The 105,843-nt window shown below is 37.6% G+C and overlaps 1 protein-coding gene and 1 long non-coding RNA gene across 2 annotated transcripts; both read right to left on the bottom strand.

The window, feature by feature from the left end:
• Positions 1-25,348: 25,348 nt before the first annotated feature.
• Positions 25,349-28,209, bottom strand: LOC114914519 (uncharacterized). The gene is made up of 2 exons (XR_012134391.1): positions 26,455-28,209; positions 25,349-26,377 (listed from the first exon to the last, which is right to left on the bottom strand). It is a non-coding gene; the product is annotated as an uncharacterized lncRNA (long non-coding RNA).
• Positions 28,210-30,255: 2,046 nt separating this feature from the next.
• LOC105051134 (protein BONZAI 1) lies at positions 30,256-104,390 on the bottom strand. Its single transcript, XM_073243042.1, has 22 exons — positions 104,235-104,390; positions 103,537-103,654; positions 60,051-60,542; positions 50,050-50,166; positions 49,492-49,910; positions 48,490-48,823; positions 42,734-42,916; positions 41,815-41,862; positions 41,054-41,202; positions 40,862-40,910; positions 37,204-37,260; positions 34,679-34,861; positions 34,452-34,586; positions 34,299-34,360; positions 34,055-34,157; positions 33,853-33,967; positions 33,650-33,726; positions 33,396-33,533; positions 32,988-33,152; positions 32,800-32,913; positions 32,568-32,664; positions 30,256-30,560 (listed from the first exon to the last, which is right to left on the bottom strand). The coding sequence occupies exons 2-22, from the start codon at positions 103,600-103,602 to the stop codon at positions 30,466-30,468; spliced, it is 3,198 nt and encodes a 1,065-aa protein (XP_073099143.1). The 5' UTR covers positions 103,603-103,654; positions 104,235-104,390; the 3' UTR covers positions 30,256-30,465.
• Between the last annotated feature and the right edge of the window lie 1,453 nt (positions 104,391-105,843).

The raw sequence follows: 105,843 nt of genomic DNA, 5'->3' as shown, positions 1-105,843 counted from the left end.
CTTCTCTCTTCACGTCCAAGGAGTTGGACGTCCATCTAGCAAAGGTCCAAGATGTGGTGATGCCTGGAACAGGTGATGCCCGGAACAGGAAGGCTGCAGGACATCTTCGACAGGCTGCTGCTCCAACTTCAGGAGTTCTGAAGTACTTTCAAATCAGATAGAGATCTGATTTTTGGAGCATAGATTCATGAGAAGAAGATGTTTCAGGTCCTGCTCGAGTGGATACCGGTAGAGGCCAGGCGCTTGTGTGGCTATATCAGAACCTCGGACTGTGCTGAGATCATCTACAGGGTAATCAGATTGCCCTTGAGGTATGTCTATATTTCTCATACTTTTAGATTTAATTTTAGATTTTAAATATCAGATAATAAAATTAGATCTAATAGGCATTAGATCTGAAATAGCGTAGGATAAAAATTTTAAATTATTCCACCCCAGATTTGATGAAATCTGAAAGATCCTATAAAGAAAAAAGATGTTTTTTCCTTCAACTGGTATCAGAGCCAGATTTTTGGCTCTATTTCAGATCTAATTTAGATCTGATTTTTATATTTATTTATCTAATATTTAAAAAATTTTAGATGTCACATCAGATATGATAAGATCTGAAATCAAAATATTTAAAATTAAATCTAAAAAGATCTAACATGCATGAGATGCATGACTAGACTAGGATTAGTTGAATCCATGAACAGTCTTAAGTTGTATGTTTTAATGAGATTAAAATATGAATTAAATCTAATTTATTCTTTATTTTTTTGATATTATAAGTGTAATAATCAGATCAGAAAATAAAAAATAAAATTTTAATTTTTCATAAAATTGATCTGTTGCATGCCTAGACTAGTTGTAGAATTATTCCAGTAACTTGTCTAGAATAGATTTAATTTTGAATAGTTCAATTTAAATCTTATTTTTCAGATATTACATGTAATGCATCAAATCTGAAAGCATATTAATTAGATCAATTTTTGATACATGAGATGTATGCAAAGCATGTATTAGTTAGATCTTAAATTGTATATGAGATATGTAAATTTAGATCTAACTAGTTTTGTAGTTAAATTTATATTTTTGATTAAAGTATTCCTCATGGCCGTCCGATCATAAGAACAAAGTAGGATTTAAAGGCCCTCTCCTCCCATTCAATGGGGTGTTCTTATGACGTGTAGGGATGCTGCGCGTTCATCCTTAATCAAAAATCAAAACTTACTTTTCTGCAAAATCCTAGATCCTGAAATCCTAGAATTTATTTTACATATTTTATTTATGAACCCAAACTTAATTAATGAATTAAGTTTATGAAATCAATTTGGTCTAAAATTGAGAATTTTAGATCTAAGATATTTTCATAAAATTGGGTTCGGGCTTGGGTAGCTCAATTAGGTCTAGCGGTTGATCAAACCGAATCAAGAGTTGGTTAGGTGGGATCATGAAAGCTAATAATTGATCAGCCTAATAGGATTAAGTCTGGGTCAAGGTGGAATCATATTTAGATGTGACTCGATCAAGTTAAGACCTAATTTGGCTCAATGGTTAAAGTCTGAATTGTAGGCTAACCCAATTGGTTCTGGTTCGACAATTTGGTGTCTAAGATAAGTTGGACAGATGCGATTGATTGATTTTTAATTGGGAGCCACTCAACTCGAATGCGTTCTTGTCGAGTTAATGGCATATCCCTTCCATCAGTCTCACTTACCTGGCCATATGTGTCGATCCAATTCTGATTTGAGGTGGCTAACAATTCGAGCTAACCCATGCCACTAGGTTAGTCATAATTGTTATGACTATGTCAAGTCAAGTTTAATGAGATCTAAATTAAATCTCTCTAAAAAAATATTAAGTCTAGGTCTTCCACCATTATGGATGTGCGGGCCCTTCCCAGGGTTTATTGTTCTCGACTGGTTACAATGGCTCAGTTGCACCGAAAAAATGCAACCATGTCCATTAGGCATTGGATGCTATGAATTAGATGATGGGTTGGGCTCAATATTTTGGATACGGTGAGGGACCCAATCAGGAATCTAGTTCGTGCAAATGGTGGGTCTGACTTAACTAAGGATTGGAGCAATATTTCAGACACGATGAGCTTCATGAATTAGAGACCAAGTTTTGGGTGCACCATGATTAGAGAATCATTGGACAAGAGTTGTCCACTCATCGGTTGACCCATCACCAATAACTGTTAGGTGAGGTGATGAGCCAGTTGGTGAGACCGCACCACCCACTAGAAATCACTGATCACGAAGATTTTTACATCTCTATCAAGGGAGTGTAGGGATCTGAGAAAATAGTGGGAGCCTAATTTATTTAAAAATAAAACTCCTAAATAAATTGGTTAAGTCTGATTACAAAATCTAACCAAAAATTTTTGACTCTCTACAGGAAACATGTCTGCCTCAAACCCCCTGACCAAAATACTAGACACCCACAGATTGACTGGATCCAATTTCAAGGACTGGTTGAGGAACTACAAAATTATTTTGGGTTCCAAAAAATTGACTCATGTCTTGGACTAGGACCCACCTACCATGCCAGCACGTCCGACTGCTGAACAGAGAGCGTCTCTGAAAAAGTGGATGGATGATGATAACAAAGCAAGGTACTATATGTTGGGTGCAATGTCTGATGACTTACAGCGCCAACATGAGAATATTTTGACTATCCACCAAATGTTGGCTCACCTACAAGAGTTGTTTGGTGAACGAGTCGCGCGGCTAAGTATCAAGTCTGTCAAAGACTTTTTAAGGCCAAGATGCATGATGGGCAGTCAGTCCAAGATCATTGTTTGATAATGATCAAGGATCTTGAGGAGCTTGAGAAGCTTGGTATCATCTTAGATAAGGATTTTCAGATTGATGTGATCCTTCAGTCCTTGTCTGATGCATATGGTCAGTTCATCATAAACTTCCATATGCATAAGATGCAGTGTACCTTGATCGAGTTAATGAACATGCTGGTTACGGCTGAGCTTTCTATGAAGGGTTCAAAAGGCTCAGTTCTTACTATGGAGCGGACTTCTTCTAAGAGAAAGTCTTTTGGAAAGAAAAAGAAGTTTGCGAAGAAGCAGAAAGTCGATGGCAAGAAGAAGAAGACAGAACCGAAGAAGAAAGCTGCTGATAAGGAAAAATATTTTCACTGCAATCAGACGGCCATTGGAAGCGAAACTGTCCTCAGTACCTAGCCACCCTGAAGAATAAGAAGGTTGGTCCTTCTGGAGGTATGCTCATTTTAGAATCTAACCTTATGGTTTCTTCTACATCTAGTTGGGTGCTTCACTCTGGTTCTAGTGCTCATTTGTGCACTTTTATGCAGGATCTTGAGGAGAGCAGGAGGCTGAGGGATGGGGAGATGATCCTACGCATCGGGAATGGAGCAAGAGTTGCTGCTGTGGCCGTGGAAACCTACCCTCCGCGATTACCGTTAGGATTAGATTTAGTTTTAAGAGACTGTTATTATGTGCCTGCAGCAAGCAGGAATTTGATTTCTATTTCATGTTTAGCACAAGAAGGCTATGTGATTAGCTTTCATAAGGACCATTGTAATATTTTTTATGAAAATAATAAAGTTGCAAATGATTTTATCATTAACAGTCTCTATCAATTATATGTTGATGTATCTATATTTAATATCGAACAAAATGTGAATGCCATAGGAATTAAAAGGCCCAGAGATAGTCTAAATAATAGGTATCTGTGGCACCTAAGGCTAGGTCATATAGTGGAAGACAGGGTTAACAAATTGGAGAAATTCGAACTATTGAGTCCGTTGACTTTCGAGTCATATCCAGTTTGTGAATCATACCTTCAAGGTAAAATAACCAAGCTTCCTTTTGTGGGACATGGAGAAAAGGCCACAGACCTACTTGCCCTAGTACATACGGATGTGTGCGACCCATTTGATATGCTGGCTAGAGGCAACTACGTCTACTTCATTATCTTTACCGATGATATGTCTAGGTACGGATATGTGTTTCTAATGAAACACAAGTCTGAAGCTTTTGAAAGATTCAAAGAATTCAGACATGAGGTAGAAAAATAAATAGGAAAGCCCATTAAGGTTCTTCGATCAGATCGAGGAGGTGAATACCTTAGTCGGAAGTTTCTAGACTATCTTAAGGACAATGGTATAGTCTCTCAATGGACTCCACCTGGAACGCTTCAACTCAACGGAGTTTCAGAATGGAGAAATCGGACCCTATTAGATATGGTCCGTTCCATGATGAGCTTCACGGACCTCCCTGAATTTTTTTGGAGACATTGTCTCATGACAGTAATTTATGTATTGAATAGGGTTCTCTCTAAAACTATTCCTACCACACCATATGAGATATGGCATGGTAAGAAGCCAAGTCTGAATCATCTCAAAATTTGGGGTTGTCCGGCTCATGTCAAGAGACAGCAGACGGACAAGTTAGAGTTCAGGTCTTTTAGAGCTCAGTTCATAGGATATTCTAAAGAGTCATTAGGATAGTATTTTTATATTCCGAAAGACTACAATGTGATTGTGAGTCAAAATACTATTTTTCTTGAAAAATAGTTTATTCAAGATGGTGGCATCGGAAGAATAATTAAGCTCAAGGAGAATGTTCCCCAAGAGCAACGAGCTAAAGAACCTGAAGAACCAAATCAATCAGAACCAGTTTTAACACAACCTCTTCCACCTCATAGATCGACTAGGATTTTTCGTCCTCCTGAAAGGTACTTAGGTACCATACAAGAGGATGTAGAGGAAATATTCCTCATGGAAAATGGAGCTCATGGTGATGATCCCAAGACCTATGATGAGGCGATCTCAGATATCGACTCCGAGAAATGGTTAAAGGCAATGAGATCAGAAATTGACTCGATGCACTCAAACCAAGTCGGGACCTTGGTAGATCCACCTGAAGGTATTGTACCTATTTGGTGTAAATGGATCTTCAAGAGAAAAATAGGTACAGATGGAAATATGGAAACATTCAAGGCTAGGCTCGTAGCGAAAAGTTATAGTCAGCGCAAAGGCATTGACTATCAGGATACCTTCTCGTCCGTAGCCATGCTAAAATTCATCCGCACATTGCTTGCTGTTGCAGCCTATTTCGATTATGAAATATGGCAGATGGACGTGAAAATGACATTCTTAAATGGACATCTTGAGGAAGATATCTATATGGAACAGCCACTTAGTTTTACATCTAGTGATGATGATCACAAGGTCTGCAAGCTGTAAAGGTCCATTTATGGACTTAAGCAAGCATCTCGAAGCTAGAATACTCATTTCAATGATGTGATCAAAATATTTGGTTTCATCAAGAACGAGGAGGAACCATGTGTGTTCAAAAAGGTCAGTTGGAGCGCAGTTGTCTTCCTCGTATTGTACATAGATGACATCCTCCTAATTGGGAATGACATTCTCATGTTAACCTCAGTCAAAGTATGGTTATCTAAGGAGTTCTCTATGAAAGATCTAGGAGAGGTATTTTTTATACTGGGTATTAAGGTCTATAGAGATAGACCAAATAGGATGCTGGAACTTTCACAGAAGATGTACATAGAGGAGGTGCTAAAAAGGTTTAGCATGAAAAACTCTAAAAGAGGTTTAGTACCTTTTAGACATGGCATTCATCTCTCCAAGAAGATGTGCCCTAGCACACCTGAGGAGATTGAACGCATAAGCAAAATCCCTTATGCTTCGGCAATAGAGAGCCTCATGTATGCCATGCTATGTACTCAACCTGATATAGCCTATGTTGTGAGTGTCACAAGCAGATATCAGTCGAATCTAGGCGAAGAGCACTGGACTTCTGTGAAATATATCCTTAAGTACTTGAAAAGGACTAAGGATATGTTTCTAGTCTTTGAGAATGGAGAACTCCAGATTCAGGGATATACAGACTCAGACTTTATGTCTGATATAGATGATCGAAAGTCGACATCTGGGAGTCTGTTCATTTGTAATGGTGGTGCAGTCAGCTGAAAGAGTTCCAAGTAGATGGTGATTGCTGATTCCACCATGGAGGCAGAGTATATTACTGCATCGGAAGCTGCGAAGGAAGCATTCTGGTACAAAAAATTTGCCGCAGAGCTTGGAGTGATATCATCGGATGCCATCCCTCTTTACTGCGACAACCATGGCACCATAGCCCTAGCTAAGGAGCCAAGGTCTTACCAGAAGTCCAAACACATCGAGCGACGATTCCATTTGATCCGTGATTACCTCGAAAAGGGTAATGTCGAGGTCAAAAAAGTCGACTCCACATATAATGTGGCAGACCCGCTGACTAAGCCATTGGGCCAGTAAAAGATCGAAGCCCACCTTGAGAAGATGGGACTTAGATATGTAGTCAATTGGCATTAGGTCAAGTGGGAGTTTGTTAGATGTGTGCCCTAGATGCCAGATTGGCTGACACATTCCTGTACAAATCTAAGGGCAAATTTATAATTTTGACTATAAATCAATAAATGGATTATTCTTCTATCACATTGTGTACATTGTGTCTGTGATACATCCTTTGAGTTAGTAGGAATGTCAATTTATATTTTCAAGAGTTGAAAATTTAAGGCATGAATTTACATAACTAACTCATAAACAGCTCCTGACCATAGGATCATCACGAGGATGGTGATCGATCCGGAAGGTTGGTGTACGATCGCTTTCTTAGGGTAGATGTGTCTTGAGTCTATGGTGTGGAGACACCGGAGTGAGAGTACAGACATTCGTTGAGAACGAGAGTACTGAGCATGATCATATCGAGCAGTTATAAGGAAGTCTACCTTCTCGTCGATGACTAGCTCGATGCTGCAGCTGTGTGTCTAGTTCTTTGATCTGAGGTGCATCGACAGTTCATCTTGAGTGTGTTATAATTTTACTACACCATAACTCGATCTCCTAGCCATTCGGAATCCTGAGGTGTATGTTGGCTGTAGCATATTCATTATAAAAACTAGGTCGCACCAAGATGGGATCTATCAACCTCAGTAGATGAGACGAGTAGTCTTATGATGATCGAAAGATCGAGTCCTTAAGCCCATAGCCATGATAGAGTGAAATAATGAAAAAAGAGTTTTTCATTGGGGTTTCACATTAGACTCGGATCGATCGATTGATTCATATGACTGATGTTGGGTTTGACGAGTTCACCTTAACCCTAATTTAGTCGGGACTCATGATAGAGAAACTCAATCACACAGGTAGCTGCACTGAGAGGTTCGTCTTCAGTTCTGATGGATTTTCACCACATACTGCTAGGTGTCACTGGTAGATTTTGAGAGCAATTAGAATGATATTGATGATCGATCATTCTAATTGTCTGAATCAGAAGAGTTCTGATCCATCGAAAGGAGTTTCGATGATGTCGATGATGAGATCACGACATGTCTCATTACCATACGGAAGTGAACCTAACTGGGTTACACAAACAAGGATTAGGGTCTGGATGTCATCAATTGGGCTAATCTAATTGATTTGGATTAGATCCAATTAAGTTCAAGAAAATCGTGCTAGCACTCGATTGAGCCTAACTTTCTTCTCGTGTAATCTTTTCTATCTCGACTGAGTCAAATATGATTTGACTCACCCAGAGAACCTTGAGAAGATTTCTCTCAGTCTAAATAAAGCTTTTCCAGCTCAGAAAAAGCTTGTCTTAATTCATGATATGAATTTAAGACAAGCACTTGCTAATTTCTATCACCTGCCAATTTTATTTTAAGACATCTGTCAAATATTGACATATGGGTCTTAAACTGAAGAGAGCTCATTGGAGGATTTTTATGTAGTGTCCATATGCCAAAACCACATTGAATTGGATGTCATAATTAGATTATGGCGTGAGCCGAATTGGATTAAAGTGGGCGCCCCAAATGGATAAGGATGAAGAGTCCTGATTAACATGGACTCTTTGGCGCCAACCCTTGCTTGTGCTTATCCAAAGTTAATGCCAACATAGGAGAGAGGGTGGGGGGTTCTTATCTGATATGATCAGATGATATCACTCCACCAATCAAAATTTTTTTAGAATTAATTAAAATTTTTTGATTGGTCGAATGATGTGGCACTGCACAGCGCAGCAGGGTCTATATAAACCCTGTCTGCGCCTAACGTTTTAAGTTTTTATGAAAAACCATCAAAGCTGCCGCCCCCTCCTTTCTTCTCCATATCCTCCCTGCTCTTCTATCTCCCCTCTTCATGTCCAAGGAGTTGGACGTCCATCTGGCAAAGGTTCAAGGTGTGGTGATGCCTGGAACAAGAAGGCTGCAGGACATCTTCGACAGGCTGCTGCTCCAACTTCAGAAGGAGTTCTGAAGCATTTTCAAATCAGATAGAGATCTGATTTTTGGAGCGTAGATTCATGAGGATAAGATATTCTAGATCCTATCCGAGTGGATACCGGTAGAAGTCAGACGCTTGCGTGGCTACATCAGAACCTCGAACTGTGCTGAGATCATCTATAGGGTAATCAGATTGCCCTTGAGGTATGTCTATACTTCTCATACTTTTATATTTAATTTTAAATTTTAAATATCAGATAATAAAATTAGATCTAACAGACATTAGATCTGAAATAATGTAGGATAAAAATTTTAAATTATTCCATTTCAGATTTGATGAAATCTGAAAGATCCTACAAAGGAAAAAGGCATTTTTTTCTTTACTAACATCCTGACCCTGATGGACAAAAATTGCTCACGATAGACTCCCTTTAATTAGCTAATCACCAAAAAGTCAGGTCACTGCTATAATGCTCCAATCCCTCCCATCAAGGTGGAATAGTCACAGATTCATAGGGACTCCCCAACCTTGGTGCTAACAAAAGGTGGCCATCTGAGCAAGAGATCTGCTATCCTTGGATCATGCAAAAGGTTTGCAATTCATCCATCTCCTACCAATCATCTAACCTAAGCTATTTCCTCTAGAGCATGGGTGCAAATAGCCCTCCACATGAATGAGCTCCTCCACCCATCCAAATCTTGGAACCAAAAGACCATGATCCATACTTGGGCCTCATTGCTGAGCTCTAGAGGCTATCTGGCTAAAGAAAGAATCCAGTCGCAGGCTTGGTGATCAGGGTCTCTCACCTGATCAAAAGAGATTGGATGCTGAGACTCTCATCCCTGATCGAATAGCAGATCACATCTTAGGTAAGAAATTGCACACTTTTTCTATGCGAGCCCCATTGAAAGCTCTTAAACTGCTGCTCAAGGCTCGGTAAGCACATGTTTGGAAGAACGTTATTCAACAAAAGGTAGATAGAAATAGAGCTAAAAATAGAACTCACCAATATTACTTTACTCATCATGGACAATGCTCTAGCCTGCTAATCCTTAAGTCGCTCTAGATTGTCCGCCCCATTCTAGGGCACTATGCCTTTTGTAATCTTCACCCAATGATGGGGACCCCCAAATAGTGCAATATCCCGCTATGCTCCTTAATATCTAGCCTTTCTCTAATTGCATGTCTTAGCTGGACTTTTATCTTTGGGCTGAAATTGACCGTAGATTTAAATAGATGCACCTTCTACCCTGATGCCATGCAATACTCCTCCAAAATCCTTGCAAAGCTGATTGCATTCTGGATGAATGCCTGGCTTACCAATTGGTAGTCATCTATAAAGAGTAAGTACAAGATAGGCTAGTAGATCTTGAATGTTGATGTGAGTTCATCCATTACTGATATAAAAAGATATGGACTTAGGGATAATCTTTGATGTAAATCTACTATGACTAAAAAGAATACTTGTTACACTATAGTAACTCTTAATATTTATTAATAACTAGTGTCCCTGCCCTTATTTATTTCAATATATAATTTATGTATACTTTTAAAAGTAAAAATGATATGGATAATATCCGTCCAGATCCAAATCAATCTGGATATGGATAGAAATTTAAGGATCCAACAAATATCCATATCTGTATCCATATCCTTAAAAAAAATAGATATAAATATGGATAGACAACTATATAATCTGTATCCGAATATCTGATTTTACCTATAACTCTCTATAATTTTATATAGCACTTATTAATTTTTTTAAAAAATAAACAATCATATTAACATACTATTATCTTGATTTATTATCTATATAGTAATATATTTGATTCTATAGTCATAAAGTTTAATTATTCAACTTATATCCGTAATTGTATCTATACTTTCAATATTCGAATTGTATCAATATTTATTTAAAATAAATATAGATATAAATTTTTGCATCTAAATAATATCCGTATCTGTATTTGTATATTCATCAGATAAAATAAATTCGGATATTGATATTCTGATATCTGATCCGTATCCAATCCGATTTCAGTCCTTATACCTTCTTTTCTAAAACCATTAAATCACTTTAATTGGCACCCTATTATAGATTATTAAAATTAATAAAGTCCATACATCAACTTGTACTTGTTCAATATATTTTTTAATCAAATGTCTGAGTAAAAGATTGCCTCCATTATTGATTTTTAATTTATAAATCTAAATTAGACATCTGAAACTACCATTATTTTTCTTAATCTTTTTTCAATTACCCTTTTCCATAATTTTATAGAGCAACTTATAAACCTAATTCCCTAATAAGTAGAACACTTTTGTACATCATCTTTATTCTTATAGTCAATTACTACAATCCTTCTCCTTCAGATCATTAGGCATTTTCTTAGTTTTCATAATTTCACTAAACAGTTTGCTAATTTAACCTAATTCTCGTAATTTCCATACCTCTACAAGTATTTTATCTGGCCTTAATTCTTTAGCTTTTTGCTTTTTTTTTAAATATCTCCATTTTTATGATTTGTATGTACTTTCTATCTAATTTTATTTTTGTAATTAGTATTTCTTTAATAGAATTGTCAAATAATATGTTTTTTAAAAATAATGCCTCCATCTTTCTTTAACTTTTCTAATCTTTCTTGAATATCAATATCCTATCATCATCACTCTTAATACATCTAGCTTCACCAGTATCTTTAGTTTTCATTGCTTCAACTCTAGCTATTTTGTACATTCCATTCTCATCTTTGAATTTGGCCTGTCCTATAAATTATCATAGATACATATGTAACCATACTAAACTTTTTGCATTCTTTTCTTAGCTTCCTTATAAAATATAAAATCTTTGTTTCTCCCTCATTCCTGAAATTACTTTTTATAAAATATAAAATCTTTGTTTTTCCCTCATTCCAAAATATTTTTTTAAGAATATATAGTTCTTATTTTCCCTTTTTTGTTGCTCTATTTTCCAGTTTTGTCCCTTGTAACTGAAGATACTTGTTTTCTCATTAGGTTTAGACACAATAGTGCCTTATAATAATGAGTGAAAATTTAAAAGTGATTTGATTTTTGATATTATTTTTCATGTAAATTGGCATAAATTATTAAGTGACATGGCCACATAATTAAATTAACTAGAGAAAAGAGATAGAGGTGTGACCATTAGGACAAGCTCCACTACACATTTTTAATTTAAATTAAAAATATAAAAATATCTTTTGTATTTGTTCTCTTGTTGTTTAAGAATCATTGTATAAATTAGTAGATGATAATCTGTGTTAATGTGGCTTGAATTTTAGATATTTTTTATGGGCTCGAATTATGACCCGATCTGAAAAGCCCGCATTGCGACCTGAATGGAATTTTTTGGAAGATTTGTGGTGGTAGCGGAGGGCATGGGCCGATAGGGGGTGCAGAGGGCAACGCCTCCCGCGTTATGGATCAGTATAAATATTATACTTTCTGTCAATCTCGGCAGTTTTGTGAGAGAGATTTGGGCAATCAAATTACGGCTAGGATTTGGAGAGTTCTGAGTGATTGTATTTCTCTTTTCATCATAGTAGAATTTTTCTCTCGTGTCTTGTCTGTGGACGTAGGCTTTTCAGTCGAACCACGTAAATCATGTGTTTATTTTTTCTTCTCTTCTCTATTCTATGTGATTGTATGAATCTGTGTGTATCCTATTTTTGTGCTTGCTGTAACATATTGATATCAGAGTATTGTATGCGTGCAGTTTAGGGTTCATAGATGGCATCGTCTTCAATGAAGTATGAGGTGGAGAAGTTTAACGGAGGATCAAATTTTAGTCTGTGAAAGATTAAAATAAAATCTTCCTTGATTCTGCAAGGTTTATAGAAGACAATTGAGAATAACTTTTCAGAGGGTATGAAGGAGGCGAACAAGGCCAACCTGAAGGAGAGAGCCTTGAGTGCGATTTTCATGAGCATCACTAATAATGTTCTGCAAGAGATTGCTAGTGAAAAATCGACATCTGAAGTATGGAAGAAATTGGAGGAGCTGTATTCCGCCAAATCGCTGACAAAACATCTCTATCTGAAGAAAAGACTGTACAATCTCATAATGAACGAAGGTATGCCCATTAAAGAATATCTGGATGAATTTAATTCAATTATTATGGAACTGAAGAATATAGATATTGATATTGATAGTGAGGATCAGGCTTTGATTGTGTTATGTTTGTTGCCACCCACATTGAGACTTTTGTTGATACTCTGTTGTATGAAAAAGATAGTATTTCACTAGATGATGTTAGTAATTCACTAAAATCAAAGGAGTTGAAAAAGAATTTTTCAGATAATAGAGACAGATCTGAGGGAGAGGGTTTGTTGAGCAGGGGAAGAACACAGTCAAGAGAGGGTTCTTCAAGCAAAAAGAAATCTAAAGCTAGATCAAAGTCTAGAATATAAAAGGCTAACTGTTTTGAGTGCGGAGAGTGGGGATACTACAGGAAAGATTGTCCCAAGTTGAAAAATAAAAGGGGGAAGCAACCAGAGAGTTTTGCGAATGTTGTTGACAGGTTTAATAATTTTGATGATAGTGATAGTGCTGGAGAAATTTTATCTGTGAGTTCAGATCATGGACAGAGCTCCTAGGTCTTTGATAGTGGTGCTACTTATCACATGTGTCCACACAGAAATTGATTTGTCACTTACAAACAGATAAGTGGTAAAGTATTTCTGGAGAATGATCGTGCATTACCTGTGGAGGGTGTAGGTAACATCAGATTAAGGATGTTTGATGGGATTGTCAGAACTATGGAGTGTTGTCATGTTCGAGGACTGAAGAAGAACCTAATTTCTCTTGGAACACTAGACTATCATGGATACAATACCATGCAGAGAATGAAATTCTCAAAGTATGCAAGGGCTCTATGGTATTCATGAAAGGCTGTTTGGTTTTAGGATTGTATGTTCTTCAGGAAAGTATAGTTTCAGGAGAAGCTACAGTAGCATCTAGGAGCAGTAATCAGAATCAGACTCAGCTGTGGCATTTGTATCTTGATCATATGAGTGAGAGAGGGTTATCTGTATTAAGCAAGCGAGATTTGTTGGACAGACAGAAAATAAAATCTATGAATTTTTGTGAACACTGTGTGTTCGGCAAATAGACCAAGGTGAAGTTCAACAAAAAGGTAATGCACAGGACCAGAGGTACAGTGGATTACATCCATTCAGATCTATGGGGTCCTAACAGAATTCCTTCCAAGAATGGTGCCAGGTATTTCATGACTTTGATTGATGATTACTCTCGGATGGTTTGGATGTATTTTTTGAAAACAAAAGATGAGGTATTTCCAACTTTTGTTAAGTGGAAGATGATAATCGAGAAGCAGACAGAAAAGAAGATCAAGTGTCTTAGAACTGATAATGGATTGAAATTTTGTAATCGTGAGTTCGATGCTTTCTGCAGTGACGAAGGTATAGTGAGACATTGTACTTGTACTGGGACACCACAATAGAATGGTATTGCAGAATGCATGAACAGAATGCTTTGTGACAAAGCACGAAGCATGCTCTCACATTCAGGTTTGGAAAAGAATTTTTGGGCTGAAGCAATTAATACAGCCTGTTTCTTGGTAAATCGATCTCTATCTACAGCTATTGAGTGTAAAACTCCTTTTGAGATCTAGTCTAGGTCACCTGCTGATTACTCTCAGTTGAGAGTGTTTGGTTGTCTTGCTTATGCTCATGTGAGGGATGGTAAGCTTGAGCCGAGGGCAAAGAAATGCATATTTCTAGGGTATGCATCTGGAGTGAAAGGCTATAGGTTGTGGTGCAATGATACAAAGTCTCCAGGGTTAATAATCAGCAGGGATGTGACATTTAATGAGTCTGCTTTATTGGATGGTCAGAGGGAGAAGTCAATATCAGAATCAGATCACAGTGTCAGAGAACAGGTGAAGCTTGAGGTTGATACTTCAGCAGTTCAGTCCAGTGATCCAGATGATGAGGTGCAGGATCCTGATCGAGAAGAGGATGCACCTGAACAACAGCAACAAGAGCCATATAGAATTACAACTGGTAGGAAGAGAAGATAGATCAGACCTCCCCAGAGATATGCATATGCAGATCTAGTTGTGTATGCCTTATCAGTTGCTGAGATAGTTGATGTGCATGAACCAAGTAATTATAGGGAAGATATTTCTTGTTCAGATGCAGATCAATGGGTCGGTGCTATGGGTGAAGAAATTAAATCACTTCACAAGAATCAAACTTGAGAGCTTGTGACATTGCCTAAGAAATAGAAAGTGATAGGCTGCAAGTGAGTTTTCAAGAAAAAAGAAGGCACTCCAGGGATAGAAGCACCTCGTTATAAGGCACGGTTGGTAGCTAAAGGCTTTACTCAGAGGAAGAAGATTGACTTCAATGAAATGTTCTCTCCAGTTGTAAAGCACAGTTCCATCACAGTCCTTGCTATGGTTGCTCTTCATGATCTAGAGCTCGAGCAATTAGATGTGATGACAGCATTTTTGCATGGTGAGTTGGAGGAGCAAATTTATATGAGTCAGCCTGAAGGATTTGTCATTCCAAATATGAAAAATCTTGTTTGCTTGCTTAAGAAATCTTTATATGGTTTGAAACAGTCGTGTAGGCAGTGGTACAAAAGATTTGATACATTCATAGTTTGTAATGGCTTTATCCGTAACTCATATGATAGTTGTGTGTATCACAGAAAGCTTTCAGATAATTTCTTTATCTATTTGCTGTTGTATGTGGATAACATGCTTATTGCTGCTAAAAGCATGTCACAAGTTAATATATTGAAAAAGCAGTTGAGTGATGAGTTTGAGATGAAGGATTTGGGTGCTGCAAAAAGATTTTGGGAATGGAGATTATCCGGGACAGAAGTGTTGGAAAGCTTTTCTGGTCTCAGCAAACTTATGTTGAGAAAGTGCTTCAGTATTTCAACATGAATAATTCTAAGCCTGTAACTGTTTCGTTTGCTGCTCATTTCAAGTTATCTGCAGATATGTCACCTAAAATAAATGAGGAGATGGAGCACATGTCCAGTGTTCCTTATTCTAGCGCTATGGGTAGCATCATATATGCTATGGTTTGCACTCGACCTGACATTTCACATGCAATCAGTGTTGTGAGTAGATACATGGCGTGTCCTGGGAGAGCACTGGCAAGCAGTGAAATAGATTTTAAGATATTTAAAGGGTACTACAGATGTTGGTCTGACATTCGATAGGGCCAGGATGAGTGATTCAGTTGTTGGCTATGTGGATTCAGATTTTACAGGAGACTTAGACAAGAGGAGATCTTTGACAGGTTATTTGTTTACTCTTTCTGGTAGTGTTATCAGTTGGAAGGCAACATTGCAAACTACAGTTGCTTTGTCTACCACAGAAGCTGAATATATGGCTCTAGCAGAAGCAGTAAAAGAAGCTATATGGTTACAGCGTTTGGTGAGTGATCTTGAATTGATGCAAAATAGGCCAACAGTATTTTGTGACAGTCAGAGTGCCATTCATCTTATAAAGAACCAGATGTACCATGAGCGAACGAAACACATTGATGTCAGATATCACTTCATTCAAGATATTGTATCATAAGGTACTATAGTTGTACAGAAAGTCTCTACACATGATAATCCAGCAGATATAATGACCAAGACAGTTCTAGTTAGCAAGTTTAGGCATTGCTTAGACTTGGTTGGTGTTTGTAGTGCTCAATAGTGCCCTTACGAGGGCATTTGGCAAAACAGAGTGTTGAGATGATTTTGTTGATGATAGTGAAAATTTAAACCAAGGGGAAGAATTGTTAATATGGCTTGAATTTTGGATATTTTTTATGGGCACGAATTATGACCCAATCCGAAAAGCCCGCGTTGCGATTTGAATGGAATTTTTTGGGAAGTCTGTGGTGGTAGCGGAGGGTATGGTATGGACCATTATAAATATTGTACTTTCTGCCAATCTCGATAGTTTTGTGAGAGAGGTTTGGAAAATTAAATTGCGGTTAGGGTTTGGAGAGTTCTGAGTGATTGTATCTCTCTTTTCATCATAGTAAAATTTTTCTCTCATCTTGCCCGTGGACGTAGGCTTTTTAGCTGAACCACATAAATTCTGTATCTATTTTTTCTTCTCTTCTCTATTCTATGTGATTGTACGAATCTGTGTGTGCTCTATTTTTATGCTTGCTGTAATAATCTGCAATACACATTCTCTTGGAGATGTCCTAAAATATATTTATATGCAACTTCAAAGTGACATTTTCCCACGCTACTGGATTTCCCACTAATTAATATAGAAATAAGCCACTAATTGGTCCTTGATGGAGAAATCTTTCCTGTTCCCCTTTTTTTGTTGTTTCAAGTTATGAACTATTGAAAGAGAATCAGCTTGGACTGATTGTAGTCACTTTGCTGGATTAAAAAAGTTGTGTCCTAATTAAAATGTTTTTATATATTAAGGTAAGTTCATGCACGTATATGTTCCAATCAATTTTGAAGTGGTTTCACTTATAACATCAGAAAAATAATTCAAAGGAAATTAAAATAATCTAGACAAAAATTGAATAATTCAGGATTTAGCTCACTTCTTAAGTCTTAAAGAATGCCTCCATATTATTTTTCTCATAGATCTAGACAAATCTAAGGTGTATCGTATGTGAATATTGCCTTGGTAGGAAATATATTATTACAATCAGAGGAAACCGTCAAGGACCTATCATGCCTGCCACAAGAGACCTTAACTGCCATATACTTACTGTAAAAGAAAGTATGGCCGTTGAACTATTTAATCTTGATTTTAAAAAATCATAAATAAGTTTTTCAGAAATGAAACTGAATATTTAGAGATTCAACCTGTAATGAGAAGAAATTTTGCAATCTTTAATGAGACAACATACAGTTCACATGCATTGAGTCCATCACTTATGACAAGTGCTTCAAGTATAGGGAACAAAAATCATATGAGGTGGACATTACAGGCCATCATATGGGCGGGCCTAATTTTCATGCCTTTTTTTTTTTTGCATCTCAAAGAGAAAACTTAAAAGTCAAATAGGGATTAGATTTTTTCTACTAATTGGAGTCCACTAGTTTTATAACTGAAATAATAAAAAATAAAATAAAATACATACCTAAGAGAGATCCTTCATGACCATCCATATTGTCTTTCTTCTTCATCAAGCCTCTCCATTATCTTTCTCATCAAATCATTTCTCCCATCCGTAAGGTCTTCTTTTCGAGTCTATTTTTCCTCTTTCAAACTCAATGTGTCATCCCTCTTATCCATGAGATTTTCTTCAAGTTTCTTTCGTATCTTCCAAATCCTTCTTTTCTAAGATTTTTATATCTAAAAATTTATAGAAATTGTATATCATTTAACCTAGAGGTGTATATTGAGACGTCGGATGAATATTTTGCTAGATATATGTCAATTGACTATTGGGATAGATTCTTGTCGCTCAACCAACTATCACACTTTTTTATCTCCCAACCGACTAAAGGAGCTACGCTGACTAAGCTTCCACAATTCGACTTGACCCAGACTAGCGAGTCCTGTGCAGTCGGATCTACACCAGCTGCTATCAACAATACTCGACCGACTAATGGCAGCATACCTAACCTAGTTGGCACCAAGCCGACTAGATCCAACATGCCGACTTTGCCAAATGACACTCAACACATAGCTAACTCCTTACTCGGTGATGACCGACTACACCAATTGACAGCGGGATACCACCCTTTGATGAGCTCATTGTATCGGCTCCCATGGCTTGATCCTCAACCGACTAGCTGAGCACCAAATATGGCGGCCACGCCCTCTTGATAGCCCACATCAAGTCACGTCACTTAGATGCCATACTCCGACCGACTGACTGCGGGCCATGATGGAATGCAATGAATTCATTAATTATACCCACGAGGTCATTTATTACACCCTATGTGCGGTAGCATCTGCCACCACATGAGCATCGATCAGAAGGCACACCCTCTGTCAACATTGAAAGATGCCCATGCGGTACTATATGATAGGACATGATTGATATGATCGCCTATCCCTTCACCATCCATTTTGCTCCCTCTATAAATAGAGATAAGTAGGAATCCCTCTAGATACACGCGAAGCCAAGACAAATGCTAAAATTCTACCACTCTTTCCACTATATTGTGTCACCTTGCTGAGGGTCCTCGCTGAAGCCACCTCTGATGGGACTTCCTTTGTAGATCTTTTTTTTCGACATTGAGCGGAGACCAGTGCCACCACCACCGTTCACTGGCAACCATCGCTCTCGGCCTTGACTATGTACACCTTCTTCGGCGATGGCACACACCTTCCGACCTTCCACTGGCCAGCACCCAAGCACAGCATCTAGTCGGCTCCTGGCTGACTACCCCATCGGAGAAAGATGGCAAAAGTTTAGCACACCAGGTGGGGGGGTGATAATAGAGAAAAATTTTACTCTCTTAAGAACCTGTATGGCCAAGACGAGAGTGCAAAATGCCTCCATAGGCTCCACTCGATGCTCATCGCGACGTGGTGCGCCTCTGACAACTCACGAAGAATCAAGCGCTTAATGGCCGACGGTGACAGCAGACCACTAGCAATTTGTTGCACTTGTATAGTAGGTGAAAAATCTGCTAGAGGCTATCGACAGTCTCCAACAGCAACAGCACCAACAGCCAGAAGAGATGGCGCCGCACAATGTACCTTCTGGGCACAGTCGCTGGCCTCGATCTCCGACCTGTTGCTCTACTCAACACTCTTGTCGGGTGAGTTCTCGACCTGTTCGACGATCACATCTCGACTCTCGATGCACTTCACATGCCAGATCCGGCGATCGTCGGTCTCCATCCCCTTAACGAGCTCCATCTAAGAGGAAGAGGTCGTGGTCTTCGTCAAGATCCTCGTCTTCTAGGAAAGGCTCTATCCTAGGATACTCACAACATCCTGATGTGTCGCAGCAACAATTGGATGAGTATGATTGGAAGCTAGAGGAGATAAATCGCCGCTTGGATCAGCTCCAGATGAACCATCAGGACTACACCAACGAGTTCAGCATCAGCACCAGTCTGCCCTTCTCTTGATGGATTCTCGACAAGCCGATTTTAAGTCGGTTCAAGATACCGCAGATGGAGCCATACGACAGCTCCACCAACCCACTTGACCATCTCGAGAGCTACAAAGCTCTCATGCTTTTGTAGGAAACATCCAACGCTTTCCTTTGCATTGCCTTTTCGGTTACTCTTCAAAAAATTGCCCAAGCATGGTACTCCAGACTTCAACCAGAGAGCATCAACTCCTTCGAGCAGTTCGAGCAACTATTCATGGCACACTTCGGTACTAATCAGAGGGTGCCATGAACCACCGACAGTCTCTTCTCCATCAGACAGTAAAATGGAGAATCTCTACAGAACTTCGTGGCATATTTCAACACCGCCATCCTAGAGATCAAGGACCTCGATGAGGCAACGGCCATCGCAGCCATGAAGTGGGGACTGTGAGGCTTTAAGTTTATCTATGCATTGGATAAAATGCTTCTCCGGTACTATACTGAGCTCCTCGAACGTGCGCAGATGTACATCCATGCCGAGGAAGGTGCAACTGACCAGTGTCAGTTCGAAAGCAAAGGCTAGAAGAAGAAAGCAAGGAAGGAAGGAATCTCCGTAGAACCTAGTCGGATCCATACCGAGAAAGAAGCTCCACCTTCTCGACCAAACTAGAAGCCCAAGAACTTCGGCAACAGATATGACTCCTACACTCCTCTGACTACTCCTCGTGTGTAGATTTTGATGGAGATAGAGAGGGAGAGCTACCTCTGATGACCCCGACCAATGAAGAAAAGTCAGCATCTCGTGATCAGAAGCACTACTATCGGTTCCATCATGACCACAATCATGATAGCGAGGAGTGCGTCCAGATGAAAAATGAGATTGAGGACTTGATAAGGCAGGGATATCTTGAAAAGTACGTACGGGAGTGATCTGTACAGCTGCCTTCCAACCTGCTACCATGGCCACATACCGAGGAGAATCACACTCAACCGACGGCGAGCATGATCAACATGCTCTCAACGGGAGCCCAGCTCCAAGGGTAGATGACTCTAGCTTCACCTCCAAGCTCCAGCGGGCAAACAACAACATTGTTTTTGTTGAAGAAGATTTGGAAGGAGTCCAGACTCCCCACAATGATGCTGTTATTGTATCAATGACAATAGCTAACTATGATATAAAATGATATCTTATTGATAATAAAAGTTCTACTGATGTGATTTTCTACGACTGTTTTGCCCAAATGAGATTTTGTACTAACCTTCTCAAATCAGTCAACATTCTTCTAGTTAGATTCACAGGTGACTCGATCAAGGTGGAAGGTGAGGTAGAACTCCTTGTCACTGTCGGGTAGCCACCTCGACAATCTACCATATGTCTCAACTTTCTTATAGCCTAGGTCCCATCTGCCTACAATGTCATCCTGGGATGGCCCGGACTAAATGCGCTTTGAGCAATCGTCTCAACATATCATCTGCTCATGCACTCCCTAACAAAGAATGGAACTGACGAGATGCGAGGAGACCAGCAGTTGGCCCAATAATATTATTTAACCACTTTAAAGGAACAAGATCAGCTGAAGCTCTCCTCATCGATGATGGACTAGATCAAAAAGAGAAAGAAAATCATGGAGAGCCCACAGAGCAAATCATCTCAGTGTCTCTTGATGGTGAAGACCCGACTAGAACCATTCAAATCAGATCTTCATTAAGCGACAAATTGCTGGAGAAGCTGGTCAACTTTCTAAGGAACAATGCCGACATCTTCACCTGATCTGCCTCAGACACATCGGGCATCTCCCGATAAGTCATCGTCTACCGACTTAATATCGATCCTGATCATAAACTGGTGAGACAAAAGAAAAGAAGCTTCACTTCTGAATGACAGAAGGCCATCGATGAAGAGATCGACAAGCTGTTGACAGCTGACTTCATTCGTGAGGCAACCTACCTGGATTGGCTCGCGAACGTCGTAATGGTCAAAAAAGCAAATGGCAAATGATAGATCTGCATCGACTACACTGACTTGAACAAAGCTTATCCCAAGAATACCTTTCTACTTCCATAAATTGATCAACTAGTCAACACAACATCAGGTCATTAGCTACTTAGCTTCTTGAATGCCTTCTTTGGTTTCAACCAGATCCAGATAGTGCCCGAAGATGAAAAAAGATAGCGTTTATCACCGACAAGAGTCTGTACTGCTACAAAGTCATGCCTTTCGGTCTGAAAAATATCGAAGCACTATATCAGTGATTGATCGACAAGATTTTCAAGGTTCAGACTAGGTGAAACATGGAGGTCTACATCCACGACATGCTCGTGAAGAGTATTGAAGCCACCCTCCATATCAAAGATTTGGCTAAAGCTTTTGATTCCTTAAGGAGACATCAAATAAAACTAAATCCAACTAAGTACATCTTTGGCATCACGTCGGAGAAATTTTCCAGCTTTGTGGAGACGAAGCGAGGCATCGAAGCCAACCCCGAGAAGATCAAGATGGTTCTTGATATGAAGCCTCCAACTCCTTGGAAGGACATTCGGAGATTGATGGGGCATGTCACGTTCTTGAGCCGGTTCATCTCCAAATCCGTAGAACGGTGCTTTCCCTTCTTCAAAATCCTCAGGCAAATGAAGGACTTCACTTGGATTGAGGAGTGTTAAAAAGCCTTCGATGAGTTGAAACAATACCTTAGCTCTCCTCCACTTTTGACAAAGCCAAGCACCAACGACGAACTACTCATGTACATGGTGATAACTTCTGAAGCTATCAGCTCGGTGGTTGTCCGAGAAGAAAGCAAAACACAGAGGCTCATTTACTACATAAGTCAGTGCTGTGCGATATTGAAACAAGATATTCTCAGATCAAAAAGATCATCTTCGCGATCATAATGACTATTCAGTGACTACGACCTTATTTTCAAGCCTATTCAGTAAAAATCTTGACCAACCTCCCCCTGAGGACTCTACTTCAATGATCAGACATCTCAGAGAGAATGGCCAAGTAGGCGGTTGAACTCACTAAGTTCGACCTTTCTTTTGTTCCATAATTTTTGATGAAGATCCAGATTCTCACCGACTTCATTATCGAGTACACTCCGATCGATGATGGCCAAGTCGAAGATCACTCCCAAGAAAAGACTCAACAACCTGTATGGATTCTGCATGTGGATGGAGCTTCAAACCTAAGGATGTGGCATGAATCTGATTCTGACCAACATTGATGGGATGGTAACCGAGTATGTTCTTCGATTCGACTTCAAAGCTTCAAACAATCAAGCAAAGTATGAAGTTCTGATAATCGGACTAAAGATCATCAAAGATTTTGATGTGAGACACCTACGGGTGTTCACCGACTTGCAACTCATCGTTAGACAGTCTCGAGGAGAATATGCAGCCCGAGATCTTGTTCTTTTTAGGTATCTACAAAAGCTTAAGACTTTACAATCACATTTCGATTATTTTGAGATCTTCCATATTCTCTGCTCAGAGAATGTCCGAGCCAACTCTTTATCTCGTCTCATTACCTCTGATTGCGGTGAGCATAGAAAAATCTTCATCGAGCATCTCGAGAGCCTGAGCATCGACTCAAAGGAGAAAGTTCACCAAGTCCAAGCCAGACGTGAATCAAGTTGGATCGATCCATTCGTCGACTACTTGACTAATGGAACTCTATTGGCTGATCCTACCGAGGCACGTCGACTGAAGAGATTGACAACTTGGTACGTGATCATCGATGATCAGCTCTATAGAAGGTCAGTGTTTTTACCCTACTCAAGTACCTCCGACCTTCCGAAGCTGATACGCTCTTCGGGAGATACACGAGGGCATTTGCGGCAAGGATACTACTGGCCTACCATGCAAAAAGACATCTATGACTTGGTGCAAAAATATAATCAATGTCAAAGGTTCGCCAACATCCAAAGACTTTCGTCCACTCATTTTATAACCATTTTGGTACCTTGGCCATTTGACCAATGGGGAGTCGACATACTCGGTCCATTCTCGCCTGTCAGTAGACAAAGAAGGTTCCTCATTGTGACTATCGACTACTTTACCAAGTAGATCGAAGTCAAGCTACTGGCACAAATAATGGAGTGGAAGACCACCGACTTTCTATGAAAATCTATCATCTGTTGATTCGATCTATCTCAAGTAATCATCACTGATAACAGTCGATAGTTTAACAACGTCAAATTTGAAGAATTTTATGCAAAATTCTATATCATCCACAAGCTTACTTTAGTTGGACATCTGCAATCCAATGGAGAAGTTGAGATGACCAACAGGATGATTCTACAAGGTCTGAAAATGAGAATTGGTTAAGCCAAAGGAAGCTGGGCCGATGAACTCTACAGTGTCTTATGGTCTTATTGAACAACTCCTCGAATCCTAATCGGAGAGACCCCATTCAAGTTGACATTCAAAATAAAAGCCATGATCCCGATTGAAATTGATCTACCTTCAACTCGAATGCAACATTATGACAAATTGACCAATTTGGATAAATGACGAGTTGACCTAGATCTACTTGAGAAAATCCGGAGACAAGCTCAACTAAGGATGGCCTCCTACCAACAAAGGATAGCTCGATACTACAACCCCCGAGTTAAACCCAAAATCTTTTGAGTATGAGATTTAGTCCTCAGAAGAGCCAAAATCTCCAAATCGATCGAGCAAGGAAAGATGTCTCTGAATTGGGAAGATCCCTATAGAATCTCAGCAGTTTTGCTACCGAAGGTCTATAAAATCAAGACTTGGATAGAACAAAAAATTTTTGAATTTAGAATGCCAAGTATCTACAAATATACTACCAATAAGAATACCTTCATTAATAAAAAAAAAAAATTTTTCTATAATTCTATGCTGAGTAATTTAAGTACTTAAAAATTTATAAGATGACCACTCCCTCATCGGCTAATACCCGACGAAGCGTCAATCGGTTGACACCCGATTGATGAAGTCGGAATGGGTCCGTCAACCATAAGTGCGCCTGCTAAGGCTCAATGGCCGCAGTGACAGGTTGAACACGGATGGGTCTGTCGACCGTAAGCGTGCCTGCTATGACTCAAGAGCTGCAGCGTCAGATTGTACACGAAACCTAGGTGAAATTATTAAGTTATTCGGCTAGTATCCGATTAGCGAAGCTGTGAGGTCTGACCACCGATGGCATACTTGTCCGAGTGTCTATGGGCCCGACAAGGTCCATAAGCCACGAAGCTATAACACCTAGCAAAATAAATGCGGTGTTCGGCCAATAATCGGACATCGAAGCCATATGGTCCGGCAACCACCAATATACTCATAATGATCCATGGGCCGCGATCATGAAAGCAGCGGTTCATCGTGAGATCCGATGAAACAAGTTGTGGTGAATCGGCTTATTACCAACTGACCAAGGATCAACAAGTCCGAAACAAAAATGAAGAAATTCCTTTGAGTTCCTACTTAACGGAATAATTTACAGCGAACGATCTACAACTATACCCCAGATCTGACTAAGTTTGCCTACAAAAATTGACTACATGACCTGAAAATTTTTTTAAGTTGATGAGTTCGATTGCAATCTACTCGGTTTGTTGCTTCCTACCGACTACTTCACTCAATCCTGTTGGCCCCATTACTTAGTCAATTTTGTAGAAAAATAAGTATACAAGGAGGAAAGCATACAGACAAGCAAGTCGAATGAGTTAAGAGTTAGAGAAAAAGATCATTTTATTTCATTTAAAAGAGTTTGGTACAAAATGAGTGCAAGACAGAAGGTTACAAGGTAGAAGACCAAAAAGCAAAGGAGTACACAAGGAATCTAAGAAGGCCGGGGATGATCCTCTTTGGCATCTCCCTTCTCGTCGCTCTCAGACTTCTCGCCTAGGTCCCTATCGGCACATATCCCACTCAGGTCTAGCTTGAGCTGTAGTTGGTGGATCTCCTTCTTGCAGTCCTCGAAACCTAGCTAAAATGCGTCCACACCGGCTTCGGTCAGTTCCTCCTCGTACTTTGAATTTCGAAACTCGATCAGAACCTGAGAAGCTACCTCTTGGGCCCGAGTTTTTACCACCGTCAGTTTCTCCTTCAGCTCGGTGGCAGTCTTTTCGGCCTCCTTGTTGGTGTTCTCGATCTCCTCGACGGCCTTCTCAACCTTCTACCTCTTCTTCCTCTCCTCGACGAGGGTGCTCTCAGCTGACTCTATTTCTTTTTGGTAGTCAGTCTTCAACTTTTTGAACTCCTCTTACTCTTTCCTCGGTTGTGTCTCCAAGGATGCCAATTCATCCTCCAGCAAAGTAATCTTCTCTCAGCCCTTCCTCTCTCGCTCCTCAGCAGTGCGGAGAAACTCCTCAGCGACCTCGGCCCGTGCATGAGCAGTCTGGGCCTAGTCCTCTAGCTTGGCATTGAGTTGGACGAACCCAGTCAACCCCTCTAACAAAATAGTTATATCGTGGATCATCTGCAAAATAGAAAAAGTGGTTAAGTTGTTTACTTGGCCAAAAGCTACTCGAGAATCTAAGAAAAAGTTGAAGAACTTATCCCGATCAATGATGTGTAGGCGCCCGACTGAATATCCGAGATTGGGCACGCCTTCCTGACTTCCTAGTCTACGGGAAGCATAACCATGCTCACCAACTCCTCGGTGAGTCGATGGTCTCAAAGGGTCTGATCGGTCACCTTGAAGCGCATCTTGATCGCGACAGTAGCCTCCTTGGAAGACATATCCAGATTGTAGTCTGTAGTGAAGGTGGGGGGCATCAGCGACTTGCCCTTGTTGGCACCTTTCCGACTAGGTGCCTGGCCTCCTCCTGACCCGATTTGAATCGAGAGGGCTTGGACTGCTTCAATCGGCCTTGCTGGTGGCTCGACGACAATCACGTCATCGTCGGCAGGTGGAGGAGGAGCTGCAACCATGACAACTTCGACAGCAGGCAGCGGAGAAGAATGCACCGGTGGTGGTTGGGGCGAAAACGACGACGGCGTACTCCTCGACACCCGAGGAGGAGACTCTTCTCTCAGCTTCTTCGACGGTTGAGAGGGACCACCAGGCCCAGATAACACATTCTTTTTCTTCCGGATAGCTTGCCGGAGGGATTCTGACGTAAGCCTCATGCCTGGATGAATATGACAACAAGAAAGTTAGTCTACATGCAAAGCAAGAATTACAAAAGTTTATGGGAAAGAAGACTACCAAGATAGCTGGTCGGGCTTATCTCGGTATTATAAAGCGACTGCTCCTTGAGCAGCTCTTGATGTGGAGGCACTTAAACTTCGAACAGCTTGTCATACATCTCCCGATCTTCCTTCAAGACTGCATCATTTCTATTCAGAGACGGATTGAGAATCATCCAGATCTAATTAAAGTCCCATGGGTGGTCGGCAGCAATATAGAAAAATTTATTCTTCCACCCGTGGATGGAAGAAGGAAGACCCTTAAACAGCTGATGATGAGGCCAAGGATAGAAGAACCACCATCTCCATTTTCGAGGACGTTTCTTCAATAAAAAAGTGGCCTGAAATAAAGAAATTCAAGATTCAGCCAAAAAAGATGGCAGAGAACTACGAAAGAAGCCAAAATCCTAAAAAAATTGGAGGCAAGCTGAGCAGGGATGACCTCGTACAGGTCAAAGATGTTGGCGAAGAAGGGATGAAGGAGAAATCGGAGTCCCGACTTAAGGAACTCATAGATGGCAATATAGCCATCAGGAGGACGGACAATCCAACCTTTTTCGCTGGGCACCATCAATCGATACCAACTAGAAATATGATAGTAATCCCTTAGTCGGTCGGTAGCAGCCTCCGTCAACTCAAACCTCTTAACGAGAGACTCGGGGAGGTTCTCGATAGCCGTCTATTCATCTGACTCTTCAGGGTCTCAATGATCCTACCGGGAAGACGTCTCTTCGGGTTCATCCCGAGGAACATCTTCGATCTCTCTCTGGGTGGTTGGAGTCTGAGAACTCCAGTTCCCAACTGGGTTCTCATCTCCGGACTCTCTACCGATATAAGCCATAAGAAAGAAAAGAAATTCAAAGGCAAAAGCTAAAAAAAAAGATAGGGAAGAGACGAAGGAAAAACCTCGAGGAGGTGACCGACGATGACACCGACGACGACAGTGACGATGGCGATGGACAATCGACGTCGGAGGAGAAAACTTGCCTACAACGGACCTAAGCTCTCTACTGAAAAAAAGAGGAGCAAGGGACCTGAGACAGGGCGAAGGCACTGGAACCGAAAGCGAGACTAAGGGGCCAACCCCTATTTATAAGGCTGTTCAATGGTCAGAATCAACACCGAGCATCATGCCTTACTCGAAAATTTCGACACACTACAATGATCATAGCTGGCTATCTCAGCGCCTGTTCTATGCACTACTATTCAGATCTCATCGAGTCAGCCGAATCCATGTGATCACAAGCTGAACCTATGGATAGCCGACATGCGGACAACTCTCGTATGCATGCTCATTATTACTCTACCAGCTGATCTTCTGCCATCGATATGGAAAATCACCTCAAGCATCATGACATTTATTGCCGCACGACTTGCGATGGATAGTGCCGCTACATGCTCTGTGAGACGACAAAAATGATGGTTGAAGCGACAAGACAGACGAATAGCAGTCGGCGAAAGTCACTCGGATCCAAGCAATGATGAACTCCCTTCGTCCGATTAAACTACGCAATCGGACTCGGGAGTTGGAGGGCAGGTGTTGAGGTAAATCCTCATCGCTCAACTGACTACCCTACTTTTTCATCTTCCAGCCGACTAAAGGAGCTACACCGACTAAGCTTTCACAATTCGATCTAACTCAGACTAGTGAGTCCCACACAGCCAGGTCTACACCGACTGCTATCAACGATACTCGACCGACCAAGGGCAGCATACATAACCTAGTCGGCACAAAGCCAACTAGGTCCGACATGCCGACTTCATCCTCGACACATAGCCGACTCCTTATTTAGTGTATGACTGACTACACTAATCGACGGTGAGGTACCACCCCTCGACGAGCTCATTGTACCGGCTCCCGTGGCTCAATCCTCAGCCGACTGCTGAGCACCAAACATGACGGCCACACCCTCTTGACAGGCCACATCAAGTCACGTCACTCAGATACCATACTCTAGCCAACTGGCTGTGCACCGTGATGAGACACGATTAATTCATTAATTACACCCATGAGGTCATTTATTACGCTCCATGCACGGTAGTATCCGCCACCATGTGCGTGCCAATCAGAAGGCACGTCCGCCGTCAATATTGAAAGATGCCCATGCGACACCGTATGACAGGACATGATTGACATGATCGCTTATCCCTTCACCACCCATTTTGCTCCCTCTATAAATAGAAGAAAGCAAGGATCCCTCTAGGTACATGCAAAGCCAAGACAGATACTAAAACTGCTACTTTTTTCATTGTATTATGTCACCTTGTTAACTTGAGCATCGGAGGGTCCTCGCCAGAGCCACCTCTAGCGAGACTTCCTTTGCAGGTCTTCTTTTTTTCAGCATTGAGCGGAGACCAACACCACCGCCATCATTCACTGGCAACCCTCGCTCTCGCTCTCGACCTTGACTGTGCGCATCTTCTCCGACGATGACACACCACCTTCTGTCAGTCCGCACAGACGCAGCACCTAGTCGGCTCCTGACCGACTATCCCATCGGAGAAAGGTGGCAACATTGACCATATATTGTGTACTGATAAATACTAAGTTCGATAAATTATGTATCAATTTATCTGTAGGTATGTATTGGATCATTGCTGAACGTATATTAAAAAAACTTATAGTATGTATCAATAAGCTATCTAATATATATCATTTGATCATGTACTATGTATTGATGAATACTATGTTATGAAAATTGTATATTACTTTATCTAGAGATATGTATTGGAACGTCAAATAAATATGTTGCTATGTATGTATCAACTGACTATATACTAATGAATACAAAGTTCGGTAAACTATGTATTAATTTATCTATAGATATGTATTAGATCATAAATGGATGTGTATTAAAAAAATTTACAATATGTATCATCTAACTATATACGATATATTGATGAACTACATATTCTAAAAATTGTGTATCGATATATTTATAGATATATATTAACTTATTGATGATTAATTTATTTAATATATATCATATGATCATGTAATATGAATAGTCAAAAAAATATATTGAAAATAAAAATATATATATATTTTTTAAAATTACGAAATTAATAACTCTATTAGTAAAAAAAAATTTTGTGCTTTAGATCAATTTTTTAAAATTGATATTAAAAAAAATATGACAATCTATAAAATCCACCCATATAATATTTTACAATACCCACCCCTCATGATATTTGTTCAAGTATAGGAAGCATGGATGCAACATGGCATTAAGGCTTTTACCGAGAAGTATGAAGCGGAGGTGTACTACAAAACGGACGTTGTGAATAGACAAGCACCGAGCTATTTACAGCACATACCAGATGGTTAAAGGGAGGAAGCTTGTGGAATGACATAAAATATGAAGCCAGTCACTTCAACCCCTAAATATATGTTGTTCATTGAGCTCATACTTCACACCAAAAACATATCTGGCATCGAAAAAATTGTTTTCATTTCATTGAAAGGTAAGTTACCATATTTAAGTTCATAAAAAATTAACCAGCTGGGGCCTATCTTGGTTGCATAAACAGCTAAGACGGGGTAAGAAGCTTATTTGATGTTCGAAGAACAGGGGAAATCGTTTAAGGCGAGGCTTATAGGCAACTGACATGCCAAACATAAATATGTACATTTATTCGAGCAAATGGACCTCAACCTTGTATGAGACTGCTATAAAGCAGAGCCAACCTGGGGCAAATAGATAGCATATTCCCATGCTATGTTCTACATAGTTTTACAATTGTTCATAACTCTGGAATTTTGGAGTAATGGAAAATGGAGAAGCAAGTGATCTAGTACGCATACATAATGCAGCTCTAGTAAAAGGGAATCATGATCAATCTTTTTGTAAATCTTGGTATCATGTAGTATAATTCCGTTGTTCCCCCCTCCTCCCGGGCTGTGCACAAAGCACGGAAATAAACGTATGAAGATGCAGAGGCCTGACAAACATCAAACTGGCCTGAGGGCAAAAGAGAACACAAAGAGGCAACAAAAACCAAATTACAGACACATATGCGGCAAAATATATTAGCAAAGTGGTTGAATATTTCTAGTCCGCATATAACTCATAAATTGTCCAGGCAACTCCGCAAGAAGTGACTGAACCACTGATATCTCACTACCTGCGAGTGAAGAAAGGCAAAAAGGTCATCATATCTACAATATGTTTTCCATGATTTTAGATCTTAAAAAGTTTCATTACGTGACAATAACATGCGAGCCAAGTATGTGATAGAACTGTTTGCCAGATACCAAAGTGATTACTTGAGGGTTTTAACACTGAAGTGAGAGAGGGGCTGTAAGAGCTGATGAACTTATCATCTTAAGTGCATTTGAGGAATCAACAAAAAGACTTAAAAAAGCTTCCACAAATAAAGCTTCCACAAATAAATCATAATAACCATAATCAGTGTAAATAAACTCAAAAAATTAAGCAACTCCCAGCAAAGTTCTTATTTCTTTTTTTTTTATTTATTTAAAGATAGCCTATCTGGATTTCATTGGTCCCACCATTTTCAAGCAGTCCTCAGTCTTGCTAAGTTTTGTGGCAAGCAGGCATCTATTTTCCTCATTCTCATCTAAGATATCTCACACTCTATCAAGGCCAATGAATCATATAAAGCAATTAAGCCATGTAACCTTCTAAGCCTGCTCGGGTAGGTCCTTCATGTTTTTATTGCCACTCTTCACAACAAGACCTTCAGTATACAGCTTCTTGAACATTATTCCATCACAATTTCATTTTTATATATATTGCTAGTAATTCCATCACAATTTCATACATATATATATTGCTAGTATCGTGCAAAAAGGCCCAAAACTACTCTAAATATTTTATCTTCCTCCACTTAATCATAGAAGATCCCACTTGTGTTCAATCTAAATAAGCAACCCTGGAAGATATTCTGACAAGATAGACTCCAGAAGTAATCAAATAATCACACAAGGTCAGTATTGCATTCTCCAAGCAAATTATTTACATATCCAGAATAATTAAATTTGTCAATAAAGAATATTAAAGAAAAAAAGGATTTAAGCAGAAGTGGACCTCAATTTATTAAATTCTGCCCAACACCTTCAAAAATTTCAGCCTTATATGGTTGATTACAGATGTTCCATTCAATTATGATGATCTAGCATTTGATACAATGGAGTTCACTTTCCAAGGTTCACTGCTCTGAGAAGCCTAAATACAATGCTTCAAGACTACAGATGTTGACTTGTAGTGATCCATGAAGGTGAGGAAGTTCAAATACCAATACAGCTTATGAATTTTAACCATATGCAACGTTAACTTTGGCTTAAAACCTTTGCAACCACACAAGTAAAGAACCTATATATCACAAAACACTCTGAATGTTGCACAATAGATTTGGCTTCTTTTATTTTTTACTTCTAAAAAATTCGTTGTATAAAATTTTCTGATTTTTGTAACCAAAACTGTAAAATTTGCCTTTGAAAACTGTTGAAACCATTAAAACTTCTGAAACCAAAACTCTATAATCCCCAGTTGAAACCATGTTTTCAAAATCTTGGTTTTTAAGACTGCATATTGGAGAAACGACGGCCTACCATTGGTAGGCAGACTATGCCATGTCAATGCTTGACACATGCTGGTTTCCAGTCTACACCTTAGCTTGCAGCCAAGCCACAAGCTAGTCTAGTTCTGGCATGAAAGGTGCCTTATGGTGTATTCAGGGATGCCAGCATGTCAATCTTTGCACCAAGATCTCTATATTAGCTATAGCTCTCTTAAATATTTGTTCTCCAGAACTGGGCAACTATATATCACTGTAAAATGACACAAATGTTCAGGCACTTCAGCTATGACAATGTAGGATGTTAATACTGCTCTAATCAATGATGATTGATAGAAGATACAACTATATTATGTGACATGAAGTGACTGGAAGCAGGAAGAATTGCGGATGTTCTTTACAGGATTATCATCAAAGACTGAAGAGTTAGAAGATATGGTAGAATAAAGCATGCAGAATGGGCATGCACCTTGTGCACATTCCGCACAGGAACAAAGTGCGCTATAATGAAAATGTTCTTCACTGGGACATCATAGACTGGAAAGGTCACAAGATATGGTAGAACAAAGAATTCAGAATGAATATACGTACTGTGCACATCCCGCATTGGAACAAACTGCACTATATCTCGTGTTGCAACTCGGCCAGTAGAACTCTCTAGTCTCTCTCCTTTGTCTGCATCTAACACCTGCACCAGTGAAACTTGCAAGTTCAAGAGCCATGCTTGCATGAAGAAAGATCAACAAGATAATTCCAAAAAAAGAAAATCCAAAGACAACCTAAAACAAAAAAAGAAAGAAAGAAAGGCAACATATCACTGCACCTCCATTTCTTTGAAGTCAGCCCCACCAACCCCAACAATGAGAATTGATAATGGAAGATCGGATGCCTTCACCACAGCATCTTTGGTTTCTTGGAGATCTGTTATCACACCATCCTGAAGAAAGATTCTGAACAATTTAAAAGGATATACAGGAACCAGGAAAGAGGATGTCCAAGTTCCTCTGTTACCGTGATTATTAGCAAAACAAAGTATTTCTGTTGATTGTTGACTAGCGACTGGCTGGCTATCAGTGCAGCAGTATTAATCACTGGCCCAAAAAGTGTAGGGCCTGCCAGTGATACATTATGAAGAGCACTCATATAAGCTGACATAATACCTTGGATTCCTTCAACCTGGGGCAAAGTGGCTACAGTCAGGATATGCAACATTGTTTTGAGCACCAAGAAGAAAAATCTCGCTGCTAGACCCCTATTTTCAGCTACTGAAATTTCAGCATGGCTACCAACAAAGGGCAAATACAAATTAAGTAGAGTGATTTGCTGAAAAGCTGAATAACTTTTCTCTTTTCTTAACTAAAAGTAAATAATTCCAATCTCAATAATTTTATCATAATGAATGCTTGGGAAAGAAATGACCTCAGGGTGGCCAGTGCTTCCATTCAAGTTAAAGCAGTGAGAGACAGGGCCGTCAATTGGCCTTGCTCCAAAACCCCAAGCAGGAAAATGCTTATCTGAGTCATAAAACTGCAAGACCTCTCCAACTTCTAATATTGCCTACAGATAACAAAAACCATAGACCCAAGGTAACGAGCATCCTTCTTGAAAAAGACTAAATCCTGCCAAACAAAGGAAAAAAGACGATAATAACTGATGCATCAAACAGTCCTCACTCTTTGATATGCATTTGGCCGACCTGAGGGGTCAATGTAATGTAAGGAATCTGGAAGACGGGGATTTCCATTTGAAGCTGGTAAACAAGGAGTATCTTTGTAATACTAGTCAAAATTAAAAATGACAGTAGATAACAGTAGCATATCATGAATAAGCCAATGGCCACTAGGTTGCATAGTTTAAAGCATGAATGCATGCATACCTGTGAAGTCTATAGCAACCATGAAATTCAGTTCACATCCACCAGCAATGTAATCCAAGAAAGTCTGCCTCTTGCTTTCAGAAAACTTCTCCACAAATATCTGTCCCTTCAATACCTGCATGTGAAATCACCAAAATTTGTTAACCAAAGAGGACCTACAATAGAGGATCATTCAACATTCCAAAACAGAAAGAATCCTTACCTTATTGTGATGATCATGCCCGACAACAGTAGGTACAAAGAAATTCTCACCACGCAGATCATGATGAAGCTTTTCCAATTCTGCCAGTGATTTCACAACTTTGCTGTCCAATTGTATATACAAACAAGACATTGTCTCATCATGTCAATCATATTAAATTCTTTAAGTTGTTTTAGCATATGCATGTACATGTTAATGTATGAAAGTTCAAAGGCAGTCATTCAAAAAAGTAAAAAGTCCTTACCCAATCAAATCATGTTTGCCACTGCTATTGAAGTTAAAACACTCAATAGTCAGAGGGTTTTCCTGCAAATTTTATATATATATATAAAAAAAAAAAGATGATGAGAGATGCAGCAAAATGAATTCGCTGGTTGCTTGGGAAAGGCACCCATACTTTGCTTCCAATTTGCTGCATATTAAGAATCACCGGCTTCCATGTTGGATTCAGATCATTCTTTCTCACTTCAGTCTTGCAAATTGGAATAGGTACCCCACTTTCAGCTGCTCTGGAAATCAATAAGAAAGGATCCTGAAAATGAGCGCGTGTGCGCACACAGAGAATCAATACATAAACTACAGCCCAGTAAAAGAAACTTCAAAATATGCATAACGAATTCTTACACTTTTAGAAAAAAGGTCCTTGTTTTCCAAATCTGAACAGCGGAACACCATCTCTATGATTGTTTTTGAACCAACACATTCTTCAGCACGGACAGTGAGCTCACTTAACTTTCTAGGCTGTGTTCCTCCATACTCTCTACGGACAAGATTTAGACTCAAAGATCTGGTATTCTTAGTAACTACCTGCAAATAAACAAACAAGAAGAAAAAAACTCAGTAATAAAGATATATAGTTAAAGAATGGACCAGCCTAGCTTACTTCAAGTCACAAGAGATATCTGGAAAATGAACTTGTTCGAGTGACTTTTCTTGTAAGAAATTAAGTCGAATAAAAAAATACTGATATTGACTCAAAAACTAGGCCATGTTAAGCAGAATAAAGAAAAGAGTTATATGGAGCTAAAAACAGCCAGCACTGTTGGCATCAGGTGCAGGGGCAGAGCCAGGAATTTCTCTGGTGGGGGCCCAATGTTAATATGTATGATCTTAATATTTAAAAAAATTAAAATTTATTGATGACAATCATATTTATGTATATCTTTTTTTTCATTGAATTTGTTCTCACATTCATCTAGATAATGGAAACATTTTGTGCTAAATCTTGTATTAATTATTTTAACACCTTATGTACTATACAATGCCAATCAAAAAGTAGAATATTGTCTTCCGCATTATTTTACATTCTTGTTTAAGCAATTTTGTATAAAGATTTGAATTTTAAAAATAATTAAGGATAGAAAATTCTGAAAATGCTACAGAATTGTCTATGAGAATAAAGAATACATGCATGAAAAATCAACTTATGTTAAGTCCCAAAACTTTTGTTATGAAAAGATATAAAAAAATCTCCAATTTCATTACTTCATGTAATGAGAAAATAAAATAATAAACTAATTTGAAAAATAAAAGGGGGAAGGCAACAAATTTACCAACCTTCTTTCTTTTTTTTTATTATTTGTTCCTTTCGTTTTAGAAAAAAAAATTCCCATAAAGGAAGTTCTCTTTTTAGGATTATCCAGCTATATTTAGAAAAACGGGATGAAAGCTAAAAAAACATTACAAGGTAGTGATTTAAAGGAAGGAATTTGGTTTGTTAAGATTCTGCAAAAATAAAAGGAATTAGTTAAGAGATTAATGTTTGAACTTAAATAAGACAAACCTTTTTCGTTGGAAATAAGAGTGTGTTATTTAGGAAGAGACTGGTGTGGGAGAGAGGGAGAGAAGATCTGTTGAGGACAAGAGAGAGAAAGAGATAGGTGTTGGTCACTGCCAACCAAAATTTGGGGGAGGGGGTGGCTCCCCCCATGACCAAAGACTCTGTTTAGCTTTGCGATTGATCACGCGGCTGTAAGCAATATGCTTTTGCCATAAGAACCAGGGTAGGGCAGGTTTGCAAGAGTAACTAGCTGTAATCTGTGAGTGCAGGTCTGTTCAGGCCACAAAAGGATCTATGACGTGGTTATGTATCTATTTCATATGATTTTGTGAAGAAATAACTGGGAAAAAAGAGGAAGAAATGGAGATTGCTAAGGAGATATTCACTTGACATAAACATTTTCTGTACCTTTTCTCACCATACAATCTTTGAAAAAGTACGGTACGTTTAAATTTCTTGAAATTAGGAATTGAAATGCAGTTAAATTCACATAATCATAACAAGTAATAATCAGGAAAAAAAAGCAATGTCTTCTAAGTTTTTATGCTCCTTTTCTTACTCCTTTTTGTTTTTACATGTTTTTTTATTTTTTCAGAACGATTAACCTGATTCACCATACTAGACAGTATACAGCCCAATTTCTTACCATATACTCACCACCCTTGACTGCTATGCTCTCTAAAGAAACTTTATTGAAATTACAGAAACAATCTCTAAAATAAAAAATTAATATTTTTAAATACAGAGACAATCTCTAAAGAAATTTTATTCAAATTACATATAACCAGACATGCATCTACTTAGGAGTTAGAATTAAACCAATGCAGATTCTTTTCCCCCATTTTCACAACAACTGTACGCTTCTAGTGTGAGAAATCTAAATTTCACAAGCATCAGGTTTGGATTAACTAATGCAGATATATATATATATATTTTTCAATTTCACAATATTTGTACCCTTTAGTGTAGGAAATCTAATTTTCTACCTTAAATTTCTTGGTATTAGAAATTGAAAATGCAATTGTAATTCGCTTGACAATAACCAGTAATAATCTGAAAAATTGATATATTCGGTCATCTAGATTTTTTTATACACTTCTTATTTCATCTTGCTTATATATGTTTTTATTCTTCACTGTACAGCCACCATACAGCCATGTTTCTTATTATAGATACCATCCTTGGCTGGTACAGCACTCACTATCCTTGCAGCAAAACCAAAGGTAAAAAGAGTAAAGTTTTTAATTTATCTTGATGACTCAAAAATTTGAATGTATAGCAGACCACAAGAGCCAATCAACTCATCCCAATAAGTGATTTTTTCTCATGAATTATACCAGCCAAAATTGTATATAAGCATACAGCATACCTCAGACAGAAGGCAGCTAGCTTCTCCAAGAAATTGTTGCTCCTCTAGTTTAAGCATCTGCACAGAGTGAAAGCTTTCAAAATGTTCTATTGTGTATCCATTTGAAAAAAAGGTTATATTGCTCGCATAATTACTTGCACTTAAATATGGGCGCGTAATACATTTAGTGAATTAGTACAGACAGAGACAAGATTCAAGGATTTTAGGTTGAAGTGTCCAATTGCAAAGATGGGAATAGCAGGCATGAGCAGAGTTAGTAATCCATCAACAAACCAAGCTGTTTAAGAGCAGCACGGAATCATGTCAATAACATCTCCTTTGGGCTTAGCTAAGCTAGAAAATGAGCTGGGCTCAAACAGATTTTAGATCTCAGGACAAAAACAAGCTAAGCCTAAAAACAACTGGCTTGCTAAAATAAAACCTCCGCTCAGAGGTTATGGGAACAGTGCATGAACAACTTATGTTAACCTTGGCTCGAGCCAAGCTTGATATAAGCTCAGGTCAGAATTTTGAGGGGTCAAGCTTGAACAACCTGCTACTTGGTTTGTCTTGGCTTGCAAGAACAGAAACAAGTTTTTTCAAACTTAGGTTCACTAAACATTTCACTGCGTCAAAAGCAAAACAGAGACTCAATGTTTTATTCGCCAGAATTGGGTTAAGTAGTTTCTTTTGGAGTCAAGTTTTGAAGAAAGTCCAGATGTTGAAGATGTTGTAGATGCCAACATGCAGACATATTGAGTTTTGGGAAGTCAAAACTATAAGAGTCTAACAAGCACAGCACAAATTTGTTATACAAATTTTTGGAATAAATATCAAGGATCATTTTGATTCGAATAATAGTTTTTGTTCAGAATTCAAATTGTTCCATCAGAACTAGCAAGATTCATCACTTATCGTCGCATGCAAAGGACACAATTTCTTGCAAGTTCAGGCTATAATTGTTAAAATAGAATGACATGTGACAATTTACCGAAATGTTCTCGTGTAAAATGTGGCATAGCTTAAAAAGTTGATCTCCGGTTTCCCAAAATGTATAGCAAGAACATAAAACATGTGAACATGAACTATTATTGGAGTATGCCAACACGTGGCATAATATATTGTAAGCTACAGTTCCTATTCTTTCGAATTATTTATCAGGGGAATAATACCACCATATCAATTACTCAAGGGAAGTCTATGAACAGAGATTGGCTTAGAATTACTTCTTTCCTTCATGTATGGCTTTAAATATACAAGCCAGAGCTTCTGAATTTCCTTTATTTCTATATGATGAAACCATGGATCGTTTGTGGTATGCGGGTTGTAAAGGGACTGCAAAGTGCATATGCATTATGCAGACAGCATGTGCACCTGCACATATGGTTATTATTTTTTAGCTATATAAAGTAAACATAAGACACTAAATACAATAATAACAGTAATAATAATAGCAATCTTCTTTGAATGGATAATAACATTATTAATAAGAATACCAAGTTTTTACTGCTTAGTACAAAATACCTAGTAGCAATAATGATGATGTAATCAATATTTTAACACTATTAATACATGTATTAGGCCCACCAAAGAACCACATCAGATCTAATCATCAGGTTAAACCAACTTTATGTGCATAGATCCTGCTAAGAGTAGGCTGCATATGTAACCCCAGAATGCTAAGCAGGCTCATGTATGCAACCCTACAATACTAAGCAGGCCATATATGCAAGCCCGTAATGCTAACTGAACTGCCTTCTTAGGCCATATATGGTATAACAGCAATGCCATGCAGTCAGGGGACAGTATGTGCATAGGCACACGCATAACAGCAGTATGCATCACATTTTAAAACATGGGCTAAAGCTCTAAGATCCACACTTTCTTGTCCTCAAACTTTGCTATTAAACCTAGCCTATCAGCACAAAGCCTCCAACAAAAAAATAGGTTAGGAAACCCTATTTCCTTTTCTTTTCTTGTTCTCTTCTTGCCAAACCCACTCCCATCCTCTTCTGTTCTCTTTTCTTATGATTTGATACAAAGTGAAAATTTAATCAGATGAATTAAGCTTGGGTTGCATTATTATATTTGATCTATAATTTCTTGTGCCAAAAATTGCGGCATCATATATGCTTCTAAATGAAGTGCCCCAAGGGCTCCTGAGGAGAAGATGCTGAACCATCTGCCTGGCAATGTTATAAAGATGCTCATATGACTCCAAGTGCCCGGCAGCTTAACACCCAAAAATCTAGATATTAGACACTTCCCTAAAAATAGCATTGGAAGAGAAGAAGAAGAAGGTGAGTTGTGTTACATTTCAATTAAGGAACCTAAACACTTTAGAATAATATGATTTAGTAGTAAAATAGTTGAGAATCCAAGTGTCATCATTCAGAATAAGGTGTTTCTAATAGAACACTCCAAACAGTCATCAAGTGTCAACAATTTCGGCTAACCTGACCAAGACACCCCTTTTATAAAGTGTCAAGAAGAGTTATGTGGTGCCATCTCCTATTGCTAGGATTGTTTATAATTCCGGAAAACTTAAGTGTCTAAGGAACAGAGCTTCTAGGTTGACAAGGACACCTGCAGATGTGAAGCTCATAGGGCAAATCTCTTGTTTTTCTGAGAGGACACTCTTGTTTGCTTTTACTTATGTAATGCTTAATATAGGTTATATTCTAGATAAGAGCACAGATAATAAGCTATTAAAATCATTACATAATTTTAATTAGCCGCTCTGTTAGTATTGACCAATTATTTCATTTCAAGGTGGACCTAGGTCTTTTCCAATTTGGTCAACAAAAATGTTTCAAGCTTGATATACATTGCTGACCCATTCCCTGTCAATTTAGACTACTGGTGTCAATTGGTTTGGTGTAGAAATGTGATTATGTGTATTGATGTAGAAACCAAATGAAGGTGGCCTTCTTTTCATGTCACTAACAAATGGTTTTTAGATTTTATTTTGATGGTAACTTTTCAAGCAATAGAAGTCAATCTCGCATATGTCATAGTTATGACTAAAGAGAAGACTTCGATATCAGGAAGTTTTCTAGGTGGACAACAGTAGATTCTGATGAAGTGCGGGCTCTAAGAACTGAGTATTTTTCTCAATATGAAAATATGATTTACTTATGGAGGGGGCCAAGAAACATGACTCAGTATGTTGTGTGAATACTTCCCCTTTCACATCAGCAAGTATCTTGAAGTACAATGGGAAGCTATCATTTAGAAATACTTGATGTGCAGAAACACCATTAGCATGGTAGCTCTCAAGACCACCTTGGTGAAGGAGCTAGAAGGATTTTACTCTATGCAGGGATCATAAATATCAGATTAAAAAGGAGAGTGACTAACTTTTCCTCTGCAATTGCTTTTGTATCATATCATCAAGTAGTTTTGCCTCTTTAACCATTTGGAGGAGAAAAAAAAAAGAGCACAAAATTATATCGGAAAACAATAGGACATCTGCTGAAGAGCTTGGCATAGGCAACAAAAGTATCATATAAATATTTCCCATACTTAACATGCTTGAACTAAGCCATTGCACATATAATGACAAAATCCAAGATCAATTAGTCAACTTTTTCACTTGAATGGTTCATTGGAATGAGTAACATATTTTAGCAAGAGAACACCAAGGCAATGCTTGTGCAGCAAAGAAAAATATTTATACCTTCTCTGGTACATTATGGAACTGTGAGTCAATATCATATACCTGGAACCTGCAACAAAAGTTATCCGTTTGGAGTCTTTAAGGAAGGAAATAGATTCGACAAGTAGATACATAAAATAAAAAAATAAAAAAAAAAAACGTGGAATTAAGAAAACTACATTGAACTGCATATGAAAAATTAGTGAAGCTTACACCAAGGGCTGAACAACCTCAAATAGGTAATTAACAGTAATCTTTGCAATCCACACAGGATTCAATGAATTTAATACTACTTCGGTGCGACCAATCTCTTCAAGTTGTCCATCTCTCCTTTTTGCATAAACAACAGCCATGGGATCACTCTACAAACAAAGACGAATTTACTAACATCACAAGTTGAACTCATATGCAGCAATTATTTAATTCCAATGCTAGGCATTAGGGCATGGCTTAAACCAAATTGCCCTGTGAGTGATTATGTACATCCTAGTTCGATGCCTAGTTTTAACATAACTTTCCCAAAATTAAAACTTATGATTCTTCAATAAAATTTCTGCAAGGTAATAAAAAGAAAAGTTTTAACTAAAATCTTTGGTTCTCTAGGTTTTCCTCATAAAAAAGAAACAAAAACTTCTTGTTTCCAACAACCTCCATTTTATTTATGTTTGAAACAATTTGTGATATACTCAAACAAGAAATCAATATGTAAAGCTAGACAATCTGAAATGTTGAAAGAAAAAAGAGAAACATCAAAGCCAACATTATATGTCAAATACAAGCCAGAAAAGAAGTCATCCAAGTATTCTAAACATCAATTAGTAAGTTTAGAGTATAAAGTGATCAATAATTTCAAACTTTTGTTATTGTGAGATTGACTTCCAAGCAATCGGTACAATGATTTAGCTTATAGAGGAGTTATGCATTGTGAGAAAAATGAGGATATGCAAAATTTCAGTGCTAGAGAGTAAACATACCTTTGAAAGCACATCTCGATCATGCAAGTTTGAAGCAGACAGCGACAGCTGTTGCACAATATCATAATCAGCTCAATCAGTATCTTAAACAGAAAAATAATCAGATTTGCATGTCCAAGGCTCTCATATCGCTAGCACCTACTTCAGAAGGTGACACATAGATAACAAAGGACCACAATATAAACAAATTCTGAGCAAAACCTTAGTAAAACAACAAACTTTTGCAACATTTTTCTAGCAAGTAGATGCCAAACCTTAGGAATGGTGATTTATACTCATTTAAAAAGTAGTACCCAAAGATAACTACCACGAACACTGCATAGGTGAGACTAGTCCAGCTTTGGAACCAAAGAGCACAAATTTTCTTATGAAGCAAAATGCTGTGCCATGATCTCTCAGGAGCGAGAGCTTATGTACTCAGCTGGTGAATTCAAATAGAATGGCATCGGAAAGTAAAGCTGTTTCTTTCTTAATATTACCAAAAATGATACTTACAAAACTTCAAATGTCACCTATACATGAATTTTCATGTTTCATCTGATAGGGTTCCAAATTATTGAGATACAATTATCAAAGACTATCTTTTTTTTTTCTTCAATTATGTATTAGGTATTATGTATCGAAAGAATGACCATGGCATCACCGGTACATTTCACTTGCAGACAACATTACCAGGATCTAGACAGACCATTTTGAAACTTTTACGAATAACATCATCAGGGAGAACTTGATTATGACTCTCAAGTCACCATTTCTTTCTCCAGAAATTAACAGTCTCTACGATTAAACCTCACTCCACTAACCAGACTACCAAATCTTATCTACCACCACACCAAGATCCCAGCGATTCGTCTAAGAATCGCAGATACAAAGAGAGCAGAAATATAGGGTTTCTCAGGCTCCAGATCGGGAGACGAACCTCGATCTGGGAGTGCAAGCCGCCAAGGCCGCGAGACTTGAGGAAGCGGCCGATGGCCTCGTTGGCGTCGGCGTTATTGGACCCTCCGGCCAGACCAGAAGCGGTGCCTCCCATCCCGCCGCCTCCAACGGCCTGCTGCCCGCCGCGGACGTCGCCGGAGCAGCAATTTCCCATCCCACGAAATCAATCAGAAGAAATCGAAGTGAACGAAGAAGAGAAAACAACGGCGTCCAGGGTTTGAAGACGGCGGCGGCAGCGGAGGACTCGAGACCGCCACGCGAGGAGAGGAGGATACAAGCATGTGAGAGAGAGAGAGAGAGAGAGAGAGAGACGAAAAACGAGAGGGAAAACGCGTAGATAAAGTGTGAGGGGGAAGCCGGAAGGAAAAGAGGATTAATCATGCCGATAATGGCATCCTGTAGTTGTGTATTTACTATTTTGCCCCCCAATCTCCTCGGAAGCTGTGGAAAAGATGGGGGTAGATTAGGGAGACAATTATGATTACGGGAAAGCGCGTTCAGGAGGCTAATTTTCCTTGGGCCGGTGCTAAGTGGTTTTAATAAGTGATGTTAAGCCTTGACGTAACTGATGGTGAGTAGGTCAAGTTGTGTTCTTCAATGAAGTCACCAAAAGATTGACCTTAGCCAATGACCTGACCAAAAGCAAGACTGGTGCACGAGCAATACTGTGCAAGCATAAATTGTTATGAAACATCGCCAAAATTGCAACCCCTAGTAAGACTCTAGCTGCAAGAGAATACGTTGGGTTCGTGTATAAAATTATAATCAGAATCAAAAAGGAGCTTGGATGCTAGGAAAGAACATAGATTAGAACATTCTCGTTCCCATCCGAAATTAGAATAGACACGACGATTTTCTCCAACCAAATAGTTGAAATTAGAGTCACTTATTTTTATTTTTATATATTTTTTACATTATGCATTCATATTATTATATTTTTATCTTAAATTGTTGTCTCCCAAGTGTGGTTTATATCCACTATGCAATGAAAAAACAATATTTCCATTGCACTCGGACACCATTGATAATGCATTTTTAAATTCATGCACCATGCATCATGCATTTTTTTAAGGTTCCGAATTTCAGGATGCAATGTGCAGCAAGCCTGGATAATCCGTTATCTTTCTTAATGTCAAACTACCACGTAGGCCCAAAAGACATCGTTTACATAACTTATCTCAAGTTATAAATTTTTAAACAAGGGTGCTAGATGATAGCTGTTATACAAAGTGGTCCGAATGATCATAATAAATGTAGACATTTGGTTTTTATGTCTTCTCCGGTGTTATTTATTGTTGCCATTGGAAATTGGTCTAACTAGGCCATTGAGCTAGCTAGTGTCTTGGAGAGTTCGACGAAGTGTTGCACGAACAAAGCAAGCTGGGTGATGGTTGTTGGGATTCAGTTGCGGTTTCAACTAGATGAATCGTGTCTGGTTGAGGGAAGAAAATCGTGGTCGGATCTTTCCTCCAATGAAGGTCTTGGTCCTGAAACACCACAAACAAGAAAGTTATCTGACTGGATAGTGTTCGATGAGGACCCATTGATGCTTCAGTACATAACTTTCAAGAAAATAATAGAGATGCTATATACGTGGCAGAAAGATAAAAACTTTTAAGCACCTACGGTAGAGAGCTTTGAACCAAACTTGGAGCTTAAAAGTTCGATTTAGAACGTGTATAGGCAAGGACCAATACTTGTGAAGTCTTTGGATATATGAATCGGCCGTTTTAGATTATTGTTTGTGTGTCCACAACATATCATACGAGTGATACTTTGGTGCATCAATTCCTGAGTATCTCATGGTTATGAAAATTATTTGCCATGGTGGATCAGTTACAGTTAGAATAGGGAGATTCGGGCATCTTTGTGCAAACTCTGAACTAGTGACATGATAGGAGCCGGTTGATCGGGATAAAGGCTTCGTGACAATCTCTAATTGGTCGGTTCAATCATGTCGGTTGTAATCGATTCTAAGACTAATAACTTGCTAACAGAGTTCGGCTAAAGCAACTCTACTTGTACTAGAACTACTGTCAAAACTTCTATAATCTCCCTAGTAGTATTATTATATAATATTAGTATTATGATATAAACCTTGTCGAGGTCGACAAGCACTACCATCCTGTTTCTCTGCAGGCGTTTCATGGAAAACAGGAAGAAAAGAAATAAACAAACATGACTTCTTGTACGTGTGGGACAGGATCTTTTGTCCGATATAATAGCACGTTTAATCCACACACTTTCGGAGGTCCCCTCACCAATTACCACCAAGTCTACTTCGGTGGGTATTATCAGCAACATTTAATCAGCCGGATCTAGGAGGGCCCCAAAACTATTTGCTGGCAATTCAACGTCTAAGATGTATTTTTTTTTGATAAAAATATTTAATAAAAATAATAAAATCAATCCGATCCGATGGGTATGCATCCTATCCAAATTCAGTCAAATCTGAAAAATAGGGTTTGATCGAATTCGGATAAAATTCGAAAACTGTAGCACGATCATGGATAAGGTATGGATAGTACTGTTTTCTATCTGATCTGAACCTACAGGTATAGGTAATATCCGAATCCATATCTGAATCCATATCCGAATATATATATTTATAATTCTATTTTGATAATTCTGTTTTGGTTGATAATATGCATAAAATTATTTTGATTGTTTATATGTTCTATATGTTGAATTGTAATTATATATCTATATTTGATTTTTATAAATTTGGATTTATAAATTATGTTCCACGTTGAATTGATAATTCTATTTTGATTAATAATATACATAAAATTATTTTATTTATTTATTTTTTTAGATATGGGATGGGTATAGGACGGGTATGGGTTGGATATGGAAAAATGGATTACTCGTGGGTATCTCCGAATCTATTGAATATGGAGATGGATATCTCTTTTCTTATCCGATCGGATCTCGGATAAGATTTGGATATAGGGTATTAAGATCGAATTTGAGAATGGGTAGTACAATATCCAATCCAAACCCTATCCGTTGCCATCTCTAACATCTAAGGTGTAATCCTATTGGTTCGTTCTGAATAAAATGCTCAAGTAGAACCTTAAACATGATTTCAATAAATATAACAACTCAAATATAAATATTAAACCTTCAAAAATCATCTTTTATCAAAATGAAATATTCATCATCTCTTGACTTTTTTTTTTAAAAAAAATGAAATATATATTGTTACAATGGTTTTTATTAGCTATTTATTATAACAAACCAAAATCTTATCTAAGATCTTTTCAAAAATTGACCTATGGTCAACACCTATGATGCAATCTCTTTTAATCCATATAGATTATAGGCCGGATCTATTATAATACTATTTGCAATAATCCAGAAGCTCATCCACAGTCCGAAGATAATATTTAAATTTTTTGATCCTTCATAAGTATCCAAGATCTTTTTAGCGAATAATCGATGTGAAACTAAATATATCTGTATGAGTTCCCATATTTACAAATAAAAAGAAAAAAAGATCACAAAAATTATAATGTTATTCAATGATTTTATTATTTACAAGGCAAAATATTATCAATATGAACTAGCATAAATATTTTGAATAGAGGATGTTGTTTCAAACTGATGATATCAAAAATGCCACATCATATTTATATCTCTATTATGTAAGAACTGTTATTAATTTAGACATTCATCACACCAATGAACATGCAAATGCAGACGTAGGCAAGCACATGCGCATGGCCACGAATAGTCGAAGTAATAGAGGCCTCCAAAAACCATCATACCAACCTGTACTTGAGAGTTTGAAGTTTGAAATCTAATGGTGCTTAGAAAACATTCAGTTCTTCGGAGAGCTGGTAGGTCAACTAAAGCAGCGTGGAATCGAACCCACTTGAGTGAGTGGGAGTTGGTTTTTCTAACAAGGAAATTCCAGCGAAGGCTCACATTAGTGGTGTAGTTGCCTTGTGGGGTCCATTCATGCCTGAATAAAAGGAAACACGAGCTACGCCACTCCCACTGGCCCCCTCCTTGGTTCTGTTTCCAGGGATCTTCCTTGTCCTAATTGTTCTACAAAGACCGCAAGCTTCTTACCTTCTCTTCCACCTCTGCATCACTGCTTCCGTGCCAGACTATCCAACTATTTAATTCCCTTCACCCTTTAAGCGTCCCTCTTTTATTTGTTTATTTATTTATTTTGTTTTGGAAACTTTTTAAGCCTTCAGTTAAGATGAAGAATCGTGTCGGAATTCATGAATTGTCACAAGACCGTCAATGATGGCTCCAAATGATAGCTATCATGGTGTAGTCATCATGGTGTAAACAATAACCAAGTAATGGTCTCTGGAACCATCATCCGGTTACTACCATATCATAACTGATGTTATATGGCCAGGAAAGTTATCACTATATTATAACGGATGGTATATGGCAAGAATAATAGGCATAATCTCACCGTTGCATGGGAAGGAAATAAGAAATTAATCAAATGTTGATAGTTTACTGAAAAAGCATAGGCACCTATCCAGAACAATAGATACACGTAAAGAACTCTTATCAAGTGACTCCCTCACATGTTGATGTCTTGCTCTCTTGTAATGGATGGTAATAGCAAGCCACTTTTTCCAAGTTGACCATGAACTAATCTATTTGAGCTTACGCTGGGCTCTAGGTAGTAGGAACCATTCCAATGGTACCACTCCAAAGATTACGGTTCCATGTTACCCCCACGACGATCTTTTCACGCCCCGCTAATAAACTTAAAAGCATATATTGAAGAACTTGCAGGGTTGATGTCAACACAATTTATTGAACAGTCCAAAAAAAATATAACACTGCAAAAGATGTTCGAATGCAAACTGGCAAGAGAATAAAGCTGTCAAACATAAAGAGTACATCATACAATAAAGTTCTTTACAAGAAGATGATTGGTCGATGGATCCAATGACACAGAAATGATTAAAAGCTTTCAAGATGACAAATTCCCTGATGAAGTACCTAAACACAAATTTTTTGTCCCAAATTCTTCTTGTTATTGTCTGCAAATGCACATCGTATTATAGAGTCATCAACCAACATTAACTCATTAACCTACGACACTAAATAAATATACTTAAGGTTGTGTACAGACTAAAAGACTCATTATTCTGAAAAGACTGCGGGGCAGGAAACGTGACACTAAATATACTTAAGGTTGTGTACAGACTAAAAGACTCATTATTCTGAAAAGACTGCGGGGCAGGAAACGTTTCGCCCAATATACACTTTTAAATAACTTATTTGACAAATATTGTGGCAATGCCGCCATCCCCGATCGAACCCTAGACCTAGACCTCAGATACGGAAAGTATACCAACAAGCCAAGTTAACATCAGTCAGCATACTTGAAGGAACTAATTTTCAAGAAAACCAGTTTTATGTATCCGAAGCTGACAGCACAAACTAATTTTCAAGAAAACCAGTTTTATGTATCCGAAGCTGACAGCACAGGCATTCTTGAGGAAGCCAAAGTTAGAATCTAAACAGACATCAAGATCCAATGAGACATGAAATTATCATAAATTCAAGTGAATTTTACTGATAAAAGCTCTTCCAGAGTAGCTACTCATACCAGAACAATGATGCTACTGTTTGTTCTTAGTTTAAGGCTAGAAAACTTAATGATACAATGCTTCAACATGCAAAACATGCAAACCCAGGTATTCGCTTGGTAGTGCAGAGCAACAACATACAGACTGATGGTCTCAACAATCAGCGATATGTAGAAGCACCAGCGAATGAATAAAGAGATGAGACAGGCATGTTTGCCACATTAGCTCTACTAGCGACTGGCCTCTGAAGACTATCAGTATACGCTCGGTTTGGATCCTCATAGCTTGATGCCCAAAGGCTTGGTTGGGGGGGTACATCTACAGCAGCACGAGGGACACCACGCTCAGGGTAGTAAAGCTCACCTGCATGACCTGAAAGGGAAACCATCTCAGCTTCCCTCCCTCCAAGGGTTTGGTAGTCCCTGGCTGGTGGAGGAAGTGGATCCCTTGGTATCAACTCAGGTATGACCCTGTAACCGAGTCTGATGCAAAAGATGCTTGTAAGCATCATCCAACAAACAAACCGATATATTAACATAATCAGATAAAAAGGTGGAAGAGAATCTCATAATATAGGATTATATGACAATTTCCACCAAAGACTGACGTCACATACACTTTAGCAATGATGCTAAAGCCAGCTCAGTGTAAAATATGAATGAAACTATGAAAGCCTAACAATCCAAAGCCATAAATAATTAATTGACAAACATACCATGATGCAAATTTAATGCCTTCCAAGAACCAGCTGTACTAAAAGATAACCGTAACCCTTCATTTGGCCTTAAAATTTATTTGACGATCAGTATGATCAGGCAATAGATAAGTCTTGGTGCATAAGAATGGGATGAAAAGTGAGGATCAGGTCAACTCTCATGATTATCAGACTATTTGATGGTCTAATGCATTGCCATCCACAAAATGCACCTGGATGCATGAGATCCACAGCTATATGTGGAGCACACTGGCACAAATGACAATTCGCCATGCATCTCATGTACTTTGATGCACAATGTGTAGCTGGTACAACATCCAGCCATCAAATGGTCTGATGAATGTCTGACATATTCTCATCCCAGAAAGGTTACAGCCGAATCTGCTGCTACCCAAGTACAAATGTAAAGGATCATTCGGAGGGAACAGTGAGAAACAATAAAGTACATACCGCTCCGGTGGAATAGGATTTTCAGGATGGTAAGCTCGCAGAGTCTCCACTTGATATGGATCACGTGCAGGTACTGGATAATAAGGATCGTTTGAAAGTGCCGGATAATATGGATCATAATGAGGCAGAACAGTTGCAGGAACATATCGAGCTTCGATCCCAGGTAGTGCCCGTGCATAACGTGCATATGGATCATTTCCAGGAGGGGGTGCTTGTTGAATGTACCGGGACTGTGGAACATGTGCCACAGTTCTATAAGCATCCTCCAGAGGGGCCAAATTAACAGCAGGAGGTGGGGGCTGCCGATCCTCAACAAACCGGGCAGGAGGTGGGGGCTGCCGATCCTCAGCATAGTGGGAAGGAGGTGCTTCTTGAGGTGGTAGATCGATGGGACGGAACAATGCCATCAATTTACGGACCTGCACTCCATCTCAAACAGTAAAAATTTGGGTAGCAAGATGACAAAACCTTAAATTTAATAGCTGAATTGCTTTAAAATATGATATGAGTGATGCTGATTTTTCTTTAATAGCCACAGGATACAGAATCTCAACTTGCCTGTTTTGAATTGAGCTCTGGCGTAAACTTGCCCTTGGAGTTGTAGTTTTCTTGCATAGCACGTTTGAAAATAGTTTCAGGTAGAGGTAAACAATCCTTATCGATCTTGAATTTCACCTGCGCAAGTAAACTTGTGTAATTTCCATTTTCTTATTAAACAATAGATCGAATGTTCTTGTTACATTGAGAAGCAGTCGACAATCTAAAAGTTTAGCAGATCGTCCATAAAGTTGACCCATAAAGACAACTTGTTAAATAAGGCAAGATTCTAAATCCCATGAGATGGGGCCGTCCCAATTTTCCTATGAAACAGAAAGCGCCGCCATCCTGCCTCATCCTAACATTGGAGATAAGGGATATCCCAAGTCATGCCGATCAGAATGCTACCCCATCTCGATGTCCCGTGGAATGCCCCAATGGGACTTGAATCCTTGAATAAGGATAAGGTGAGAACCTTCAATCACAAACCAACCAGCCGATCTTTTCTTTTATTCCTTTTTTTAGCAACCTTCACTAAGAAAATGGAAGAAGTACAAACACCGATAAAGGATACCGATCAAACATGGCACATGCACCTCCACCCCGCCCCCCGAAACACACACAGATAGAGAGAGAGAGAGGAAGTCTACAGAAGGAATGACAAAACAATAGATATGAATAGGACCACACAACCCGAGCTTGGAAGGCTGAGAATATTGATTTGTAGTTGGGGCCTATTTGGCTGACTGAGCCCAAAATCTCATAGATATTGTAAGGCTGGGCCAATACAACCACCAAAATAAGGCCTAGCCCAATGCAGCAGACCAGCCCAGCACAGTAGTTCCTTGGCTATTTATCAAAAACAGGCTAAGCCCAGCCCCATTTAGGTGCTTATATTGGCCCAAACCAACGTTCCTATGGGTCTTTGGGCCCAATCATCCAAACAGATCCTTGGATGCCTCACTAGTCTAATCCTTACCTTCACCAACACTTCCCGTAAATTTTTCTTGATACCAGCAAAAAAACTATCTGATTCCTCTCTAACCAAGATGACTAACAAATAATAGCTGTTAAAGCAAACCAATTTAATTTTGTCTTTTTTGATATTGACATCCAACCAGTGCTTCCAGAGTTGAGATTAGAAGGGAGTTATTGAACTTCAAGACCCCTTAAAAACTTCCAGATCCTTTGAGAAAATTGACACAACAAATAGGTGATCAATAGTTTCATCAAATAAAGCTGCAGAGAACACAAGCTCGAGGTGTAGACCAATTAATCTTTCTTAAATTCTTAGAAGTTAGAACCCTTCATTTAACAGCATAAAAACTTTAACCATTTTTCAAGTAGTACTCCAAATTTGCTTTGCATGCCTATACTTAGTCCCACCAAAATTTAACATCTCATTGCAGCTGTTCACTGATAACTTGTTGGAACTATTCCACCTCCACTGCAATTGATACGGCCCTCTTCATGACTGAACAATACTTAAGTCTTCAATAAGTTCCACCAACTCCCTTTTCAATCTATTCATCATTTGATTTGATAACTCCGAATTCTAATTAAGTTGACTACGGATATGTTGAAGTCAGCTAATAAAAGCAACATTCCTTGCAAATAAATGACAGTGTAGGAAATGTATCCTTAGGAGCACCATTAACCAACCAATTATCGTGCCATAATTTTACAGCTCAGCCATCTTTAACCCTGAAATATGTGGCAGAACCTATGTTATATGTGCTCTGTTCGTGTCAAGTACGGGTGTGTGTCTAAGTATCAAATCCTTTGAATATCTTAAAATATCCTCTTATGGAGCCAAGTTTCATACTAATATCCATGTTTAAGGCTCGGGTGTGGGTACTTTTGGCTATGCTGAAGTGTTCCAGTAGCAATGCCTAGGACCAACTAGCATTTCTAGTACTTAAAAGAATTGAGAGCCCAAACATAGCAAAATAGATGTTCACAAGGAGGAAATACTCAAAATTAAATGGCAATAACTATGAATGTTCTGCTCATAAAGAGAGTTCCATCCAAACAAATCAAATATGATACATATTTTATAGCATGCTACATGGTCCACTCCATAGTTGACATGCTTCCTATGACTACTTTGTCAACCTATCATCAACAACCCGCTGTGTGCATCCAAGCTTGCAACCAACATCGATGGTGTGAAGAATGATTCTTGGGAAACAAATAGCATAAAAGATAGACCCAAACAGGAATGCTTTGGTAATAAAAATTCATAAAGCTAATCCCCACTAGCTGGGACAATGCTTGTTGGTTATGGCTATGGTTAAATGGTTATGTCATGATACATTATTAGCTCCAAGGTTACAGTTAGTATCAATCACAAAGAGAAATGGAAATTATTCCCACATTGGCTGCTCCATCCTTCTAAATCCCTTCTTTAGGACTTCCATCGACTGGGAACACAAGAAAGCCATGAACAAGAATACAGAAAAATGGCTTTTCTTATGTAACACCTATCTAGCTGGAAGAATCCATGGAAGTTATGGGTTGCTAGTCAAATAAATGTCCAACATTTGGAGCATTGTTGATAAGATCTTAGAATCCACAGTATGGATCTTAGAATATGATGAATCATTGCGAAGCCGCTTCCAGACCACAATATTTGACATCCATGAGATAGGAGTGGAGGAAAGTGGATCAAAATAGCCCTCAACAATTTGAATCCCTTTCTGTAGAACAGAAATACATCATAAAATCTTTGGATCATAAAATCCAACCTAGTCAATGCTTTCTTCTTTTTTTTTTTTTTCTTGAGAAGAAAGTTGATCATGTTATATGCATATTAAATCCAACAGAAAGTCCATTTCATATTATTCGACAATATCACATGTAGAAATACTTATATCTGATAGGCTCGAGCAGATAAAATTGCGAAGTTGTGGGCGTTTTAAACTTTTAACAAGTAAAGAAAGAGAAGATGTGGAGTTTTTGCTTTTTTAATGTTTTATTTTGATGTTCACTACCTTATCGGCATTATTTTTTTTAGTTCTCTTAGTACATAGGTTGCATGGTGTCAATTTCCCATAATTTCTTTTCTTCTTGAGTTGGAGGGCATTGATGATACATAAAACTGCTGATGGACTGAAGCCCCTGAAAAGACCCTTATTATAGTACAAAGACTCATGCTAACAAATAAACAAAGACACAATCATTCATGATAAAGATATTTTTTAACAAACAAAATACAAAATTCTATAACTACATGCATCTAATTAAATATCACTTAACCTTAAAAACACATTTAAAGGATCACTACTTCAATGTACGCAGGAATTCTACTAAAACACTGTGAATAAAAGAGTCGAACACGGTAGGCACTAAAAACCTTAGTAATTGCCAAATGCAAGGAATTTCGAAACTACTGAAAATACAGTATGCCTTTTGTACTATACTTATATGCAATAGTAATTTCAACCAATAAAAACTATATAAATAAAGAACTTATATACATCACAAAATAAACTAAATGTTCTACAATAAGTTCACTTGGCTTCTTTTTTCTTGCAAGACTTATCTCTTGAATTATTTATTACCAAAAACTCCAAAACTTGGAGTCAGACTCCACATGTCAACTGAAGTTCATTTTTCAAACCTACCTATGACTCAAATGCATATTGCATCTCTCTAATTTTTTTCCTTTTTCGAGAATTAGGATGGGAGAAATTATGGTGAGGGGAGGGCTCGAACCCCAGTCCTTAGTACCACCACCCAACAACTTTGCCAATGTGAATCTCTCTCTCGAAAGTTGTTATTTTTGCTGTAGATGAAAAAAGTAACTTATAGCACCAAGAATTACATAATGATTACCATAATGAATATATTTGAAAAAAAAAATTGTTAGCACACATAAAAGAGTCTATAATGGCCCAAGGTACATAAATTCTCCATCATTGACATCCTTACACTCCCACCCCACAAACATATCTTTCCCATTTCCTCCACATCTAACCCCATCCATGCTTAAACCTGCCAAATCTGACTTGCAAATCCATCAGAAGAATCAATCTCGTAAGAATAGTCCAACCCCCTCTAGCTAACCATAACCCCCTATCTTGCTATTCTACAAACACAATCTTATCTTGTGACCCAGACGTCTTAGCTGGTATAAACCCTGATTTGAAGAATCAGACCTGAAAAGTCAAAAAATTGGATTGATTGCACTTGACCCTGTTAATTTTGACATTGCCGCGCTAGAATAGCCATAACTTTCTCATCCAGTGTCAGAATCGCTATTATGACCTCATTTTGGAAAGCTCTTTTCGTGTTCTACAGACCTGACGCTTTGTCGTCCTGTCCGATTTCGGATCCAGATTCTATTGTTTGATAGATCAACAGGAGCTTGAAAGAATCCTAGTTGAATTGAGAGTTTTAATCTTTATGTTAAGCTTTTTTCTATTTTACCTCAAATTCTTTTTGCTATTAGCTTAGAACTTTTACTCTATAAATATGGCCCTTTTGACCATCATTGTAATCAGTTTAATTTATTTCGTGATTATTGAATCAAAACTCCAAAGAAGAGAGTTTCTTATTCTTTTGCTATTTTCTTGTTTCGTGCATCTCCTTTCTCTCTATTGAAATATGGCCTAAGCTGTGTCAGTTGGTATCAGATCTCAAGCGATCTTTAAGCGGAGATTCTTCCCTACAGTCCAAATGACGGATGGTGGTCGCAAGAAGTACCAACTTATAAATTTGACGATAGCAGCTCATGATGAAATCACATAGTGAGAACAGAATCTGATAATAGAGCGCAAAGATTTGAGGAGACAGGTGACGGAATTGACTGCGCATCTTACGCAGTTGGAAACCCGAAAGGCAAGATTTGAGACGAATCCAGAAGACCACAAATCTGATGGAGAGGCTTCAGGTTTTGAAAATCCCTTCTACAGGAGTATTCCCATCTACCGACGAGAAGGTCATGGCGATTCTTTTGAGCGATCAACCCGCTAGTTCGATTCCATCAGAATAAATTTGTCTGAATATTCAGATAGTCTACAAATAGAAGTGTTCCTCAATTGGCTGGATCAGATTGAATGTATCTTCGAGTATAAGATCTTAGATGATAAGAAAGTGAAGCTTGTCGCATTGAAATTGATGAGTCAGACTTCTGCCTAGTGGTAACAGCTGAAGAAAACCAGAAAATATAGAGACAAACTAAAGATCCAAGACTGAAACAAGATGAAGAAGGCGTCAAGAGAGCAATTTTTGCCTTTTAACTACACAATCCTTTTACCAACGCCTGCAAAATCTCCTACAAGGACCTAGATTCGTGGATGAATACACGAAGGAGTTCTACCAATTGATCCCCAGAAACGATCTAATGGAGAGCGAAGAGTAGATGGTCGTGAGGTAACTTGGTAGATTACCACAGCAAATTCAAGATGCCTTGAGGCTCCACTCCCCGTGGACTGTCAAGGATGCCTGCCACCGTGCTATAGTCTCTAAGTAAGTACGACAAAGGCCAATGCCCAGGCCTAATCCTCCCCTGCAAAGCAACCAAGCACCAAAACATCAGGGAGACATACAGCGCAACCCAATTTCTACCCCTCCTAATTGTAACACTATTGATGCGATGTCCTTAAAGCCAGATTCGACTGGCTCTACACTATGATGCTACAACTGTGGCGAGATCGAGCACATACGAAACAAGTGCAAGAAGACTGTTGGACGGCTCGAAAAGCACTTGCTGATAGAAGAACTACCTGACGAGGATCAAGAGCCTATCTATGATAGAGGAGAAGAAGAGGATGATTCTCTGTTGTTTGAAGATCGAGGACTAACTCAAGTTGTTCGAAAGAGTCTACTTGCTCTCAAAAAAAAGACTGCAGAACGATCAATATCTTTCACACCCACTGCATCATTAAAAAAAAATATGTAAGATCATCATCGATAGAGGTTGCTGCGAGAACATCATCTCTCAAGAGGTCGTTTCTAAGCTGAATCTAACCACCGAAAAGCATCCTCATCTGCACAAGCTTTCATGGTTCTGAAAAGGGAGCGAGATGGTCATCGATGGTTGTTGCCTTGTGTTGTTTTCAATCCGACAAAAGTACTTCGACAAAGTATGGTGTGATGTTATTGCCATAGATGTCTATCATCTACTTTTAGAAAGATCATAGCAATATGAACGCAGCATCACTTATAATGGTCATTGAAATACTTACATGTTCTGAAAGGACCGTCAAAAGATTGCTCTGATGCCGATGAAAAAGGAGGATCTACCTAAGCCGAATCCAAAGACCAGCATCAACCTTCTGACGGATTTTTCTTACTTGAAGAAAGCAATGGAGACTCCTAACTTGAGGATGAGTTCTTTTCAGTCTGGAGAGTATGACGTAAACATCTTAGCTGGTACAAGCCGTGATTTAAAGAATCGGATCCAAAAGATCAAGAAATCTTGCTAATTGCACTTAATCCTGTCAATTGACACTACCGCACTAAAACAAGAACAACCTTAACTTTCTCATCCGATGTCAGAATCGCTATTATGACCCCATTTCAGAAAGCTCTTTTCGTGCTCTATACACCTAATGCTTTACCGTCATGTCTGATTTCGAGATCAGATTCTATTGTTTGACAGATCAATGAGAGTGAAAAAATTGTAATCGAATTGAAAGTTTTAATCCTTATATTAATCTTTCCTATTTTGTTTTAAATTTCTTTTGCTATTAAGTTAGAACTTTTACTCTATAAATACGATCCTTTTGGCCATCATTATAATCAGTTTAGTTTGTTTTGTGATTATTGAATCAAAACTCCAAAGAAGAGAGTTTCTTCTTCTTTTGTTATTTTCTTGTTTCGTGCGTCTTCTTTCTCTCTCCATCGAAACATGGCCTAGGCTATGTCATCTTACCACATCCTACTCCTATGACAATCCAAATAGAGTATAAAGTTTTCCATTCCAAGATTTAAAATACTAACTTTTACCACTTAGCCCATTGGGCATCCATCATAACATTTTGGTTCAATTTAAGCATGGAGAATGAGATCGGTCTATAAATTAGTATTGGGTGTTGCTAACTTCATTATTTCCATCAACTTACTACGTCTCATTTGATATTCTAGCTACATTTGCTGGATTGTAGTTAACATTTTACATTTATCTTTTTGATTATTATTCATTATTAGTTTATTATTGTTTGGCCACATGCACCCACCTAGCACTAGATGTCAGTCAGCCTTAGCCGCTTGACTATCACCTATTAATATTTAAGTTTTTGTAGTTCCATTGGGGGCAAAACTAAGATATATCGAGATATCAATTATCGCAATCCAAAACGCAAAAAAACTTTAGATAGATCCAAGGTCACTTGTAATCATAATGATACTAAGAAGCACCCTTACCAAAAAAATGATACAAAGGACCACCACATCAAGAAACCAAATAAAATAATAGACACAACATTAACTTTCCTATCAAATAATAACCAAATATTTGATAATTAAATTTTTTGCTTCTTATATACTTTGCCCTCCTTTCTGTTTTGCTCTTAGGACTAGCATGCTAAGATGATTTCTTGTCCCTTTTTCCACATGAAATATTAATGCCTTGTAACTGAGGTTTTTCACATGAAAAAGGGGGAAAAAACAAAAGATGTGGAATCTTGTGTAAGCATATGATCATTTTGGATAAAATAGTTGCTACTTTTGCCATCATTTTTTTCATATGTCAATTATACAATACTCAATTGCACATAATTGCCTCAAGAGTACTTGGCAAATGATTTTAAACTTATCAACCAACAAACAAGATGCCCTCCAAATCTCTCCTTTCCCCTCCACTTGATGATCCAATATATCCAATCCAACAATTGCCTACCCAACAATACCATAATGTCCCACTAGTTCTACACTATTCAGATAAGGGAAAGGTAACCAAGACACCCCCAAAAATCATGACTCTTTATGGACCGCGATGTCTCAACTGTCCTAGTTGTTATAGACAAACTAGGATGGCTGCATCCCAACATGTGGGTTGGACCAGCATCCCTAGGGACATGTTTGGTTGGGGGAGTTAGATCCTAGAATGGGAATGAGTAACTTTCATTTCAATTGTTTGGTTGGAAGGAATCCCATTACAATTCCAGAAAAAAATGAGAATGCCCCAATACCCCCGATCCAATCCCTACTCTCCCCTAATGTTCAAATCTTATTCTGATTCCGATCATGAGCCAAACATATTAGGAGATATGCCTATTCCAATCCATTCCAATTTCAATTCTAGACACGAACCAAACACGCCCGTCACCTTCCTCAAGTGTTATTATTATATAAAAAGTAAATGATCAATAAGCTCAAACAAATTAAATTATGTGGAACAATCTCTCATTGTTGGAGGATATTTTAGTGGAGCTCAAGCTGATCTACCACCAATCTTGATGCAAATAATTAATTTTGAATTTGTTTAAAGAAAAATAAGATAAATTCTTTTAAAACTAATTATTATCTAATTGGCTCTAGATTTTCTCAATAATTGCAAAGTCTAAATTTAATCTTTAGAAGATGATCCTTATGGTTTAAAGGCAAAACAAATTAAATCTTCATAGCACATGCAAATTCTAAGTTTAATATTCAAAAGTTGGTCTAAAACTAGAATGTATATAGAATGTAGCTTCATTTGACTGCAAGACCAACACTATAGAAGATTTTTTTCCCATCAAAAAATCAGAATAATTCACAAAGTTCAAGCATTAGGCCCAAAATTCAAAAGACCAACCAATTCACTTAGGTGGTGATGACTTGGGGACTGATGGGAAGAGGCAAGTTCCAATGATTGTATTTAATCAAATATTGAAAAATCCTCTACAAGTGACAGCAAATATTTGATAATCATGCCCCCCATTCAGCCAAACTATCCATTGACTAATTATTATTATCACAAGCTAACAAAAAAGCCTAAATATTCAAACTGGCATTCAAAAAGAAAATCCTTAAAATATCAATGCATGGTAGTTTAAGCAATTTATCTAAACTTAAACTAACACCAAAGTATAGAAACCATAATAAAAAGCAATAGTCCCATGAAGTCAACTAACCAATTCTCCTAGACTTGCAACTAATTCTTGAAGTGCGATCCTAGTAGATCAGCTTGCCAACTTTTAAATACATGATCAAACATGAAAATCACTCAAACACATGAAGAACAGCATCTAATGCATTCTTATACATATGCTACCTCTGTAAGATACAAGCCTTTCGGACCTATGCATCAATTGAAATGTGAAATTATCGGCACACTACATTCCTCAAATAGTATAATATGATCGGGGTATATTTGAGTCTTGTTTGTTATTTAAGCATCTAAACATCATTCCATTCAACCTTATGGATCTAAACAGGCATGATTTGTGATGTCAAAATTTCAATTGATGCAAGTATTAAATCCTATGACCATGGCACATCACTTGCTTGTCCAAATGATAAAAAATAAGATTACTCTAGGAATGAAATGGGAAGCTGACTGGACCAGCAGCAATCACAGTTCAATCAAAATTAAGCTACAACAAGATATTACATATACAAACTTAAAAGCCACCAGCAACCACAACATTTAAGACCATGGTTTCCATAAGCTCCTAAAATCTTATCTTTATGCATTACCATAAACCAATGCTCAACCAAACCACGTTAACCTGCATTTCTTCAAGGTAAGGAAATAACCAAAGGTAGAAGCAGTTAAGATATCTGTCATGATTCAAACCAAAAACCTATTTTTTTCCCCTTTTAAAATTTAAATAAAGATCATGCTACAATCAACAGTGTAACATAACAAGCAATAGTCAATTCACATAAAAGAAACCTAACAAGGAAACGTTTATGGATTTCAAGCCACATAACTCTCTCTCTCCCCCCCCCCCCCCCCCTCTCGCTCTGTCTGTGTGTGTTCCCCTGAAGCCCAAATAGTTCGTGAGCAAAATGCTGCCTTTAACAATGTACAATAACAGGCGATAGTCATTTTTTTTAGACACGAAAGAGGAAAATCAAAACATGATTACCTGTGCTGGGAATCCCCCTCTAAAAGCTTGTGGCTCGAGGTTCATCCCTCCTTTGGTGGTTGCCTTGTAGACCCCGTAGAGAAGCTTGAGGTCGAAATCGTAGAGGAATAGTCTTGTTCCTGGCTGGATCTTCTCTACCAACTCTATCTTCCCCTTGGGCAACCCGAACACCCTGTAACTGTAGCACTCCGGCTTTGTCTTTCCGCTGCACATGAAGATGAAACCCGACCGTCTTTCTTCATTCTCCTTCCTCTTCTGCCCCTCGGGCTTCTTCTTCTCCTCAGACTTCTTCTTGTCCTCAGCCTTCACATTCTCAGCTGCCGGTGCGGCGGTCGAGGTCGAGGCCACGGCCCCGGCATCAGCCAAATCAGTCGCAACAGTACCCTTGATCTTTTTCCCTTTGTTTTTTTTCTTAATCTTTTTCGAAGGGGCAGTGGAGGCAGCCGCCGACCCTTTGTTCTTCAGCTTATCCGGTTTCGCCATGGCCGCAAGCTGAGGAAATTCGAATCCAAGACGAAACCAAATCAACAACGATGGAACATCTGGATTCGAACAAAAAAAAACCAAAAAAAACTGCGCTCGGAAACCCTAATCGGAACGGCGGAATACGCGAATCCGAATAGAAACCAAAACCCGAAAGCTAGAATTAAAGCCAGAGAGAGCTAGATGAGAAGAGAGACGAGATTGTACCTGACGATCGGCGTCAAATGACGGCCGGAAGAAGGGATGAAATGGGGATCGAAGGCGGAGAGAAGAACTTAAATAGGAGAGAGGGACGGCTAGGATGAGAAAGAAAGGGAACCGTGGCTCCGGATGGTGGCCACCTGTCAAGCTCGGCACCGGCCCGGTCTCTTCCGTCCTCGAACCGGCCAACCGAACCGCGGATAGAGCCGGGGACTCTCTTTGGTAGGGAAATGAGAATGGACACCCTTATCACATCCACGATTTCGTCCAAATACCCTTTTTTTTATTCTTATTTACAAAGCAAAGCAAATAATATTAATTTAATTTATAAAAAGAATATTAGATACTTGAGATTTTTTTTTAATTTTTAAAATAAAAAAATAAATTTTAAGAGAATAATTATTCATCTTTATTATTTCATATTTCTTATTTCTGTGTAATTGAAAATATGTTATTTCATCAAAAATAAAATATAATTAATACTTCATTATTTCATATACCTAGAATAAAATACAATTAATGCTCATTAAAAATCTAGAATAAGCTATTCCATGATCCACCATGAAATAACTAAATCAGGATAAATAAGAATGAGAGAGGATTGATTGAAATTACTAAATTAGAGTGGCCCACCATGCCTTTTTCACCTGTTGGAGAGAATAAGATAGAATAAGCCCTTATTCCATCCAAAATTGGAATATTCAAACACTACCTTAAGGATTGGATTTGGCAATTATATCCGACCCAGATGGATCCCAATCCAATCTGGCCCTAATGGATTGGGTTGGTCAATGTGTTGATCGGATTTTGATCCGACTAAATTCGAATCCGATAAATTTGTCTCGGATCAGATCGAATTCAGATAGTAGCCGCACCAACCTATTATCCGATGCAAACCTGACTCAATCTTATGTACATATATTGTTCAAATATGGATTAGTTGTATAAAATATGAACTTTATGTACATATATTGTTCATCTCATTTAAGTGGGACAGATACTCGACCAAATAATCTGATGCCCCATCGGATAGGATATGGATAAAAAAAATTTTGACCCGTCGGATCATGGATCAGATTCGGATCAAAATATCGAGATATCGGATCAGATTTGGATCTATCCAAACTCGCATCCGATCCGATCTACTGCCAAACCTACTAAAGGTTCGTCAACAGACCATGAACAAGCTGCTATAGTATATGTTTGATAATGAGACGAAACAACACTTCCTTTTTTTTATTCCGTCCATTGCTAATTTCCTCTCTGTTCAAATGGAGTGCGACCACCTATATCCCCTGCGGCTTCTCCCCGCCATGTCCACCACCACCACCATCGCCATGGGGCACGCAAGCCCATTTCCACCCTCCTTGGCTGGTGAAAAATTATTGCCTACACCACAACATATGAAGCCAAACTCGCTGGTTTAATAGACTCCATTCATCAAGTATACATTTCCGAATCAATGATCATGATTGATTGCATGATACATCTAGACAATAATTTCTCTTGATCGATGCCATCCAAAATTGGTTATCCTACAGCAACCTTAGATCCTCCAACACGTGCAAGTGATAGAGCTTTGATGTTTCAGCTGAAAAAAAACCATGAATAGAGTTCATTGCCTGGGCCTGGCCAAGTGATGGATCATGTCTTGGATGATTGAACTAGGGCGAGTTATGGTTTCAGGTTAGGACAGTGATGCCGATGCTATGTGGAGAAGCAAGAGCTTGGCAAGGCTGTGGATTAAGACCAAAAAAGCAGCAACGGAGAGGGCGACGGTGAGGAAGTTAAGGAAGATGAGAGAAGCAACTTCCACCTCGATTGTAGGTCTGGATGATGATGACTTTGAGAAAAGGCGCCAATATCGAAGGAAAGTACCATGCAAACCATGGGAAATGACATTATCCATCAAAAAATGAAACCATGGGAAATGACGCCACCATAGGCCATGGTAAGGTGACCAATTGCCTACCGCATCAAGTTGATCTTGATGCCCATAATGACTTTGAAGGAGATGATGCCCGCATGCTCACCACCGCTTCCAACCCCAATATGTACAAACTCTTTATCCGGCCGTCACCATCGAACCCGACAAGAAGTCATATGGATAAATTTATAATCTAAAACCATTAGAGGATACAGAATTCGGAGGTGGATAGATAAGAAAGAACAGGGAGTAAATTAAACATACCTCATGGATTCATTTAACTTTATTCCACTCATCCTTGATTTGCTCCCCATTGCTAAGTTTTTGAAGACAAACCAACCCTGAAGGTAAAAGAAGTCTCGTTGTTTGTTGCCCAGGTGTTTTGTAAGAGACTGATTCCATATTAGCTTACAAGTACCAACAATGGTGGCCAGGAGGAATGGAGGACGACAGACGAGAGAGAAGGATTTTAGTCAGCGGACCCATGTACTTAAACATAGAATAGTCTTTTTTCATCTCTAGTTATGTTAATCAAGAATTGCAGTTTATTGGAATTATGGAATGTTAACGGACGGGATTTCTACAATTTATATCGGTACCATCTAAATTGATTTAGAAATAAGGAAAAGGAGAGGTGTCACATATAATTTTCACAAATCTTGGACTAAATAAGCATGGATGGTGCAAACGCTAATCAATCAAAATTTTATGAATTGTCATTGCTACACCATACGCTACAAAATCTATGGGCTGCTCAAATTCTGATTATTAAAATGGAATATATCAACTAGCATGATTGAGATTTGTATTCAGAAATGTGGATCAGGGACAACACGGGGACGCATGACCAATAATGAAAAGAACAAAGCAGTTGTCAAAGTGCTTGATCCCTATGTGTCGGCTCCGAGGGCTCAGCTGATCTTGCACCTGTTTTTTTTGCAAATAACTGCATGTTGGCTGGTCAGACAACTATTCAGAATGCGACTGGATTGAGAATGATTCGAAAGGAGTACTATGAGGCATCCGATCAAAAGATGAACCTCTCCAAATCTATTGTGATTTTCAGCCCCAAGACACCAGCCCGAATTCGGCACGTGATCAGAGAGTCTAGGGATTGAGGAGCACGATAAAACCTTACAGTATCTGAGTGTTCCTATTATTGGCCATACTCTGAGGAGAGGAGACTATGGTGGAGAGGAGACAACGATCCAAAAGCGGCTGGAGGGATGGTAAGCTCATGCCTTTTCTATGATAGGGAATCACTCTGGTGAGATTTATTCTTAACTCCATATCGATTTATCTTACTTTCAAATTCAATGTTGCCCAAGACTATGATGGGCAAATTGAAGCATCCCTTCCAAACCTTCTCAACATGCAACTAAATTTCTTCTAGACCCAAGGAGCCTATGGAATACGATGACGAGGGCCAAATATGGGACTTGGACTAAGGGCGAGGAGATTCAGCCTGGCCAAGGTGCATCCTTCGTGGAGGGATATCTATGCACATGCTTTAGAGGTCATTACTTAGACGTGATGGCTGATAGGTGATGGTCAACCTTTGCGGCTCCTGCACGATCAATGGATTGACGAGCTTCCATTTAGCCGATGGCTGACATTCATTAGTCATGAGATGATGGAGCCATGACGATGAGCGACCTCTACGGTGCAGATGACGATGGATGGATCCAGCGGTGGTGGCTCATCTTTTCGGAGAATAGTTGGAAGAGCGAGTATTGGCCCTCCTTGTCCGGATGTCAGGGTTTGAATGCACTCTTACTCTTCGAGAATGATGATGGTATTGGATGTATGTCCTAGAAGCCAATTCGACAGACACATTGTATCATTCTAAGGAATAAATTTTGTATTTAAAATATTGATTTGATCAATAAAAAGATAAGTTTTATTTTCATTCAAGTGTGATATGTTCTTGAATCGTCCATAAAATTAATACTTACGATACATATTTTTAAAATATTGAGAATTAAAAATATATATAATATATAATTAATTTTTAAATTACTCTCGATCATAGTATCATCATGAGGACAGTGATCGATTCAAATAGATCGACACACAAATCGCTTCATTCAAGGTAGATGAGTCTCTAGTCTATAATGTAAAGACATTGAGCGATAAGTATGGTAGTTGTTAGAGAACTAGTACTAAGCGTGATCATACGAGAGATCACGTAGATTTCTACTCAATCATCAGTGATCATCTCGATGCTATAGTTGTATGAATGATCTTTTGACCTGCGATGGTACGATTGCTCACAGTGAGACTGCTGAAGTTTAACCGCACAAAAATATAACCTGTTTGAGTCTTTGTAAGTGTGTTGGCGACAGTTGATCCACTATAGAAGTAGGATGCGCATCTAGATGGAATCTATCGATCTTGATAGAAAAGAGTGATCCTATGAAATTTGAGAAGCTGAGTCCATAAGTCTGTGGCCACAGCTGTATCATTGATGGAAAAGAGTTTCTATGAGAATCATAATTGGACTTGAGCTAATCGAATATATCATATGACTGACGATGAGATTGGACGATTTATTCATGACCTGCCATCAAGTCGGGATTCACGATAGAGGGACTGAATCACATGAGAACTACACCTTGAGGTTCTTTTTTGATTTTGCTGGATTACCACTACATACTGCTAAGTATCATCTGTGGATTGTGAGAACTTACTAAGATTATTCAAGATCGACAATCCTTGTTGAGTTAGAGTGAAATTGTTTCAATCCATTGAAAAGAGTTTCAGTAATACTATGATAGAGATTATGGTATATCTTGTTACCACACAGAATTGAACCTATAAGATCACACAATAAAGGGATTAGACCTGAATAAAGCAATTGGACTTATGAAGTTTCAATTGGGTTAGAAAAAATCTTATTGGATTCAGAATAACCTTACCAGCACAAGGTTGAACCAAATTTTCTCTTTAAACTTGAATTACTTATTTGATAAGAATAATTCAAGTTAATTACCTGCTAAGAACCTAAAAAAATTAGATTCATTGGACTCCAAATATTGGGTGCCCAGAGTTTTGGATCATATATATTAGGAACCCTTAATTAATTCCTTGATTGAATTTCATAGGGCGCCACTTGATTTGATTAAGTATGGACGTGCCCACTTGAGAGATGGTGTGAAGGACAAGGGAGGGGTGCCTCACCTCCTCTGGTTGGCGTGTGAGAGAATGCCCTAAAGGGTGCCAATCCTTGGTTCACTTAGGTATGGTCAAAGGTGTGGATTACAAGGAGTCCTAATGCGATTAGAACTCATATAAGGTGGCTGATTTGGTTCTGAATAGGATTCAAATCTCTCCTCTATTTAAAGGGCTCTCCCCTAAGAGTTAATCACGAGAATTTCAGTAAGCTCTCAGCCATCCAAATAGCCCCCATGCCCTCCTCTCTTCTCCCTTAGGTTCACATGTCCGAAGACTTGGACATCATCCACCATCCTCACGCCTAAAGTTCGTTGGGCATCTCTTTCTCCTCTACCAGATTTTCAGATCTTGATTACTTCCAGATCAAGTGAAGGAGATCAAGAAAAGAAGAAGATCAAGAAAAGATTAAAAGTTGATCACAAGAACCAGACTTGGTTCAGATTCACAGAGAGATCATTCTTGGAGAAGAAAGATCTACATCAAAGAGGACCAATCTAGGTGTTAGAATTTCGTGTAGGGTGCATACATGTGTATTTCAAATTTTTTTTCTAAACAATGCAGCAAAATTAAGATTAAAATACTTTTTAATCTAATACATGAATGCATAAAACATAGAACATATGGATCTGCTTCATATACTGAATTTTATACTGAAATCAAATATGTGATCGAATCACATACCTGTTTCGCTTTTTCTTTGTTTGAATCTGGATATGAAAGAAGATAGATTTTTTTTTAATGTATAAGTACCCGATCTCTATAGGTATCCACTCAGGATCAGCCTGGAACAGTTTTCTATAGTGTTGATCTTTCTTCTCCAAGAACGATCACCCTGCGAATCTGAACAAAATCTAGATTGTGATTAACTCTTTGATCCTTTCCTTGATCTTTTTCTTCTCTTCTTTTCTTGATCTCCTTCCCTTGATTTTGAAGCAATCACGGTCTAGAGATCAGCAACCAAAAAGGGGACGCCCAAGCTCCTTAGGCATTGGAAGATTGGGACGCCCAACACCTTTGGGCATCAGAACCAAGAGGGAGAAGGGAGGGAGACATGGGGAGGCTTGGAGCCTGCTGAAATTCTAATATAAGACCCTTAGAGAATGGCTCTTTAAATAGAGAAAATATTTGAATCCTATTCAAAACCAAACAACCCCTTAATGTGAGTCCTACTTGCATTAGGAATCCTAACTACTCCCTTTCTTTGACCATGCTAAGGAGAACTAGTGTTGGTGCCCTCTAGGCCTCTCTCTCTCACACCATAGGGGCTTAAGGAATGCCCCTTGTTGGTCCTACATGCCATCTTCATGTGGGCACGGCCCAATTTGATCAAATCAAGTGGCGCCCCATAGAACAATCAAGAAATTGATTAAAGATTTGAACCTTTAATGCATATGATCCAAAATCCTAGGCACCCAATAATTAGAGTCCAATGAATCTAATTCATTTAGGTTATTAGTAAGTAATTAACTTGAATTAAGTTTATCAAATAAATAATTTCAGTATCAGAGAAAATTGGATTCAACCATATGCTAGCAAGGTTATTCTGAATCCAATAGGATTTTTTTAAAACCAATTGAGACTTCATAAGCCTAATTGCTTATTCCTGATCTAATCCCTTTGTTGTGTGATTCAATAGATTCAATTATATCTTGTAGTGAGATATACCATGATCTTTATCATAGTATCATTGAAACTCTTTTCAATGGATCGGAATGATTCTACTCTAACTCAACAAAGATCGTCGATCCTAAACAATCCTGTGAGCTCATACAATCCATCAGTGATACCTAGCAATATGTAGTGGCAATCCAGCAGAACTAAAAAAGAACCTCAAGGTATAGTTTCTGTATGATTCAATCCCTCAATTGTAGGCTCCGACTAGATAGCAAGTAATGAATAAATCGTAAGACCTCATCATCAGTCATATGATAGATTCGACTAGCTCGAGTTCAATTTATGATTTTTATAAAAACTCTTTTCCATTAATCACACCATTGTAGCCACAGACTTACAGACTTAACCTCTCAAATCTCATAGGATTACTTCTTTCTATCAAGATCGATAGATTCTATCTAGATACGCATCCTATTATTACAGTGGACCAACTGTCGCAAACATCTACTACAAGGACTCAATGAGGCCATGCTTATATATCAGTCAAACTCCAGCAGCCTTACTATGAGTAACCGTGCCATCACAGATCAAAGAACCATTCACACAACTACAGCATCGAAATGATTATGGACGATTAAGTAGAAATCCAAGAGATCTCTCATATGATAATACTCAGTACTAGTTGTTCTCTAATAACTATCCGTACTCATTACTCAATGCCTCTACACTGTAGACTAAAGACTTATCTATCCCGAAAGAAGTGATCTGTACATCGATCTATCTGAAATGATCACCATCCTAATGATTATACTATGACCAGGAGCATTTAGAAATTTTATACATGCCTCGAATTCTCAACACCTTGAGAATATGTATTGAAAGTATTAATTTTATGGACGATTCAAAGATGCATCACACTTGAATGAAAAAGAAACTTATCCTTTTATTGATCAAATCAATATTTTAAATAAAAAATTATATATTAGAGTTATTATAATATATCAGCCATATTGACTTCTAGGACATACATCCAACAATCTTCTACTTGAACTAAAGCCAATTGGCCACTAATCTAAATCCCATCTTCTTAAAATAGATTTTCATCTTTGACTGGCTCAATTTCTTTATAGCGGATCTGTCATGTTATCTGTAGAGTCTACTCTTTGCACTTCGAAATATTTCTTTTCGAGATAATCACGTATAATATGGAACCGCCGCTCAATGTGCTTTGATTTCTGATAAAACCTAGGCTCCTTAGTAAATGCTATGGTTCTATTGTTGTCGCAGTAGAGTGGCATAGCATTCGATATCATTACCCCAAGCTCTGCGACGAACTTCTTGAACCAGAAGCCTTCCTTTGCAGCATCCGAAGCAGCGATATATTCAGCTTTTGTGGTCAAATCCGCATACGAACATATATCCTGATATAGACTTGCTATCATCAGGATCAGATATGAAGTTTGAATCAGTATACCTCTTGACTCGTAACTCAGAATCTCTTTCAAAGATCAAGAACCAATCCTTAGTTCTTTTCAAATATTTAAAGATGTTCCTCACAGCTATCCAGTGCTCCTTGGATTTGACTGATACCTGCTCGTGACACTCATAGTAAGGACAATATCAGATTGAGTACATAGCATGGCATATATAAGACTCCTTATGAATAAGACATAAGGAATCCTACTCATGCACTGAACTTCCTCAAATGTGGTTGGATACATCATTTTGGAAAGACGAATACCATGCCTAAGAGGTAAAAATTCTCTTTTAGAGTTTTTCATATCGAATTTCTTCAACACTTTCTCTATGTATAGTTTTTATGACAGACCAGCATCCTTTTAGATCTATCTCTATAGATCTTTATTTCAAGAATATAGAATACTTCTCCTAGATTTTTCATGGAGAATTTTTTGGACAACCATCTTTTAATCGAGGTCAACATAGAAATATCTTTTTAAATAAGAAGAATATCATCCACGTACAATATGAGAAATGTTATTGCACTCCCACTGATCCTCTTATATACACAAAGTTTTTCTTCATTTTTTACGAAATCAAACGATTTGAACACTTCATCAAAATGAAGGATCCAGCTCTGAAATACTTGCTTTAATCTGTATATGGATCTTTGCAACTTGCAGACTCGATGATCACTATCATCACATATGAAATTCAAAGACTGTTCCATATAAATATCTTCCTCAAGATATCTATTCAGAAAGACAGTTTTCATATCCATCTGTCAAATTTCATAATCATAATAAGCTGCAACAATAAGTAAAGTATAAATGGATTTTAACATGATTACAGACAAGATTTTTTGATAGTCAATACCTTCGTGCCGACTATAACTTTTTGCCACAAGCCTAGTTTTATAGGTCTCTACCTTATCATTTGTACCTTTTTTTCTATAGATCCAATTTACATCTAATGGATACTATACCCTCGAATAGATCTACTAAGATCTATACTTGGTTCGAGTGCATTGAGTCAATTTCTGACATCATTACATCTAATCATTTTTAGAATCGATGTCAGACATTACCTCATCAAAGATATTAGGATCATCACCATGACTCTTATGTCCCATAAAGAATATTTTCTCTACTTTCTCCGTAAGCATATCCATGTACCTTTCAGGAGGACGGAAGACCCTGCTAGATCTATGAGGTGGTAGAAGAACATCAACTATTGACTCATGAATAATGGATTCTTGAGGATCCATAGCTCTTTGTTCATCATAGACCTCTTTGTTGGGATTTCATGATTTTATGCATGCAAAAATTTTGAAACAAGTACGCAGCAAAAATTTTAAAAAATTCAGATTAAATCTAGTTTAATCTAAGCATGCATAAGATCAAATCTTAAAACCATACAACAAAAATCAAATAGAAAAAAATAAATAGAGAAGATCTAATCTTAATATCTTGGCTCGGATCAATCTACACTATGAACTGATGATCATGGATATGTTTCGAAGATCCTTTGAAGCCGTACAAGTGTCCGACTTCTACGGATATCCATACGAGACTTCGATCTGATCAGAAGCTTCTTGATTTCACCGGAATGCTAGCTCTCTTGTAGAGATCGCATCTTGACTGGTTGAAAATCTTCTTTTCCCTCAAGGCACCCTTAGAGAAGAAGAAAATAGGAGGATGATGATCTTTACACTAGAGATCATGAGAAAAATCATTTCTTCTCTTTTTTTTCTAAAACTCATACACCAAATCTCTACGCTAGAGATGTAGAAAATTCATGTCCAACTCTTGGACAAAAGGAGAGAAAAACTCATATCCAAACTAGGACAAAAGAGAGAGGGAAGAGGCCCCCAACAACCAACTTTTGGTTGTTGGTAAGAAAAAAGATATGGACCAACTTACCTCACGCCATGCACCTCCATACCGCGCCCTCTCCTCCATGAATTTTTCACGGACGCCTCTCCTCTAGTTTTGGCATCAAAACCTGATCTCATCTAGTTGGTTAATGCCCACATATAGTGCCATGTTTAAATAAGAGAAGAGATAATGTTTTGGTAGGAGATAAGAGTCCAACCTCTTTTGGACTCTAGAATTTTATGCCGTCCAAGACCTTCCTATTTTGTGCCCCATGTCACATGAAAAAAATCAGATGGTGTGAACTCCTTTCATGCTAAAAAACTCATGCAAAAAGGGAGAAATATTAGGTGCTAAAACAAAGTGGGCGTGGGCTGGTTTATGGCGCATGGAAGGGGTGAAGTCCAATCCACATGAGACTCCTCTTTAGGTGGCTGATTTAAACTAAATAAAATTTTAATCAATTCTAATCGTATTAAGAATTGATTAGATCCAAATAGATTGAAATCCAAATCTGATTAGGAACCTAAACTATTTAGATTAGATGTCACCTAATTAGAAGAGGAGTCCTAGTCTTTTTGGACTCTCTTTTGATGCTTGAGTCAAACTCAATTTAATTCTAATTTAATTAGAATTTAGTGCACCCATGAAGAGAAGAATTTTTAATTCAAATAGGAACTCAAACACTCTTTAATTAGATCCTAATCTAATTAAAAATTAAGCCAAACCCAAATCCTAATCAAATAAGAAATTATTTTTCCATACAATTAGGTTATCTCATGATCCAATTAGGCTTGATCAAATCAAACCCATGTTAAGTCAAATTGAATCAATTCACTTAGACTTGATGCAAGCCCCATTGCTTAATCAAATTGAGCCAATTAGTAATTCAATTGCTAATTAATCTTCCTATAACTCACTAACTCTTTAGCGAGTTACTTAATTACAACTTTTACATTGGATTAATCATCAATTAAATTGATAATTAAATCCTATCACGATTCATAATCGTAATTCAACCATCTGATCAGTCAAAAATCTTTTCGTATGTAACCTCATAGGTTCTATTCTGTCTGGTAGTGAGATATATTATGATCCCTATCATAATATCATCAAAACTCTTTTCAATGGGTTGGAACTATTCCAACTCTGCCCATCAAGGATCATCGATCATTGAGATGATGCTCATGGGTCTTACCAGGATTTGCCATACCGAATCGAACCGTCCAGTACGGGGCGTGTCGAACCGTCACGACGGAGAACCGAGATGGTTCCGACATGCAAAACAGTACATGCCGTTACCAGAAAGAAAAAGAGAGGAAGAGAGAGAAATAGAAAGAGAGAGGGAGGAAGGAAGAAAAAGAAGAGGATCCGCCGGAGGGGCCGTCGAAGGCCCTCCGGCGGGCAGCCGTGGCCGTCGGACGGTGGAACGGCCTCCCGCGGCTCCGCACAGGGAGCAGGGGCGGATCGACCATGTTTCTCAAATTTTTTTTTTAAAAAAGCTTTTTCAAAACGAAGTCGGCAAGTGGTTTGCCGACTTCACTTAATTAAGTCGGCAAACCACTTGCCGACTTCATTTTGAAAAAAAAAAAATTTTAAAAAATCGAGAAACAAGGACAGATCGCCCCTGCTCCCCGCACGGAGCCGCGGGAGGCCGTTCTGCCGCCCGACGGCTACGGCTGTCCGTCGGAGGGCCTCCGGCGAATTTTTCTCCCTCTTTTTCTTTCTCGTTCCCTCTCTCTCTCTATTTCTCTCTCTTTCTCTCTTTTTTTTTTCGATTTTCTTCGTCGGTTTGCCTCGGTTCGGAACGGAACGAAGGCATGCCGTATCATACCACCGACTGGCCGATTCGGCCACCGGTACCGGTACAAAAAATCTTGGGTCTTACAATCCACCAGTGACACCTAGCAGTATGTAGTGGCAATCCAGCAGAATAAAAGGTGATAAACCTCTAGATATAGTTAACATATGATACAGTCCCTCTATCGTGAGTTCCGACCAGATGATAGGTCATAGATAAATCATCAAACCTCATCATCAATCATATAATAGATTTAATTAGCTCGAGTCCATGTATGATTCTAATAAAAACTCTTTTCCATCAATCACACTACTATGGCCATAGGCTTAAGGATTCGGCTTCTTAAAACTCATAGGACTATTTTCTTCTGTTAGGATCAATAGATTCCATCTAGACGTACACCCTACTCTTATAGTGGACCAACTATCACCAACATCCACTACAATGACTCAGCGAGTCAATGTTTATGTGTAGTCAAACTCCAGCAGCCTCACTACGAGCAGCTATAGCACTGCAAATCAAAGGATCAGTCATACTACTGCAGCATCAAAAAAATTACTAACGAGTGAGTAGACATTCATGTGACTTCTCATGTTGATTATGTTCAGTGCTAATTGTTCTCGAACAACCACCTGCACTCTCGCTCCAGTATCACTACATCGCAGACTCGAAACTCATCTGTCCGAAAAAAGCGATCCGTGCACTGGTCTATCTAAATCAATCATCATCCCCATGATGATCCTATGACTAGGAGTAATTTAAGAATTAACCATTAATGACATATGTCTCAAATTCTTAATTTTTTGAGAATATATGTCATCATCTTGTTAATCTCTTGGATGATTCATGAACACGTAAAACATGAATAGTATTACAAATACCCATTAAGTACAAAATCATGTCTTAGTAATATGATATGCGTTAGCCAAGATTGACTTCTAAGGTATAATCCAACACTCTTCAAGCTCAATTAACCTCCCATTGCCACCATTTTGGATAAACTATTTTTCTAGAAATATGACGTTCCGACTCACAATCATATTGTGATCTTGTGAAAAGTTATAGTATCCCATTGATTCTTTTGGATACCCAATAAAACGAGCTATTACAGATCTATCCTCTAATTTATCAGTCATCTATCTTTTGACATAGACCGGATATCTCTAAGTCTTAAGATAGCCTAGACTCGATTGCTTACCGTGCCATATCTCATATGGTGTGGTAGGAATGAATTTTGATGAAATTCTATTCAATAGGTAAATTGTAGTTAATAAGGCATATCCCCAAAGATATAAGGGTAAATAAGTGAATCTCATTATGGATCTGACTATATCTAATAGGATCCTATTCCCCCTTTCGAATATCCCGTTGAGCTGAGGCGTTCCAAGAAGACTCCATTAAAAGGCTATGCCTTTGTTCTTAAGATATTTCAAAAATTTTGACTAAGATATTCACCTTCTCGATCAGATCAAAGAACCTAAATGGGTTTGCCTGTTTATTTTTTTATTTTATTTTTGAATTTTTTGAACTTTTCAAAAGTTTCAGACTTGTATTTCATTAGAAATATATATCTGTACCGTGATAGATCATTGATAAAAGTGATAAAGTAGCTATAACCACCCCTGACCTACACATCAAATGGCCCACACACATCAGTATGTACCAAGACAAGTAGCTCAGTGACTATTTTTTTTCGAAGGCAAGATTCACAAGCTGGAAACGACTCAGAACCAAAAATGTCAAGGATCCTATCCTTTTCTACTTTGTTTATCCTATCCTCTCCAATATGGTCTAGTCTACAATGCCACAAGTACTTCTGGTTAATTTCATTTCTAGGTCTCTTTTGACCTACGACACTCACTACTTGCTCGTTTATATTCACATTCGCATCAACATGCAAATGATAATGACTGTCAATCAAAAAATCATATACAATCAATTTATTTCATAAATAAATAGAATAAAAATCTTTATTAAAATTGAAATCAAAATCATCCTGTGCTAGCATAGATACGGAAATCAAATTTTGACTAACTACAAGTATAAAATAATTGTCTTTCAAATTTAATCTAAATCCTGACGATCATCGAAGAAGATAAATGCCAATGATTTCTACAGCAACTTTTGCTCCATTATCGATCCAAAAGATCATGTCACCTTCTTTCAACCTCCTACTTTCTATTAGACCCTGCATTGAAGTACATATATGAGTACTAGAATCAGAGTCCAATATCCAACTAGAAGTAGAAGAAATCGTTACATTAGATTCAACTACGAACATATTTGACATATCTTTTGAAGGCGTGTCACCCTTTTTGATCTTTAGACTCTCCATGTAGAGTGGACAATTCCTCCTCCAATGGCCATTAGCATCATAGTAGAAATAGTTTTTCTTATCTACAGCCTTCTTTGGAACGTCCTTCTTTGACTTGGTCTCTTTCTTTTACTTCTTCGCAGGTTTACTCTTCTTCTTCCAACCAGATTTTCTCTTAAATGAAGAAGATCGCTTCACAACGAGAATAGTGCCCTTTAAACTTTTCAAAGTTCTCTCAGCAGTGATCAACATATTGATTAGTTCGGATATAGTGCAGTCTAATTTGTTCATATGAAAATTTATATTAAATTGACTATATGAACTCGTAAGAGATCGAAGCATCAAATCCGTCGGCAATTCCTTTTGCATATTTAGCCTGAGCTTCTCAAGCCCCTTTATGTCTTTGATCACTATCATATAGTGCTCATGGACTGACAGCTCTTCACGTATCTTCATATTGAAGAGTCTCTTGGACACTTCAAAGCATGCAGTTCGGTTCTGCTCACTATATAACTCTTGTAGGTGAGTGATCATAGCCCTAATAGTAGGCATATGCTCATACTGGCTCTGCAACTCATTTGATATGAAAGTCAGTATATAACACTTAATCCGACTGTCTTCATCCATCCACTTATCATATGCTGCTCTCTGCTCAGCACTAAGACGGTTTGGTAAAACTAGAGGGTCCTAGTCGAGTACATGACTTAATTTTTTAAAAGTTAGGACAATCTTGAGATTTTTAAGTCAGTCTTTAAAATTAGTTCCAGTCAAACGTTGGACTCAAAGATGTAGGCTAGAGAGTTTGAAGCTGACATGATTTAACTATGAGAGCAGAGATTAAGTTAGATTTTTTTACTTTAAATTTTATATTTGTTCCAGGGACCAAAAAGGAAACAAAGACTCCCATTATTTTTTCGAATCCCAACACTCTCCAGGTGGGAAGCGAAAATCCTAACACGATAACTAAATTTTTAGTGGATACTGCGATCCCACCGATACCATGCACCTCATCTAATAGTTATTGGTAACACACACCGATGCGTGGATAACTTTTTTCTCAGATGCTTCTCTAAGTATATTATAGTAACTTAGTCTCTAAGTTATGTGAGCTCACCTAACAATTATTGACTACACTCCTTAGTTAAACTCGACCCACCATTCACAAGCAGGTGCAAGGCCGTCATTAGGTCCATTACCTGATAGATATTGGATCCAATCCCATCTTTGCCCTGGAGCAAATCTTTGCTAATAGTGTGGTTGTGTATTTCTGGTGTAACTGAACCACTGTAACTAGTCGCAAATAATCAACACCAGTAGTACGCCCGCACATCTACAATAGTGAAAGACATCTAGACTTAATATTTATAGGAAGATTTAAAATTTAGATCTCATCTAATCGTCATCATATGACCGATCTATTTGGCATGGGCAAAACCAAACCGTTAAGCAACCATATTCAAGACTTAACCTTCCAAATTGATCAGATAAGTGGAGATCGATGGAGATCCCCTGTTATTTTTTTTAGGCACCAATAAATTGATCAGATCAGCGAATAGAACCAATTAAATAATCACCTCTCAATTACTTGCCTTAGATACCAATATGCCAATTGATCTAAATAGATTAGCTTAAGCGAATCAGGCTCAAACCATCGAGCCGAATTAAATCCTTAGGTTAATCGATTCTACATATAAATTTTAATCGATTTGATCAACAATAATTATATAATCTAAAACTTAATTGATCTAATCCTAATTAACACTTGACTCAATTTGATCAATTACTTAATCAAATAAGATCCATTATATTCAAATCAAAAAACCCCAGATGTAATCTAATTACATGACCTAATTATTGATTTATCCATAACCAAAAATTCTTATGCACAAACATAAATATCAGATCATAAATCTAAATTTTATATCTAAATTCTTTGTATAAAAGATAAAATTTATCATTAAACTAATTTTTAGATTTAACATACAAGCATATATGTCATATATGTATGTAAAATTCAAATTTAAATAAAATTTAGATCTTATTATGATATCACATATCTCATATACAAATCATCAATCAATTTTAAACTAATTTTCAGATCTAAATATATAATCATATATCTCATATATGAGTTATAAATCAGGTCTTAAAAATTTTAGATTTCATACATGCAAATATATATCACATATATGAACTAAAAAATTATCTAAAATAATTTTTAGATTTATGTATGCCTTCATATATCCCATATATGAACTAAAAATCAGATATAAAATAAATTTCAGATTCAAATTAAACATCCATACATCTCATGTATCAATTAAAATCAGATTTTAAAACTCTTTTCAAAAATATGTATGTCAATTTCATACATATAAAACTCATGATTCTGATACCACTATTGAAATTTCATATAGGATGCAAGAACATTTGTTTCAAAATTTTTTTTCTAAATAATATAGCAGAATTAAAATTAAAATATTTTTTAATCTAATACATGTATGTATAAAATATAAAATATATGGATCTACTTCATATGCTGAAATTATGCATGCTGAATTTTATGCTGAAATCAAATATGTGATCAAACACATACCTGTTTTATTTTTTTTTTCTTCGAATCTAGATCTGAAAGAAAATAGGTTCTTTCTTAACCGCGTAAGTGCCCGACCTCTACGAATATTCACTCGAAATCAATCTGAAAGAGCCCTCTATGGTATTGATCTTTCTTCTCTAAGAACGATCACCCTATGATTCTGAACGAAATCTGAATCGCGATCAACTTTTTAATCTTTTCCTTGATCTTTTTTTTCTCTTTTTTTTTATCTCCTTCCCTTGATTTTAAAGCAACCAGGGTCTAGAGATCAACAACCAAGAGGGGGATGCCCAAGCTCCTTGGGCATTGGAAGATAGGGATGCCCAACACCTTTGGGCATTAGAACCAAGAGGGAGAAGAGACGGAAGCATGAAGAGGCTTTTGGAGGCTTGGAGCTTGCTAGAATTCTAATGCTAAGACTCTTAGAAAAAGACCCTTTAAATAGAGGAAAGATTTGAATCCTATTCAAAACCAAACAGCCCCTCAATGTAAGTCCTACTCGCATTAGGAATCCTAATTACTCTCTTTCTTTGATCACAACTAGGAGAACCATGGCGCCTTCTAGGCCTCTCACTCACATGCCATAGGGGCTTAAGGGACGCCCCTTGCTGGTCCTACATGCCATCTTCATGTGGGCACGTCTCAACTTGATCAAATCAAGTGGCACCCCATAAAACAATTAAGGAATCGATTAAGGATTTAAACCCTTAATGCATATGATCCAAAATTCTAAGTACCCAATAATTGGAGCCCAATGAATCTAATTCATTTAGGTTATTAGTAGATAATTAACTCGAATTAATTTTATCAAATAAGTAATTCAAATGCAAAGAGAAAATTAGATTCAACCATGTGCTAGCAAGATTATCCTGAACCCAATAGAGTTTCTTTAAACTCAATTGAGACTTCATATACTCAATTGCTTATTCCAAATCTAATCCCTTTGTTGTATGTTCTCATAGATTCAATTACATCTGATAGTGAGATATACCATGATCTTTATCATAATATCTTTGAAACTCTTTTTAATGAATCAGAATGATTCTACTTTAACTCAACAAGGATCGTCGATCCTAAATAATCCTAGTGAGCTCTCGTAATCTACCAGTGACATCCAACAGTATGTAGTGACAATTCAATAGAACCAAAAAGAAATCTCAAAGTATATTTCACATGTGATTCAATCTCTTTATCGTGAGTCTCGACTAGATGGTAGGTCATGAATAAATCATCAAATCTTATCATCAGTCAGATGATAGATTCGATTAGCTCAAATCCAATTTGTAATTCTCATAGAAATTCTTTTTCATTAATCATACTACTATGACCACAAACATATGGATTTAGCCTTTCAAATCTCATAAGACTACTTCTTTCTATCAAGATCGATAGATTCTATTTAGATACACATCCTACTCTTACAGTAGATCAACTGTCGCCAACATCCACTACAAGGACTCAATAAAATCATATTTATATATCAGTCAAACTTCAGCAATCTCACTGTAAGCAACCGTACCATCGCAGGTCAAAGAATCATTCACACAACTACAGCATCGAGACGATCACTGATGATTGAGTAGAAATTCAAATGATCTCTCATATGATCACGCACAGTATTAGTTATTCTCTAATAACTATCCGCACTCGTCGCTCAATGTCTCTACACTGTAGACTAGAGACTCATCTATTCCGAAGGAAGCGATCTATGCGTCGGCCTATCCGAATCGATTATCGTTCTCATTATGATACAATGATCGGGAGCATTTAAGAATTTTATACATTCTTTTAATTCTCAATACTTTGAGAATATGTATCGAAAATATTAATTTCATAGACGATTCAAAGTTATATTACACTTGAATGAAAAAAAAATTATTCTTTTATTGATCAAATCAATGTTTTAAGTACAAAATTTTGTCCTAAAGTTATTACAATGTGCCAACCGTATTGACTTCTAATATATACATCCACCACCAAGCTGATCCTGAGTAAATACCCATAGAGGCCATATGCATGTGTGACTACAGGAGAACCCATCTTCTTTCAGATCTAGATTCGAAGAAAGAATTAGCAAAATAGGTATGTAATCCGATCATATATTTAATTTCAGCATAAAATCAGTATGCATTAATTTCAACATATGAAGTAGATTTTTTATGTGCTTTGTTCTTATGCATGCATGTTCTAGATTAAAGAAGTTTTAATCTTTAATTCTGCTATATTATTTCAAAAAAAAAATTTGAAATATACATGTATGCGTATATATGAAAATTTAATAGTGGTATCAGAGCCACGGAATTCATATGCTTGAGATTGATATATATATATATTTTTAAAAAAATTCAAATCTGATTTTTCTTGATACATGAGATATATGGATATTTAATTTAGATCTGAAAATTATTTTAGATCTGATTTTCAATTCGTATATAGGATATATGAAGGTATGTATAGATCTAAAATTTATTCTAGATCGATTTCTAGTTCATATATCTGATATATAAATGCATGCATAAATCTGAAAATTATTCAGACCTGATTTATAACTCATATATGAGATATATGATTGCATATTAAGATCTAAAAATTAGTTTAAATTTAATTGATGATTTATATATAAGATATATGATATAATGTCAAGATCTGAATTTTAGTTTAGATCTGAATTTTACATAGATATATGAGATATATGCTTGTATATTGAATCGAAAAATTAGTTTCGAGATTGAACACTTAGCTTTCATATAAAGAATTTAGATCTTAAATTTAGTTTTAAGATCTAAAATTTATATTTGTGCATAAGGATTTAGTCATGGGCAGATCAAAAATTAGGTCATGTAATTAGATTATATCTATGATTTTGATTTGAACATAATGAGTCCAAATTGATTTAACAATTGATCAAACCGAGTCAAGTATTTATTAGAATTAGGTCAAATGAGTTTTAGATCATACAATTATTGTTAATCAAATGGATTAAATCTCATATATAGAATCGATTAAACCTATGGACCTAATTCAACTCTATAGCTTGAACCCAATTTGACTAAGCTAACTGATTTGAAATCAATTCACCGATTTGATGTCTAAGACAAGTCTTTACTGGTGATTTTTAATTGGGAGCTACTTACTTGGCCAATTTGTTTAGTGTCTAAGGCAAGTATGGCATACTCTCCTACCGATCTCACTTACCTGACCATTTTGAAAGATTGTGTTTAACGGTTGCTTGGTATTTTGATTTAGCCCATGCCAATTAGATCAGTTATCTGATAACTGATTAGATGAGACTTAAACCTAAATCTCTCTATAAATATTAAGTCTAGAGATCTTTCACCATTATAAATATGCGGACGTGCTACTGGTGCTGATTATTCTCGACTGATCACAGTAGTTCAGTTGCACCAAAAATACATAACCATTTTATTAGCAAAGAATTGCTCCAGGGTAAGGATGGGGTTGGACCTAATAACTGTTAGGTGAGGATCTCAATGACAGCTTTACACCTACTTGTGAATGGTGAGTCGGGCTTAACTAAGGAGTGTGGTCAATAACAGTTAAATGAGCCCACATCACTTAGAGATCAAGTCACTGCAACAGCTTAGAGAAGTATTTGGGTGAGGAGTTGTCCACACATCGATATGCATGCTACCAATAACTGTTAGGTGAGTTGCACGGTATTAATGAGATCGCAACATCCAATAGAAATCCAATTGTTGCATGAGAATTTTTGCTTCTCTATTCGAGGAGTGTAGAGATTGAAAAAATAGTGAAAGTTTATTTGCTTCTTAAAGTTCCTAGAGCAAATTTAAAATTAAAATACAAAAGTCTAACTTGAATCTTTACTCTCATAGTTAAATAATGTCAGCTTTGAACTCTTTAGTTCGTATCCTTGAATCCAATCATTTGACTGAAACTAATTTTAAAGACTGATACAGAAACCTCAAGATTATCTTGATTTTTCATAAATTAAGACATGTACTTGGTCAGGATCCTCTGGTGTTATCAAACCATCCTAGTGCTGAGCAGAGAGCAGCATTTGATAAATAGACAGATGCAGACAGTCGGATTAAGTGCTATGTACTGGCTTCCATGTCAAACGAGTTGCAGAACCAGCATGAGCATATGCCTATTGCCAGGGCTATGATCACTCACCTGCAAAAATTATATGATGAGCAGAACCGTACTGCACATTTTGAGGTTTTCAAAAGACACTTCAACATGAAGATGCGTGAAGGACAATCGATCTATGAACATTGTATGACAATGATCAAGGATCTAGAGGAGCTTGAGAAGCTCAGGCTAAATATGTAGAGGAAATTGCAAGCAGATTTGATCTTCCAATCCCTTATGAGTTCATATAGTCAATTTATTATAAATTTTTATATGAATAAATTGTATTGCACTATATCTAAACTGGTCAATATGTTGGTCACTGCTGAGAAAATCTTAAAAAGTTCAAAGGGTATTATTCTCACTGTGGAGTAGACTTCTTCATCCAAGAGAAAGTCTAGTTGGAAGAAGAAGAATAAATCCATGAAAAAGCATAAAAACAAAAAAGAGCAGGCCAAAAAAGGATGCTCCAAAGAAGGCTGTAGGAAAAGAAAAGTATTTCCATTGTGACGCTGTTGACCATTGGAGGAGGAATCGTCCGCTCTACTTGGAAAGCTTGAAGACCAAGAAGGACGACACACCTTTAGAAGGTATACCAAGTATGCTCGTAATTGAATTTAACCTAATGATTTCTTCTACTTCTAGTTGGATATTGGACTCTGATTTTAATGCTCATATATATATTTTAATATAGAATCTAATAAAAAATAGGAGATTGAGGGAAGGTGACATAATCCTTCGGATCGATAATAGAGCAAAAGTTGCTACAAAAGCCGTTGGCACTTATCCTCTTCGATTACCATAAGGATTTAAATTAGATTTAAAAGACTGTTATTTTGTACCTATAGCTAGTCGAAATTTGATTTCCGTATCGGTACTAGCACATGATGGTTTTGATTTTAATTTAAATAAAAATTTTTATTCTGTTTATTTACGAAATAAATTGATTGCACGTAGTCTTTGAATTGACAGTCTTTATCACTTGCATGTTGATGCAAATGTGAATATAAATGAGCAAATAGTGAGTACCATAGGACAAAAGAGATCCAGAGATGAAATTAATCAAAAGTACCTATGGCATCTTAGGCTAGGCCATATTAGAGAAGATAAGATAAACAACCTGGAGAAGGATGGGATCCTTGATTCTTTTGATTCTGAGTCATACCCAGCTTATGAATCTTACCATCGAGAAAAAATAACTAAGCTACCCTTTGTGGGACATGAAGAAAGAGCCACTGAAATACTTGCCCTGGTATACACCAATATATGTGGGCTATTTGATATGCGGCCAAGAATGGTTATAGCTACTTCATCACCTTTATCAATGATTTATCACGATATAGGTATATATTTCTGATGAGACACAAGTCTGAAGTCTTTAAAAAATTTAAGAAATTCAAAAACGAAGTAGAGAAACAAACAGGCAAATTCATTAAGGTTCTTCGATTTGATCGAGGAGGTAAATACCTTAGTCAAAAAATTTTGAAATATCTTAAGATAATGGTATAGTCTCTCAATGGATTCTTCCTGAAACATCTCAGCTCAACGGATATCCAAAAGGAGGAATAGGACCCTATTAGATATGGTCAGATCCATGATGAGCTTTACTAATTTATCCTTATATCTTTAGAGACATGTCTTATTAACTGTAATACATTTATTGAATAGATTTTTTTTAAATATGTTCTTGCTATACCATATGAGATATGATATGGTAAGAAGCTGAGTCTAAGTTATCAAAAGACTTAGGGATATCCGACCTATGTGAAAAGACAGATAGATGATAAATTAGAGGATAGATCTGTCACAGCTCATTTTATAGGGTATCCGAAAGAATCGATAGGATACTACTTCTACTTTTTACATTATTAAAATGTGATTGTGAGTCATCAGGCCATATTCTTAGAAAAATAATTTATCCAAAATAGTGACAGTGGAAGGTTGATTGAACTCGAAGAAAAAATTTTTAAAAAGCAACGAAGTATAGATCCTCAGAAATCCATTATTCATAAGCCAATAGTAGACGTTCCTCCACCACCTCGCAAATCTAGTAGAATCTCTCATCCTCTTGAAAGGTATATGGGCATACTTATGAAGCATGTAAAGAAAATATTTCTTATAGAAAATAATGATCATGGAGATGATCCAAATACTTTTAACAAGACGATGTCTGACATCGATTCCGAAAAATGATTAAATACTATGAACTCAGAAATTGACTCGACGCACTCGAACCAAGTATGGACCTTAGTGGATCCACTTGAAGGTATAGTATCCATTAGGTGTAAATGGATCTACAAGAAAAATAGGTGCAGATGGTAAGATAGAGATATATAAAGCTAGGCTCGTCGTAAAAGATTATAGTCAGCGCGAAGGCATTGACTATTAGAAAATATTCTCGTCCGTAGCCATGCTGAAATCCATCCGTACTCTGCTTACTGTTGTGACTTATTATGATTATGAAATCTGATAAATGAATGTGAAAACTGCTCTCCTAAATGGAAATCTTGAAGAAGATATCTATATAGAGTAACCTTTGAATTTCACATTCGATGATGGTGATCACCGAGTCTGCAAGATACAAAGATCTATATACGGATTAAAGCAAGCTTCTCGCAGTTAGAATCTTCATTTTGATGATGCAATCAAATCGTTTGGTTTCATCAAAAATGAAGAGAAACCCTGTGTACACAAAAGGGTTAGTGGGAGCGTAATAATATTTCTTGTACGTAAATCATATCCTCCTTATTGTGAATGATATTCCCATGCTGATCTTGATCAAAAGATGATTGTCTAAGAAATTCTCCATGAAAGACTAGGAGAAGCATCTTATATTTTTAAAATAAAGTTCTATAGAGATAGATCTAAAAAGATACTAAACCTGTTACAAAAGCTATACATAAAGAAAATGCTAAAGAGGTTCTGCATAGAAAACTCTAAAAAGAGACCTACCTCTTAGGCATGGTATTCATCCTTCCAAAACGATGTGTCCGACCATATTTGAGGACGTTCAACGCATGAGTATGATTCCTTATGCCTCGGCCATAGGGAGCCTCATGTATGTCATGTTGTGTAGACTTAATATTGCTCTTGCTATGAATATCACGAGAAGATATCAGTCAAATCCAGATGAAGAGCACTAGATAGCTGTGAAGAATATTCTTACGTACTTGAGAAGAACTAAGGATTTGTTCTTGATCTTTAGAGGAAGGTCTGAGCTACGAATCGAGGGATATACTAATTCAGACTTCATGTCTAATCCTGATGATAGAAAATTTACGTCAGAATATGTATTCGTATACAATGATGGCGCAGTTAGCTGAAAAAGTTTCAAGCAATCCATCATAGCGGATTCGACCACAAAAACTAAGTTACTACTTCGAATGCTGCAAAAAAAAACTTCTGATTCAAAAAGTTCATCGCAGAGCTTGGGATAATGACATTGGATGCCATTTATATTGTGACAACAATGGAGCCATAGTACTTGCTAAAAAGTCGAGATCTCATCAAAAGTCTAAGCACATCGAGTGGCGGTTCCGCATTATATGCAACTATCTCGAAAAGAAATATGTCGTGGTGCGAAGAGCAAACTTCACGGGCAATATGGCAGATCTACTGACAAAGTAATTAAGCCAACAAAAAATGAAAGTCCATCTTAAGAAAATGGGACAAATTAGCGACCAACTGGCTTTAGTCTAAGTGAGAGATTATTAGATGTATGTCCTAGAAGTCCCTTCGACAGACATATTATATCATTCTAGGGCATAAATTTTATACTTAAAATATTGATTTGATCAATAAAAGGGCAAATTTTATTTTCATTCAAGTATGATATATCTTTGAATCATCCATGAAATTAATACTTATGATATATATTTTCAAGATGTTGAGAATTAGAGGTATGTATAATTAATTTTCAAATTACTTTCGATTATAGTATCATCATGAGAATGGTGATCGATTCGGATAAACCGACGCATAAATCGCTTCCTTCGAGGTAGATGAGTCTTTAGTTTACAATGTAGAGAAACTGAGCGACAAGTGCGGATAGTTGTTAGAGAACTATTACTTAGCATGACCATACAAGAGATCATATAAATTTTTACTCAATCGTCAGTGATCGTTTCGATGCTATAGTTATGTGAGTGGTCTTTTGACCTGCGATGGAACAATTTCTCATTATGAAAATACTAAAGTTTGACTGCATAGAAACATAACCTCCTTGAGTCCTTGTAAGTGTATGTTAATGACAGTTGATCTACTGTAAGAGTAGAGTGCGCATCTAGATGGAATCTATCGATCTTGATAGAAAAGAAGCCCTATGGGATTTGAGAAGTTGAGTCCATAAGTCTGTGGTTGTGTGATTGATGAAAAAAAATTTTCATGAGAAACTCAATTGGACTTGAGCTAATTGAATCTATCATATGACTGATGATGAAGTTTGATGATTTATCCATGACTTGCCATCTAGTCGGGATATGATAGAAGGACTAAATCATATAGAAACTACACCCTGAGGTTCTTTTTCAATTCTGCTAGGTTGCCACTACATACTGCTAGATGTCATTAATAGATTATGAGAACTCATTAGGGTTGTTCAGGATCGACGATCTTTGTTAAGTTAGAATGAAATTGTTTCGATCTATTGGAAAGAATTTCAATAATACTATAATAGAGATCATGGTATATCTCACTATCAGATAGAATTGAATCTATGGGGTCACACAACAAAGGAATTAAATCTGAATTAAGCAATTATACTTATGAAGTCTCAATTGGATTAAAAAAAATTCTATTGGGTTCAGGATAATCTTGCTAGCACAAAATTGAACCCAATTTTCTTTTTAAACTTGAATTACTTATTTGATAAGAATAATTTAAGTTAATTACCTGCTAAGAACCTAAATGAATTAGATTCATTGGACTCCAAATGTTGGACGCCAAGAGTTTTGGATCATATGTATTACGGGTTCAAACCCTTAATTAATTCCTTGATTGAATTTCATGGGGCGCCACTTGATTTGATCAAGTGTGGACATGCCCACTTGAGAGATGGCATGAAGGACAAGGGAGGGGTGCCCCACCTCCTCTGATTGGCATGTGAGAGAGAGCCCTGGAGGGCGCCAACCTTTGGTTCACTTGGGCATGGTCAAAGGGTGGGAATTACAAAGAATCCTAATAGGATTAAGACTCATATAAGATGGCTGATTTGATTTTAAATAGGATTCAAACCTCTCCTCTATTTAAAAGGCTCTCTCTTAAGAGTTAATAATGAGAATTTTAGCAAACTCTCGGCCACCCAAACAACCCCCATGCCCTCCTCTCTTCTCTCTTTGGTTCACATGTCCAAAGCCTTGGACATCCACCATCCTTGCGCCCAAAGCTTGTTGGGCATCCCCTTCTCCTCTACTAGATTTTCAAATCTTGATTACTTTTAGATCAAGTGAAAGAGATCAAGAAAAGAGAAAAAAAGAAGAAGATCAAGGAAAGATCAAGAGTTGATCACAAGATCCAGACTTGATTCAGATTCATAGGGAGATCGTTCTTAGAGAAGAAAGATCTATACCAAAGAGAACCAATCCAAAGTAATCCTAAGTGGATATCCGTAGAGGCCATACGTTTGTGTGGCTAAGGGAGAACTCATCTTCTTTCAGATTCAGATTCGAAGAAAGGATTAGCGAAATAGATATATGATCCGATCATATATTTAATTTCAGCATAAAATCAGCATGCGTTAATTTCAGCATATGAAATAGATCCTTGTGTATTTTGTTCTTACGCATGCATATTCTAAATTAAAAGGGGTTTTAATCTTTAATTCCGCTGTATTGTTTCGAAAAGAAAATTTTAGAAATACACATGCATACGCATATATGAAAATTTAACAAATGATGGATCTTTATCAATTATATCAGATGGGGACCAACTAAGCAGATGGATGCGAGGTGGATTTGGAGGATAGGGGTGCACCCACATGTGAGCCTTTTTTTTTTAGAAGGTGGCCTGAAGTCGGCTTCTCATGAGATCCATTCTAAGGGACCGAGGCATGGAGATCCAATCGACCGACCCTTGCTGTGAGTTGGAGGAAGAGATGATAGAGCATATTTTATTTTTATACCTAAGGGTTAGACAAGTTTGGCATCTTATCGGACTGCACCAATACTTCGTCCAGACTGCAGCTCCTGCTTTGGCATTCTTAGAGTACCTTCATAGGAGTGCAGAAGAAGCTATCCCTAATGCGGTGGTTTCTTGTGCTGCATACATGACCCATCACATTTGGCTGGCCAGGAATGGGCTGATTTTTTAGTCCACGAGAAGCTAAACAAGGTTTATCCTAAAGAGAGCTCACATTTCATCTATGAAGGTGACTGACATAATCTCCAGACCCTCAAAAATTTGCGACTCCCAAAAATTTGCGACTCCCATCCTGCTCGTTTAGCAAACCGACAGGTGTTTATCGCTTAGGAGCCTCCTTCTCCAAGATATCTGAAGGTCAATTTTGACGACAACATCCGAAACGAACAAGGCAGTGCGGGCTTTGTGATCCGTGAACCTGACTCCAAATTGATTGCGGCTGAAAAAAGCAATCTCTTTGCACCTACGATACCTAAAGCGAAACTCCATACTACTTAGGTTGGAATTCTACATGCCAGACAAACCCTAAGAGCCAATCATCTCATCATTAAAGATGATTCGGCTACGATGATGATCTGGATTCAAGACTGCATCCATGGAGGTCACACTCATCCCTTTATGAAGGATATTTCTATGATATTATTGGGCTGTCATATATATGGCCAGGCATATCTTTCAAAAAATAAATACCGCAACCGACTGGATGGCATTCTATATCACAGAGCCCCCAAGGACATTTCTATTTTCTAATTCCATGCATTATATTCACACAAAAATTGTTTGAATGTACCATTTTTTAGCCCCCCAAAAAAAAAAAAAGCTCCAACGGCCTTAGAACAAACGGCATTGCTGGATCAAATCTTTGAGTCCACTGGAACAGACATTAATAGGAAATATTATAAAAGTAACAATCAAAGAATATTTTAAGCAAGAGTTGTAAACTCTTCCAAGGAAAAGGTTTGCAGTGTCTACCAAGTGCCACCTTCATTTTTTTTTTTTTATTTTGACAAGCTCTAATGGAAAACATTTAACTTAAAAATGCAAAGTAGACCAAATTCCAGAACTATGGATTCTATGGCGTCAGTCACGACCACAATAGAATCAGATTTGCACCACAAAAAGAATAAAACTAACACCACCTAAGCTAAACAGACAAAATACTGAATGCACTTTGAATTGTCCGAGCCCAGTTCGAAGCGTTATGGCAAATGCCACAGACGCTTATACTACAAAACACTTGCATCAGGTGCTTATGCTGTAAGTAAGCCTACAGAGCAAATGCATCGAGTCTCGTTTTACGTTGGGTAGATGAGGCCCCATCCCCCCAAAAGCTCATGTTACATTGTTGATAGGGAACAACCCCCTAGTTTCAACTGCACTGCCACCCAGTAACTTCATTTAAGATCATGCTAAATGCGGACCAACCCCAAAGATTCACCTGCACTTCCACTCAGTAGGAGAACAAATGTTTCGTATGGCAATCCGCATTCAACTTCAAAACATGAATCATCCCAATCATCTAGACATAATAACTATAAAAATTCACGCACACAATTCTCAGATCTCTTCAAGTAATCATCGTTTCCATTTGCACAAGCTCCCACCCATTCTACCATCTTCGAACCCACATTCGCAATCTTTCCCAGCTGCAATCTCCATTTCTCATATCTCAGTTTTACGCGTAAAAAATAAAAATAATGACTTGAGAAAAACTCCAACATGCATGTATATAGGACCTAAGATTTTTCACGATCCTCAGACTTCCACCCGCAAGCAGACTGCAACTTTCAACAAACTGAATATATCTCCAAGAGGGGCCAAAAATGAAGAAACCCTGCATCTATCAACCATGAACGACAACATCCATGATCCGTTCACTGAATCAAATGTAGCGGCAGCAAAAGCACATTTAAAACTTTCTAAGGGAAGCAGAGGAGTCGCTTCCCTCTTTATTAAGAAAGTGCATTTACAACCGATGCTGAAACACACCCAATAACTGTAATTTTTCTAATGCAAAACTTGTCCACAGTCATATCAGACAGGCATATCAAAGGGCATGTACCTTAGCTACAGCGGCTTGCCAAGAGAGACCTGAAATATACTCAACAACTTCAAAAATTGCGTGACAGTAACCTATACCAACATGAAAAATGTTTAAGAGATACCAGCACACCTGGTAGAACATCCACACTGGCATACAACTGAAACCCAGACATGAAAGCTCAGAAAAGAAGATGATACTTTGACTTTTCACTTCATGGTTTGCAATCTCTGCTAAAAGACGCATTGCCTATACATCTCACATGAAGCTGTAAAGTTACCACTATGGTAACTGCCTAAATCCAGCTTTATTCCTGAGATATGAGAAACCCTGGAAAAAATGAAAGGATCACAACAGCAACTACCATACATCTCCTCCATACATCTTTCACCCCACACCCATATTGGTGAATTCAAGCTATTCCAGAAAACACGAGCTCCACATGTAAACATCACATTTTAGCACCTACGATGAACCTGAGACCCAGGTAACTAAAAACACAGTACTGGTGCTCCAGCAAACTAAAAGGATACTTCCAATACTCAATCCATAATTATATTTCATGCATTGGTATTAAAGATCGACTTGACTATGCAACATTCCAGACATTAAAATTTCTCTTGGGAGAAACACTGAAGATTTACACTGACCAGAGAGTACCTAACTAAGCACTCCCAGAATCCTTCAATCATTGATCTTCCCCGAGATAAGAGTTCAATAGTCGCAATCAACTGTGCTTCCAAAGAAGCTTTCCGAATAACAGAAACCACAGCAGCAGAAGCAGCAAACATAATATAGAAACACTAGGGTGAATGAATTTTAGTCAAAAACCAAAGAGAATTTGAGAATATACACAGGAAATCACTTTGGCATGCTTTCAAAGTTGTCTCTCCTCAAAACTACCTTAACATGTGCCCCTCAAATTGGTCACAACAGGTGCTATATATCAGAATCAGAGGAAGCATGAATATCCAATAGTCAACTTATCCACACTCGGTGAACCTTAGGCCCCTTAAATTTGAACAAATTTATAGCACTATAATTATATCATATGTTATGTTTTACATAATTTACTCTCCTTAGCATCATAACACAATGTTGGCATCCAGAATGTGAAGCTGCTTAAATCTAAGTTTGCCAAAGCAGCATCTAGACAAAATGTTTAGCAAGCCGCGATCCTATTCATAATTTCACAGATTTTCATCCCATGACTAATACTTTAGATCTTTGCAACAAAAAGCCCCAACTAGAACTTAATTATCAGAACCACTCATACCCTTCTCATCCTTTAAATGTTAGGACAGAGGGGAAAACCTCAAGCTTTTTCAGAATGCATTTATTCACCGAATAGGTGATCCATGCTCGTAATATTCCACTTAACTTTGTTCATTGAAGCTGAAGGCAAATTCATGCGGAAAAAATAGTGGTTTTTGTGCTCCATAGTTAAAAGAAATTGTGCACCAAACAGTATGCAGATGCATAATGTATTATGCTTCCTTTTAAAACATTCTAAAAAAATTGATGACAAGGAAACTTCTCGAGGAATGTGTAATGCAGAAAGCTTAACTATTACAAGTATAAAAAAGAGAGGACAATGAAAAGGAAGGAGATAATGTAGTTTGGGAAAGAAGGGGGACTACCAGCAAGGCAATAATGTATATACAGCCAGCTGAAAATGACAAAGATTGGTTGCCAATTATCATTAGCATAATAAGACACAGAGCAAGAAAAACAAGCCCCAATGCAAATTCCAAGTCCAAAATGATAGAAGTGAACTCAAATGAGTTCAAAACATGATAACCGGAAACTTCTTCTAAGCATGCTACACTAATATCAGGATCTCTATGAAGATTCACTCCAGCTCCTATGCCTGCTTCTCAAGAACTCTTCCTACACAATAGCCCTTGGTTCAGGTAACAAAGGTCCAAAAACAAGGGTTTAATATAAGAGATTATACCCAGTGGTTTTTGATTAAAAGCCTTTGAACTATTTCTCATCAAAATGTTAGAAAACAAGCACTTTATTCTTTCCAAACTCATATGCGTTAAGCCAACTGAAAGTTAAACTCTAAGGATCATGTAAATCAAATCATGTAAACACGTCTCACAATTGCAACAACAAAACAACGAGGACGAAGATAAGGCATGATTGGCTCTATATAAACTAAAAGCGTCATCAACCTCCATTTTTTATCCTGCTAAGATGTTACAAAAATAAAACATACACACACACAAAAACAGATCTCCACCCATAAGTTGTAGCATATAAAATATTCCACAATACAATGTGCATCATGAGAAAGTTCAAAATTCCCAAGATGCATTCAAGCTCAATATAGACTTCCCTCAAGCTGAAGTACCACCACTAGATTAAGCAGTAAAGGACCAGTCAGCAAGCACAACTTGACAACCAAGGTCTCCCACCTCCATGTTCCAAGATCCACCCCCTCCACCAACCTAAAACATGCTAGCAAGAATCACAATGCATCTTCCCAACATAAAAACAATTCTCAGTTCTCACTGCAAAAATATAGCAGTACTTCCAGTCCTTTGTCAACAATTGGAATTCTCCACAACAAATGCAATTAAAAACCTATTTGTTCCTCCAAAGAAAACAAAATCCAAAATATGCATGAGCCAACCCCACTTTTCTAGTTGCAACCACTAATTAACTCTGATATTGTATAGGGTAATTGAATGTGACTAATGCCTATAAGATCAAGGATTTAGGTCCCAGCAGGATATCCCACGAGATGTCCCACGGGACATCGGGATAGAATACCACCCCATGTGTCGAGACACACCCGTTCCGCTAGCGTCCTAACATCTCGATCTGAATGTGTCAGGACATTCTCTGTCCCAAGCATCGGGAAGGCGGCGCGTCCCGTTCCATGAAAAAATTGGAACAATCCCATCCCACGAGATTTGAAACCTTGTATAAAATACATTTCATGTGTAGTATGCAACTTTGAAATTCCTTTCTAGCCTTAAAAGACCATTTTATCCAAAGATTAAATATAAGGAAACAACTTTGAATTCTTGCAAAAACACCAGCCACCATAAATTCTCTCTCTATATCTTAATCAACCATCAATTTGCCCTCTAGATGGTCTTCAATAAAATGTTAGTAACTTTCGACATTGAGCATGGCCTCGAAAACAAATTCTCCACTGTCCTTGCTACTACCAGAACCTAGACACAATCTTGTTAAGACCAGAGGATCACATCATATATCATAGAGCGGTTCAAATCAGAACACAGACACACAAACGGTAAGATTGTATCTGATTTCTTTTAACAATAAAAATAGGATAGAGACAACATGAAAGGTAACCAGCATAACAAAATTGTGATTTGTATCAACAGCGAATACAAAACCATTATCAAGAACAATACTTCACCATCTGGCAACCATAAGCTTGCAGGTATTATGTCCAAGAAACAAAACACTATTCTTTTATTTCACCATATAATCTCACAGAATATTTTAATTTAAGTTATTTGATCCCACATATGTGCACATATATATACACATGTATACAGACACAAAATGCACACACATAAGTACATTACCGATATGCTTATGGAATTTAATTCTACTTACAGGTTTGGAAGTTTATCACTGATGAACTTAACTTTCAAGCCAATTCTATTTTCATTAATTATATCATCTGCAAATAGCCTAAATTAATAACTCGTAGATATAACTAGCAGCCATGTAGCATATATGCATATGTGTGTGTGGGGCAGACTTGGATAAGGTCAACGAGATTTGGGCCATATATATGTGCGCGCGTCTTTTTTTTTTTTTTCTTTTGGGCAGCGAAGAGGGGGGGGGGGCGGGGGGTTACTTGGATAAGGTTGACGGAATTTGGGCTCAAATCCGATCAGGTCAAAACTGGACAATAGATGATCCTATATCGATGATCCAAACTATTGAATATAATCTACTACCTCAAAACTACTTGTGCATAAAAAATTATATGATTTGAAGACCCTAACTTATTCATCAAGTGATCAAAAAGTACATCTACTTTTAATTTTAATTAGATGTCCAATTTTTGACTACTTGATGCATAAGCTCAAGATCTCCAAATCATATAATTTTTAGTGTGCAAGTAGTTTTGAGGTTGTAGATCACATTCAACAGCTTGAATCATTAATGTAAGACCCCTATTATAAAGTTTTGACCTGATTGAATCTGAGTCCAATTTCGATAGACCTTATTTTAGTCTGGCTCTGTACACACACGCACGCACTAAAATGGAGGCTCTACTTTGGCAGAGCTCTCCATCCACTGCATGTCATATTGCTCTCCATCTGCCATATGTCCAAATAATATTTACTTCCATAAGAAACACTACTTGGATGGAGGGTACTTTTGTAGTATGGGGAAAAAGAGAGGGCATGTCATGAGGAACATTGCATTCATGGTACAAACGGTATTTAATTCTATGCAAAAATGCTTCACGAATGGCAGTTTTGTAGTTTGGAAAGAGAGGGAGGGCATTTGGTGGAAATCACTGCATCCGAATAAGAGGATGGGAAGGAGGGAAGGCAAAATGATCCCATATTTTTTTGAAACAACAATTTAGGTGATGGACTGATTTGTACCTCTGCAAAAAAAAGGCCTATTTTCTCATGTGTGCAAATTGTTGATGAGTCCTCTTTGGACCTCACCAAGGTCATTGGAGCGAGATGGCGCCCGCATAAAATTTATGTACGAGAATAAGCTTTTTACCCCCACATCGTTAAGTTGTCTAATAAAGCCACATGGAAGTATCAACAATAGATGCGTGCCTACATTAGAAATTTGTATGGGTCAAAATTCACCACTTTAAGCTGCCCGCATACTTCAATCACACTAGAAGTTAGCATAAATTTGAATTTGCTAAAATACCCTCCTATTTGCTCACGTCACAAGCGTCTCTTGGGTGTCATATTAGCGAATCTGTTTCCTATGCCGGCTTCAATTCCCAAGTAAGTTGGCCTTTAGCATCTATTTTGGTTGGTCACATCTTCCCATCTTTGATTCCCAAAGGATCATAATTTTGTATGTATAATCAAGGGAATTCCTGGTATTTTATGAAAACTGGGTTCATGTAGGGCTGAAATCAGATAGGATAAGCATTGGATACCAGTATATCCATATCCATGTTTATTTTATTTGACGAATACAGATATGGATGTTAATCAAATGCATAAATTCATATTGATATTTGTTTTAAATGGATACAGATACAAATCAGATTCGGATATTAATCAAATGCAAAAACCATACCCCATGCATTGCATAGGTTATAAACTAGTTTCACAGTAATAAAACTAAACCACAAAAATGAATGAAATTCCAACTTATGGACTAACTTAAGGGCATGCAACACCTACTTTATAAAAAGAGAAACCCAGGTTTTATAACTTCTGCTAAAAGCACACGACCTCCTTTTCTAGTAAGAGCACTTCTAATAACAATGATACATATCAACTATAAAAATTTTGTTTTTCTTTTGAAAAGAAATAAACAATATAATTAGAACCAAATATATCAATTTGACAACCAACATAATAAGCGACAATTTAAAGGAACAAAAAGAATGTTGCTTCATCATTTTGAGTAATGCTAAATTGCTAAAATCATAATATAATGAAGACAGCTTGCTTTGATACATCAGAAATTAAAAAAAAAAAAAAAAAAAGCATGATGGCAGACACCTACGAAACAGATCTTTAACTCAAGTGTCCATAACTGCATAGACTGACATGCCATAAACAATCACAACCGGTCGGAACCCCATTCAAGGCATCAATAGACATATATCAAAAAAAACCAACATCAAGTATCGAGGCCAACCTAATACCTGATACAATAATGACCAAGCACTAGCACATCATACGCACAATATCACCCAAAGCAACTAATATCGAACTTCACAACATTCCACAATATACACAAGCCTAACCTCATATGATGCCTAACATCGACCAAAATAATCTTCTAAATGGACTCATTTGGTTCAACGGAGATAATGAAAAAATCCCTCATGTTTGGTTACAGAGTTCAAAGGGGAGAGATGGAAAAATAACTTTCCTATGCTAATAAGTTTTCCTATACTTAATGGGAAAGAAAAACCCATGTGAGATATGGAAAAGCCACGTCCCACATGCTGGAAATTGTGGTATTTTTTTTTTCAAAAAAAATGCCCTTAAGCCATAAATGAACTTCTATTATAAATTTATCACTTAAGACTTAATTTTTCACTTGTTTTGTAAAGAATCATGACATTTTATTATGTACTTGCAATCATGTTTCTTATATGAATCCAATAGGATATATCAAATATTAGTAAAGCAATGATGAAAAGTTTTATGTCATGAGGTCTTGCTTGATCAAGATGCTCTTCTTTAGAAATCTTGGGATGGCAATATACTTCAAAATTGCATGCGATTCTAAAAATTATGCATTTGATGTCTTTCCCCTTGTAGGCCCTTATTAAGGGGCACAATAGATATTTTACACAACTTTTCCAGGAAAGTAGATGCTCAATCAAACATGTCACTCTGAAAAATGTGTTTCCTATGCTACTTTCTCATGGTCAACCAAACGTGCAAAAGTCTTTTCTTAGATATCATATACCTGTATTTCAATGACAAAAAATTCTTCCCATGAACCAAACAAGTCTAAATTCCTCAAAAATATTGGCAAATATCTCTAACAATAATAAGAAAAATTATATGGGTCATACATGAAAAAAAAAATTTCTTCTTAACAAATGTAGAGAATAATTACATCCAACATGGTAATACTCATCATACTAAAAAAGAAAAATAAATACAACAAATTAGCATTGAAATGTAAAACAAAGAGACAAGCAGCAATACAAATCATGGTGGTGACGAACTAATTTAATCAACACATACAAGACTAAAAAAAATGCCAAAATTCTTAACAATCTTCAAGAAGCTTAATTTTCTTTACAACAACTACTACTATCAACAACAGTCGAAATCATTATAAAATTAAGTTTATTCCAAGAATAAAATTGTCGAAGTACTCAAACGTACATTTACATAAAATGGGAATCCATTCTTATTACAAAAATAATTTGACCATTCATTCTTCTTACAACTGCCAAAACGTCTAAATTTTTAGTCGACATTGGTGCAATCAAGATCAAGTTCTTAACATTCTTCGAATGCGCACAAATAGAAGCACCTTACATCTGAGAAGCTAGTGCAACTAAGATTGAACAAGTTGCATTTGCATTAACTGACAATCAAAGAACGCCAATGTAAGAATTGTGATACACCAAATCCATGATGCAATTCAAAGAGCCATCCCACTGCAACGAGCTTGATAAAAATCCTTATCCGCAAGCTCCACGAAATAATCATCATGAGGAAGGACGAAGTGATCCATACAAACAAATCTTCAATCTCCAACCTTTAAAAATCTGAAAAATCAATAAAAATGCTCTTTGTTAGACAAGACAATGAAAACACTACAAAAGTTTATTGTTTTGCCGCCCTGCACTTGCCCAATGAGTTTGCTAATAGCAATGATATGCACCGCTCATAAACATGGAACAATCAAGATGCAACTCATCAAAGTCCAAGTCAGCACATACCTAAGCCTAGTTAAGGATCAATGAGGATAGGTTTAATTATAGACAAGGTTTTAAATCCCGTGGAACAAGACTGTCCCAATTTTTTCATGAAATGAAACACGCCGCCATCCCACTCCGTTCCGACACTTGGGACAGAGGATGTCCCAAGATGTCCAGATCGGGATGCTGAGACACTAGCGGGATGCTAACAATCCTATCCCAACACATGGGTTGGTACCCCATCCCGCTATCCTGTAGGATGTTCCGCTGAAACCTGAATCCTTGATTATAGACATGCCCAATTGATGAATGCAGTAGAAAAGGCATCCTATATCTTGGAATGCTGCTTAAAGGTCCTTCATGTTCTAGTTCCATATTGCTTGAAGGTGCATCATAATATTGTCATGATGTGTCATGTCATAAATAACCGCATCAGACACAACCAAGGCAATGACATTGACAGGTACTTCAGGAGATGGAGCCACAAGAGCCATCTGCAATGCAAGGGATGTCGAGGATTACCTTGTTGTAGTAGGTCTAAATGGTACGCCTTTGTTAAATCACAACTCATATTTGACCCGAGAAGCAAAGAGCTTTATAGTTGTGTTTACTCCAAGATTTACCGAATCGGTACAAGAGGGCATACCGGCCACTAACCAAGGTAATGAACCAAGCTGGTAACCAACTAGTCCGATATGGGGACCGATTTGACATGGTTCAATGGACCTTGGCTTGCTCAATCATATGAAATGCAAGTTCTAGATCAACAAGCAAGAGGGGAGAACGGCCCATAGTGATATAACATGGCCTTCATCAAATGCACAACAAGTATTCATGATACATGTATAGTGTCAAGGGCAGGTCGTATGATATTCTCATACACTATACAAGAAGTTCCAAATAGGGATGGCAAAGGATCGGATATTGGTTAGATCCACCAATACCTGATCCATCCCACTAGAAAAAAACCATATCTGTACCCGCCCCATACCCATCTTAGGTCAGGCTCCAAGGACGGATCAGGTCGGGTCGGATCGGGTATATCTGAATCGGCCTCCCCCAACCTCCGTTCCCCATCTCCACCGCTGCCCCAGCATCGCACGCTACCCCATCCCCAAATCCTACAAAATATCATGCTTCCACCAAGATTAAGCTCTCAAAACCTTAATGGACCAACTCACATCGCCACAACTCGCACAAAATCCCATATTCTCAAGAAAAAACCCCAATCAGACATAAAAACCCCTCCAATCTCCCTTAGGTACTCTGCTTCCCCAATTGGGACCAACTCACACCGCCACAACTCGCACAAAATCTCATATGCTCGAGAAAAAACCACAATCGGAACCTAATAAACCCTCCGATCTCTCTCAGGTGCTCTCCTTCCCCAATCAGGATCAACTCGCACCACCACAAATCGCACAAAATCCCGAGAAAAAACCCCAATCCAAACCTAAGAAAGCCCTCCAATCTCCCTCAAGCACTCTCCTTCCCCATGAATCTCCTAAAAAGAAAAAGAAGCAAAAAGAGAAAAATAATCAATCTATGTGGGAAAAGGTCATACCTTTCAATTTTTTTCCATCTTTCCCTTCTTTTCATTGATTTTTCCTATGTTTTACCAGATTTTTCCATTGTTTTTCCATCCTCATGAGTCTCAATTGGGTGGGAGGCTTGGAGTGGCCAAATAGAGAAGCTTAGATGATGACTAGTGTTTTGTCGGAACCCTAGCTGTCGGGCCGTCACCACTAGGGATAGGGACTATGGGGGTAGGGACCCACTAGGCCGCCGCTAGGGGTGGAGACTGGTGGGGGTGTTGGGGACCTGCCGGGTGGCCACCACAATGCCTTGGGTGACAACATGGCCCGATGGGTGGGGGCGAGGGGGTGTGGGCAAGTTTTATGTAAACAAGAGAGGGAAAGAGAGATTTTTAAATTATTTAAACAAGAAAGATGTTCTCGAAGTGGGGCATATCATTATCTATACCCGACCTGAATCCGCTTCGGATATTTTTTCTAAAACCCATACCCACCCTACCTCTTAATCGGGTCAGTTAAAACCCGCCCCATTTAGATCCGGTCAAGTATCCATCGAATTGGAAAAAATTGCCACCCTTAGTTCCAAACTTATCAAAAGGTGATGGGCCCTGCAAACACGGTATATCTAATCACATTTCATAGAGCATATCTTATTTGTTGTGTATGTCCAATCATACAAAATGCAGGTTCCAAATCAACAAGTAGGAGCACACTAGGAATCTATGATACATAGCCAAAGTGCAAGAGGCATGCCACGGGATACTCTCATGCATTGTGTGACAAGTTACCAACTTGTCAAGAGGCCTTGGCAGCATATGGTCCATTTATCTCTAGCACTGTTGGTGGTATCACAAAGGAAGTGATGGAGGACCATGGATTTGCGAGGGTGGATTCTACTGTCATGTCCAGTCATCCGGCTATGGACACCATCACTTTTTGTACCCCTCTAATATTTATTATGGTGATCTTGATAGTTTCTCATGGTTACCTAACTTATTATCCATGCTAAGGATGGAATGTGACTACATATTATCACTATTGTCTCATTAGGACCAGCACTATTCTAAGCCATAAGTGGGGCCACTAGATTTAGCTAGGTTGTGCTAATGTTCCAAGATTTTTGCATTTTATTCCACTCACTTTATATTACTATACAACGTGTATATTTGAACTCTCCTATTTATATAGCAATGATGATCATGAAGTCAATAAGAGTGTATGCTTGGCATGGCCCTAGGGCCAACCAATTGGCATCTACATTATATCACAATGATGACCCAATTTTCCAAGCTAAATTGCCTCCAAATTCATAATCTATCATTATTTTTCCTATCTATCTGCCATACCATCAAAATGGGAATGGATGTGATACACGAGTAAAATTTCCATGCCATTTGTCAAAAAACAATATCATGTGTCAAGATTCGCCGTCTTGATAGCAAACCCTATACCGATGCCATCCTATTATGGTATCGGTATGCAATTTAGTATGGTACAAAATGGCATATCGAGTGTTAATTCAGTACAAGACACTGTACCATCAATATGATACAAGATGTACCAAGCGGTTTGACCTGATACAGCATTCCATGTCATGTGTTGCTTTGGACATGCCTTCTTAAGTTTCGATGAGAATCAAAACCACATATTGCTTAAAAAAAGGGGGGGTTCTTCCTAAGTGGTTGCAAGGACTATCATGCTATTACATTTATGTAAGGAGAGGTACTTAGCCATTTTCCAAGCATATTGCATGACTACATTCTTGTAGGTAAGGAGAAAAAGGTCCTAAACAAATCTTGGTCACATGCAACTAGCAGTGGGGCAACATATTCAAACCATGCTCTAATACCAATTGATGTCGCAAAGGCGTCAAACTTGGATTGAAAACTCAAAGGAGAAAAGGTGCAGGCGCAACCGATTGCCGTGAGGTAGAAACCCCAGGCAGATAATTGTTGAAAGAAAAGTAGAGATGGATCACTCTCTTGCAAAGTCGAAAACACCACCTTGATAGGCCACTCCTAAAATACAACTCTACACACTTGCTCGCAAATCCTAGGAATCCACAAAAGAGGGGAAAGGAGGGAGGGAGGAAGGGAGAATAGTGACAAGGCAAGAACAATTCCTACAAGAGAATGCTCACTAACCAATAACCCACAAGCATCTGTAGTATAATTACAAGAGGAGCCCCAATAGGGATATTTATTAGTAGTACAAGGGAACTTTTCTTTAAACTTCCAATTGGGGGGTTTCCAAGTCCTATTTAAACTTAGAAAATACTAACTACTAACTTTCCTAATAACATCAAGAATTCTCAAAAAGAAAATTCACAAAAATCAAAACTAAGACCAAACTTTCCTGAGGAAACTAAACTTATGTTGGGTTCCACGATCTATGTGGCAGAAAACCACAACCCGTGCGGCCGCACATGCGCCCTAAGTGCTCCAGTATCACAATCTCCAAAAACCAATTAGTTCAAACTTATCTAGGTCCTCCCTATAGTCGCAATTACACAAATTTGCCTATGTTAGAGTAGAAGAAAGTTAAAGGGCGATAAGGCATATTGGGCATCGAATTTCAACCTGATTATACCAATATGTCAGTTGCACTACATCTTCCACGTCTTGACACCTTCTCTAATCATCCTTCTCTTTAAGGCAGACTGTTTCCTTCCCTATGGTCATCTTTTACTCCACCCAATGGGTTGCACAAGCATGCTCCCTCATCCAATACCTTCAAAAAGCAAAAAGACAAAAAACTAATATTTGGAAAAACTAAAAGGTTTAAGAATAACCCTTCAACAAACATTTTTTAAATTGTAAGATAGATTTGCATCATCCATGTAAACATGCAAAGGTCAACATGCAAATCCACAAACACAACAAAATTGAAGGGTAAATGCTCAAAAATTGCTCAACAAAAACAAGTATTGCTATATAAAATATTTAAAAAGAATCATAAATTATTTGTAAAATTTAGGAAATTTCAATTTTTGTATCAAATTGGCAAAAATTAGGAAAAGAAACTAGGATAAAAACATTACATCCAATTAAAACATTTTTTCCAAAAAATCAAAATTTCAAACAGTATGCAAATTACCAAATAATCTTCAAGCAGTTATAAAGCATTCTTCTCTCATGATTTTAAAAAGAATATTCCACGAATGTTATTAAATAAAAGATACTAAAACCTAAACAAGACTCCATGTATAAATTTTTTTGTTTGAAGTTTAATGTATTGCTATTAACCTTCATAAATTAAATTAAGCATTTCATAGCATCCTTATTGAACTTCTTTTGAAGTATACTAATCTCACTCAACCAAATGATAGATAAAACAAATTCTATAGCAAAAAGTAAGTTGAGGAATACAAAGGGCATGCCCTTAATTAACAAATTCATGCAACAAAAAAAAGGTAGACATTTTATTTTATACATTATAAAAGGTGTTTGAAATTGCATCCCATTTTCTAGTAAAAACAAGAATAATCTAGAGAAAAAGGGTACATCAAAACTCATTTCAATCATGATAGGTATTGACATTTTGAACATGAACTACAATTTTAACAAGAAATGCTTCCCATACTAATAGCCCCCATCAACAAACCATCCATCTATGTCACCCACCATTATATTCATCCTCAATATATAGTAGAACTCAGCATATAACCTACTAAACATAATTATCATATTTTCAATATACCAGCATCAAACCTATCTTTATCATGGCCTCCTTAATCTTTGTCAAAGAGATCATACAACCTTGGTCTTAAATAACTTAGCTTTTATTTGTTCAACTAATAAGAAATGATTTTTCTTAATTTTGCCTAACAACATCCAAACAACCACATTTTAATTATGCTTGTCTACACTAGAGTACAAGTGCCTTAATTTCCTAGGATCTGTCCATCCCAGGAATTTTGATAAATGTACAATGTCCCAATCAACATTAAGCCTTATATACATCCGAATTAGAACACTTCAAATCAAACTATATAGGAGTCATTTTCTGTAAATTCTGTTCTCTTTCATCATGGATACATATCATCATGACATTTCAAACAAGAATATTCTCCAAATGCTAGGCTTTTGTGTAGAAGGAAAGAATAAAATAGAAAGAATCATAACTCCAAAAGGTCAGCATCAACCTATGAACAACTTTTAATATTGGAAATATGAGATATATAAATATATTTTAAGACACTAAGGAGCCATTTCCTCAAGCTATATTTATGCCCTTTAATGTCTACCTAATACATAAACAGCAGCACTAAAGACAATATTATATATGCATTCATTCATATATTCAAAAGTGCCCTCATCAAGAGCTAATGTGGTCATGAGATGGAAACCAACCAAACTAGCAGATCCCACCCTCATTGCACAAGCAGTATGCTTGATTCACAAAATTTGCTCTTTGTTGACGTTTCAAAACTTACAAAATTGTCTTCGCCAATAACAATTCTAAAACAGTATGTAAAACAACAAAGAACTTTTGAAAATATAAAATAGTAGAATGACAGGAATGCTTAAGCATGCAAATCATCTGTGTATTTCAGCTATAAATGCACCAGTATCAATGCATAAAAATCATTCTTAAGAAACTTGAGAAAATATGTACCCAGGAATAGGAACAATCCACGCATAATGACTTTTTCAAGGATGACAGCAACCAGATCGAGACCATATCATCATGGTGCTTTGGTGCATTGCTCAAAACACCAGTGACCAAAACATACCTAATGCACGAAAGAAAGCCAAATTATTTTCACTTTAAGCAAGCGTCATATTAGAAACTGCATGAAAAATAATTCTTAAAAGCGCGGTAGCATTCTTCTAGGTAGAGAGGAAGCCCTAAGGGACCGCATCGAATACAGTAATGAATAAACGCAAAAACATCACCAGAAAATACGCCTAAATCAAACTCAATCTAACAGTTCGAAATCCCTGTACGAAAACAACACAGCCCTAAAATTATTCTAACAAAAAGAAAAAAAATCATTCAACTCATGCTAAATTTCTATTAACAAATAAAACTTGAAATTTTACCAATAAAACTTCCTAAACAGAAAAAGGTGGACGGATCTATCTAAAAAAACGAAAATAAAAATAAAAAAGCAATTGCATGGAAGAGTAAAAACCGTAGACGAAAGAAACCCTAAAATCCTCGTGTTTTACTGAAAAAGAGACTGTACCATTCAAATTCGAGTAGATCTCTTTAGGAATCCATACGTACTAACAAAATCAAGCACGAGAGGGAGAGAGGGAGACAGATCAAAACCCTAACGATAGAAATTTCGATGGGATAAGGAATCGCACCTTGATGGCGGGACACGTCGGAGGCTTCCATCCGCCGAACGGGAGATCGACGAAGACGTCGCCCTTTGCTGGGGCGAAGAACGATGGAGAGACGAGAAGAGGGAACCCGACGAGTCCCATAGGTTGCAGCGGCGGCGAGGAACCGGGCAAAGGCGGTTCTATTATAGAAGCGGGCGGCCTAGATGAACGGCTGAGATTGCTGTACCTGAGATATATGGTCCGATGTTACGCCGCGTGGTGCCTCGGCGTAGGCGAGGACTTGGAGACACGAGAGTCGTGCGTCGCCACGCAGGCTAGTCGCGTGCGGCCTTGCATTCATTGAGATTCGTGTACGAGACTGCGATCAACCTTCCAATTCAACATGGAGCCCAAAAGTTTTTTTTTTTTTTGGGTAAGTTGGAGCCCAAAAGTTGAAACCTTATTTCAGAGCCTAGCACCGTCTTATTAGATTCGAATCTTTAAAAGCCTCAAACGTCCAAAAGCTAAATTATTGGAGGAGGGAAAAAAACAAAAAAAACCTAGAATATTCATCAACTATTTCACCTACTCGGATGCTTATTACGTGTTGCTTCTAATAGGGCTTCTGCTGGAAAAATGTTATCATGTTACATCTTTGAAAGTATTAGAAAGTACGTGCATAACCAACAAAATTCTCAAGTCCATAAATATCACAAAATTAATTTATATATCATGATTTTTCATGAATGAAAAAGAAATATATACATTTTTGTGGTATAGATGGTGACCATGAAACTGCAACTTCCGTATAGTTAACATAATACAGAAATTTTGCACACCAAGTCTATAAACAACCATGTTACTTTTCATTGTAGCCTTTAGATTATTATCATTCAACTACTTGTCTAAAAAGAGTCCAAGGACACTGACTACACTTCTCTCTTCTTTTCATTCTAGCACTTTATATTGCCAATTCAATTTCATAATACCAACAAAGCTAGTTTTAATAAGCATGAAAATGGATATTTTAAAAAAAATAAAAAAAGCAAAAAATTTCTTATGCATGCAACAAGTCCCAAGTGTTATCTAACTCCAAAATTCATGATGGATTGATACCTATTGTGGCATGCATAATCTTCAATAGAGTGTTGTGCTTCTAATGTCCATGGTTAAAACTACCTCCATCACATATCTACAAATAGATTTTTTTTCGCTATTGAATACTTTATATTTGAAAATTATAGTATGGATGTTATGAGCAATGCCTTCCTATTTTTGCCATTGACTTATTAATAGTGAAACAGTAATGGCATTGTTAGAAGAGATAGAAGAGCTCACATCCCCATAATATCACATATATGCCTTTTATTTGCAATTCTAGTAAACCTTATGTATTGTTTCTAAAGCAACAACTCCACCCAATAGCTATATTATGCAAGTGCAATGTCACAAACATGCTTATACTTTTAATGAAAATCTTAATCAAATTACATTGACATTATTTACTGGATTGTCTTTGTCCATAGAATATATCCGATCTATAATATTTATGTTATTTGCCCAGTTGTTCGAGCCAATGCCAGTGGACTATGCACCACCTACAATCTTGCCTGAATATAACAAGAATGTTAATTGATCATAATAATTGGCT

Source organism: Elaeis guineensis, chromosome 9 (genome assembly GCF_000442705.2).
Source record: "Elaeis guineensis isolate ETL-2024a chromosome 9, EG11, whole genome shotgun sequence".
NCBI classification, from domain to species: Eukaryota; Viridiplantae; Streptophyta; class Magnoliopsida; order Arecales; family Arecaceae; genus Elaeis; species Elaeis guineensis.
The sequence above is the reverse complement of the archived record's forward strand: the minus strand, read 5'-3'. Positions and strand labels throughout refer to the sequence as shown.

Bases quoted from the DNA above. Each gene is read 5' to 3' on its own strand.
- LOC105051134 (XM_073243042.1), bottom strand. From the start codon at position 103,602: ATGGTCTCGATCTGGTTGCTGTCATCCTTGAAAAAGTCATTATGCGTG. The intron at 40,911-41,053 runs GTAAGCTTCACT...CTTTTGTTGCAG, and splicing joins GAGGTTGTTCAGCCCTTGGT to GTTCCAGGTATATGATATTG. The intron at 33,968-34,054 runs GTAAGGATTCTT...TTTCACATGCAG, and splicing joins GGCATGATCATCACAATAAG to GTATTGAAGGGACAGATATT.